Below are 122,601 nucleotides of genomic sequence, written 5' to 3'. Positions count from 1 at the left end.
GAAGCAGCGATTCGGTGGGACACCCTTACAGATTCCTCCAGTAGACCAGCTCTTCCCAAAGAACACAAACAGTCCCACTGGGACAAACCGATCATGGAAAAAATCGCCAACACAATGCTCTCCAACGCCTCAGGAAAGGACAAAGCTCGTCTCCTGGCAGTGAAGGCACCACACTCAGGAGATTTCCTGTTTGCTCTTCCCAATTCCTCCTTGGGCACTCGACTAGACCCACAGGCCATTCGGATTGGTGTTGCTCTTCGCCTAGCCGCCCCCATCCTCACCGAACATAGGTGTATTTGCGGCAGGGCGACAGCTGATCAATTCGGACTTCATGGTCTCGTGTGTCACACAGCAGAAGGGAAGTATGCCAGGCATGAGGAGGTCAATGACATCATAAAGAGAAGCCTCGCCACAGCCCGTTGCCCAGCTCAACGGGAACCCCAAGTGCAGAGGTCTGACGGAAGTCTAAAGCGTCCTGATGGAGCCACTATGCTACCTTGGAAGGATGGAAAGCAGATTGCCTGGGACTACACATGTGCCGCCACATTGGCAGACACCTACTTGCCATACTCCGTAGTGGAAGGGGGTGGAGCTGCCAGCCACAGGGAGACCCAGAAGATCCGAAAATATGAAGACCTTCCCTCTTGCTATAACTTCATCCCAATAGGGTCGGAGACCCTTGGAGCATGGGGCAAGTGTGCTCTAAAGTTCCTCAAAGAGCTAGGTGAAAAGCTCATCATAGAAACCAAGGACCACAGGGCGACCAGCTTCCTCTTTCAGAGACTCAGTGTTGCGATCCAGAGAGGAAATGCCTGCAGCATTTTGGGCACGCGGCCCACCGCCGGGGAGCTGGACGAAGTATTCGAGATGTAGCTCTGAGTTACCTATGTTGTTTTACTTTTTTGTATCATATTTTTGTGAATGTTTTGTCAATGTATTTTGTCTTTAATATATATATATATATATATATATATATATATATATATATATATATATATATATATATATATATATATATATATATATATATTCAAACAGCTCCGGGGAGAACCTTGAGTTTTCTCTGAGGTACGTTTATTGTCTTCTCTGAGGATGAGGGTCCCCATTCCAGCTATAGAGGTGGTACTTCCCTATAAAAAATATAAATATATATATATATAAATATATATATATATATATATAAATATATATATATATATATATATATATATATATATATATATATATATATATATATATATATATATATATATATATATATATATATATATATATATATATACCGTCAGTAGCTGTACTGTTTTCCACAGACTTAGTAACTTTCGCAATAAGTCTATCCTTACCTCATTCAAACACACATAGTCTATGAACTCGATTAAGTCGAAAAAAACGACTATAAATGAATAAACAGAAAGATGGACAGGGGGTTCGAACCGTGGCCCTGGGTGGTGGAGCAGCCACCATGACACACACGACGACCCCAGAAGCATGTCTCTCATATGCTTTGAACTTTAAGAAATTTAAAAAAATTAGTCTTCATTTTAAAAAGTATATAAATAATTTTTGATAATGGAAGAACACGTCCGTAAACACAGAAACCAAAAGTCAATTAGACAATCAGTGTGGAAAAAGACACTTAATGTAGAGTTCAAGACATTTATTACAGGACACGTTTCGCCAAGTTTTACTTCATCATTCCTAATATGTTTATTAGGACTGAAGAACCACACTTGGCGAAACGTTTCCTCTAAGAAATGTCCTGAACTGTACGTATCTTTTTCTACATCTCGTCGGTATCACCAGACTGTTTTTCAGACAACGTTTTTGTGATACAAGATTTTAGAAATCACAGAGGCCTATACGAGATAAAGGAACAATATCAATGGAAGTTGAGACTCACTGAGAGACAGGAGCTGGAGCCGAGGGTATACCAGCCACACATGTCAAACACCTGCAGAGGTTTCAGGATTGTGATCACTTTGTGCAACTGTTGACAAATACATACAATACATTTAGTAAAACTCCTAAATATTTCACTTCCAGATAAGTGTATGTTAATAACCTACAAAGATAATCTTTTTGAAATATAAACATTTTATTTTAATCAACATTTCCAGTCACTGTTCTGCATATCTCTAAAATTATTTTAATTCTGTTAGAGTTATTAGTAAAGCATATAACAACTTTATTTTAATGCTTCATCCCATGTTTCGTTTGACTTTTACGAGAGTCCCTCTGAGGCTGCATGGATTACCACGTCTTCTTGTCACTTTTACAAGAGTCCCTCTGAGGCTGCATGGATTACCACGTCTTCTTGTCACTTTTACAAGAGTCCCTCTGAGGCTGCATGGATTACCACGTCTTCTTGTCACTTTTACAAGAGTCCCTCTGAGGCTGCATGGATTACCACGTCTTCTTGTCACTTTTACAAGAGTCCCTCTGAGGCTGCATGGATTACCACGTCTTCTTGTCACTTTTACAAGAGTCCCTCTGAGGCTGCATGGATTACCACGTCTTCTTGTCACTTTTACAAGAGTCCCTCTGAGGCTGCATGGATTACCACGTCTTCTTGTCACTTTTACAAGAGTCCCTCTGAGGCTGCATGGATTACCACGTCTTCTTGTCACTTTTACAAGAGTCCCTCTTAGGCTGCATGGATTACCACGTCTTCTTGTCACTTTTACAAGAGTCCCTCTTAGGCTGCATGGATTACCACGTCTTCTTGTCACTTTTACAAGAGTCCCTCTGAGGCTGCATGGATTACCACGTCTTCTTGTCACTTTTACAAGAGTCCCTCTGAGGCTGCATGGATTACCACGTCTTCTTGTCACTTTTACAAGAGTCCCTCTTAGGCTGCATGGATTACCACGTCTTCTTGTCACTTTTACAAGAGTCCCTCTTAGGCTGCATGGATTACCACGTCTTCTTGTCACTTTTACAAGAGTCCCTCTGAGGCTGCATGGATTACCACGTCTTCTTGTCACTTTTACAAGAGTCCCTCTTAGGCTGCATGGATTACCACGTCTTCTTGTCACTTTTACAAGAGTCCCTCTTAGGCTGCATGGATTACCACGTCTTCTTGTCACTTTTACAAGAGTCCCTCTGAGGCTGCATGGATTACCACGTCTTCTTGTCACTTTTACAAGAGTCCCTCTGAGGCTGCATTGATTACCACGTCTTCTTGTCACTTTTACAAGAGTCCCTCTGAGGCTGCATGGATTACCACGTCTTCTTGTCACTTTTACAAGAGTCCCTCTTAGGCTGCATGGATTACCACGTCTTCTTGTCACTTTTACAAGAGTCCCTCTTAGGCTGCATGGATTACCACGTCTTCTTGTCACTTTTACAAGAGTCCCTCTGAGGCTGCATGGATTACCACGTCTTCTTGTCACTTTTACAAGAGTCCCTCTTAGGCTGCATGGATTACCACGTCTTCTTGTCACTTTTACAAGAGTCCCTCTTAGGCTGCATGGATTACCACGTCTTCTTGTCACTTTTACAAGAGTCCCTCTGAGGCTGCATGGATTACCACGTCTTCTTGTCACTTTTACAAGAGTCCCTCTGAGGCTGCATTGATTACCACGTCTTCTTGTCACTTTTACAAGAGTCCCTCTGAGGCTGCATGGATTACCACGTCTTCTTGTCACTCCAATATTTCATTAGCGATTATCCTGTTTATCAAAAAACATTCCAACTTTATTTCAATCGCCTTGAACAATGACCTGAAACTCGCATTTTGTCTTCCCTTGTCTCTGACGCTTCTACATCTGATGCAAGAATTATAATTTCTTAATCGATGCTGTTTGCTGCATCAACTATGACCCCTTTTCCTCTAGCCTTTCTGCTCTCTCTCTCTCTCTCTCTCTCTCTCTCTCTCTCTCTCTCTCTCTCTCTCTCTCTCTCTCTTTACACAGTGTTTGACAAGGTTAAGGATCCCTAACTTTATTGGCAAGCTAAGAGCTGTTACCTACATCAGCTCATTTGAAAGTATTTTTATTGTTATGAGACATACAAGTAGGGAACAGGATGAAGTTGGAGCCATCTGTGGGCCAGCATTTTCATTTGATCAACTGACTTTATCTCGTTGACATCATTATGCTGTACGACTGTGTTCCATACTCGAGTCATCCTGGGTATATATGATCTCAGATGGAGTGATGTTCTGAAGAAGGGTACAGCCAGAGTGAAGTTGCTGCTTTCTGCCCGTCTTGTGGCATAAAAGTTTGTCTCACGTTGTCCTCGAAGCGGATCCAAGTGTGGTACTTTGACAATATTGGCCTTGTACATAACAGTAAGGCCACCCAAATCCCTCCTGTGTTGAAGACTCTGCTGAAATGACAGATCTATCCAGGATGGGTCCAGGCGAGAGATGAGACGTCTTCCTCTGTTCTCTACTCTGTCAAGCAGTCTCTCTCTCTCTCTCTCTCTCTCTCTCTCTCTCTCTCTCTCTCTCTCTCTCTCTCTCTCTCTCTCTCTCTCTCTCTCTCTCTCTCTCTCTCTCTCTCTCTCTCTCTCTCTCTCTCTCTCTCTCTCTCTCTCTCTCTCTCTCTCTCTCTCTCTCTCTCTCTCTCTCTCTCTTTCTCTCTCTCCCTCTCATCTCTTTTACCTTTGCTTTGTAATGCTGAGCGAATGTTATGCATCCTAATGTTTCTTTCAATAAAATTTTAATTCATAAATATCCCGTCTCACACTCACCTTCCCTGAATATATTAAACAGATGCAGTATTTATTTGATTTTCTTATATATTATTACGTCTCTATCATTAAAACTACATTTTCCCCAAAATTAGGAAGTCTACTTGTTAAATTTCTTCACTATTCATAATTGCGCTGTTATTCAGCTTCACCAACAACTAATCAAACCAGCCTAAAACTAACTTGCAACTCAATGACTAATATAAATTACTTGCAGCATTGCACATCAGTCAACAACACAGTTTCAAATTAACAATTCAATGGACAACTATTCTAAAATTTAACAATTCCACGTATATACTACATGAAGCATCATATACCTACTTGTAACTTCAGATCTCTGTCTTTGATCAAGCAACTCATATCTTTCAACATTCCAACAGCTTTGTTTACCTGAAAATTTATGATAAATTCACGTAAATTAACATAACATTAGTAACAAAAGTAATAAAAATATTAAAAAAAAATATTTCCAAAGAGTCAAGAGTCATGCACAGAGAGGAAAAGGCCTGGAGAATACCGGCGAATATTTAATAATAATACTAATGCACAGAGAGATCGACACCATGGCCAGCCCTTCTAGGGCAGGGTAGGTGCCTGAGTCCCAGCTTGTAACTCACAAGCCTCTCATTCCCATTAGCCCCCTTGGGGCGGGGATGGCAGACCAGAGAGGCCTAGCTTTTGGCTAGGCCTGGGGACAGTTGGTCCCAAAGATGAGAAGGTACTTGGGCCTCCTCCCATGGGAGACTTACGTCTCACATACTCCCTAAAGAGGGAGCCAAGGCCGGGCCGCCACTTGATAAAGGCCCGGGCCGGGAGAATACCGGCGAATCTTTAATAATAATAAAAAATAAATGCACAGAGAGATCGACACCATGCCCCGCTCTTCTAGGGTAGGGTAGGTGCCTGAGCCCGAGCTTGCAGTTCACCAGACTGCCATTCCCATTAGCCCCCTTGAGGTGTGGATGGCAGACCAGAGAGGCCTAGCTTCTCCCTACGAGCCCCGTGAGGGCGGGAAATGTGGCTAGGCCTGGGGACAGTTGGTCCCGACGATGAGGAGGTACTTGCACCTCCTCCCATGGCAGACATTAGTCTGAGATACTCCCCAGAAAGGGAGCCAAGGCCGGGCCACCACTTGGAAAAGGCCCGGGCCGGGAGAGTACCGGCCCGGGCCGGGAGAGTACCGGCCCGGGCCGGGAGAGTACCGGCTCAGGCCGGGAGAGTACCGGCCCGGGCCGGGAGAGTACCGGCCCGGGCCGGGAGAGTACCGGCCTGGGCCGGGAGAGTACCGGCCCGGGCCGGGAGAGTACCGGCCTGGGCCGGGAGAGTACCGGCCCGGGCCGGGAGAGTACCGGCAAATCAAAAAGAAGAAGAATAAGATGCACAGAGATAATTCTCAAGAAAACAATATACTTGCACCTCAGTAAATTTTAAACACATCGAGGAACTGATAAATTAGATACTTTGTTTACCAAATTTGTAAGAGATTCATATTATGATGATAACTCACGAAATCGTAGTGACACGATTGCAAACAAATCATGCAACGGGTTGGGCTTGAACCCGCGGATAACGCGTCGGTCTGGACTTTTACGGCTGTGACCGCGGGTTTCATCCCCTCCCGTGGTATGGTTTATGATAAGGCAAACTATACTTCTTTTTCTCGCCCTCCATCACCTTGTTGTACAGATGAACTATCACATCGTCATGTTAACTCACACCTCTCAACAGATATACTCGCCATCACACGGATTCTGGGTAAACCTGTTCAGAAATGTCTTTCCTGCTAGCCTTCCCGTTGTGCTCATTCAGTTTCACGAATGAGCACCTGGTGTTTCAATATTATTTGCAAGACCATTAGGACTCCAAGTCACAGTACCATTTTTCCTTAAAAACTGTCTCTTAGGAAGGCATTTTGGTATTCAAGATAATAATAACCTTTTTCCTGATTTTGTACAAATTGAAGGTACACGTCGATGGCTGTGTCGTCCAGCTACCAATAAGTCGTACAGCCAGCTGGGACACTCGATGGCTGTGTCCTCCACTCGATGGCTCGATGGCTGTGTCCTCCAGCTACCAATAAGTCGTACAGCCAGCTGGGCCACTCGATGGCTGTGTCGTCCAGCTACCAATAAGTCGTACAGCCAGCTGGGCCACTCACATGGTTTCAAATTTTCTATTTCAGAAACAAAGTGAATTATTATAACGAAATGCTGTTTCTCATCCCGGTCTATTTTACACTAATATGCCTTCCATATTTTGCACTTTTTACAGAATTATATTTTATTCTTCGTTATTGTTGGTAAAACTCTGCATATCGTAATTAACTTATACCTGGAGTATACCTGGAGGAGGTTTCAGGGGTCAATGTCCCCCAAGGCGTTTACCCCCGAACTCTTAGAGGCCTGGTCATGGACCAGAGGGGCCGGGACCAGGGGGTCCGTGACCAGGGGGTCCGTGACCAGGGGGTCCGTGACAAAGGGGTCCATAACCAGGTCTCTTAGTGTTCCTTGCATTTTTTACACAATTATCCATTACTGAATAACTATATTTTGTTCGTACCTTATAGATTATTTCTTGCATTTCTTAGGTAAGATTTGTCAGGAATCATGACAAATGTTTTCTGACGTGGGTCTTAGTCATATGATAACCCGCCACTGGAGCTTTTAGTCATCTGACTGAGGCCTTCCGCTGGCTTACTTGTCTACCCCCCCCTTTAAAAAATTAAAATGTACACTTGTATTGCATTTCATAACTAGTTATTCATATTTTCTTCTATACTACTGCACACCTTGTAATTCACTTACATTATGTTCTTCACTACAGACTAACACACCGGATTTTGGAATTAAATTATTACTGTATTGAATAACTCTACATTTTATTGTTAGCTTATACATTGTTCTTTATTGTTCATTATTGTTTGCATTACTCTGAATCTTATAATTATCTTTTACACTGTTCCTTGCATTTTTATGTCTTATTATTCATTACCGAATACATCTACATTTTATTCTTAGCTTATGTATTGTTTCACTATTTCTTTTTAGAATTCTTCTTTACAGTTGTTATATTACTTTTAAAACTCTCCATTTTGTATTTCCCTTCCATACTGTTCTTGGCACTTTTTACCCAGTTATACATGTCTTTATTAATACCCGCTAATTTGGTCATATTTTGTTAATTCATATTTTTACAAAGTTCTACAACACCTTGTAACTAAGTTTAATATTGTAACTATTTTATATTCTCTTTGTAGAACAGATTAAATTCTTTCCATTTTAACAAGTAAATCACCTCTTTTTTCTTAGTATTTCACTACATTTTTAACTAGATTTTGCGACTCTACATTTTCTACCTACTACGTCAAGTATTTATTGTCTTTATAATGTACGCAGTTTTTAACTACAAGTTCCATTACATTTTTCAGAACATATATTTTTTACTCTTCAAAATCTAGTAACTTTTCATACAGCAATTATTTTACTTATATTGTATCATAAGACTTCCTAGATTTTATTAAAGATACCGCCATTATTTACAATAAGTGTTAAACAGGAATGGTAACAGATGTCGCCCCCACTTCCTCTCAGATCCCTACAGTAATCAGTTGACAGTTAACCAAGACTGCAAATAATACACAAACAACTAAGCTCAAGCAATCTTTAATACTTACAAGAACGTCATCAATGGAGGTAAAAAGGGAAATGTATCAGAGTATAGTGATGCCACCACATTTTATGGGTATGAAGCACTCATAAACGTAGCAGCGAGCAGGAGGTTGGTGGCAGCGAGAATGTTGTGTCGGGGGGCAATGTGTGGTGTGAATATTGTTACGAGTATGGCCATACCCAATATATTTTATACTAGGATGTGCTCCTTTTTATTATTATTATTATTATTATTATTATTATTATATATATATATATATATATATATATATATATATATATATATATATATATATATATATATATATATATATATATATATATATATATATATATATATATATATATATATATATATATATATATATATGTGTGTGTGTGTGTATGTGTGTGTGTGTACTCACCTAGTTGTACTCACCTAGTTGAGGTTGCGGGGGTCGAGTCCGAGCTCCTGGCCCCGCCTCTTCACTGATCGCTACTAGGTCACTCTCCCTGAGCCGTGAGCTTTATCATACCTCTGCGTGTGTGTGTGTGTGTTAATGGTAATATTCTTATATTATATTGTTAGGCGTTCATAATAGTGCCTGCTGCAGTGTTCCTTCTTTCTTATGTTCTTATGTTCTTACTAGTTGGAGCGCCAGTTACTACTTCAGGTACTGGCCTACCTTCCGCCAAGTCACGTGATCCAACCTGACGTCAGCTTACCGCTCACTGGTACAGTCAGTAGGTTCACCGCACTTGCTCTGAGTAGGTTCTCCACACTCACTCTGACTAGCACTCTCACTTCCAGTCTGGGCTTGCATAGCCAAGGGAGCATACCTCACTCAGTTACTCACTGACCTCTCATAAGAACATAAGAAAGAAGGAACACTGCAACAGGCCTACTGACCCATGCGGAGCATGTCCATGTCTCCCCTTCCCGGATTAGCCCAATGACCCACCCAGTCTGGTCACCTCCACTCAAGAAGGGAGCACGGCACCAGACCCAGCAGCACAAGCTAGTCAGGTCCAACTCACACCCACTCATGTACTTATCTAACCTATTTTTAAAACTACAAAACGTTTTAGCCTCAATAACTGTACTCGGGAGTTTGTTCCACTCATCCACAACTCTATTACCAAACCAGTGCTTTCCTATATCCTTCCTGAATCCGAATTTTTCCAACTTGAAACCATTGCTGCGAGTCCTGTCTTGGCTGGAAATTTTCAGCACGCTATTTACATCCCCTTTATTTATTCCTGTTTTCCATTTATACACCTCGATCATATCCTCCATGAACTTTTTTATTTTTCGTTCGATTTCTTTCATTTTTTTTTTTGTACGTAAAGAAGCACCTTTCAATAGTAATGTGACCAAGTTTCAATAAGATAGCTCAAAAAACAACTGAGAAAAAAATTATTTACTAATAATCATACATATTGAACAGAAACTTCGACATGGGACTTGGAGAAGCTGTTTTGGCATTATCTACGCATAAAACAATGCTAAACTGTATTTCTAACGGTTAGATGTTCTGTAATTTATCCTTTCTTCATTCTTAAAAAAAATAAATTTTGTATGGTTTTGACTTTCACCCAAATATTTGACTTTTGCCCTCACATAAATCAAAAACAAATTATGATATCTCAAAAAACAAACCGTTAGCTTGTAAAACAATCTTTCCTTTATGTTCTCTGTAAATTTCATTACATTCCTGCTATTATTAACGAAGTTACTTGCTCATATATGTGAATAATAGGCTTCTAGACTTGTTACAGCTGTGTTTCCGATATCTTCTGGTAAGATGTTGAATAGTCTGGAACCCCGGATGTTGATACAGTGTTCCCTTATTGTTCCCACCGCACCCCTGCTCCTCACTGGTTTTATTTTACACTTCCTCCCATACCTCTCACTCCAGTAAGCTGTTATGACAGTGGGAAGATTTGGGACAAGGCTCTCGAGTACCTTCCAGGTATATATTATCATGTGTCTCTCTCTCCTCCGCTCCAATGAGTACATGTTCAAGACTTGAAGGCGTTCCCAGTAATTTAGGTGCTTTACTGGCTCAATGTGAGCCGTAAACGATCTCTGTATTTGTTCCAGCTCTGATATTTCTCCTGCTTTGAGCGGGGCCGCAGCACTGAGCAATATTCTAAGTGAGGAAGCATTAACGATTTGAAGAGTGTCACCATCGGCATTGTTTCCCTTGTTTTGAAGGTTCTAAATACCCACCCAGTCATCTTCCTGGCTGTCGTGATCTTTGTCTTTTATGGTCTTTAAAAGAAAGGTCAGCTGACATAATTATTCCCAGGTCATTTACGTGTTCCTTTCGTTCTATTTGGTGACTCTCTTGAGTTTGTATATAGTGTTTCTTTGGAGTTCTTCATTCTTTCCATACCTAAGCAGATGGAACTTATCACCATTGAACGTCATGTTGTTTTCCACTGCTCACTGGAAAACACTGCTTATGTCTTCCTGTAATTTTTCCGTGTCCTCTACCGTACTGACTTTCATGCTTATTTTAGTGTCATCTGCAAATGATGATGCAAAAGTGTGCCGGGTGTTTTTATCTATGTTTGCTATGAGGATGAGAAACAGCAGAGGTGCCAGGACAGTACCTTGGTACACTGAGCTTGTGACTTCGATGATGCTGGTGTGAGGGAAAAGTGGGTGTAAATGGGGTAAGGGTTGTTCAGGCAACCAGGAACCATTAGCGAGTTACGTCGCGCACCCCCACCCCCCTCTAGCGGACTGGGGCGAAATTCTAGTTCCTGGTGTCTGATTTGTTTCAATTTCTACTCCTGGTAGTATTGACCTTACCTGGTGTGGGTTGAAGTTTTGAGAGTCACGTCACCTCCACTCTTCTCCTGATCAGGTAAGGTGGTCTACCAGGAATATTACTGTTCGTTGCTTTCTTTTGTTTGCTGGTTACCAGTAATGATTTTAGCATTTTCCACTCCTTTTCATTCTTAAATGTTATATTATCATAACCATTGGTAACTAGTTTATTTGTTCTTATTACGAGCTCTGTTCTTGGCGTCGTCATCCAGGATAGACGCCAGATAAAGGACTTATTAGCATTATTCGACTACTACCGGCCCTTATCTATTCTACTTGTGGTGCTCCAACCATGTGGTAGAGAAGATTCCAAAACATCGGACTGTTACCATCCGCCCAGGATAACCTACATCTTTAACATCAGAGATCTGTCCAGGGCCTTACCTACTCCTGCCCAACTACAGCACCAGAACCAGATGCCATTTTTATTATATTTAAATTTTAAGTAAAATCTTCAAAAGTGATTATTCTTATTTATCCTAGAGTGGTTTCTTTATTTATATATTTTTCCATTAGATTTTTGTTCAGATGGAAGGCGTTCCACTAACAGCTGGATCTTGCCTATTCACGACTACTTTTTGTGTTGTGTTAGGAACCCGAAAATCCATCTGCCTACCTTTCTCGTAATGCCCATGACCCTCATTTTGTGCGCTATCACTCCATGATCACATTTGTCAAACTCCTTTGCAAAATCTGTGTAAATTACATATGCGTTTTGGTAGTCTTCCAATGCCTCCTTAATTCTGCCATAATGATTCACCAGCTGCGACAGGCATAATCGTCCTGCTCTAAAATCATGCTGATTCGGGTTATGCTGGTTGTGCTGCTCCATGAAATTTGTAATCTGCCATCTCACCACTCTTGCGAATACTTTTTATGATGTGAGAAGTTAGGGCTACTGGTCTGTAATTTTTAGCTAGTGCTCTACTATCTCCCTTATGCAAAGGAGCTATGTCTGCACCTTAAGCTTTTTCTCCGAAGAATGCTGAGTGCTCGTGGTAGTGGCATTTTGCACTTCCCTATAAATAGGGCATTCTATGAATCTGGTCCAGGTACTGAGTGGGCATGTTGTCCATTTCATTTTCAAAATCCATAGGATTTGTACTAATGTCAGTTAGTTGGTCTGCGCGGCCTTCTCCTGGAGTGAAAAATATTTCTGCATTTTCTACTTTTCTGTCATTTACTGGGATGCTGAACACCGACTCGTACTATTATTTTAGGATTTCACTCATTTCCTGGTCATCGTCAATATACGAATCTCCTCCCAGTAGTGGTCCAATTCTACGCTTGGATTTTGCGTAGGAATAGAAATACATATTTTCGGTTTCTTGCAATATCATCTATGACCCTTTGTTCCGTTTGTACTTCTGTTTGGTATGACATTCTAAGTTTTTGCTCTAATTTAGTGATCTTTCGGCTAAGATTACCTGTTCTCTGTTGCAACATATGTGTTTTTAAGCAATTCAATAACCCGTTTTCTTCTGCACCATCTCCTACGCTCTCTTTATATCTGATCTTCTTCTGGGTTTCCTCAATGGTACGTGCTTCATACATACCTTTCATTTGACTCCAAGGATGTCTCTGATAGCTCTTGGTTTATTTTTTTCCCAGTCAATTCTATTATTGTTAAAACTAAACTTACTGAACATCCCGTCTCTAACATCAGTCCCCTAACATCAGTCCCCTTCCTTGATGTTGGTGAGGGGCTCTTGATTTAGGGAATTGGATCTGTGCTCCAGTTCCCCGAATTAAGCCTGAATGCCTTCCACATCCCCCCCCCAGGCGCTGTATAATCCTCCGGGTTTAGCGCTTCCCCCTTGATTATAATAATAATAATCTAACATCAGTGACGTAGTTCCCTAACCCTGAGTTAATACTCGTTTGAACTTGTATGATGGTTTGATCAGAGTATATTTTTTTTCGTAATTGTTACGTCATTGATTAGTTCCTCGTTGTTTGTGAATATCAAATCCAGGATATTTTCATTTCTAGTGGGATCAGTTATCTGTTGGTTTAATCAGTACTTTTCACAAAGCGTCATCAGTTCCCTGGTATGTGCCTGTTGAGCCAGGCTGCTTCCCGGAAGTATTTCTGGCATAACACTACGTTGCGCCATTTTACGTGAGGGATATTAAAATCTCCAAGGAGTAAAATATTTGGTGTGCTATTTTCTAGCCTATCCAGATAGCTATCTATCTTCCTTAACTGATCTGTGAATTCCTTAGCAGTTGCTGATGGTGGTTTGTATACTAGGATAATTGCCAAATTCCTGTTTTCAACTTTAACTCATTCGCAGAGTTCAGCACTTCTGTGCAACAGAAAATATATTTTACATTGATTCCTACTCCTCCCTGTGACATATTAATTTTATCACATCTACACATGTTATAGTTTTCTATCTTTATCTCCGTCTAAAACAACCCTTGTATGTGTTTCTGTAAATGCTCCAAACATGACATTGTCTTCTGATAGGAGCCCGAAGACATAACTAACCTTGTCGTTTTTATTTGATTTCAGGCCCTGAATATTTGCAAATATGAAGTAGGAATTACCATTTGGGATGTTTTGTCTTGCTTTGAGTTTCGTTAGTGCCACTTGTGATGTAATACCTGGTAAGACCCTTGGTGTACATAACCCTGGTATCTCCAGTACTGACTTTGCATTTGGTTGTTTATTCGGCCCTGATGGGCTGATGTCTGGTTTGGTATGTCCCATTTTGCTGCTCACCTGTCCTTTCTGTGCCATTCCCCCTTTTTACTTTTTCTTTGGTTCGATCCGCACTCTGTTTTAAAGAGTGCGGTTCATTTTCCCTTTCACAGCTTTCTCTGTAGCGCCACGTTCCTATTATGTGGTAGTCTGCGTAGCAAAGGTCAAAACATTCTCTGGACTGTGTTAAAGCTTCACACATCACTGGGTGGAAGTATCTGCCGCACTCTTTGTCAAAGCGACACTTTTCCTTTCTCAACATGTTGGCACATATTCTAGTGTGTTTATTCCAGCAATCTCTTCCATATAGGCACACATAACTTTTGCACTGTATCTGCAAATGTTTTGAGTGCCTATATTTAGTGGTCTTGTGTCTTCTCCAAGTTCTGCAATCTGATCTGAGTTTTCTTCTCTTTCATCTATGTGTATTTCTTCCCTTTTTTCGTTTTCGTTTGTCCCTGCTCTAGCTTTCTCTTCCTCCCTTTCCCTTTCCTCTGTTATGTATCCCTGTTTTGATCTTTTCCGACTTGCTCTGAATGATGTTTTCCACTCTTATTTCGACCCCTGGCAGTCTTCAAGCTGGCACTGGACAAGCACCTAAAGTCGGTTCCTGACCAGCCGGGCTGTGGCTCGTACGTTGGTTTGCGTGCAGCCAGCAGCAACAGCCTGGTTGATCAGGCTCTGATCCACCAGGAGGCCTGGTCACAGACCGGGCCGCGGGGGCGTTGACCCCCGGAACTCTCTCCAGGTAAACTCCAGGTAACTCCTTGGTTTTCACCTTTATCTGCGTCTTCTTCCTTTCCTTGTTCCTTACCCCATGTTTTCCACTCTTTGTATATATCTAACAAGCTCCTTAGAAACTTTCTGACGCTTTCTAGGTTTTCAATTTTCAGTACCTCTCTTATGCCCGACCAGCTTTCCTTTTCACTGGGGCAAATCCTTAGTCGACTCTCTTGTTTTGGGTCATTACTCATGGTTGCATGAAGCTTTGTACATGTTATATGGGATGTTTTACCACATATTTCATAATCAATGCCCCTAATATTTCTCCCAATTTTTTTTTCACATATACAACAGACCTTATATCTGGCCATGTTCACTCCTGGGTTGGTGTATGTGGTAGGTGGTGGGTTGTTATTGAGGGGCTGGGAGGTGGGAGGGCTGGGATGCTGGGGGGCTGGTAGTTGGGGACGGGGATGTGGGGATCCGTGGGATGAGGGAAGGGGTGCGGGTGGTGGGCTGGGTGGTGGGGTGGTGTCCTGGGATATGGGGGGAGGGTACCAGCAATGAGGATAGGGGTGCGGGCTGCTTGGCCAGTTTGTTCCTATATAATTACACCAGATATTGTACACTATCACTTGGGATTAATTAAAATTTCTCTTGTCTACAATTTCAGTTCACTATATCACTATTCATTCGTATCCTTTTCCCTCGTTATACCACTTATACGATAGTTTAATATCTATCTGTGTGGAAATTTATTTGGTCCCTAAAGTTCCACAAGACAGATCCAGCATGGCCGTACGGGACGGCTGAGCTGGATGGCCCTTATACCCCACCCAAACATGAGAGCATTCTCTCTGGTCGGCGATGGATTCTTGGTAGGCATGTATTTAATTTACAGATTTATTCTTCAGGGAAGGAGTAGGTAGTTTTACTGATAGTATATTAATATTAGGTTACTAAGGCAACTGTAGATAATAATAATGTAGACCCAAGACCTTAACATAGGTAGTAATAGGCCGATAATGTAGGCAAACACTAGGATAAGTTAGCTAGGGAGAACTGGCAGCCCTAGCTTGAATGACGAGGCGCAGGTCTAAAAGACAATAGTGTCCTTCTTTAAGACAGACACCATCTGGACAATACGTGCCGTGATCAGCAGACGGCGCCCCCACGTGTCTTCACATCTGAGACCTGGGGAAATCTGGTAGAGGCACCTCGATGTACCGTAGATGACCTCCTCCGTCAGGCCCATACAGTAAGACAAGACCACTATTTCTCGTAGAATTCTGGCCAGTGTCTGGAGAGTTTGTGAGTTGAGTTTTGACTGTGGGCCCGGTTGCAACAGGTTGAGCATGCCCAGTAAGTATCAGTGTCTCAGAGCAGTCTGAAAGCTAGTGTCTGAGTCTGCATAGTTATAATAGGGGATACATACCCTCTTGGATATAGGAATTTCTGAGGTGCAGGCAGGACACTAATTACGACTGAATATTGCAGGAATTAAGGCTCCCGGTTGCACGTGGTTTCTGAGAGGAAGTCCAAAGGGGCTAAGGCTAAGCTTAGGGAAGTGAAGATCAGGATATGCTGCAACACCAAGTAAGTTAGTCCTTTATACGTGCATGCAGGCGAGTTTTCTTGCAATTCCAATCATTTGTGAAAATCTGTCCTATAAGCCACTTGTGAGGCTGAGGTACCCACCTCAGAGCTAAGTGTCAACAGTTTGCTAGGGTAGGCGACTCACTTGGAGGCAGTTCACACAAATTTTCACAATCTGATTTTATATTTCCACTTATCTGTCTACCTCTGGCAATAATTATTCGCTGGTGGTGCTCGACCCATGTAATCATATATTGTACACTATGTATTGGGTATTTGTCCGATTGATGTAATCCACAATTCAAGATCACTATATCACTGAACATCAATATTTCGTCACTCGCTGTATTACGGAAGACGACATGCGTAACAATCCTTCAGTATACAACACGACCCACTGTGTGGAAACACCTTTAGGCCTAATTCACAACTTGCACTCCTTCTACACTTTTACTAATAATTATACCTTATATTTTCCTGCGGTTTTAACAATGGTCCTTTTCCGTTTCTTAACTTTTCTGATCTTGGAATTTATGCTATTCCCCTCACTGATCTACGCTCACTGCTAGTCACAAACCTTTTCCTGTATGGCACCCTTCAGTAACAGCCATTTTCTAGGGCCTGGCCCTCTCCACTTGACACTATAATCTATATATTTTTTTCTCGTCAGTGATCACTGATATTTCCTTTATGTGGGTTTAAAAAAAGAGTATATTCACTTAAAGTTTTCACACGCTTATTTTCTGCACTCCGGCCCCTCTGGGACCTCAGAGAAACGCAAATTTGACGGAGCTCAAACACGCGTGACTTCAGGGGGTTTTGACATGCTCAGCGCGAACGAAAATTTTTTTCCGAAAAAAATTCACAAACTGAGTTAATCTTATAGAAAAATAGCTTAACTCTCTGGCAACACAATGGTACCAGAATCATTGTTCTGCGACATTCCTACAAGGAATTATGGTCATTTAAATACACCTAGGGTGACGTCACCACCCGCGGCAGGTGTGCTCACCTGTCGTCAATTTATTTTTTTTTTTTCCGTTTTTTTTTCGTGTATTTACTGTATTATTCTTTCTAAGATAATAATTGACGATTTGGTATCATAATACAGTGGGTGGGACTTATACGTAGAGTTCCAACCAACCAGGAACCTCCCGACACCATTTTGCTGAGTATTGCTGACGTCATGGAAAATTCCAGTCTCGGGGGTGGCCGGGGAATATGGCTCAATATAACGCTATTATAGCTTCTACGGCTTATTTATCTATCACAATTGATCTAATATGACATAATAAACAATATAAATAACAAAGAAGTATGGTAAATACTCCAGAATGAATAATATATGGAATATTCCCAGAGCGCTCCATCGGGAATAATAGATTCCCATTCTCAGAGAGGGGCTTACATTCTCTTTCTCTCACCTCCAGGGTCCTTATATTAGAGAAAACGAACATGGTTAACTATGATATACACTCGTAATGCAGTATAAGACTGAGAAAAATGTTATTTTCTCGAAAAAAAAAAAAAAAAAAGGTGGTCCGGCTGTTTCGCGGATTATCTCGGAAGTAAGTTATTCACATATATGAGCACGTAACTTCGTTAATAATAGCAGGAATGTAATGAAATTCACAGAGAACATAAAGGAAAGATTGTTTTACAATCCCATGGATCGCTTTTTGAGATATCATAATTTGTTTTTGATTTTTGTGAGGGCAAAAGTCAGATATTTGGCTGAAAGTCAAAAAACATACAAAATTTATTTTTTTTAAGAATGAAGAAAGGATAAATTACAGAACGGCAATCCATTAGAAATACAGTTTAGCATTGTTTTATGCGTAGATAATGCCAAAACAACTTCTCCAAGTCCCACTTCGACGGCACCTTGCAATATGTATGATTATTAGTAAATAATTTTTTTCTCAGTTGTTTTTTGAGCTATCTTATTGAAACTTGGTCACATTACTATTGAAAGGTGCTTCTTTACGTACAAAAAAAATGAAAGAAATCGAACGAAAATTAAAAAAACAAACAAAATTACCGTTCAATGACCCCTTCACCCGCCTGCCATTCCACACCACAATCTCTAATTTGCCTTTCTGAACAGTCTTTGAAAAGATATATAAACGAATCTATGCGTTTATCATTACATATAATATTCTTGATCTCTGCCAATTAGGCTTCAGGCTAGGAAAAAATAAAGATGCAGTCCTGAAGACGTTAGACTATTTATTCAGCTCTAGAAAATAATGAAAATCCAATGGGCCTCTTTATTGATCAAAGAAAAGCTTTTGAGGCCACAGACGACAATATATTTCTGCTGAAACTAGGACATTATGAAATAAGAGTTCATGCTCTTACTTACCTGACAGACGGTAACAAGTGACTAACATTTCCTCATTTAACCAAACTATAAGCATAGGGCCACCACAGTTTAGGATCCTTGACCCAATATATCATATCTCCTCTATCCAAATGACCTAAAAATTACCTCCCGAGAACTTAAACCAGTCCTATTTTCAGATGTCTCAACATTCCTGATATCTAATCGTGATCCAGTTCACCTCAATAATACAGTCAACAATGAGCTCGTAATGATATTTTGCTTGATGGCCACCAACAAACTTACTTTCAGTTTGATAAGATCTTCTTCATAATACTAGGGAATATAGCTGAAAATACTCAATTTAGAGTGCAAATAAATAATTATCTCATAGTAAGGCAAGACGAGGGGAAAATTCTTATGCATACACCGGGACTGTAACCTAAAATTCAAGACTCACATCCAACACATATCAACACTTTGTCCCCGTAAGTCAAAACCACTACAAACATTATAACAAACTGACTTTAAAAAAATCCAAAAAACTTTTCATGATCATAAACCAAATTCTTAAATTGAACATCAGGGATAAACTTTAGCATTCAATTTAACCAACTTAATGGTATAAACGTCTGTTATAAAAGCTCTGTATACTTATAATATTCGCCAGGACAACGTCCTGACATGGGTCTGAATCTTTCGACGACCTTCTGCATAGGTTAGGTTAGGATTCTTCAGGGAACAGGACAAGTGTTCCCTGACGTCATCAATACGAGGCTTTCCACTGGCTTTCCGCTCCATCCTTCCAAAAATTAAATGAACATAACCAGGAACTTTCTGTAAAGTATGCTATTAATTATATTTTTTAGAAATATAAATTATTACTATTGTTATTAATGATATTATTACTAACAATTTTATTGTTATTGATGATATTATTATTATTTTATTATTATTATATTATTTATTATTAGTAGTAGTAGTAATAGTAGTTACATCATATTATTATTATTATTATTAGGCTGAAGATGAACTACACCTTTGCAAATGATGTAAGTGACATTGCTCAGCAAATTATAAAATCATTGAATAACTCATTTCATTGACAAAATTCTGTCCGACACGATTAATCTGCCTGAAAAGAAAATAACTGTAGATGAAGAGGGCGATTGTTACTGCGTGCAGCATGAATCCCTGGAGCACAACATAGGAAGAAACAGTAGCCAGGACTAGCCACACCACAAGCAACACGCCAAATGCAAAGTCATGAAGATCGGGGAAGGGCAAAGAAGACCGCAGCGGGAGTATAGGCTAGGTGGCCAAAGACTGCAAACCTCGCTCAAGGAGAAAGATCTTGGGGTGAGTATAACATCAACCAGATAACTGCTGCAGCATATGGGCGCCTGGAAAACCTGAGAACAGCGTTCCGATACCTTGGTAAGGAATCATTCAAGACAATGTACACCGTATACGTCAGGCCCATACTGGAGTATGCAGCACCTGTTTGGAGCCCACACTTGTTCAAGCACGTCAAGAAATTAGACAAAGTTCAAAGGTTTGCGACAAGGATAGTTCCAAAGCTAAGGGGAATGTCCTATGAAGAAAGGTTAAGGGAAAGCGGCCTAACGACACTGGAGGACAAGAGGGTTAGGGGAGACATGATAACGACATACAAAATACTGCGTGGAATAGACAAAGTGGACAGAGACAGGATGTTTCAGAGAGGAGACAGAGAAACAAGGGGTCACAATTGGAAGCTGAAGACCCAGATAAGTCAAAGGGATGTTAGGATGAATTTCTTCAGTCACAGAGTCGTCAGGAAGTGGAATAACCGAGCAAGTGAGGTAGTGGAGGCAGGAACTATACATATCTTTAGGATGAGGTATGATAAAGCTCATGGAGCAGGGAGAGAGCGGACCTAGTAGCACTCGGTAAAGAGGCGGGGCCAGGAGCTGAGTGTCGACCCATGCAACCACAATTAGGTGAGTACACACACACATACAAAGAAAAAATAAATTCTACTCATACTTCATAATCCAACTGTTGGATACTCTGCTTTTATGATTGTTCTTATTAAAATCTCACTATCAAGTAACTATAGCACCTAGGACTGATGCAGCAAAGAACGACGCCGTTTGTCCTAGTTACTGCCTTTGTGTCCTAGGCAAAACTAATTACGAAAGTATTTGGTAATTAGGTATCCTAGAAGGTGACTTCTTAGAGGTTATCTGATTTTTTATTTTGTAATTTATCTTCCAACTTTTCAATTATATTTCAAGTAGCCAGCAATAAGCAAATACACCGAATTATGACCAACGAGCGGGTCACACATGAGGTCATAAACTGCGAGATCAAGTTTTGGGAGGTGAGGTAGTAGGGGGAGAGGGGTGGGGAGGTAGTAGGGGGGAGAGGGTTGGTGAGGAAGTAGGGGGAAGAGGGGTGGTGAGGCAGTAGGGGGAAGAAGGGTGGTGAGGCAGTAGGGGGAAGAGGGGTGGTGAGGCAGTAGGGGGAAGAGGGGTGGTGAGGTAGTAGGGGGAAGAAGGGTGGTGAGGCAGTAGGGGGAAGAAGGGTGGTGAGGCAGTAGGGGGAAGATGGGTGGTGAGGTAGTAGGGGGAAGAGGGGTGGTGAGGTAGTAGGGGGAAGACGGGTGGTGAGGCAGTAGGGGGGAGAGGGGTGGTGAGGTAGTAGGGGGGAGAGGGGTGGTGAGGTAGTAGGGGGAAGAGGGGGGTGAGGCAGTAGGGGGAAGAAGGGTGGTGAGACAGTAGGGGGAAGAGGGGTGGTGAGGTAGTAGGGGGAAGAGGGCTGGTGAGGTAGTAGGGGGAGAGGGGTGGTGAGGTAGTAGGGGGAGAGGGGTGGTGAGGTAGTAGGAGGGAGAGGGGTGGTGAGGTAGTAGGGGGAAGAGGGCTGGTGAGGTAGTAGGGGGGAGAGGGGTGGTGAGGTAGTAGGGGAAAGAGGGGTGGTGAGGTAGTAGTGGGGAGAGGGGTGGTGAGGTAGTAGGGGGGAGAGGGGTGGTGAGGTAGTAGGGGGAAGAGGGCTGGTGAGGTAGTAGGGGGGAGAGGGGTGGTGAGGTAGTAGGGGAAAGAGGGGTGGTGAGGTAGTAGAGGGGAGAGGGGTGGTGAGGTAGTAGGGGAAGAGGGCTGGTGAGGTAGTAGGGGGAAGAGGGGTGGTGAGGTAGTAGGGGTAAGAGGGGTGGTGAGGTAGTAGCTGGGAGAGGGGTGGTGAGGCAGTAGGGGGGAGAGGGGTGGTGAGGTAGTAGGGGGAAGAGGGGTGGTGAGGTAGTAGGGGGGGAGGGGTGGGGGTAAGGTAATAACTTTATTGTTTATTTTAAGAATCAAGGACAATAAGGGTAATAGGCCCAGCCTACATGTACATTCCACTGTAATGTTCAATGATTTTAGTGAGGTAAATCACAGTTGCTTCGTAATTTCGTGTGATCTCTGTTGTTCTCGTGGAGTAACAGGTGTGCTCTTCCCAGTACATGACGTGAGGATAATGTTGCTGTGGGCTATGCATATCTTGATGGTTTTATCTCTCCTGCAAACAGGTTTAGATCCTTGAATGCTTGACCTGCTCTCACAATAATCTCCTGTGTGACAAAGTCTTTAGCTTAGCCTGACCTCATGTGCTCGTGCCACCGAGCACGAGAGTCTTCATTCCCACTTCCACGTTGTCTGGCCACAAAACAGGCAGAAATAAGTCGGCGACTAAAGCGAATATGCAGGTGACGTCTCAGGATGAGCATGCACTGTCTTCCCTCTAGCGTGTAGTGTGGTAGCAGAGGCAAAAATTTAGGTCGAACCCAGAAAAAGTTTCCATGGAAGTAATTTTCTTTTCATTTCGTGCATAAATATGTCCTGTATCACATATTTAAAATCAACATCAGCTAATTTTGGGATAATTTTTGTATGCCTATTTTGCTTCATTTTTATTATTTGAATTAGGGGGGATCCCAAATGATAATGCCTGTTTAATCACGTTGTTAACTATTATGGTTTCTTTGTGTCAGTGAAATGGCATGCTAAACATGGCGTGTATGAGAGGGATGTGAATACCCATCAGATGGTTGTGTTAGTTCTAGTGAATATGTCTCACCTGATGAAAACTGTTATTTTCTTCGAAAATTTCGAGATCCAGTAATAATTGGCAGAAAGGGCTTAGATACGCTCCTTGAATCAAAGTGCTGGAGACAGTGAACAGAAGAGTTACCTTTCAGACAAGTCTCAGGTGGGTGCGAACTATTTACCAGAAGAAATTCACTGATAATCGAAATAGCTGTAAGCCAGTGATGGATCATGTAAAAAGATACTGATGTTTTTCATTAATAAGACATTTATTTAGAAAGAAAATTGCATATTTTCTTGTGCTGCGACAGATCTTGACCCCAGGCACCCCACACACAATTTCTAAAATGCCTGTACGAACAATTATTATTAGAATTACGATTGTGGAGCAATGCTAAAATCGGGTTGACGCGTGGACAGATCAAGATCAGACTCTACATGAAGGTTGTATTGTCTTGGTGGCATCATTCATGCGTACCTTACCAACCTCGTGCCCATTGTTCGAACACTGCTTGAGGAAAAATAAAAGAATATTTTGAGGCACTATGTAGATGGCATAAGAATGATTGTGAAGGAGATTTTTACACTATAGACCATCTTCAAATGCGATTAACTGAAATAACGGATGATGAAGCTTATAGACTAAAGCTAAAGCTAGAAGAGCACTATTAGGATCACTTCTATTTTGCTGAAATCAGTGGAGAGAAGAATGGGGTCTATTTACGAATATGGCAGAATTCATTATTTGACTTTGAATGTCAGTGATATTAGATTGGATAATGGATTAACAACTGAACTAGTATTATGAATATAAATGAACTACTTAACTTTCGATCAAAGTAAATAGCCAACAACCCTTGAAACTGTCTCGTTGATATATAAGTTTCCCGACTCAGTGTTTGCTCATCAGATTTATTCAAGGCTTCATCATCTATTATTGTCACATTAGCAATTCTATTATCTTGGCAGACAACACATTATCACCAGAGTTGCTGGATGATAAGGTACTCACCAGAGTTGCTGGGTGACCAGGTACTCACCAGAGTTGCTGGATGACCAGGTACTCACCAAAGCTGCTGGATGACCAGGTACTCACCAAAGTTGCTGGATGACCAGGTATTCACCAGAGATGCTGGATGACCAGGTATTCACCAGAGATGCTGGATGACCAGGTACTCACCAGAGTTTGGATGACCAGGTACTCACCAAAGTTGCTGGATGATCAGGTACTCACCAAAGTTGCTGGATGACCAGGTATTCACCAGAGATGCTGGATGCCCAGGTACTCACCAGAGTTTGGATGACCAGGTGCTCACCAGAGTTGCTGGGTCACCAGGTACTCAACCAGAGTTTGGATGACCAGGTACTCACTAGAGTTGCTGGGTGACCAGGTACTCACCAGAGTTTTGATGACCAGGCACTCACCAGAGTTTGGATGACCAGGTACTCACCAAAGTTGCTGGATGACCAGGTACTCACCAAAGTTGCTGGATGACCAGGTATTCACCAGAGATGCTGGATGACCAGGTACTCACCAGAGTTTGGATGACCAGGTGCTCACCAGAGTTGCTGGATGACCAGGTACTCACCAGAGTTGCTGGGTGGCCAGGTACTCACCAGAGTTGCTGGGTGACCAGGTACTCACCAGAGTTGCTGGGTGACCAGGTTTGTCGATTGGTGTGGGTCGCAACCTGGGACAAAACTAGTAAGGTGAAGAGAGTAGTGAGAGAGTGCAAAAGGAGAGCAGATGATAGAGTGGGAGAGGCATTGTCAGGAAATTTTCCTGAAAATAAGGAAAAATTTTGGAGAGAGATAAATAAGTTAAGAAAGCCTAGGGAAAGAATGGATTTGTCAGTTAAAAACAGAGTTAATAGATGGGGAGCTGGAGGTATTGGGTAGATGGCGGGAATATTTGCACTGGTAATGATAGCTGCTAGTAATGATAGGTGCTGGTAATAATGGTACCTGGTAACGATAGGTGCTTGTGATGATGGTAGCTGGTAATGATGGTAGCTGGTTCTGATGGTATCTGGTAATGATTGTACCTGGTAATGATTGTATCTGGTAATGATGGTAGCTGTTAATGACAGGTGCTGGTAATGATAGGTGCTGGTAATGATAGCTGCTAGTAATGATAGGTGCTGGAAATGGTATCTGGTAATAATAGTAGCTGGTAATAATGGGAGCTGGTAATGATGGTAGCTGGTAATGATGGTAGCTGGTAATGATTGGAGCTGGAAATGATGGGAGCTGGTAATGATGGTAGCTGGTAATGATGATAGCTGGTAACGACAGGTGCTGATAATGTAGATGATGGTAATGATAGGTGCTTGTAATGAGGGTAGCTGGCAATGATGGTAGCTAATAATGATAGATGCTGTTAATGATGGTAGCTGTTAATGATAGGTGCTGGTAGTGATGATAGCTGGTAATGAGGGGTAGCTGGTAATGATGGTATCTGGTAATGATGGGTGGGTTCGATTCCTCGGCTAGCCGCAGTTTGTTATTGATTAAATATCATTTGTTCGTGGTTACAACAATATATATATATATATATATATATATATATATATATATATATATATATATATATATATATATATATATATATATATATATATATATATATATATATATATATATATATATATATATATATATATATATATATATATATATATATATATATATATATATATATATACATATATTTTCAACAAGTCGGCCGTCTCCCACCGAGGCAGGGTGACCCAAAAAAGAAAGAAAATCCCCAAAAAGAAAATACTTTCATCATCATTCAACACTTTCACCACACTCACACATTATCACTGTTTTTGCAGAGGTGCTCAGAATACAACAGTCTAGAAGCATACACATATAAAGATACACAACATATCCCTCCAAACTGCCAATATCCCAAACCCCTCCTTTAAAGTGCAGGCATTGTACTTCCCATTTCCAGGACTCAAGTCCGACTATATGAAAATAACCGGTTTCCCTGAATCCCTTCACTAAATATTACCCTGCTCACACTCCAACAGATCGTCAGGTGCCAAGTACCATTCGTCTCCATTCACTCCTATTTAACACGCTCACGCACGCTTGCTGGAAGTCCAAGCCCCTTGCCCCCAAAACCTACTTTATCCCTTCTCTCCAACCCTTTCGAGGACGACCCCTACCCCGCCTTCCTTCCCCTATAGATTTATATGCTTTCCATGTCATTCTACTTTGATCCATTCTCTCTAAATGACCAAACCACCTCAACAACCCCTCTTCTGCCCTCTGACTAATACTTTTATTAACTCCACACCTTTTCCTAATTTCCACACTCCGAATTTTCTGCATAATATTTACACCACATATTGCCCTTAAACAGGACATCTCCACTGCCTCCAACCGTCTCCTCGCTGCTGCATTTACCACCCAAGCTTCACACCCATATAAGAGTGTTGGTACTACTATACTTTCATACATTCCCTTCTTTGCCTCCATAGATAACGTTTTTTGACTCCACATATACCTCAACGTGCCGAATAGGCAGAACTTGCAATCTTGGCTTAAATAGCAACGCTCATCTTGCCATATAGGACAAGTGAAAATTTGCGTATGCAATAATTTCGCAAAAATCATTCTGAACCTAATGAAAAAAATATATTTCACTGTGTTTGTTTAGTATTAAATTATTGTAAACAAATCTAAAATATATTTAGTTGGGTTAGGCTAAAATAAATTGCGCTTGTTATAATAAGGTTAGGTAAGTTTTCTAAGATTCTTTTGGTGCAAAATAATTTTTTTTTACATTAACATTAATCAAAAAATATACCTTTAAACATATAAGAGAAAATTTTAGAAAGGATTTAATTTTAAAGGAGTTCTTGCTAATTGACCAGTTTTACATATTCAGCATGACATATATATATATATATATATATATATATATATATATATATATATATATATATATATATATATATATATATATATATATATATATTATATATATTTTCCCTGAGGTACGTTTATTGTCTTCTCTGAGGATGAGGGTCCCCATTCCAGCCATATAGGTGGTACTTCCCTATATATATATACATACATATATACAGTGGACCCCCGGTTAACGATATTTTTTCATTCCAGAAGTATGTTCAGGTGCCAGTACTGACCGAATTTGTTCCCATAAGGAATATTGAGAAGTAGATTAGTCCATTTCAGACCAAATACACTTACATAATTGGTCGCATTCGGAGGTGATCGTTATGCGGGGGTCCACTGTATATATATATATATATATATATATATATATATATATATATATATATATATATATATATATATATATGTATATATGTATATATGTATATATATATATATCTATATATATATATATGTATATATATATATATATATATATATATATATATATATATATATATATATATATTGTTAACACACTGGCCGATTCCCACTAAGGCAGGGTGGCCCGAAAAAGAAAAACTTTCACCATCATTCACTCCATCACTGTCTTACCAGAAGGGTGCTTTACACTACAGTTTTTAAACTGCAACATTAACACCCCTCCTTCAGAGTGCAGGCACTGTACTTCCCATCTCCAGACTCGAGTCCGGCCTGCCGGTTTCCCTGAATCCCTTCATAAATGTTTCTATGCTCACACTCCAACAGCACGTCAAGTATTAAAAACCATTTTTCTCCATTCACTCCTATCAAACACGCTCACACATGCGCGCTTGAAATCCAAGCCCATGGCACACAAAACCTCCTTTATCCCCTCCTTCCAACCTTTCCTAGGCCGACCCCTACCCCACCTTCATTCCACTACAGACTGATACACTCTTGAAGTCATTCTGTTTCGCTCCATTCTCTCTACACGTCCGAACCACCTAAACAACCCTTCCTCAGCCCACTGGACAACAGTTTTGGCAATCCCGCACCTCCTCCTAACTTCCAAACTACGAATTCTCTGCATTATATTCACACCACACATTGCTCTCAGACATGACATCTCCACTGCCTCCAGCCTTCTCCTTGCTGCAACATTCATCACCCATGCTACACACCCATACAGGAGCATTGGTAAAACTATACTCTCATACATTCCCCTCTTTGCTTCCAAGGACAAAGTTCTTTGTCTCCACAGACTCCTAAGTGCACCGCTCACCCTTTTCCCCTCATCAATTCTATGATTCACCTCATCTTTCATAGACCCATCCGCTGACACGTCCACTCCCAAATATCTGAATACATTCACCTCCTCCATACTCTCTCCTTCCAATCTGATATCCAATCTTTCATCACCTAATCTTTTTGTTATCCGCATAACCTTACTCTTTCAATTTTCTTCTTTTACATACCCTACCAAATTCATCCACCAACCTCTGCAACTTCTCTTCAGAATCTCCCAAGAGCACAGTGTCATCAGCAAAGAGCAACTGTGACAACTCCCACTTCATATGTGATTCTTTATCTTTTAACTCCACACCTCTTGCCAAGACCCTCGCATTTACTTCTCTTACAACCCCATCTATAAATATATTGAACAACCACGGTGACATCACACATCCTTGTCTAAGGCCTACTTTTACTGGGAAATAATCTCCCTCTTTTCTACATACTCTAACTTGAGCCTCACTATCCTGTAAAAACCCTTCACTGCTTTCAGTAACCTCCCTACTATACCATACATCAGCAACATCTGTCACATTGTCCCCCTATCCACCCTGTCATACGCCTTTTCCAAATCCATAAATGCCACAAAAACCTCTTTAGCCTTATCTAAATACTGTTTACTTATATGTTTCACTGTAAACACCTGGTCCACACACCCCCTACCTTTCCTAAAGCCTCCTTGTTCATTTGCTATCCTATTCTCCGTCTTACTCTTAATTCTTTCAATTATAACTCTACCATACACTTTACCAGGTATACTTAACAGACTTATCCCCCTATAATTTTTGCACTCTCTTTTGTCCCCTTTGCCTTTATACAAAGGAACTATGCATGCTCTGCCAATCTCTAGGTACCTTACCCTCTTCCATACATTTATTAAATAATAGCACCAACCACTCCAAAACTATATCCCCACCTGCTTTTAACATTTCTATCTTTATCCCATCAATCCCAGCTGCCTTTCCCCCTTTCATTTTTCCCTACTGCCTCACGAACTTCCCCCACACTCACAACTGGCTCTTCCTCACTCCTACAAGATGTTATTCCTCCTTGCCCTATACACGAAATCACAGCTTCCCTATCTTCATCAACATTTAACAATTCCTCAAAATATTCCCTCCATCTTCCCAATACCTCTAACTCTCCATTTAATAACTCTCCTCTCCTATTTTTAACTGACAAATCCATTTGTTCTCTAGGCTTCCTTAACTTGTTAATCTCACTCCAAATTTTTTTCTTATTTTCAACAAAATTTGTTGAAAACATCTCACCCACTCTCTCATTTGCTCTCTTTTCACATTGCTTCACTACTCTCTTAACCTCTCTCCTTTTCTCTATATACTCTTCTCTCCTTGCATCACTTCTACTTTGTAAAAACTTCTCATATGCTAACTTTTTTCTCCCTTACTACTCTCTTTACATTATCATTCCACCAATCGCTCCTCTTCCCTCCTGCACCCACTTTCCTGTAACCACAAACTTCTGCTGAACACTCTAACACTACATTTTTAAACCTACCCCATACCTCTTCGACCCCCTTGCCTATGCTCTCATTAACCCATCTATCCTCCAATAGTTGTTTATATCTTACCCTAACTGCCTCCTATTTTAGTTTATAAACCTTTACCTCTCTCTTACCTGATGCTTCTATTCTCCTTGTATCCCATCTACCTTTTACTCTCAGTGTAGCTACAACTAAAAAGTGATCTGATATATCTGTGGCCCCTCTATTAACATGTACATACTGAAGTCTGCTCAACTGTCTTTTATCTACCAATACATAATCCAACAAACTACTGTCATTTCGCTCTACATCATATCTTGTATACTTATTTATCCTCTTTTTCTTAAAATATGTATTACATATAACTAAACCCCTTTCTATACAAAGTTCAATCAAAGGGCTCCCATTATCATTTACACCTGGCACCCCAAACTTACTTACCACACCCTCTCTATAAGTTTCTCCTACTTTAGCATTCAGGTCCCCTACCACAATTACTCTCTCACTTGGTTCAAAGGTTCCTATACATTCACTTAACATCTCTCAAAATCTCTCTCTCTCCTCTACATTCCTCTCTTCTCCAGGTGTATACACGCTTATTATGACCCACTTTTCGCATCCAACCTTTACTTTAATCCACATAATCCTTGAATTTACACATTCTTATTCTCTTTTTTCCTTCCATAACTGATCCTTCAATATTATTGCTACCCCTTCCTTAGCTCTAACTGTCTCAGATACTCCAGATTTAATCCCATTTATTTCTCCCCACCAAAACTCCCCTAGCCCCTACAGCTTTGTTTCGCTTAGGGCCAGGACATCCAACTTCTTTTCATTCATAACATCAGCAATCATCTGTTTCTTGTCATCCGCACTACATCCACGCACATTCAAGCATCCCAGCTTTATAAAGTTTTTCTTCTTCTCTTTTTTAGTAAATGTTTACGGGAGAAGGGGTTACTAGCCCATTGCTCCCGGCATTTTAGTCGCCTCATACGATACGCATGGCTTACGGAGGAAAGATTCTTTTCCACTTCCCCATGGACAATAGAAGAAATAAAGAAGAACAAGAGCTATTTAGAAAAGGGAGAAAAAACCTAGATGTATGTATATATACATATATATATATATATATATATATATATATATATATATATATATATATATATATATATATATATATATATATATATATACATATATATATATATATATATATATATATATATATATATATATATATATATATATATATATGTGTGTGTGTGTGTGTGTGTGTGTGTGTCGTGCCGAATATGTAAAACTGGTCAATTAGCAAGAACTCATTTAAAATTAAGTCCTTTCTAAAATTTTCTCTTATACGTTTAAAGATGTATTTTTTTCATGAATGTTAATGTAAAAAAATTTAATTTTGCTCCTAAAGAATCTTAGAAAACTTACCTAACCTTATTATAACAAGAACAATTTATTTTAGCCTTATCCAACTAAATATATTTTAGATTTGTTTACAATAATTTAATACTAAACAAACACAGTAAAATATATTTTTTTCGTTAGGTTCAGAATGATTTTTGCGAGATTATTGCATATACAAATTTTCGCTTGTCCTATATGGCAAGATGAGCGCTGCTATTTAAGCCAAGATCGCAAGTTCTGCCTATTCGGCACGACATATATATATATATATATATATATATATATATATATATATATATATATATATATATATATATATATATATATATATATATATATATATATATATATTATAGAGGAATAAGTTTACTGAGTATACCAGGAAAAGTGTACGGTAGGGTTATAATTGAAAGAATTAGAGGTAAGACAGAACATAGCATTGCGAATGAGCAAGAAGGTTTCAGAGTGGGTAGGGGATGTGTAGATCAAGCGTTTACATTGAAGCATATATGGGAACGGCATTTAGATAAAGGTAGAGAAGTTTTTATTGCATTTATGGATTTAGAGAAGGCATATGAAAGAGTGGATAGGGAAGCAATGTGGCAGATGTTGCAAGTATATGGAATAGGTGGTAAGTTACTAAATGCTGTAAAGAGTTTTTATGAGGATAGTGAGGCTCAGGTTAGGGTCTGTAGAAGAGAGGGAAACTACTTCCTACTTAGACAGGAATGTGTAATGTCACCATGGTTGTTTAATATATTTATAGATGGGGTTGTAAAACAAGTAAATGCTAGGGTGTTCGGGAGAGGGGTGGAATTAAATTATGGGGAATTAAATACAAAATGGGAATTGACACAGTTGCATTTTGCTGATGATACTGTGCTTATGGGAGATTCTAAAGGAAAATTGCAAAGGTTAGTGGACGAGTTTGGGAGTGTGTGTAAAGGTAGAAAGTTGAAAGTGAACATAGAAAAGAGTAAGGTGATGAGGGTATCAAATGATTTAGATAAAGAAAAACTGGATATTAAATTGGGGAGGAGGAGTATGGAAGAAGTGAATGTTTTCAGATACTTGGGAGTTGACGTGTCGGCCGATGGATTTATGAAGGATGAGGTTAATCATAGAATTGATGAGGGAAAAAAGGTGAGTGGTGCGTTGAGGTATATGTGGAGACAAAAAACGTTATCTATGGAGGCAAAGAAGGGAATGTAGGAAAGTATAGTAGTCCAACACTCTTATATGGGTGTGAAGCTTGGGTGGTAAATGCAGCAGCGAGGAGGCGGTTGGAGGCAGTAGAGATGTCCTGTCTAAGGGCAATGTGTGGTGTAAATATTATGCAGAAAATTCGGAGTGTGGAAATTAGGAGAAGGTGTGGAGTTAAGAAAAGTATTAGTCAGAGGGCTGAAGAGGGGATGTTGAGGTGGTTTGGTCATTTAGAGAGAATGGATCAAAGTAGAATGACATGGAGAGCGTATAAATCTGTAGGGGAAGGAAGGCGGGGTAGGGGTCGTCCTCGAAAAGGCTGGAAGGAAGAGGTAAGGGAGGTTTTGTGGGCGAGGGGCTTGGACTTCCAGCAGGCGTGCATGAGCGTATTCGATAGGAGTGAATGGAGACGAATGGTATTCGGGACCTGACGATCTGTTGGAGTGTGAGCAGGGTAATATTTAGTGAAGGGATTCAGGGAAACCGGTTATTTTTGTATAGCCGGACTTGAGCCCTGGAAATTGGAAGTACAATGCCTGCACTCTAAAGGAGGCGTTTGGAATATTAGCAGTTTGGAGGGATATGTTGTATATCTTTATACGTATATGCTTCCAAACTGTTGTGTTCTGAGCACCTCTGTAAAAACAGTGATTATGTGTGAGTGAGGTGAAAGTTTTGAATGACGAAAATATTTTATTTTTGTGGATTTTCTTTCTTTTTGGGTCACCCTGCCTCGGTGGGAGACGGCCGACTCGTTAAAAAAAATATTATATTATATTAATATATATATATATATATATATATATATATATATATATATATATATATATATATATATATATATATATATATATATATATATATGTAATTCGCAAGAGCAGGCGAAATATACACAAACACTGATCTCTGGCTGAAGGAGACTCGAACCTACGAACCTTGGAACAAGGTACGCAGTGCTTTACCAATCTACCCACACTGGACCAATACCTTGGAGTCCAGCTTGCGCTAGACTTTGATCCAAGGCAGCCAGCTTTCAGGGAGAAGGCTTACAGCTTTTCATCTCATCCCCTGCATGCATCAGCCTTACTAGAGATATTAACAATGCAAGGAATTCGCAAGAGCAGGCGATTGGTAAAGTAGTGTAGATTGGTAAAGCACTGCGTATCATGGTACTTGTGCTAGTGAGTTGTACACCATAGTACTTGTGCTAGTGAGTTGTACACCATGGTACTTGTGCTAGTGAGTTGTACACCATGGTACTTGTGCTAGTGAGTTGTATACCATGGTACTTGTGCTAGTGAGTTGTACACCATGGTACTTGTGCTAGTGAGTTGTATACCATGGTACTTGTGCTAGTGAGTGGTACACTTTTTAATACTTATGATAGTGAGTTGTACACCATGGTACTTGTGTGAGTCTGAGGTGTTGTGAGTGATGCAACTTTTATATGATCCATCTCTGTTTTACCAAATCCATTAACTAATGAACAGAAGTGAAATTTAATTGTCTAACTTTCAGTTGTTTGTCTACAACAAACACAGCTTTGTAAGCAGACACAAGCAGGTCTCAGGTGTTTGTCTACAACAAGCACAAGTTTTTAAGCAGAGACAAGTAGGTCTCAGGTGTTTGTCTACAACAAGCACAGGTTTTAAGCAGAGACAAGCAGGTCTCAGGTGTTTGTCTACAACAAGTACAGGTTTTTAAGCAGAGACAAGCAGGTCTCAGGTGTTTGTCTACAACAAACACAGCTTTGTAAGCAGAGACAAGCAGGTCTCAGGTGTTTGTCTACAACAAGCACAGGTTTTTAAGCAGAGACAAGCAGGTCTCGGGTGTTTGTCTACAACAAGCACAGCAGTGTAAGCAGACACAAGCATATCTCACATACATGACGTTTTAAGTGTTTTGATTTCGCTTTTCATTTTAAAATATATTCAGCTATTATTACACTTGGTATTTGTATTAATTTTGTTTCAAAATTATTTTTAATATTACTTTTATTACCTTAACAATGTAAACTGAATTTCCTTTTCTTTTTATATCATTTATATTTCGCTTAAGTTTTAAATAGGTTAATTAACATTTCGTAATTATCAGTATTCTATTGTACAATTTTGTTGTGTATCATATTTAGTGTTAAAGTTGACAGTAGTTATTGTGCTGACAACTTCCTCCTGGAGCTGACAGTGGTTATTGTGCTGACAACTTCCTCCTGGAGCTGACAGTAGTTATTGTACTGACAACTTCCTCCTGGAGCTGACAGTGGTTATTGTGCTGACAACTTCCTCCTGGAGCTGACAGTAGTTATTGCACTGACAACTTCCTCCTGGAGCTGACAGTAGTTATTGTACTGACAACTTCCTCTTGGAGCTGACAGTAGTTATTGTACTGACAACTTCCTCCTGGAGCTGACAGTAGTTATTGCACTGACAACTTCCTCCTGGAGCTGACAGTGGTTATTGTGCTGACAACTTCCTCCTGGAGCTGACAGTAGTTATTGCACTGACAACTTCCTCCTGGAGCTGACAGTAGTTATTGTACTGACAACTTCCTCTTGGAGCTGACAGTAGTTATTGTACTGACAACTTCCTCCTGGAGCTGACAGTAGTTATTGCACTGACAACTTCCTCCTGGAGCTGACAGTAGTTATTGTACTGACAACTTCCTCCTGGAGCTGACAGTAGTTATTGTACTGACAACTTCCTCCTGGAGCTGACAGAAGTTATTGTACTGACAACTTCCTCCTGGAGCTGACAGTGGTTATTGTACTGACAACTTCCTCCTGGAGCTGACAGTGGTTATTGTGCTGACAACTTCCTCCTGGAGCTGACAGTAGTTATTGCACTGACAACTTCCTCCTGGAGCTGACAGTAGTTATTGCACTGACAACTTCCTCCTGGAGCTGACAGTAGTTATTGCACTGACAACTTCCTCCTGGAGCTGACAGTAGTTATTGCACTGACAACTTCCTCCTGGAGCTGACAGTAGTTATTGCACTGACAACTTCCTCCTGGAGCTGACAGTAGTTATTGCACTGACAACTTCCTCCTGGAGCTGACAGTAGTTATTGCACTGACAACTTCCTCCTGGAGCTGACAGTAGTTATTGCACTGACAACTTCCTCCTGGAGCTGACAGTAGTTATTGCACTGACAACTTCCTCCTGGAGCTGACAGTAGTTATTGCACTGACAACTTCCTCCTGGAGCTGACAGTAGTTATTGCACTGACAACTTCCTCCTGGAGCTGACAGTAGTTATTGCACTGACAACTTCCTCCTGGAGCTGACAGTTATTGCACTGACAACTTCCTCCTGGAGCTGACAGTAGTTATTGCACTGACAACTTCCTCCTGGAGCTGACAGTAGTTATTGCACTGACAACTTCCTCCTGGAGCTGACAGTAGTTATTGCACTGACAACTTCCTCCTGGAGCTAACAGTAGTTATTGCACTGACAACTTCCTCCTGGAGCTGACAGTAGTTATTGACTGACAACTTCCTCCTGGAGCTCACAGTAGTTATTGCACTGACAACTTCCTCCTGGAGCTGACAGTAGTTATTGCACTGTTATTAGCACTGACAACTTCCTCCTGGAGCTGACAGTAGTTATTGCACTGACAACTTCCTCCTGGAGCTGACAGTAGTTATTGCACTGACAACTTCCTCCTGGAGCTGACAGTAGTTATTGCACTGACAACTTCCTCCTGGAGCTGACAGTAGTTATTGCACTGACAACTTCCTCCTGGAGCTGACAGTAGTTATTGCACTGACAACTTCCTCCTGGAGCTGACAGTAGTTATTGCACTGACAACTTCCTCCTGGAGCTGACAGTAGTTATTGCACTGACAACTTCCTCCTGGAGCTGACAGTAGTTATTGCACTGACAACTTCCTCCTGGAGCTGACAGTAGTTATTGCACTGACAACTTCCTCCTGGAGCTGACAGTAGTTATTGCACTGACAACTTCCTCCTGGAGCTGACAGTAGTTATTGCACTGACAACTTCCTCCTGGAGCTGACAGTAGTTATTGCACTGACAACTTGACAACTTCCTCCTGGAGCTGACAGTAGTTATTGCACTGACAACTTCCTCCTGGAGCTGACAGTAGTTATTGCACTGACAACTTCCTCCTGGAGCTGACAGTAGTTATTGCACTGACAACTTCCTCCTGGAGCTGACAGTAGTTATTGCACTGACAACTTCCTCCTGGAGCTGACAGTAGTTATTGCACTGACAACTTCCTCCTGGAGCTGACAGTAGTTATTGCACTGACAACTTCCTCCTGGAGCTGACAGTAGTTATTGCACTGACAACTTCCTCCTGGAGCTGACAGTAGTTATTGCACTGACAACTTCCTCCTGGAGCTGACAGTAGTTATTGCACTGACAACTTCCTCCTGGAGCTGACAGTAGTTATTGCACTGACAACTTCCTCCTGGAGCTGACAGTAGTTATTGCACTGACAACTTCCTCCTGGAGCTGACAGTAGTTATTGCACTGACAACTTCCTCCTGGAGCTGACAGTAGTTATTGCACTGACAACTTCCTCCTGGAGCTGACAGTAGTTATTGCACTGACAACTTCCTCCTGGAGCTGACAGTAGTTATTGCACTGACAACTTCCTCCTGGAGCTGACAGTAGTTATTGCACTGACAACTTCCTCCTGGAGCTGACAGTAGTTATTGCACTGACAACTTCCTCCTGGAGCTGACAGTAGTTATTGCACTGACAACTTCCTCCTGGAGCTGACAGTAGTTATTGCACTGACAACTTCCTCCTGGAGCTGACAGTAGTTATTGCACTGACAACTTCCTCCTGGAGCTGACAGTAGTTATTGCACTGACAACTTCCTCCTGGAGCTGACAGTAGTTATTGCACTGACAACTTCCTCCTGGAGCTGACAGTAGTTATTGCACTGACAACTTCCTCCTGGAGCTGACAGTAGTTATTGCACTGACAACTTCCTCCTGGAGCTGACAGTAGTTATTGCACTGACAACTTCCTCCTGGAGCTGACAGTAGTTATTGCACTGACAACTTCCTCCTGGAGCTGACAGTAGTTATTGCACTGACAACTTCCTCCTGGAGCTGACAGTAGTTATTGCACTGACAACTTCCTCCTGGAGCTGACAGTAGTTATTGCACTGACAACTTCCTCCTGGAGCTGACAGTAGTTATTGCACTGACAACTTCCTCCTGGAGCTGACAGTAGTTATTGCACTGACAACTTCCTCCTGGAGCTGACAGTAGTTATTGCACTGACAACTTCCTCCTGGAGCTGACAGTAGTTATTGCACTGACAACTTCCTCCTGGAGCTGACAGTAGTTATTGCACTGACAACTTCCTCCTGGAGCTGACAGTAGTTATTGCACTGACAACTTCCTCCTGGAGCTGACAGTAGTTATTGCACTGACAACTTCCTCCTGGAGCTGACAGTAGTTATTGCACTGACAACTTCCTCCTGGAGCTGACAGTAGTTATTGCACTGACAACTTCCTCCTGGAGCTGACAGTAGTTATTGCACTGACAACTTCCTCCTGGAGCTGACAGTAGTTATTGCACTGACAACTTCCTCCTGGAGCTGACAGTAGTTATTGCACTGACAACTTCCTCCTGGAGCTGACAGTAGTTATTGCACTGACAACTTCCTCCTGGAGCTGACAGTAGTTATTGCACTGACAACTTCCTCCTGGAGCTGACAGTAGTTATTGCACTGACAACTTCCTCCTGGAGCTGACAGTAGTTATTGCACTGACAACTTCCTCCTGGAGCTGACAGTAGTTATTGCACTGACAACTTCCTCCTGGAGCTGACAGTAGTTATTGCACTGACAACTTCCTCCTGGAGCTGACAGTAGTTATTGCACTGACAACTTCCTCCTGGAGCTGACAGTAGTTATTGCACTGACAACTTCCTCCTGGAGCTGACAGTAGTTATTGCACTGACAACTTCCTCCTGGAGCTGACAGTAGTTATTGCACTGACAACTTCCTCCTGGAGCTGACAGTAGTTATTGCACTGACAACTTCCTCCTGGAGCTGACAGTAGTTATTGCACTGACAACTTCCTCCTGGAGCTGACAGTAGTTATTGCACTGACAACTTCCTCCTGGAGCTGACAGTAGTTATTGCACTGACAACTTCCTCCTGGAGCTGACAGTAGTTATTGCACTGACAACTTCCTCCTGGAGCTGACAGTAGTTATTGCACTGACAACTTCCTCCTGGAGCTGACAGTAGTTATTGCACTGACAACTTCCTCCTGGAGCTGACAGTAGTTATTGCACTGACAACTTCCTCCTGGAGCTGACAGTAGTTATTGCACTGACAACTTCCTCCTGGAGCTGACAGTAGTTATTGCACTGACAACTTCCTCCTGGAGCTGACAGTAGTTATTGCACTGACAACTTCCTCCTGGAGCTGACAGTAGTTATTGCACTGACAACTTCCTCCTGGAGCTGACAGTAGTTATTGCACTGACAACTTCCTCCTGGAGCTGACAGTAGTTATTGCACTGACAACTTCCTCCTGGAGCTGACAGTAGTTATTGCACTGACAACTTCCTCCTGGAGCTGACAGTAGTTATTGCACTGACAACTTCCTCCTGGAGCTGACAGTAGTTATTGCACTGACAACTTCCTCCTGGAGCTGACAGTAGTTATTGCACTGACAACTTCCTCCTGGAGCTGACAGTAGTTATTGCACTGACAACTTCCTCCTGGAGCTGACAGTAGTTATTGCACTGACAACTTCCTCCTGGAGCTGACAGTAGTTATTGCACTGACAACTTCCTCCTGGAGCTGACAGTAGTTATTGCACTGACAACTTCCTCCTGGAGCTGACAGTAGTTATTGCACTGACAACTTCCTCCTGGAGCTGACAGTAGTTATTGCACTGACAACTTCCTCCTGGAGCTGACAGTAGTTATTGCACTGACAACTTCCTCCTGGAGCTGACAGTAGTTATTGCACTGACAACTTCCTCCTGGAGCTGACAGTAGTTATTGCACTGACAACTTCCTCCTGGAGCTGACAGTAGTTATTGCACTGACAACTTCCTCCTGGAGCTGACAGTAGTTATTGCACTGACAACTTCCTCCTGGAGCTGACAGTAGTTATTGCACTGACAACTTCCTCCTGGAGCTGACAGTAGTTATTGCACTGACAACTTCCTCCTGGAGCTGACAGTAGTTATTGCACTGACAACTTCCTCCTGGAGCTGACAGTAGTTATTGCACTGACAACTTCCTCCTGGAGCTGACAGTAGTTATTGCACTGACAACTTCCTCCTGGAGCTGACAGTAGTTATTGCACTGACAACTTCCTCCTGGAGCTGACAGTAGTTATTGCACTGACAACTTCCTCCTGGAGCTGACAGTAGTTATTGCACTGACAACTTCCTCCTCGAGCTGACAGTAGTTATTGCACTGACAACTTCCTCCTGGAGCTGACAGTAGTTATTGTACTGACAACTTCCTCCTGGAGCTGACAGTAGTTATTGTACTGACAACTTCCTCCTGGAGCTGACAGTAGTTATTGCACTGACAACTTCCTCCTGGAGCTGACTCAACTCCTCAACTACTCTAAATGCATAGAAGTATTTTCTGTTTTATTATTTTTATTGGTTCTCCTTCACCTTAAACCTTTAGGGTCAGTATGATTTTCTCTATTGCATTATAAATCAATACAAAACGTTACAAATTTTCCACCTAAACTTTTTTATACATTAGATGATATTCATTAATGGAAGAATATCTGAGGAAAAATGATGCAGGACACAGCCACCATTTAACTTATTATTATTATTTATTATTAAAGATTCGCCGGTACTCTCCCGGCCCGGGACTTTTCCAAGTGGTGGCCCGGCCTTGGCTCCCTCTTTAGGGAGTATCTGAGACCTAAGTCTCCCATGGGAGGAGGCAGAAGTACCTTCTCATCTTTGGGACCAACTGTCCCCAGGCCTAGCCACAAGCTAGGCCTCTCTGGTCTGCCATCCCCGCCCCAAGTGGGCTAATGGGAATGAGAGGCTTGTGAGCTACAAGCTCGGACTCAGGCACCTACCCTGCCTTAGAAGGGCTGGGCATGGTGTCGATGCAGCATTTAACATACAAGAACGGTAAAGACACACGGAAAATCGGCAGAGCAAAACACTGTAACAGTTTAGTATATGTGTGACCTTTACCACAATACGTCGGTATAAACAGACAATTTACAAGTAAGAAGACTATAGTTACTTACAATAAGTACATTAATACAAAAGACAAAAGACAAGTACAGTAATACGTAAGAACCGTGACGTAAAACAGTATAGTGATGCATAAAGAAATATAGAAACACAATAGAGTGTAGAAACACACAAAACAGTATTGTAACACACAAAACATTAAATTGAGACACAGAGCAGTTTACTGACACATAAAGCAGTATAGTAACACATAAAACAGTAAAGTAACACATACGACAGTACAGTAACACATAAAACAATAAATAGATACATTAAACAATTTAGTGGCATATAAAACAGAAGAGTAATACATAAAAATTAGAATAACACATTAAACAGCATAGTAACGCATAAAGCAGCATTAATAACACGTAAAAAGTATGCAAAACATAAAACATACAGCAATACAGAAGAACAATACAATAACACAGTAAATGTATATCACAATAACAATTCTGCAACATACAAGACCAGTACTGTAAAATAACGCAGAATACCAGTACAGTAACACAGAAAACCAGTAGAGTAACACAAAACACCAGTACAGTACAGTAAGATGGAAGACTATAACAGTACAGTAACATATAAGACCAGTAGTAGTACAGAAGACCGGTACAATACACTAATACAAAATACCAGTACTGTACAGTAACACGGAAGACCAGTACTGTACAATAACAAAGAATAAAAGCACAGTACAGTAACAAAGAAGACCAGTAAACTACAGTAACACATAAGACCAGTACAGTACAGTAACACATAAGACCAGTACAGTAACACAGATGACCAGTACAGTAACACAGATGACCAGTACAGTACAGTAACACATAAGACCAGTACAGTACAGTAACAAAGATGACCAGTACAGTAACACAGATGACCAGTACAGTACAGTAACACATAAGACCAGTACAGTACAGTAACACAGATGACCAGTACAGTAACAGAGATGACCAGTACAGTAACACAGATGACCAGTACAGTAACACAGAAGACCAGTACAGTACAATAACAGAAGACCAGAACAGCACAGTAACACAAAAGACCAGTACAGAAACGCAGAAGCAGAGAAGAACAGTAAAGTACATCACAGTAAAAGAGACTAGTACAGTAGCACCGAAGAACAGTACAGTACAATAACGCAGAAGATCAGACCAGTACAGTTCAGTAACACAAAAGAACAGTGCAGTAAAGTAACACAAAAGAAAAGTACAGTATAGTAACACAGAGGAACTGTACAGTGACACAGAAGAACAGTTCAGTACAGTAACACAGAAGAACAGAACAGTAACATAGAAGACCAATACAGTAACACCGATTTCCAGTAGAGTACAGTACAGTAACACTGTATAGTAGAGTACAGTACAGTAACAAAAAAGACCAGTACAGCCCAGTACAGTAACACAGAAGACCAGTACAGTTCAGTACAGTAACACAGAAGAACAATGCAGTAGAGTAAGACAGAAGACCAGTACAGCAACACAGAAGAGTAGCACAGAAACAAAGAACAGTACAGTACAGAAACACAAATGAACAGCACAGTACAGTAATGCAGATGAACAGTACAGTGACATAGACGAACAGTACAGTTCAGTAACACAGAAAAACAGTACAGTAGAGTAACACAGAAGAACAGTACTGTACAGGAACACAGAAGAACAGAACAGTAACGTAGAAGAACGGCACAGTCACAAGGATGACCAGTAGATTACAGTACAGCAACACAGAAGACCAGTACAGCTCAGTACAGCAACACATAAGAACAATATAGCAGAGTAAGACAGAAGACCAGTACAGTGATACAGAACAATACAGTTACACAGAAGGCCAGTAAAGTAACACAGGAAAACAGTACAGTAACACGTAAGAAGAGTACAGTAACACGTAAGAAGAGTACAGTAACACGTAAGAAGAGTACAGTAACACGTAAGAAGAGTACAGTAACACGTAAGAAGAGTACAGTAACACGTAAGAAGAGTACAGTAACACGGAAGAAGAGTACAGTAACACGTAAGAAGAGTACAGTAACACGGAAGAAGAGTACAGTAACACGGAAGAAGAGTACAGTAACACGGAAGAAGAGTACAGTAACACGTAAGAAGAGTACAGTAACACGGAAGAAGAGTACAGTAACACGGAAGAAGAGTACAGTAACACGTAAGAAGAGTACAGTAACACGGAAGAAGAGTACAGTAACACGGAAGAAGAGTACAGTAACACGTAAGAAGAGTACAGTAACACGGAAGAAGAGTACAGTAACACGGAAGAAGAGTACAGTAACACGTAAGAAGAGTACAGTAACACGGAAGAAGAGTACAGTAACACGGAAGAAGAGTACAGTAACACGGAAGAAGAGTACAGTAACACGTAAGAAGAGTACAGTAACACGGAAGAAGAGTACAGTAACACGGAAGAAGAGTACAGTAACACGGAAGAAGAGTACAGTAACACGGAAGAAGAGTACAGTAACACGGAAGAAGAGTACAGTAACACGGAAGAAGAGTACAGTAACACGGAAGAAGAGTACAGTAACACGGAAGAAGAGTACAGTAACACGGAAGAAGAGTACAGTAACACGGAAGAAGAGTACAGTAACACGGAAGAAGAGTACAGTAACACGGAAGAAGAGTACAGTAACACGGAAGAAGAGTACAGTAACACGGAAGAATAGTACAGTAACACGGAAGAAGAGTACAGCAATATGGAAGAAGAGTACAGTAACACAGAAGAAGAATACAGTAACACGGAAGAAGAGTACAGTAACACGGAAGAAGAGTACAGTAACACGGAAGAAGAGTACAGTAACACGGAAGAAGAGTACAGTAACAAGGAAGAAGAGTACAGTAACATGGAAGAAGAGTACAGTAACACGGAAGAAGAGTACAGTAACACGGAAGAAGAGTACAGTAACACGGAAGAAGAGTACAGTAACACGGAAGAAGAGTACAGTAACACGGAAGAAGAGTACAGCAATATGGAAGAAGATAACAGTAACACAGAAGAAGAGTACAGTAACACGGAAGAAGAGTACAGCAATATGGAAGAAGATAACAGTAACACAGAAGAAGAGTACAGTAACACGGAAGAAGAGTACAGCAATATGGAAGAAGATAACAGTAACACAGACGAAGAGTACAGTAATACAGAAGAAGAGAACAGTAACACAGAAGAAGAATACAGTAACACAGAAGAAGAGTACAGTAACACGGAAGAAGAGTACAGCAATATGGAAGAAGATAACAGTAACACAGAAGAAGAATACAGTAACACAGAAGAAGAGAACAGTAACACAGAAGAAGAATACAGTAACACAGAAGAAGAGTACAGTAACACGGAAGAAGAGTACAGCAATATGGAAGAAGAGAACAGTAACACAGAAGAAGAATATAGTAACACAGAAGAAGAATATAGTAACACAGAAGAAGAATATAGTAACACAGATATTATTCATCAAAATTGCTGTGTAATTATTACTCTTTACTTATATTTCTAATTTCTAGCTTTTTGATTCTCTGATAAGTTCCATTGTTCTATGTTTCTTATTGTTACAAAGTTTTTCCTTATCTGTTTTTCTTCATCGCCTATTAAGTAATACATTGTAAAACTTTTCTCCTTTTTTCCGTTGAGATTAAACTGCATCATTCAGTTTTTGGATAGGTTACTCAATTAGGAATTCCTATATTTTTTGTTTAGGTTTCAATAAAAGCGAACCTTTAAGTTGTTGACAGATTTTTTTCTTCATACAAAATACATTTTTATTCTGCCTATAACACAAGAATATCTTATCCACGGTCGTAACTTTAAGTTTCCTTGAATTATTGGTATGTGTAGTAACTTATGACCAAAGTTATGGAACCTATTCTGGCTTCCTGGAATGGCGATGATAGCATTAAAACTCTCTAATGCAAAGATTAAGCGGTAAAGAAAAGTTTCGTCCACTGTGGAAGTGAAGTGAGAGTGAAATTCATCCATATATGTGAACACTTGCCAATCTGATGTAAAAATATTTGTATCAGAATTTTCCTCTTGCAGCCAGGACATTAACCACTAAACTTAGTTTGTGCAGGGAAAGTTTGTCGAACTAAATTTGGTAAATACAAGAATCGATTCATTGGCAAACATGTGATAACTGGAGACTGACTCTGCTTTCTACTTTCAATACAAGTTGCTTTACCAACACTTGCTTTACCTTGTTTTTTGGGGCACCACAAGTCCTATTTTGTATAATTTATGAAATAAACTGTGAAACCGATTTTCCGTGTAATAAATAATGCCTATTATCATCGGATTAAAATCTTTAACACTGACTTATTTCATGAAATTGATTATCTCCAAGAAATTTAATAACTGAATGTGTAAAGTTGTAAATATACACAGTTAATGAATTATTAGAAACGTTAGATAACTTAGAAGTGTGTCATTCTTAGAAGTGTGTCATTCTTAGAAGTGTGTCATTCTTAGAAGTGTGTCATTCTTAGAAGTGTGTCATTCTTAGAAGTGTGTCATTCTTAGAAGTGTGTCATTCTTAGAAGTGTGTCATTCTTAGAAGTGTGTCATTCTTAGAAGTGTGTCATTCTTGGGCGGGTGTCATTCTTAGAAGTGTGTCATTCTTAGAAGTGTGTCATTCTTAGAAGTGTGTCATTCTTAGAAGTGTGTCATTCTTAGAAGTGTGTCATTCATAGAAGTGTGTCATTCTTAGAAGTGTGTCATTCTTAGAAGTGTGTCATTCTTAGAAGTGTGTCATTCTTAGAAGTGTGTCATTCTTAGAAGTGTGTCATTCTTAGAAGTGTGTCATTCTTATAAGTGTGTCATTCTTAGAAGTGTGTCATTCTTAGAAGTGTGTCATTCATAGAAGTGTGTCATTCTTAGAAGTGTGTCATTCTTAGAAGTGCGTCATTCCTAGAAGTGTGTCATTCTTAGAAGTGTGTCATTCTTAGAAGTGTGTCATTCTTAGAAGTGTGTCATTCTTAGAAGTGCGTCATTCTTAGAAGTGTGTCATTCATAGAAGTGTGTCATTCATAGAAGTGTGTCATTCTTAGAAATGTGTCATTCTTAGAAGTGTTTCATTCTTAGAACTGTGTCATTCTTAGAACTGTGTCATTCTTAGAAGTGTGTCATTCATAGAAGTGTGTCATTCTTAGAAATGTGTCATTCTTAGAAGTGTTTCATTCTTAGAACTGTGTCATTCTTATAACTGTGTCATTCTTAGAAGTGTGTCATTCTTAGAAGTGTTTCATTCTTAGAAGTGTGTCATTCTTAGAAGTGTGTCATTCATAGAAGTGTGTCATTCTTAGAAATGTGTCATTCTTAGAAGTGTTTCATTCTTAGAACTGTGTCATTCTTATAACTGTGTCATTCTTAGAAGTGTGTCATTCTTAGAAGTGTTTCATTCTTAGAACTGTGTCATTCTTATAACTGTGTCATTCTTAGAAGTGTGTCATTCTTAGAAGTGTTTCATTCTTAGAAGTGTGTCATTCTTAGAAGTGTGTCATTCTTAGAAGTGTGTCATTCTTAGAAGTATTTCTTTTTTTCAAATGTTTCTTTCTTATACGTATGTCTTTTTTATAAGTGTCTTTCCTAGGGGTCTGTCTTTCTTATAAGTGTCTTTCTTATATATGTCTCCCATAGAAGTGTGTCTTTCTTAGAAGTACATTTAGTATTTCAGTAAGTTCTATAGTCTGTAATTTATTAAGGTTATAAATATATTCCTGAAATGTCATACTTACACTTATGGAGCATTGAGAAATATAATTACACTTATGGAGCACTTAGAAATGTCATACTTACACTTATGGAGCACTGAGAATTATCATAAACTTATGAAGCATTGAGAAATATAATTACACTTATGAAACACTGAGAAATATCATACTTACACTTATGAAGCACTGAGAAATGTACTTACACTTATGAAGCATTGAGAAATATACTTACACTTATGAAGCACTGAGAAATATAACTACACTTATGGAGCACTGAGAAATATAACTACACTTATGAACCACTGAGAAATATAACTACACTTATGGAGCACTGAGAAATATAACTACACTTATGAACCACTGAGAAATATAACTACACTTATGGAGCACTGAGAAATATAACTACACTTATGAACCACTGAGAAATATAACTACACTTATGGAGCACTGAGAAATAGGGTTTGCAAACTAAATGATTAATGTGAACAACCAATGAATGTGCAAGGTGAATAAAAGTGAACAAATGCTTAAAATATAAGGTGAGAAACAAATGAGGGAGTTAAAAGAAAAAAAAATTAGAAAATTAAGCGAACCATAGGTGAAGCTGTAATGAACGAGACACGAATGGATGATTGTAAGTAGGGAGATGGTTATATAAAAAAGAGACAATTTCGATAAAGAACCTTTTTAATAATTCAGCGTTTCGCCCACTCCTGAAATGACTAAGTTTCTGGCATATATTATACCAGGTGTGTGTGAAACATCTGGATGGGTGAGGTGGAGCTAGGTCAGGTCAGGTGCTGACTACCAGAATCTTACCTTCCCATATATTTTGTACACCACTGTTAATATGCAGGTCTTGTGTTTGATAAATCCCACGTAGAGTTTTTGTTAATAAAATGTTTTCTCCATTGATAGATGTTTTTTTTCTGCCATATATGCTGACGATGTCCTACATAAATTATTAGAGATGACAGGAGGGTAAATAAAAGTGTTAGTTGGTTGAAAATAGTGTGAGAGAGTGGAGAACAAGACGAGGGTTAAGATACCAGGTAATGAACTTATGCGACACAGAGAAATGGAAGTTCTGGGAGCTATTCCAGGATGCTGGGAATGAGTTCTATAACTTTGGTCATAAGATATGTAAACACGTCAACATATAAGATACATGTACTAGAAGGGTGTCACTGTTATTCAATCTTATGGTGGTATTTACCTCGCTCTCTCAGCTATCTACTATACACTTTCCTTTTGTCTATAAATTTATTTCAGTTAATTTCCAAGGATTTTCACTTCACACTATATATTCACTTATAATTATATTCATAATTGGCGAAAGTGAAAACTTGAGTTACCTTTGCTATAGTTAAGAAAAACAAACGTACTTAGGTCGCTGTGTGATGCGAGGAAGGCATCCAAATTACTTAATCCCAGTCCCTTGTGCCTCAATGATCGCGACTGGAATAGTGCAGAATGCGGCATAAGTTGATAATGCAATTAAATATTAGTGTTGAAGATTTGAAGGCAATCAGAAGAGGCAGTCACAGGTCATCATATGGAAACTAATATCCAAATTTCTTCAATATAATTTTAACATTATAACATATACGTCCAAATCTAATTCGATCTTTACAAAGAGCCCACCGAGACAGTATCGCAAAATACACAAGCACATGAAGCTTGAAGACGGTCACAATTTGTATTATGGCGTCATGAACAAGGATGACTGGAAGATAATCAGATGTGCTATTCAGAAATTATCCCATGAAAAGCAGTATTTTATTTTTTTCAATAAAGGGAACTGGGACCTAAACAACGTAAATTTAATGAAATTTTTTTTCTACTTTAAGATTGACCAACTTCAAAAAAGAGAAAATAAAAAAACTTATGTATGTATGGAGGACATAACAAATGTTATAGTCACATCAAAAACATAAAGCTGATTTACCCCAAGATAATCTGATTCAAATACTGATTTATTTCTGGTCAGCATAAAGATTCTTCAGTTGTTTCATAGAAAGTAACGTGATTAATAAAACTGGAATATGATATACACAACCTGGCATCAATAGATTGTTTTCCTTGAGGAAAAAAACATTAGCACTAAAAGTTTCAAGCCAACCAGATCATGCATTTTCCAGTTATTGTACAGAATCCATCAAAATTTGTGTCTACATGGTCCTAAGCCAAGACATGTTCCAGCCATGTTTCACACGATGCATCAGCCACTGAAGACTGATGCTGTTCACAACTGTTATACTGTAATCAGAAGAAATCTCTAAACCAGAAGGGGTCATATATCGCCTGTAAAATGAGAACATTAGATCCAGTTAATTGGATGCAATATGTTAAAAAAATATTGGATATTGTGGTTAAAAGTTGCAAAAGATGGGGGATCAGAGGAGTCTTTCTCCTGTAATAACACGGAAACAAAAATATAGGACTGCAAAGGTCACCAATGAGTGTCAATAGTTTCATAAATCTTGGCCAATGTAATTTATATAAGTTTTGAAATTTCTAAGCTGATCCAGTACAACAGTCATGAATAATTAACGAAAATTTGTGATAAAGCAAATGTTGTTCATAATTTTTCCCAAAAATTTGAAAGTGTCCGTTGGTTAGATTTAAAAACGCCGTAAATCAATGGATTTATATTTTGTCAAGTTTGCTTTTCACATATCCTGTGTTTATACTATGAAATCCTATAATTAAAAAAAAAATGACTCAATTTGATAAAAATTGTAAAAAAAAATTTAAATTGTCATTCAGGCAGCTTAAAATAAATACAAAAATCTTATTAAGATTGATCAATAATTGTGTTTGTAAGTTGATCAGATGAGACATTCACTAGTTATTATATGGGAAACAATTAACTTAATAAAACTGGCAAATTGAAACTTACATAAGATCAAAGTTAAAGACAAACTTTGTTTTAATAAAGTTCATCAATAGTAAAAGTTAACCATCAAAAACTTTCATTAAAATTTGAAATTTTCACCAATTCAGCCTAAATAAATGTGTTATTATTTTTATTACAGAAAGTATCGTTACTAATATTTTGAAGACAATCAGAAAGAACATTCATTAGTTACTGAAGAAAAAGTGAATACCACTATTTATTTAATAAAACTGATAAATCGGGATTAATGTCAACCAAAATTAAACCTTTGGTAAAGATTTAAAGCCGATCTGATGAGTCATTCCCTAGTTATTGTCCGGATTCCAAAGATTCAAATTTTTATATCATTTGTTTGCTGGCAAACGGAACAAATAAGCATTTTTCTGGACCTAATATGCATTAGCCAAAAAATAAGAACATGACATGAGAAAGAAGGAACACTGCATCAGGCCTACTGGCCCATGCGAGGCAGGTCTAGTTCACTTACCGGGTTAAGGTAGTCAGGTCAGGTCCCATTCCCTAAAGAAGGAGCACGACAACTGACCTAGAGGCACAAGCTGGTCAGGTCCATCTTGATAGTGAGTGCGGTAGGCTGCTATGGAACGAAATTCATAAGGCATCTAGGTATGAAAACGTTGCTTTTTAAAACCAACTAGAGGAAACAAAGTACTTGACTTGGTTCTTGCCAACCAAGAATCACTAGTTAAATCTTGAGGTTAATGATGAGCTTGGGGAAAGCAATCACAAATCACTTGGTTTCAATATGTCATGGAAATACCCAGATAACTGCAATCAAGTCTTTGTCCCAAATTTCTACTTGGCTAACTTCATGGGACCGAGAAATTACCTGGGTGGGCTAAATTGGGATGGCCTTATTATGGGTCTGGTAGGTGATGATGGTTGCCAATATGAGGTGTTTTATATTGTTCTAAGTAGGGAAATTAGATCTAACAAAAACGATCCTAAATGGATAAACAATAGAGTAAAACATCTTCAAGAGTGAGGCACATATAGGTGTATCAAAAGAGGGGAAGAGCAGTTAAGAAATCAATATATTCAATTAAAGAGAGAAAAAAAAGGAATAAGAAAAACAAAAAGGGATTATAAGGTTAAAGTCAAGAGGGATTCGAAGACTAACCCAAAAGGTTTCTTCCAGGTATACAGAAGTAACTCAGGTCAGATCACTGACAGTGATAAGGATATGTGTGAACTTTTCAATACCTACTTCCTCTCAATTTTTACTCAGGAAGATACTAGCGAATTTCCAGAAACAATAAATTATGTCGAACAGGACGAAAATGAACTATGCACGTGGTCCTCAGACAAATAGAGAAATTAAATGATATTGTAGTGTCTGACAAGTTGTGCTATAAAGGTATATAATACCGACAAGATGAAAGTTAAGACACATGTACAACATCTGGGTATCTTTATTATAGACGTTTCACCATCCAGTGGCTTTATCAATACAGATTCTAGAACTTAACATGAAGACAGTAGAACTATATACAAAAGCTGAGGTAATCAGTCCCTCAGCCTTGGAGTTGGTGTGAGCAGAACCTTTGGGTATGACCTACTTCCACTAGGGAATCCCGCCTACAAGTGACTATGCCCTCGTCTGCTACCCGTCCCTATTTACTGACGCCTATTTAAGCGCCAGCCTCCTTACCTGTACTCCAGAATCTCTACAACTACGGTGCTGCTCACACCTACTGTTTTCACGTTATGTCCTAGAATCTGTATTGATAAAGTCACTGGATGGCGAGACGTCTACAATGGATACCCAGATGTTGCACATGTGTCTTAACTTTCATCAGAAAAATTAAAACCCAACAAATCCCCAGGCCCTGATGAGCTGTTTGCTGGGGTTTTAAATGAATGTAAAGGAGAACTAAGTATACCTGTGGCTAATCTTTTCAATATATCACTACAAACTGGTATAGTGCTTGACAAGTGGAAAATGACTAATGTAATACCTGTTTACAAGACAGGTGACAGATCCTTAGCTTCGAACTATAAACCAATAAGCCTTGCCTCCATAGTAGGAAAATTTATGGAATCAATAACTGAAGAGGCAATTCGTAGCCATCTTGAAAGGTATAAATTGATTAATGAATCTCAACCCGGTTGAGAGGAAACTTTATGATTTCCAGACATTGCCTGAACAGCAAGGTTGTGGCACTTGCGTGTGGCTGTGTCCTGCTTGCACCAACACTTGCTTCATTATACCAGCCACAAGGAGACCTGGTCTAGGCCCTGGCCGCAGTGAACAATAACCACCTAACCAACAACAGCTATAGAAGAGATGCATTTTTTCCCTTAAGGTATACAAAATAATTTAAATTTTAGATTCATAGACAATGTTAGGTGAGTTGTTCAAAAATACATAATACTTGCAGTGGTGTATGTATAATACATATTAAATGGTAGGTAATGTACGCATGTATAATACATATTAACTGGTAGGTGATGTACATATGTATAATACTTATTAACTAGTAGGAAAATTGATATAAATAAGAGATCATTTTAACAAAAAAATATCGAATTTAATGTAGCTTTCAAACCTTTGTGGAATGATTGAGTTCTACGCTTGACTGACTCTTCAAATGTTCACCTGATACGAACTGTGTATTCACATAATAGATACAAATAAGCTATTCCAAGCTCACACAAGTTTATTTTAAGCTTAGGGGAAATTACGTGTCAGGAGGCCTGGTCACAGACCGGGCCGCAGGGGCGTTGACCCCCGGAACTCTCTCCAGGTAAACTCCAGGTAATGATTAAGCATGTAAAAATATCAGTTTACATGAATCAATTCAGTCTTAATACACAGATTACTTTAGTCTGGTCGAGTGGGATTAAAGGCTTAACGAATATTAATATACGAGCACAAATATACACACAAAATCCACAAAAACGCTTGAATATGGAGAAAGTAAATTATATTTATATTTGATAGTTTTTCATAAAATACTTACAGTATACATATTACTACATCAATGTAATTTTCAGTGATAACATTTAAGGATAAAGTAACCTATGTTTGGTTTCAAGACGAAGTACGAAAGCAATCAGCCATGTCAGTTGTATATATGATTTCAAGAAAATACAAGATGCATCATCTGTCGCTATGAGGACAAGATATATTTCCCGTTTCTGATAACTTTAGCTTACAAACTTTGAGAGACCTTAAAAGTTGTGTATAAATCAACTAAACAGACCGAGGAATTGTACTTTAACCAGCTCAATAGGCCCAGGAGCTCGAACATAACCCAATCATACATTGATACAGTTTGATATTCGCACATGGACTTGTAAACATAAAGAAGAAAAAGGCCCAATACCTTGACTGGAACAATACTCAAATAACCTTCACAAATAACTATTTGTACTTCTCCATGGTACAGGTTGAACTGAAACTTCGTCACAACTTCTCTTTCCTGTGTACAGGTTATTTGTGTACATGTAAAGATATCTTCCGAAGGCTCTGAATCTAACTTAACATCATCAAGAAGGTGTTGAGTTACATCTTAACACAGAATGTTGAGTTACATCTTAACACAGGGTGTTGAGTTACATCTTAACACAGAATGTTGAGTTACATCTTAACACAGGGTGTTGAGTTACATCTTAACACAGGGTGTTGAGTTACATCTTAACACAGGGTGTTGAGTTACATCTTAACACAGGGTGTTGAGTTACATCTTAACACAGGGTGTTGAGTTACATCTTAACAAGGGTGTTGAACTGCATCTTAATAGAGGGTGTTAAGTTGTAATTCTATATTTCCTTAAGAAGCCCAGCAGCTAAAATTCAACCCTGTCTAACACTGTTTAATATTTGAAATCGGAAGACATTCGGAATATATCTTAGTGTTTCACAAAAATGATCTCATTTACACTCTTGAGGCCTAAACGATGCAACACAACCCTCTTTAACACTTCTAAAAGTTTAGATCAATCGGCCAAGAGATCGCAAAGACATATTTGAAGAGGCTTATGACGCTGGAGAGCAAACTTCTCAGATGATGCCAATGACATCAGGAGAGGGACCTGGAGCAGGAGCTCAACGCCTTTAAAAACCCCAGCCGCCGAGCTCAATCCTGCCATACACAATTTAAATTTGAGTTAAGCTGGAATATTCATCATGAAGAAACTTAAAATTTATTTCACAGAATACACAATCAACACAAAAAGCACACGCAACTCAGCCACATTTTTTCTAGTAAATATTTTTTGAAACATCCGGAATATGCTGCTGTTTTACTCTTATTCCTCTGAAGATGTGTAAGTACACGAAAGCTCTCAGGTTTTATTTCCTCATTCCACTGTGGTATTTTTATTCATATTTGCAGTCACACATTTTATTGTGATTTCATCCTTATATATATAAAAATAGCCGACCACATACGGATTTAAAGCGCCAAGTAGTGCACCTCTGGGGAAATATAGCGATAAACATCTCTCAGGGGAGTGTTAGTGTAACCACCTTGAAGTGCAAACTAAGAAAAAGAACTTGACTCACGAAATCGCAATGACACGATTGCAAACAAATCATACCACAGGCGGGATAGAACCCGCGATCAGAGAGTCTCAAAACTCCAGACCGTCTGGAGTTTTGAGACTCTCTGATCACCGGTTCTATTCCCACCAGTGGTATAATTTGTTAAGGAAAAGAAGAATTAGACACATGTGAAGCATCTGGGAATCTTTACTTGTAGACTTTTCTACATCCAGGGCTTTTATCAATGCATCACATGGGCATAATCTGAAAACTGGAAATATATACAGAAGACAGAGGAAAGCGAGGTAATCAGTCCCTCAGCCTAGGAGCAGGTGATTAGCACCGTAGTCTATGAAATTGTCGGCTTTGTATACCACTGATATTCACACTAAGAGGCTGACCTTTACGAAGTTCTGGACTTTTTTTTTCATTCTTCCATACGATGTTTTAGAAAGTCTCTGCTCTAACAAGCGAAAGTTAATGAGCGAAAGTTTGAATTAACCTTAATTTTCTGTAACTTTTGTACGTATTTAATAAGAAAAATTCTTACCGATGAAGAAAAAAATACGAAAATTTATATTGTAAGGTATGTAAGAGAATATAGATTATGTACCATATGTGAGGATATGCTTTTTGAGGATGTTCTATTAAATTTTTAACTTTTACAATAACCGGATTACGCAAAAGAAGAAACTCATTCACCATCACTCATTCAATAGCCGTTTAATCTGAAGTACTGAAGCATCACAATTTAAATGATCTCACGAACCACACTGCATCTTTTCGAGTGAATACAGTGAGCTTCCATTTTCAGAAGTCTAATTTGGTGTTTCTAAATCCCTTCATAAACGTTGCTTACACTCCACCAGCATATCAGGTCCCCAAAAATCACTTGTGTCCTCTAGCTTGTCCTCCCACTTTTCTAGATTTATTTTATTTTTCCTTATGCATTAAAGTAACATGGTTTTTAATTCACATTGTATTATCAATAAGCCTAATATTGCCGAACATATCTTATTTCATCTGAATTTTCTTTTATCAGACCAGCTGTCTCCCACCAAGAAAGGACGACCCCTCCCCCAACCTAAAAAAAATCATTCAGTGACTTTAGTAAGTAATATTCACCGTAAAGAAAATATAGTAACTAGCGAGGTATTCACACTGAGTCGCACTAAGTTACAACAATGTATTTACTCTCTGGCAAAACCAGCGTTGCTTGTTTCTTGTTCCTTGCTTCTTCCTGAAGGTTATTTTCCTCTTCCTTGTTCTGAAAATGAATCTATAACCTCTTAGGTGGTGCACTTCCTTCCTGTCACCTAAAGGACAGGGGCTAGCGAAATCATTTTTTATTTTTCGTCCAATTTCAATCAAATTTTTTTAGTGATTTAATCAGCATGTGAAGCCTACACACTCTGTTTGTAGTGAATTTTTGCCTTAAAAGATAGAAAGAAAAAAATAGTTTTATGCCTTGTTCTACAGGGCATAAAACTCTCTCTTATCTACAAAATTGGTAAGATGTACAATACTCTTGTTGATATCAGGTGAAAGATAAGGTCTAGGTAATCTTAGTACAAACGCATAATAAAAATGCTGAAGTTTATTCATTTTTTAACGATTTTTTTATTTTTTGGGAAGAAAAAATCAATAAAAACAAAGCAGTAAAAAATATCGCAAATCCCCTTTACATGCTAGTAGAACCATCATTACTCAATAACATGTGCAAAAATCATGACACTCCTGTAAATACTTTTCGCCAACAATAAAAATGTTAATAACTTAATTCTGACTTACACATATAATTTGCTTCCTGTAAAAGTCTACGGTCATCGCGCGCCACATTTCACTGTGTAGCGAACCTCCAACACATGTTGACAGCCCACACGTGACTTAGCTTTTATCACTCTCTGAATTTGAATGGAGTCCTCAGAAAAGTTGCACTGCAGTGTATTTAGAATGAAACAATCATAAAAATCGTAATATTTGGAGAGAAAAAAAAACACATGAATTGTCATCATGTCTGATGATAGCAAGAACAAAAAAATTGCATTTTTGGGAAAACATACTTAGAAATATGATAGAAATAAGCTAATTACATCCGCTTGTTGCCAAAATTATTCACTATTTTTCGATAAGTAAACATTTTTTTTCCATAATTTTTCAATTTTTCTTTTATCATTCAAAAACCATTTGCCACTCGTCCTTCACTTGCAGAACTGCTGCTCAAATTTCAGAGAATCCATCATTAATCCATCAGGTGTTGTAGTGAATTTATTCATCAAAATGTTTTGTGTAATATTTTAGTCTGTAAGTAATGGAACTCAGAAAGGTGTTGAATTCTCCATGTTACTCCCTTTAGGAAAATAAAGGAATAAAAAAAATAATATAACTAATTAATATTCAAAAAAGTATTTAAAAATTTAGAAAAAAATAAAAAAGTTTATTTTAATAAATAGAAAAATACCAAGTCTAGTTATCATAACTGAAACAAAATTGAAAAAGAATAAATGTTAATGACCAAATCTAACAAAGGATAAATTGATGACATTTTGAAAGCTCCGTCTTTAATATGTGGAATACCGATGAAGTCAAAGAGTTTTCAGACAATTTTCTTTTTACATCGATGTGATGTTGACGCTAGTAAACTCGACTAAGCCAGCCGTATTAGGTTAGGTATGATTCGTCAGGAAACACTTGTCGTGTTTCCTGACGTGGGTCTTAGTACCCTTGTTATTAGCCTATGATCGTAATGGAACCAAGGCCAAGAGGTGTTCAGATGTTCAGACTATCTTGCTAGTACTCCAGGTGTTCAGACTATCTTCCTAGTACTCCAGGTGTTCAGACTATCTTGCTAGTACTCCAGGAAGGTAAAGCTGCGTTTACTCCAACAATCTTTATAAAAGTGCAGCACGTACTGCAAACACATGAAGTGAAGGCGCAGACAACAGTGGAAAAACCCACTAGTGGAAGTAGGTCGTGCTTAACCTAACCTATAGGCACAACCTACTTCCATTAGACGGGTTTTTCACTGTTGTCTCCGCCTAATACTTGTTCCACCTCATCTGTCTGCAGTTTATAAGCTTCGATTCCGCGAATATGTTATACTTTTAACAAGACTGGTGGACTGAACGCACGGACTCCAGGTTGAGAGACTGATTACATCAAACTTCACATCTTCAGCTGTTGTCTGTATTGCACTGAAGAAGCCATTGGCTTGAGAAACGTTTCCAGAATAAAAATTCCCTAATTTTGCAGAAGTGTCTAAGGATATCTATCAAAGCTGGATCTTCTATAGTTACGATTCTTAAGCGAAAACTGACCAGTGAAGGATAAGAAATATTCCTCCGAGTGTGCCAAGGAAGTTAGATATGAAAATTTTATTTGAATTTTTAACCCCGGAGGGTTAGCCACCATTGGAATCCTTCAATCTTATATACCAGGTTGCGATCCACACCAGTCGACTAACATCCAAGTACCTTCTTGCTTGCTGGGTGAACGGGGACAGCATTTTTAGGAAACACGCCCAATGTTTCCACCCGGACGGGGACTAAACCACGGACACTGTGTGCGTGAAGCGAGAGAGTTGCCTACCAGTCTCAACAAGCCTCGACTGCAAGGGCGCCCACTGCACTCTAACTGCTGTGTCTAAGAGTCTTCTATCGAGATCTCTTCTTTGCACAATTCGACTCGATTCGATAATAACTTAACATGTACAATGTACATAGCTCCCTATAATTTACTGTGGCTCGCACCTCGAGTGTAACCTACCGCAACCTAAGCTAAATTAAAATATTAAATAAATAAGACCTGTATAAGGGGCTCGTTTAAAAATTTACGCATTTCAATCCTACATTATTTTAATTATTATTATTATTATTATTATTATTATTATTATTATTATTATTATTATTATTATTATTATTATTATTATTTATCCCTAAGGGCTATCTCCGAGTAGTAGATTTTTTCATATTTTTTATTACTAAAAAATTTTGGTTTTCATTTTTCTTATTTTACGATGACAAGGGAAAAGACTATGTACGGTTAGCAAGCTCAGATGCCCTATGACCAAAATAGTTGATGCTATTCCCATTATCTTGTAATAGCTCTGAAAACTTCCATAAACCTCTTATGGCGTAGCTTCAAACCTTCAAAAATTTGTTGCTTTCTAATTTGACGACGACTGAGAGTGAAACGTAATTGTGTAGAATCAGATCTGCAAATGTTATATGTAAAATAGTGTGAAATATTAAATCCCATTTAATATATTTGAATTTGCATGTTGTGAATGGTTTCAGCATTTAATGGCTGATATATCTTACTGCTAGGATAATACCCATTAAGTTTAGTTATAAACAAAATCACTGGAATTGGAGCAACATAATAAAAATCATGGAGAATGCTAAACCCGTAAGATTATACAGCGCATGTGGGGGGGGGGTGAAAGGTATTTAGACTAAATTCAGGGAACTTTGAGCACAGATCTAATTCCCTAGATCAAGAGCCCCTCACCAACGTCAAGGAACCTCCTTTGAGTGGAATCGGAGCAACAGCTGGAAAATGACTTCTGATATGCTTCAAATTTTTATCCCTGGTGTGTTTTCCAGAAAGCAAAGGTCCGCTGTTATTGGAATTCATAAGTCCCAATCTACCTAGTTTATTAAACAAATTCTGATATCGATTTCCGTCTAATAACTAAAGAATGCCTAGTATTACCGGCTTCAAAATATTAACTCTGATGCATTACATAAGAAGAAATACATCCCATAAGCTTAAGACAGTTTGGGAGCAAATTTGAAATTTTACTGAATTTGTTTACAAACCTGGAATCATTGGATTAAGAATATTTACCAGAGAATGACTTTTATGATAGGCTTTAAACTTTCATTGTTGATGGGATTTATAAAAATACAAAATCTTTGCGTTCTCTTTCCGTAATGTTAATTTAAACTTTACAAATTTATTTAGTCTGCCAGTTTTAGTAACTGTGAATAAATCACGATGTTTTCTTTCACTGGTTTATCTTAGAATAATTCTATATAATATACTTTTGTGTACATATAACGTCTGTGTTCCCTAAAGATCATTATAAAAAATATTAGTGTCTAATTACTTACATCAGTACTTAATTTCTTAAATCTCAACTGCTAGTTATTCATGTCTAGATAAGTGTTTGGTGTAATTTTGGCCCGAGTCTCAGTTTGCTTTTTTATGGAAAAAAAATGGGGAAATTTAAACACTACTTTTCATGCGATAATTTCTAATTCCTCATTAAGTTGCCCTTAATCCTCGAAGCTGTTTACTTGATAATGCAAATTCTCAGAGCTTTCAAATTAAATCTGCTTCTGTATTTCAGGATATTTGTCTGAGATACCAAGAGACTACATCCTCGGCTTGACTTCAAAGCTAATGTTTCTTGGGGAAGGTTTGAGTTAGTTTTGGGTTGTAAATTTTAATTTGCTATTTTATTGAAGAAATTGGGATCTTAGCGTTCACGAAAGATTTCCTTTCATGTTCTTCAAATCTTCAACGCTAATTTTTAGCTGGGTTACAAACATAGTGCACTGTGCGCTGCTCCTTTCACGTGCACTGACGTGGAGGGTTATGCAATATGGAGATATCTTTCTCGAATCGCGTAACGACGGAAATACAGCTTGTTAATATAACATTCTCAGGGAAGCATTAACCACACAGACGTCATGTAGACCTTGTCGAATGGAATCGAATCGAGAACGACGAGAGCTGTCGTAAGATGGGAAGGAAGAAGGATAAGGAAGGATGGAAATAACTGGAAAAGGATGGGAAGGAGGGGAAGAGGAGGAATCAAGGCAAGTGGAATGGGAAATTATCAAACCTGACCCGAGGAAAATGAGAGTAACTAATTCCTTGTCTTACGAACCTTCACGAGAATCAAGGTGCCTCAACTGAAGGTGTTAAAATACGGACTCATCAGCAGTAGACAAATGAAAAACGTTTGAAACACGAACGTTTTATTATGAGAACTAGCTGCTTGCATAATTGATGTTATTACAACAGGTGCCTCTCTAATAGCCTCTTATAATGACCTAATTTGTTAAACACGAAAGAGCTTGCTCTAAATGTTTTAGAGAGAGGGTAATCAGTTAATCCTAACTTCAAATATGCTCATTGCTTGTACAGTGGCAATTTGTGCCCCGAGACCTGGTGATACTGAAGGTTCAGGAAGAGACGCCTTGACCTGAAGTAGTTTATGCAGCCTTGACCTGAGTTGGAGTATGTGACCTGTGATACTCTATGTAATCTGAGGTATATGTGACCTGTGGTACTCTATGTAATCTGAGGTATATGTGACTTAACCTGAGCCTGTAAATGCCACATTGATTTGTTTTTTGACTACAGCATTATTTTATTTTTTAGTTAACGTAGGCCTTAAACCGTGTTTTGCAATATCATAATTTTTTAAAAAGTAAATAAATAAATAAATTACATACTCATATATATATATATATATATATATATATATATATATATATATATATATATATATATATATATATATATATATATATATATATATATATATATATATATGTGTGTGTGTGTGTGTGTGTGTGTGTGTGTGTGTGTGTGTGTGTGTGTGTGTGTGTGTGTGTGTGTGTGTGAGTGTGTGTGTACTCACCTAGTTGAGGTTGCAGGGGTCGAGTCCAAGCTCCTGGCCCCGCCTCTTCACTGGTCGCTACTAGGTCACTCTCCCTGAACCATGAGCTTTATCGTACCTCTGCTTAAAGCTATGTATGGATCCTGACTCCATTACATCGCTTCCCAAACTATTCCACTTCCTGACTACTCTGTGGCTGAAGAAATACTTCCTAACATCCCTTTGATTCATCTGTGTCTTCAACTTCCAACTGTGTCCCCTTGTTACTGTGTCCAGTCTCTGGAACATCCTGTCTTTGTCCACCTTGTCAATTCCTCTCAGTATTTTGTAAGTCGTTATCATGTCCCCCCTATCTCTCCTGTCCTCCAGTGTCGTCAGGTTGATGTGTGTGTGTGTGTGTGTGTGTGTGTGTGTCATTCCGAATAGTTAAAATTTGTGTATGCCTTAGTTGATTAGTGTGGAGGGGATAGTAGAGGAGTGTGGAAGGGATAATATAGGTGTGTGGAGAGGATAGTAGAGGAGTGTGGAGGGGATAGTAGAGGAGTGTGGAGTGGGTAGTAGACGAGTGTGGAGGGGGTAATATAGGAGTGTGGAGGGGATAATATAAGAGTGTTGAGGATATAGTGTAGGAGTGTGGAGGGGATAGTAGAGGAGCATGGAGGGGATAGTAGAGGAGTGTGGAGAGGATAGTAGATGAATGTGGTTGGGATAATATAGAAGTGTGAAGGGGATAGTAAAGGAGTGTGGAGGGGATGGTGGAGGAGTGTGGAGGGGATAGTGGACGAGTGTGGAGGAGATAGTAGAGGAGTGTTGAGAGGGTAGTAGAGGAGTGTGGAGAGGATAGTAGAGGAGTGTGGAGAGGATGATAGAGGAGTGTGGAATGGATGATATAAGAGTGTGTAGGGATTAATATTGGAGTGTGGAGGGGATAGTAGAAGAGTGTGGAGGGGATACTTGAGGAGTGTTGAGGGGATAGTAGAGGAGTGAGGAGAGGATTGTGGAGGAATGTGGAGGGGGTAGTGGATGAGTGTTGAGGGGATAGTAGAGGAGTGCGAAGGGGATAGTAGAGGAGTGTGGAAGGGATAATATAGGAGTGTGGAGAGGATAGTAGAGGAGTGTGGAGGGGATAGTAGAGGGGTGTGGAGGGGATAGTAGACGAGTGTGGAGGGGATAATATAGGAGTGTGGAGGGGATAATGTAGGAGTGTTGAGGATATAGTGTAGGAGTGTGGAGGGGATAGTAGAGGAGTGTGGAGGGGATAGTAGAGGAGCATGGAGGGGATAGTAGAGGAGTGTGGAGGGGATAGTAGACGAGTGTGGAGGGGATAATAAAGAAGTGTGAAGGGGATAGTAAAGGAGTGTGGAGGGGATGGTGGAGGAGTGTGGAGGGGATAGTGGACGAGTGTGGAGGGGATAGTAGTGTGGAGGGGATAGTGGAGGAGAGTGGAGGGGATAGTGGAGGTGTGTGGAGGGGAAAGTGGAGGAGTGTGGATGGGATAGTAGAGGATTGTGGAGGGAATAGTGGAGGAGTGTGGAGGGGATAGCAGAGGAGTGTGGAGGGGATAGTGGAGGAGTATGAAGAGGATATTGGAGGAGTGTGCAGGGGATACTGGAGGAGTGTTGAGGGAGACTGGAGGAGTGTAGATAGGATGGTGGAGGAGTGTGGAGAGGATAGTGGAGGAGTGTGAAGGGGATAGTGGAGAAGTGTGGATGGGATAGTGGAGGAGTGTGAAGGTGATAGTGAAGGAGTGTGAAGTGGATATTGGAGGAGTGTGTAAGGGATAGTGGACTAGTGTGGACGGGATAGTAGAGGAGTGTGGAGGGGATAGTAGAAGAGTGTGGAGGGGATACTGGAGGAGTGTGGAGGGGATAGTGGAGGAGTGTGGAGGGGATACTGGAGGAGTGTGGAGGGGATACTGGAGTAGTGAGGAGGGGATAGTGGAGGAATATGAAGAGGATATTGGAATAAAGTCATACAAGCTGATATGAAGGAGAGAGCTAAGAAAAGACGCTTGGAGAAGCAAGAAAAATGTAATAAGAAGTTACGAGGATCTTGAATTGAAGGTTTAAGTTGTTAGGAGTAGTTGTTAATATAAGGAATTTATGTTATTATTATTAGAAGTTTCTTATGTTGTTATGAGGAGTTTCATGTGTTGCTATGAGGAGTTTCATGTGTTGCTATGAGAAGATTCTTAATTTTTAATGAGGAGATTGTTATTCCTTCATCTCCTCATTAAAAATTAAGAATCTTCTCATAGTAACACATGAAACTCCTCATAACAACATAAGAAACTTCTAATAATAATAACATAAATTCCTTATATTAACAACTACTCCTAACAACTTAAACCTTCAATTCAAGATCCTCGTAACTTCTTATTACATTTTTCTTGCTTCTCCAAGCGTCTTTTCTTAGCTCTCTCCTTCATATCAGCTTGTATGACTTTATTCTCTTGATCAACAAACATTGCTGTTAACATTCTATTGTGTTCAAGGATTTCTTTCCTTTCTTGGAGAATTTCCTGCCGCAGGATTTTCTCATTTTCCATTTTCTTCTTCCATTTTCTAATTTCCTCTAGAAGCAATCGTCGTTGTTCATCCATTGTGATCTAGTTGTGACTAATACTCTTCACAATGAATTCAGGTGAAAGAATCAAACAGGTGGAGGTGGGGTTCGTACCCACGTTCTTTGTTGCAGAGTCAGATGCTTTACCAACTCGGCTATGGGGGTACGTTTGGAAAAGTATATAAATTGATATTTATTCTACAATATTTCGTCAGAGTCATCAACTGAAACTCAACTGATGACTGAACAATGATTGTCATGAAGCGATGACTGAAGTGTAGTGACAATTATGAAGTACTGACTTGTGCAGTGTAGTGGTGTAGTGAAGTGCTTTGTAGTGATGTGTAGTGAAGTAGATAACCTAACCTAGCCTAACCTAATCCTAACCTAATCCTAACCTAACCTAACCACACTCCTCCACCACCACTCAACACTCCTCCATCACTCCTCCACACTCCTCCTTCACCCCTCCACAATTTTCCACAACCCCTCCACACTCCACCACTCCTCCACACTCTTCCATCACCCCTCCACACTCCACAAACCCTCCACACACCTCCACCACCTCTCCACAGTCCTCCACACTCCTCCACCACCCTTCCACACTCCTCCTTCATCGCTCCACACTTCTCCACCACCGCTTCACATTTCTCCACCACCCCTCCAAACTCCACCATTACCCCTCCACAGTCCTTCACCACCCTTCCACACTCCACCACACTCCTCCACCACCCTTGAACACTCCTCCTCCATTGCTCAACACTCCTCCAAGACCCATTCACACTTCTCGACCTCCCTTCCACACTCCTCCACCGCCCCTCTACACTTCTCCACACTCCTCCACCACCACTCCACACTCCTCTTCCATCCTTCCACACTCCTTCACCTCCCCTCCACACTCCTTCACCACCCCTCCACACTTATCCACCACCTCTCCACACTCTTCCACAACAACTCCTGACTTCTACACAACAGTTCACACTCCTCCACCTTCCCTCCTCTCTCTTCCACCACTCCTCCACACTCCTCTACCACCACTCCAAACTCCTCCACCACTCCTCCACATTCCTATTCCCCTCCACAAATGTCCACCACCCATCCACACTCCACCGCTCCTCCACACTCCTCCACCACCCCTCCACACTCCTCAACAACCCTTCCACACTCCACCACTCCTCCACACTCCTCCAACACCCATCCACACTTCTCCACAGCCCCTCCTCACTCCTCCACCACCCCTCCACACTCCTCCACCACCCTTCCACACTCTTCCTCCATCGTTCCACACTCACTCCTCCACCACCGCTTCATACTTCTCCACCACCCCTGCACACTCCCCCATCACCCCTCCACAGTCCTCCACCACCGCTCCACACTCCTCTACACTCCTCCACCACCCCTTTACACTCCTCCACACTCCTTCACGGCCCTTGAACACTCCACCATCACTCCACACTCCTCCACCACCCCTTCATACTGCTTGACCACCACTCCACACTCCTCCACCTCCCCTCCACACTCTTCCACCACCCCTCAAAGCTTCTCCGCACTCCTCCACCATTCCTCCCCACTTCTCCTCCATTCTTCAACACACTCCTCCAGCACCCCTCCACATTTATACACCTTTCCACACTCCTCCACCACAACTATACTCTCCTCCACCATTCACTCTCCTCAACTACCAATCCACACTCTTCCAAAACCCCTCCACACTCCTCCACCACCCATCCACACTCCTTCACCTCCTGTCCACACTCCTCCACCACCAAAGCACACTCATCCACAACCCCTGCACACTCCTCCAATACCCATTCACACTCCTGCACTACCACTCCACACTCCACCACTCCTCCATACTTCTCCACCCCTTCAACACTCCTTCACTACCGCTCCACACTCCTCCGCCACCCCTCCACACTCGTCCACCACCCCTCCACATTCCTCCACCACCCCTCCACACTCCTCACCACACCTCCACACTCCTTCACCACCCCTCCACACTATTTCACCACACCTTAACACTCCTCCACTACAGCTCCACACTTCTCCACAGCCCCTCCACACTCGTCCACCTCCCCTCCACACTCCTCCACCAACCCTCCACACTCCTCCACCATCCCTCCACACTACTCCACCATCTCTCCATGCGCCTCCAGCACACCTCTTCTCTCCTCCACTATTCCCTCAACACTCCTCCATTACAAGTTCACTCTCATCCACAACCCCTCCAGACTCCTCCACCACCTGTCCACACTCCTCCACCACCACCCCTCCACATTCCTCCACAATCCCCTCCACACTCAACCATTACAAGTCCACACTCATCCACCACCCCTCCACACTCCTGCACTATTCCCTACACACTCCTCCACTATTCCCTCCACACTCCTACATTACAAGACCACTCTCCTCCACCACCCCTCCACACTTCTCCACCACCCCTCCACACTTCTCTACCAACCCTCCACACTCCTCCACTATTCCCTCCACACTCCTCCATTACAAGACCACTCTCCTCCACCACCCCTCCACACTTCTCCATATAACGGGCTTGTTTGGTATTCTGGTAGCGGGGTGTGAATGATATACTTCTTCGGAGGCTTCTTACTTTATTGATAACTAGTGTTGGGTTACACAGGCTTGTGTGTTTGTGCCCATGGCCCGGGCAGGGCCATTCCCACGAGAGAGAGCTGGGAGTACTTGTGTGTTGATGCCAGGCCGCTGTGTGAGTGAGCGTGAGGCAAGTCTGGGCATACTGAAGTGGCAAGGCCTATAGATGGCAGCACCTTAGTGGCGCGAAATATGAACTAAGCTGGCAGACAGCATGGGCTGTCTGTGCAGACAGTACAGGCTGTCTACATACGCTCGGCCACCTATCGCGCGTCGTCCCGACGCGACAACTGGTGGTAAAAGAAACTCGGTCTCTCTCTCGTAGGAACAGGGCACAGAACACAAAATAAAAACATATATATACATATGGACATGGAAAAAAAAACTTCCTACAGGGAGGGAAGAAAAAAACATGGGGTGTGCTAAACATCGTGGTCAAAGGCAATGAGCGTCGATGGGCATCACTGCACGACTTCCTGCGTCTGGACAGATACTGCAACACGGGAGACATCGCTGCGGCTGAGCTGTGACGTAACAGGGTACGGTCTCCTCTGGAACGGTGAAGCAGACATCGTAGGAGTCGCTGCAGGTTTTCACTCAACCTGGGGCACGACATGCTGGTGCCCTCGAGTGAGGCGTCGACAAAACTCGGCAACTGGGCAGGACTCCTGGCAAGCGACTCAGGAGGACACTTCTCGACTGGTACTGTCGCTGGGCTGTCACTGCCGGCGAGCGTGGAGCGAGTTGTGGAGCGAGTCGTGGCAGAGACGACTGGGCGAAACATCTGGGAGTCGTAACATCATACATCAGACTGCAGTGAGAGAGCTAGCAGTCAAAGTGACATCATCTTTGTGCAGGCTGCTCACTGAAGCTTGTGACACGAGGCTGACACAGCGCCTGCCGACAGGCCTGGCTGCGGCTTGACGAGTATCATCTCTCGACAGTTGGAGTTATAGCAGAGGTTAGCCTAAGCGTCCCCAGACTTGTTTCTCTATATATTACTGCACTCTGACGGTCTGGAGGTGAAGTGAAACAAATCTTGATGGGAATCGTAGCAGGTACGATTCTGCAGAACAACACGAGCGACGAGCATAAAAGCTTTCTGTACAAGGGGGCTCATACGCTCAGGGCTGAGAAATCAGCTGTCAAACACTGGTCACGCGGGTGACTTAGCACAGTGGTGCAACTCAAGGGTCTGACCACAGACCTCACTGGACACACGGAAAACTTACAAACACACCGCTGTACATACGGTACAACATGGCTTAACTAGCAAATGATGCTTTTCTGCGCATAAAACTGACTAAGACATACTAAAATGTGAGAACACTGACTGAGAGGAATTAATTAACACACGACATATATCTTCTCTCAATCTTCTCGACAATACTGAAATAATTACTAGAATACTCGATGTGACATCATGTGATGTCAGGCGTGATGTCGCAAGGTGACGTCAGCAGCAGTGACGTCAACAGACATCTCGAGGTGACGTCAGGCAGACATCGTGAGGTGACGTCAGCAGACATCGTGACGTCATGAAGTCGGGCAGCATCGTGGGTGGCGTCGATGTGATGCGGGCAGCAGACCACAGCATGAGGCCTGGGACATCTGGTAACTCACGTGGCTTTGTAGGTCTACGTGACATCGCCCACACCCACGTGACGTCGTGATCCACGTAGCTTCGAGTGGCCTCGGGCACTCGGATACACAGCACTGGCAATGAATTCATACGAAAAACAGCAGAAAACACAGCAGAGGGAGTGGGCAGTGGTGAGTGGTGTATGGTAGGCTGGTGGCGAGGAGCGTGCGTGAGTGTATGGCAGGGCGGACATCTGGCGGTTCCTCCTCCCACCCACAAACACAGGGAAACACACTGGACGCAGAAATCACCACAAAACTCACCTCTGGCTTGCTGAAACAGCTGTGCTGAGCTGAACAACAACAGCAACATACAAGTGACGCTGAACACGTGACTTGAGAAACAGCGTAGGGTCACTAGCGTGGAGTCACTGGGACGCCACGTACAATTCTCGAAGAAATTCGACAAATTTCGGCTGGATCCTGCTAGTACCTGTGTCTGGATGCTCAAAAGTGCAGACACGACATCATGATAACTCGTTGAGAGACGGATGCTTCTTGTGTAGGGTGATGAAGTGAAGATGACTTCATACCTCTTCCTCCCTCTCTCCAGGCAAACACAACTGCTGCGAGCACCGCTGTCACCATTTATAACGGGCTATTTGGTAGCTGTAGCGGGTTGTGAATGATACGTCTTCGGAGGCTTCTTTGTTTATTGTTAAGTCGTAGTGGGTACACAGGCTTGTGTTGTGCCCATGGCCCGGGCAGGGCCATGCCCACGAGAGAGAGCTGGGAGTACTTGTGTGTTGATGCCAGGCCGCTGTGTGAGTGAGCGTGAGGCAAGTCTGGGCATACTGAAGTGGCAAGGCCTATAGATGGCAGCACCTTAGTGGCGCGAAATATGAACTAAGCTGGCAGACAGCATGGGCTGTCTGTGCAGACAGTACAGGCTGTCTACATCCACCCCCCCCTCCACACTTCTCTACCAACCCTCCACACTCCTCCACCACCCTCCATCACCCCTCCGCACGCCTCCACCACCCATCCACACTCCTCCACCACCTGTCCACACTCCTCCACCACCCCTCCACACTCCTCCATCACCCTTCCACACTCTTCCAAGACCCCCACACGCCTCCACCACCCCTCGACACTCCTCCAATACCCCTCCACACTCCTCCATAACCCTTCCACACTCCTCCTCCATCGCTCCACACTCCTCCACAACTCCTTCACACTTCACCACCTCTCCTTCACACTTCTGCACCACCCCTCCACACTTCTCCACCACCCATCCACACTCCTTCACACTCCTCCACCAGCCCTCCACACTCCTCCACCTCCAATGCACCCTCCTCCACCACACCTCTACACTCCTCCTCCACCACTCCACACTACTCCACCACTATCTTCTCAAGACTCCTCCACTATCGCCACCTCCCTCCTCGAATATCCATTCATCACTCCTCAATCCCTCCACAATCCTCCATTACCCCTTTACACTCCTCCACCTCTCCTTGATCACTCCTCCACCACCCTCCACACTAATCCTCAACCTGCCCACACTCCTCCACCACCCCTCCGCACTCGTTCACTACTCCTCCACACTCCTACAGCACCACTCCACCCTCATACAACAGTCCTCCACACTACTCCTCCACCCCTCCAAAATATTCCACAACCCCTCCACACTCCACCACTCCTCCACACTCCTCCACCACACCTCCTCCACTCCTCCACAACCTATCCACTCTCCACCAATCCTCCACACTCCTCTACCACCCATCCACACTTCTCAACAACCCCTCCACACTCCGCCACCACCCCTCCACACTCCTCCACGCTCCTCCACCACACTTCCACACTCCTCCTCCATCGCTCCACACTCCTCCACCACTGCTTCACACTTTTCCTCCACAACTCCACACTCCTCCACCACCCTTCCACAGTCCTCAACCACCCATCCACACTCCTACACACTCCTGCACACTCCTTCACCACCCTTGAACACTCCTCCTCGATCGCATCACACTCCTCCACCACCCCTTCACACTTCTCGACCACCCATCCGCATCCCGCCACCTCCACTCCACACTCCTCCACCACCCCTTCATGCTTCTCCACAATCCTCCACCCCCCCCACATCCCTCTTCCATTCTTCCACACTCCTTCACCTCCCTTCCACACTCCTCCACATCCCGTTCACATTTATCAACCACCACTCCACACTCCTCCACTACAAGTCCATACTCCTTCACCACCCCTCCACACTCACCACCACTCCTTCACACTCATCCACCACTCTCCACACTCCTCCCCCACTTCTCCACACTCCTCCTCCACACCTACACAATTTTTCACCACCCTTCCACACTCCACCACTCCTCGACACTCGTCCACCACTCCTCCCCACTCCTCCACCACCCTTCCACACTCTTCCTCCATCGCTCCACACTCCTTCACCACCGCTCCACACTTTTGCACCACCCCTGCACTCTCCTCCATCACCCCTCCACAGTCCTCCACCAGCACACCACACTCTTCTACACTCCTTCACCTACCCTCCACACTCCTCCACCACACCTCCACACTTATCCACCTCCTTTCCACACTCCACCACAACTCCACACTCCTCCAAAACCGCTTCACACTTCTCCAACACACCTGCGCACTCCTCCATTACCCCTCCACAGTCGTCCACCACCGCTCCACACTCCTCCACACTCCTCCACCACCGCTCCTCACTCCTCCACACTCCTCCACCACCCTTGAACAATCCTCCTCCATCACTCCACAATCCTCCACCACCCCTTCTTATTCCTCGACAACACCTCGACACTCCTCCGCCTCGCCTCCATACTCTTCCACCACCCCTCAATGTTTCTCCACACTCCTCCACCACCCCTCCACACTTATCAACCTCCTTTCACACTCCTCTACCACAACTCCACTCTCCTCCACCATTCACACTCCTCAGCCACACCTCCACACTCCTATACCACCCCTCCACACTCTTCCAACACTCCTCCACACGCCTCCACCACCTCTCCACACTCCTCCACCACATCTCCACACTCCTTCACCTCCTGTCCACACTCCTCCACCACCCCTGCACTCTCATCCTCCACCCCTGCACACTCCTCAACCACCTTTCCACACCCCTTCACTACACCTCCACACCCCACCAACCCTCCACACTCGTCCACCACCCCACCACACTCCTCCACCAACCCTCCACACTCCTCCACACTCCTCCACCATCCCTTGACACTCCACCACCTGTCCACACGCCTCCACAGCCACTCTACTCTCCTCCACTATCTCCTCCACACTCCTCCATTACAAGTTCACTCTCACTCACAACCCATCAACCCTCCACCACCTGTCCACACTCCTCCTCCACCACCCCTCCACACTCCTCCACTATCTCCTCTACACTCTACCATTACAAGTCAACACTCCTCCATCACACCTCCACACTCCTCGACTCTTCCCTCAACACTCCTCTATTACAAGACCACTCTCCTCCACCACCCCTCCACACTTCTCCACCACCCCTCCACACTTCTCTACCAACCCTATACACTCCTCCACCATTCTCCTCACTCCTCCACCACTCCTCCACACTCCTCCACCACCCATCCACACTCCTCCACCACCTGTCCACACTCATCCATCACCCCTCCACACTCCACCACCCTTCCACATTCCTCCACCACCCATTCACACTCCTACACCTCCCCTCCACACTCCTCCAGTACCCCTCCATACTCCTCCACACTCCTCCACCACTCCTTCACACTTCTCCACCACTCATTCACACTTCTCCACCACCCCTCCACACTTCTCCATCACCCCTCCACACTCCTCCACCTCCCCCTACACACTCCTCCAATACCCCTCCACACTCCTCCACACTCCTCCACCACCCTTCCCCACTCCTCCTCCATCCCTCCACACTTCTCCACCACTCCTTCACACTTCTCCAATACCCCACCACAAATCTCCACCACCCTTCCACTCTCCTCCACACTTTTCCACCACCCCTCCACACTCCTCCACTACAACTTCACACTCCTCCACCATTCGCTCCTCAACTACCCCTCCACACTCTTCCACCACTTCTCCACACTCCTCCACCACCCATCCGCACTCTTTCACCTCCTGTCCACATTCCTCCACCACCCCTGCCCTCATCCACTGCCCCTGCACACTCCTCCATAACCCATCCGCACTCCTTCACTACCCCTCCACACTCCACCACTCCTCCACACTTCTCCAACCCCCTCAACACTCCTTCACTACCCCCTCAACAGTCCTCCACTACCCCTCCACACTCGTCCAACACCCATCCACACTCCACCTCCCCTCCACACTCCACCACACCTCAACACTCCTTCACCACCCCTCCACACTCCTCCACCACACCTTAACACTCCTCCACTACCGCTCCACACTTCTCCATCACCCCTCCACACTCGTCCACCACCCCTCCAAAATCCTCCACCAACCCTCCACACACCTCCACCATCCCTCCACACTCCTTCACCACCTGTCCACACGCCTCCACAACCCCTATTCTCTCCTCCACTATCTCCTCCACACTCCTTCATTACAAGTTCACTCTCATCCCCTACCCTTCCACACTCCTCTCCCACCTGTCCACACTCTTATACCACCATCCTTCCACTCTCCTCCACTATCCCCTCCTCACTCCACCATTACAAGTCCACACACCTCAACCACCCCTACACACTTCTCCACTATTCCCTCCACACTCCTCCATTACAAGACCACTCTCCTCCACCAAATCTCCACCACCCCTCCACCACCCCTCCACACTTCTCTACCAACCCTCCACACTCCTCCATCACCCTCCACACTCCTCCACCACCTGTCCACACTCCTCCACCACCTCCCCAAACTCCTCCACCGCCCTTCCACACCTCTCCACGACCCCTCCATACTCCTCCACCTCCACTCCACACTCCTCCAATACCCCTCCACACTCCTCCACCACTCTTCCACACTCCTCCATCGCTCCACAGTCCTCCACCACTCCTTCACACTTGTCCACCAATCATTCACAATTCTCCACCACCCCTGCACACTTCTCCACCACCCTTCCACACTCCTCCACACTCCTTCACCACCACTCCACACTCCTCCACCACCCCTGCACACTCCTACACCTCCCCTGCACACTCCTCAACCGCCACTCTACACTCCTCCACCACCACAACACACTCCTCCAACACCTTTCCACGCTCCTCCTCCTTCCCGCAACACTCCTCCACCACCCTCCACACTCCTCCACCACCCTCCACACTCCTCCACCACTCCTCCACACTCATCCACCACCCCTCCACACTCCTCCACTACCCCTCCACACTCCTACACACTCCTCGACCACCCATCCACACTCCTCCACCTCCCCTCCACACACGTCCACCAACCCTCAATGCTTCTCTACACTCCTCCACCATCCCTACACACTCCTACTCCATCCTTCCACACTCCTTCACCTCCACACGAAACTCCTCCACCACTACTCCACACTTATCCACCAACCCTCCACACTCCTCCAACACACCTCCACACTCCTCTACTATCCTCTCCACTCTTCTCCACTATCTCCTCAAGACTCTTCCACTATCGCCTCCTCCCTCCTCCAATATCCTCTCATCACTCCTCCATCCCTCCACAATCCTCCATTACCCCTTTACACTTCGGCACCCCTCCTCAACACTCCTCCACCACCCTCCACACTAATCCTCAACCTGTCCACACTCCTCCACCACCACTCCACGCTCCTACAACACTCCTCCACACTACTCCTCCACCCCTCCACAATAATCCACAACCCCTCCACACTCCACCACTCCTCCACACTCCTCCACCACACCTCCACACTCCTCCAAATCTCCTTAACTATCCACCACTCCTCCACACTCCTCCACAACCCATCCACACTTTTCCACAACCCCTCCACACTCCTCCACCACCCCTCCACACTCCTCCACCGCCCCTCCACATTCCTCCATACTCCTCCACCACCCTTCCACACTCCTCCATCGCTCCAAACTCCTCCACCTCTGCTTCACACTTCTCCACAACTCCGCACCCCTCTACCACCCTTCCACAGTCCTCCACATCCCCTCCACACTCCTACACACTCACCACCCTTGAACGCTCCTCCTCCATCTCTCCACACTCCTCCACCACCCCTCCGCACTCGTTCACTACTCCTCCACACTCTTACAGCACCACTCCACACTCCTACAACACTCCTCCACACTACTCCTACAACACTCCTCCACACTACTCCTCTACTCCTCCACAACATTCCACAACCTCTCCACACTCCACCACTCCTCCACACTCCTCCACAACCAATCCACACTTCTCCACAACCCCTCCACACTCCTCCACCACCCCTCCACACTCCTCCACACTTCTCCACTACCCTTCCACACTCCTCCTCCTTCGCTCCACACTCCTCCACCACTGCTTCACACTTATCCTCCACAACTCCACATCCCTCCACGTCCCCTAATCACTCCTCCACCACCCCTCAATGCTTCTCCACAATCCTCCACCTCACCCAACATCCCTCCTCCATCCTTCCCCACTCCATCACCTCCTTTCCACACTCCTCCATATCCCCTCCACACTTATCCACCACCTCTCCACACTCCTCCACCACAAGTCTACACTCCTCCTCCCCTATTCAGACTCCTCCACCACCCGTCAACACTCTTCCAACACTCCTCCACTGCCACTCCACACTCCTCCCCCACTCCTCCACACTCCTCCTCCACCCCTCCACAATTTTCCACCACCCCTCCCCACTCCAACACTCCCCCACACTCGTCCACCACCCCTCCATACTCCTCCACAACCATTTCACACTCCTCCACCACACCTCTACACTCCTCCACCACCCTTCCACACTCTTCCTCCATCGCTCCATACTCCTCCACCACCGCTTCACACTTCTCCACGACCCCTGCACTCTCATCCATCACACCTCTACAGTCTTCCAAGACAGCTCCACACTCCTCCACCACCCCTCAACCCTCCTCCACAGTCCTTCACACTCCTCTACCACCCTTGAACACTCCTCTTCCATCACTCCACACTCCTCCACCACCCCTTCATACTCCTCGACCACCCCTCAATGCTTCTCTACACTCCTCCACCACCCCTCCACACTCCTCCTCCATTCTTCCACACTCCTTCACCTACCCTCCACACTCCTCCACCACCCCTCCACACTTATCCACCTCCTTTCCACACTCCTCCACCACAACTCCACACTACTTCTCCATCGCTTCACACTTCTCCACCACACCTGCACACTCCTCCATCATCACTCCACAGTCCTCCACCACCGCTCCACACTCCTCCACACTCCTCCACGACCCCTCCACACTCCTTTGCACTCCTCCACCACCCTTGAACACTCCTCTTCCATCACTCCACACTCCACCACTCCTCAAACTTCTCCACCCCCTCAACACTCCCTCACTACCCCTCCACACTCGTCCACCACCACTACACACTCGTCCACCACCCCTGCACACTCCTCCACCACTCCTCAAAACTCCTACACGACATCTCCACACTCCTTCACCACCCCTCCACACTCCTCAATCACCCCTCAACACTCCTCCACCAACCCTCCACACTTCTCCACGACCCCTCCACACTTCTCTACCACCCCTCCACACTCCTCCACCACCCCTTCACACTTCTCCACCACCCCTCCACACTTTTCCACCACCCCTCCACACTTCTCTAAGACCCCTCCACACTTCTCTACCACCCCTCCACACTCGTCCACCACAATTCCACACACCTCCGCTACCCTTCCACACTCCTCCACCTCCCCTCCACACTCCTCCACACTCCTCCACCACCACTACACACTCTTCCAACACCTTTCCACGCTCCTCCTCCTTCCCGCAACACTCCTCCACCACCCTCCACACTCCTCCACCACCCTCCACACTCCTCCACACTCCTCCACCACCCCTCCGCACTCGTTCACTACTCCTCCACACTCTTACAGCACCACTCCACACTCCTACAACACTCCTCCACACTACTCCTACAACACTCCTCCACACTACTCCTCTACTCCTCCACAACATTCCACAACCTCTTCACACTCCACCACTCCTCCACACTCCTCCACAACCAATCCACACTTCTCCACAACCCCTCCACACTCCTCCACCACCCTTCCACACTCCTCCACACTTCTCCACTACCCTTCCACACTCCTCCTCCTTCGCTCCACACTCCTCCACCACTGCTTCACACTTATCCTCCACAACTCCACATCCCTCCACGTCCCCTAATCACTCCTCCACCACCCCTCAATGCTTCTCCACAATCCTCCACCTCACCCAACATCCCTCCTCCATCCTTCCCCACTACTCCTTTGCACTCCTCAACCACCCTTCCACACTCCTCCTTCATCACTACACACTTCTCCACCACTCCTTCACACTTCTCCAATACCCCTCCATACTTCTCCACCACCCTTCCACACTCCTCCACACTCCTCCACCACCACTCCACACTCCTCCACCACAACTCCACACTCCTCCACCACAACTCCACACTACTCTACTATTCACACTCCTCAACTGCCCCTCCACACTCTTCCAACACTCCTCCACACTTCTCCATCAGCCCGCCACACTCCTGCACATCCTGTCCTCACTCCTCCACCACCCCTGCACACTCATCCACCACCCCTGCACACTCATCCACCACCCCTGCACACTCCTCCACCACCCGTCCAAAATCCTTCGCTACCCCTCCACACTCCACCACTCCTCCAAACTTCTCCCCCCCACAACGCTCTTTCACTACCCCTCCACACTCCTCCACTACCCCTCCACACTCGTCCACCACTCCTCCACACTCCTCCACCACCCCTGCACACTCCTCCTCCATTCTTCCACACTCCTTCACCTACCCTCCACACTCCTCCACCACCCCTCCTCACTTATCCACCTCCTTTCCACACTCCTCCACCACAACTGCACACTCCGCCACCATCGCTTCACACTTCTCCACCAAACCTGCACACTCCTCCATCACCCCTCCACAGTCCTCCACCACCGCTCCACACTCCTCCACACTCCTCCACCACCCCTCCATACTCCTCCACACTCCTCCGTCACCCTTGAACACTCTTCTTCCATCACTCCACTCTCCTCCACCGCCTCTTCTTATTCCTCGACCACCCCTCAACACTCGTCCACCTCCCCTCCACACTCTTCCACCACCCCTCAATGCTTATCCACACTCCTCTACCACCCCTCCACACTCCTCCTCCATTCTTCCCCACTCCTTCACCTACCCTCCACACTCCTCCGCAACCATTTCACACTTATCCACCTCCTTTCCACACTCTTCCACCGGAACTCCACACTCCTACACCACCCATCCACACTCTTCCAACACTTCTCCACAAACCTCCACCACATCTCCACACTCCTTCACCTCCTCTCCACACTCCTCCACCACCCCTGCACACTCCTCCACCACCCCTCCACACTCCTCCACCACCCTTCCACACTCCTTCACTACCCCTCCACACTCCACCACTCCTCCACATTTCTCCACCCCCTCAACACTCCTCACTACCCCTCCACACTCGTCCACCACCCCTCCACACTCCTCCACCACCCCTCTACTATCCTCCATTATCTTCTCCTCACTCCTCCATCACAAGTTCACTATCATCCACAACCCCTCCACACTCCTCCACCACCTGTCCACACTCCTCCACCACCCTTCCACACTCCTCCACTATTCCCTCTACATTCCTCCATTACAAGACCACTCTCCTCCAGCACTCCTAAACACTTCTCCACCACCCCTCCATTCTTCTCTACCAACCCTCCACACTCCTCCACCACCATCAACACTCCTCCTCCTCCCCTCCACACTCCTCCACCACCAATCCACACTTTTTTACCACCTGTCCACACTCATCCACATCCCCTCCACACTCCTCCAGCACCTTTCCAAACTCCTCCACCACCCCTCCACACTCCTCCACCTCCACTCCACACTCCTCCAATACCCCATCACACTCCGCCACACTCCACCACCCTTCCACACTCCTCCATCGCTCCACACTCCTCCAACACCCCTCCACACTTCTCCACCACCCTCCCACACTCCTCCACACTCCTCCACCACCCCTCCACACTCCTCCACCACCCCTGCTCACTCCTGCACCTCCCCTGCACACTCCTCCAACACCCCTACACACTCCTCCACCACAACTTCAGACTCCTCCACCACCTTTCCACACTCCTCCACCTTCCCGCCACACTCCTACACCACCCTCCACACTCCTCCACCATTACTATACACTCCTCCACCACCGCTCCACAATCCTCCACAACCCGTCCACACTCCACCACCCCTGCACACTCATCCACCACCCTTGCACTCTCCTCCTCCACCCGTCCACACTCCTTCACTACCCCTCCACACTCCTCTACCACCCCTCCACTCTCGTCCACAACCCCTCCACACTATTCCACACTCCTCCACTACTCATCAAAACTCCTGCACCGCATCTCCACACTCCTTCACCACTCCTCCACGCTCCTCCATCATCCGTCCACACTCCTCCACCAACCCTCCACACTCCTCCACCAACCCTCCACACTCCTCCACCACCTGTCCACACGCCTCCACCACCCTTCTACTCTCCTCCACTATCAACTCCTCACTCCTCCATTCCAAGTTCACTATCATCCACAACCCCTCCCCACTCCTCCGACACTTGTCCACACTCCTCCTCCACCACACCTCCACACTCGTCCACTATCCCCTCCACGCTCCACCATTACAAGTCCACTCTCCTCCAACACCCATAAACATTCCTCCACTATTCCTTCCACACTCCTCCATTACAAGTCTACTCTCCTCCACCACCCCTCCACACTTCTCCACAACCCTTCCACACTTCTCTACCACCCATCCACACTCCTCCACCATGCCTCCACACTTCTCCACCACCCCTCCACAGTTCTCTACCACCCCTCCCCACTACTCAACCACCCCTCCAAACTCCTCCACATCCCTTCCACACACCTCCACCCCCTTCCACACTCTTGCACCTCCCCTCCACATTCCTCCACACTTCTCAACCACCCTTCCAAACTCATCCATCGCTCCACACTTCTCCACCACTCCTTCACACTTCTTCAATACCCCTCCACACTTCTCCACCACCCTTCCTCACTCCTCCACACTACTAAACCACCCCTCCACTCTCCTCCACCACAACTACGCATTTTTCCACTATTCACACTCCTCAACTACCCCTCCACACTCTTCCACCACTCCTCCACACTCCTCCACCAGCCCGCCACACTCCTTCACACCATGTCCACACTCCTCCACCACCACTCCACACTCAACCACCACCCCTGCTCACTCCACCGCCAGTCCAAAATCCTTTTCTACCCCACCACACTCCACCACTCCTCCACACTTCTCCACCCCCTCAACACTCGTCCACCACTCCTTCACACTCCTCCAAAACCCCTCCACACTCCTTCACCACACCTCCACACACCCTCACCACCCTCCACACTCCTTCACCACACCTTAACATTCCTCCAATACCGCTCCACGCTTCTCAACCACCCCTCCACACTCGTCCACCACCCCTCCACACTCCTCCACCAACCCTCCACACTCCTCCACCATCCCCTTCACTCCTCCACCACCTGTCCACACGCCTCCACCACCCCTCTACTCTCTTCCACTATCTCCTCCACACTCCTCCATTACAAGTTCACTCTCATCCACAACCCCTCCACACTCCTCCACCACCTGTCAACACTCCTCCACCACCACCCCTCCACACTCCTCCGCCATCCCCTCCACCCTACACCATTACAAGTCCACACTCCTCAACCACCCCTCCACACTCCTCCATTACAAGACCACTCTCCTCCAACACCCCTCCACACTTCTCCACCACCCCTCCACACTTCTCTACCTACCCTCCACACTCCTCCACCACCCTCAACTCTCCTCAACCACCCCTCCACACTAATCCACCACCCATCCACACTCCACCACCTGTCCACACTCCTCCAAAACCCCTGCGTACTCCTCCACCACTATTCCACACTTCTCCAATACCCCTCCACACTCCACCACTCCTCCACACTTCTCCACCCCCTCAACACTCCTTCACTACTTCTCCACACTCCTCCTCCACGCCTCCACACTGGTCCACCACCCCTCCATACTCCTCCATCACCCCTCCACACTTCTCCACCAACCCTACACACTCCTCCACCATCCCTCCACACTGCTCCAACACCTGTCCACACACCTCCACCACCCCTCTACTCTCCTCCACTGTCCCCTCCACACTCCTCCATTACAAGTTAACTCTCATCCACAACCCCTCCACACTGCTCCACCACCTGTCCACACTACTCCACCACCATCTTTCTACACTCCTCCTCTATCCCCTCCACACTCCACCATTACAAGTCCACACTCCTCCACCACCCCTGAACTATATTCCACAATTCCCTCCACACTCCTCCACTACTAGTCTACTCTCCTCCACCATCCCTCCACACTTCTCCACCTCCCCTCCACACTTCTCTACCAAAGCTACATACTCCTTCACCACCCCTCCATACTTCTTCACCACCCTTCCACACTCCTCCACCACACCTCCACACTCCTTCACCACCTTTCCACACTCCTCCATCGCTCCACACTTCTCCAACACTCCTTCACACTTCTCCAGTACCCTTCCACACTTCTCCACCACGCCTCCACACTTCTCAACCACCCCTGCACACTTCTCTACCACACCTCCACACTCCTCCACCATCCATCCACACTTCTCAACCACCCTTCCACACTTCTCTACCACCCCTCCACACTCCTCCACCACCCCTCCACACTCCTCCACCACATTTGCACACTCTTCCTATATAGCTTCACACTTCCCCGCCACTTCTTCAAACTTCTCCAATACCCTTCCACACTTCTCCACCACCCTTCCAAACTTCTCCACACACCTCCACCACCCCTCCACACTCCTCCGCCACCCTTCCACACTCCTCCACCACCCCTCCACACTCCTCCACTCTACTCCATCACCTTTCCACACTCCTCCTCCATCGCTCCACACTCCTCCACCACCTTTCCCCACTCGTCAACTACCACGCCACACTCCTCCAACACCCTCCACACTCCTCCACCACCCCTCCACACTCTTCCACCACCCCTCCACACTCCTCCACCACCCCTCCACACTCCTACACACTCCTCCACCACCCTCCCACACTCCTCCATCGCTCCACACTCCTCCACATCCCCATCACACTTCATCACCACCCCTCCACACTCCTCCATAACCCCTCCATGCTTCTACATTCTCCACCACCCCTATACCCTCCTACTCTATCCTTACACACTCCTTCACCTCCACTCCACACTCCTCCACCACTCCTCTACACTTATCCACCAACCATCCACACTCCTCCAACACCCCTCCACACTCCTCAACTATCCCCTATTTTCTTCTTCTCTACTATCCCCTTCACATTCTTTCACTATCCCCTCCACACTCCTCTATTATCCCCTCATCACTCGTCTACTATCCTCTCCACTCTTCTCCACTATCTCCTCCAGACTCCTCCGCTATCCCTTCCTCTCTCCTCCAATATCCCATCATCACTCCTCCTCCATCCCTCCACAATCCTCCACCCCCCTTTGCACTCCTCCACCCCTCCTCAACACTCCTCCACCACCCTCCACACTAATCCTCAATCTGTCCACATTCCTCAACCACCCCTCCGCACTCGTCTACCACTCATCCACACTCCTCCACCACCCATCCACACTTCTCCACAACCCCTCCAAACTCATCCACCACCCTTCCACTCTCCTCCATAGCTCCACTTTCATCCACCACCCCTTCACACTAAAATAACACCCCTCCACACTCCTCCACCATCCCTGCACATTCTTCCACCACCCCTCCATGCTTCTCCACACTCCTCCACAACCGCTCCATACTCCTCCTCCAACCTTCCACACTCCTCCACCACCCCTCCACACTCCTATACCACCCCTTTACGCTGCACCACCGCTCCACTCTCCTCCACCACCCCTCCACACTCTTTAACCACCCCTCCACACTCCTCCACCACCCCTCCACACTCTTTCACGACCCGTCCACTCTCCTCCACCACCCCTTCACACTCCTCCACCACCCCTCCACACTCTTCCACCACTCCTCAACAATCACCACACCTCCACACTCCTCCACCACCCCTCCACACACCTACACCACCCCTCCACACTCATCCACCACCTGTCCACACTCCTCCACAACCCCCCTCACTCCTCCACTATCCCCTCCACACTCCTCCATTACAAGTCCACTCTCCTCCACCACTCCTACACACTCCTCCACCAACCCTCCACACTTCTCCACCATCACTCCACACTCCAACACCACCTGTCCACACGCCTCCACCACCCCTCTACTCTGCTCCACTATCCCCTCCACACTCCTCCATTACAAGTTAACTCTCATCCACAACCCCTCCACACTGCTCCAGCACCTGTCCACACTACTCCACCACCACCCCTCTACACTCCTCCACTATCCCCTCCACACTCCACCATTACAAGTCCACACTCCTCCACCACCCCTGAACTATATTCCACAATTCTCTCCACACTCCTCCACTACAAGTCTACTCTCCTCCACCATCCCTCCACACTTCTCCACCTCCCCTCCACACTTCTCTACCAAACATCCATACTCCTTCACCACCCCTCCATACTTCTCCACCACCCTTCCACACTTCTCTACCACCCCTCCACAATCCTCCACCACACCTCCACACTCCTTCACCACCTTTCCACACTCCTCCTCCATCGCTCCACACTTCTCCAACACTCCTTCACACTTCTCCAGTACCCCTCCACACTTCTCAACCACGCCTCCACACTTCTCAACCACCCCTCCACACTTCTCTACCACACCTCCACACTCCTCCACCATCCATCCACACTTCTCAACCACCCTTCCACACTTCTCTACCACCCCTCCACACTCCTCCACCACCCCTCCACACTCCTCCACCACATTTGCACACTCCTCCTATATCGCTTCACACTTCCCCACCACTCCTTCACACTTCTCCAATACCCCTCCACACTTCTCCACCACTCTTCCAAACTTCTCCACACACCTCCACCACCCCTCCACACTCCTCCACCACCCTTCCACACTCCTCCACCACCCCTCCACACTCCTCCACTCTCCTCAATCACCTTTCCACACTCCTCCTCCATCGATCCACACTTCTCCACCACTCCTTCACACTTCTCCAATATCCCTCCACACTCCTCCAACTCCCTTCCACACTCCTCCACCATCCCTTTCACGCCACCACCTGTCCACACGCCTCCACCACCCCTCTATTTTCTTCCACTATCTCCTCCACACTCCTCCATTACAAGTTCACTCTCATCCACAACCCTTCCACACTCCTCCACCACCTGTCAACACTCCTCCACCACCACCCCTCCACACTCCTCCACTATCCCCTCCACACTCCACCATTACAAGTCCACACTCCTCAACCACCCCTCCACACTCCTCCATTACAAGACCACTCTCCTCCAACACCCCTCCACACTTCTCCACCACCTCTCCACACTTCTCTACCAACCCTCCACACTCCTATACCACCATCAACTCTCCTCAACCACCCCTCCACACTCCTCCAGCACCCTTCCACACTCCTCCATCGCTCCAAACTCCTCCACCTCTGCTTCACACTTCTCCTCCACAACTCCACACCCCTCTACCACCCTTCCACAGTCCTCCACATCCCCTCCACACTCCTACACACTCACCACCCTTGAACACTCCTCCTCCATCTCCCCACACTCCTCCACCACCCCTCCGCACTCGTTCACTACTCCTCCACACTCTTACAGCACAACTCCAAACTCATACAACACTCCTCCACACTACTCCTCTACTCCTCCACTACATTCCACAACCTCTCCACACTCCACCACTCCTCCACACTCCTCCACAACCAATCCACACCCCTCCACCACCCCTCCACACTCCTACACCACCCCTCCACACTCATCCACCACCTGTCCACACTCCTCCACAACCCCCCTCACTCCTCCACTATCCCCTCCACACTCCTCCATTACAAGTCCACTCTCCTCCACCACTCCTCCACACTCCTTCACCAACCCTCCACACTCCTCCACCATCCCTCCACACTCCTCCACCACCTGTCCACACGCCTCCACCACCCCTCTACTCTCCTCCACTATCCCCTCCACACTCCTCCATTACAAGTTAATTCTCATCCACAACCCCTCCACACTGCTCCACCACCTGTCCACACTACTCCACCACCACCCCTCTACACTCCTCCACTATCCCCTCCACACTCCACCATTACAAGTCCACACTCCTCCACCACCCCTGAACTATATTCCACAATTCCCTCCACACTCCTCCACTACAAGTCTACTCTCCTCCACCATCCCTCCACACTTCTCCACCTCCCCTCCACACTTCTCTACCAAACATCCATACTCCTTCACCACCCCTCCATACTTCTCCACCACCCTTCCACACTTCTCTACCACCCCTCCACAATCCTCCACCACACCTCCACACTCCTTCACCACCTTTCCACACTCCTCCTCCATCGCTCCACACTTCTCCAACACTCCTTCACACTTCTCCAGTACCCCTCCACACTTCTCCACCACGCCTCCACACTTCTCAACCACCCCTCCACACTTCTCTACCACACCTCCACACTCCTCCACCATCCATCCACACTTCTCAACCACCCTTCCACACTTCTCTACCACCCCTCCACACTCCTCCACCACCCCTCCACACTCCTCCACCACATTTGCACACTCCTCCTATATCGCTTCACACTTCCCCACCACTCCTTCACACTTCTTCAATCCACACTTCTCCACCACCCTTCCACACTTCTCCACCACTCTTCCAAACTTCTCCACACACCTCCACCACCCCTCCACACTCCTCCACCACCCTTCCACACTCCTCCACCACCCCTCCACCCCCACACTTCACACTCCTGCACACTCCTCCACTCTCCTCAATCACCTTTCCACACTCCTCCTCCATCGATCCACACTTCTCCACCACTCCTTCACACTTCTCCAATATCCCTCCACACTCCTCCAACTCCCTTCCACACTCCTCCACCATCCCTTTCACTCCTCCACCACCTGTCCACACGCCTCCACCACCCCTCTACTTTCTTCCACTATCTCCTCCACACTCCTCCATTACAAGTTCACTCTCATCCACAACCCCTCCACACTCCTCCACCACCTGTCAACACTCCTCCACCACCCCCCTCCACACTCCTCCACTATCCCCTCCACACTCCACCATTACAAGTCCACGCTCCTCAACCACCCCTCCACACTCCTCCATTACAAGACCACTCTCCTCCAACACCCCTCCACACTTCACCACCACCTTTTCTACACTTCTCTACCAACCCTCCACACTCCTGTACCACCATCAACTCTCCTCAACCACCCCTTCCACACTCCTTCAGCACCCTTCCACACTCCTCCTCCATCGCTCCAAACTCCTCCACCTCTGCTTCACACTTCTCCTCCACAACTACACACCCCTCTACCACCCTTCCACAGTCCTCCACATCCCCTGCACACTCCTACACACTCACCACCCTTGAACACTCCTCCTCCATCTCCCCACACTCCTCCACCACCCCTCCGCACTCGTTCACTACTCCTCCACACTCTTACAGCACCACTCCACACTCATACAACACTCCTCCACACTACTCCTCTACTCCTCCACTACATTCCACAACCTCTCCACACTCCACCACTCCTCCACACTCCTCCACATTCCTCCACAACCAATCCACACCCCTCCACCACCCCTCCACACTCCTACACCACCCCTCCACACTCATCCACCACCTGTCCACACTCCTCCACATCCCCCCACTCCTCCACTATCCCCTCCACACTCCTCCATTACAAGTCCACTCTCCTCCACCACTCCTCCACACTCCTCCACCAACCCTCCACACTCCTCCACCATCCCTCCACACTCCTCAACCACCTGTCCACACGCCTCCACCACCCCTCTACTCTCCTCCACTATCCCCTCCACACTCCTCCATTACAAGTTAATTCTCATCCACAACCCCTCCACACTGCTCCACCACCTGTCCACACTACTCCACCACCACCCCTCTACATTCCTCCACTATCCCCTCCACACTCCACCATTACAAGTCCACACTCCTCCACCACCCCTGAACTATATTCCACAATTCCCTCCACACTCCTCCACTACAAGTCTACTCTCCTCCATCATCCCTCCACACTTCTCCACCTCCCCTCCACACTTCTCTACGAAACCTCCATACTCCTTCACCACCCCTCCATAGTTCTCCACCACCCTTACACACTTCTCTACCACCCCTCCACAATCCTCCACCACACCTCCACACTTCTTCACCACCTTTCCACACTCCTCCTCCATCGCTTCACACTTCTCCAACACTCCTTCACACTTCTCCAGTACCCCTCCACACTTCTCCACCACGCCTCCACACTTCTCAACCACCCCTCCACACTTCTCTACCACACCTCCACACTCCTCCACCATCCATCCACACTTCTCAACCACCCTTCCACACTTCTCTACCACCCCTCCACACTCCTCCACCACCCCTCCACACTCCTCCACCACATTTGCACACTCCTCCTATATCGCTTCACACTTCCCCACCACTCCTTCACACTTCTCCAATACCCCTCCACACTTCTCCACCACCCTTCCAAGCTTCTCCACACACCTCCACCACCCCTCCACACTCCTCCACCACCCTTCCACACTCCTCCACCACCCCTCCACACTCCTCCACTCTCCTCCATCACCTTTCCACACTCCTCCTCCATCGCTCCACACTTCTCCACCACTCCTTCACACTTCTCCAATATCCCTCCACACTCCTCCACCACCCTTCCACACTCCTCCACCACCCCTCCACACTCCTCCACTCTCCTCCATCACCTTTCCACACTCCTCCTCCATCGCTCCACACTTCTCCACCACTCCTCTCTTCTCCAATACCCCTCCACACTTCTCCACCACCCTTCCACACTCCTCCACCACCCCTCTACACTCCTCCACAACTCCTCCACACTCCTTCACCACCTTTCCCCACTCGTCAACTACCACGCCACACTCCTCCAACACCCTCCACACTCCTCCACCACCCCTCCACACTCTTCCACCAACCATCCACACTCTTCCACCACCCCTCCACACTCCTTCACCACTCCTGCACACTCCTCCACCACCCCTCCACAATTTTCCAACACCCATGCACACTCCACCACTCCTTCACACTCCTCCACCACCCCTACACTCTAATCCACAACCCTTCCACACTCCACCACCCCTCCACACTCGTCCACCATCCCTCCACACTCCACCACAACCCCTCCACACTCCTCCTCCACCCCTCTACACTCCTCCACACTCCTCCACCACCCCTTCCCACTTCTCCACCACCGCTCCACACTCCTCCACCTGCCCTCCACACTCCTCCACCACCCCTCCACACTCCTCCACACTCGTCCACCACCCTTCCACACTCCTCCATCGTTCCACACTCCTCCACCACCCTTTCACACTTCTCCACCACCCCTCAACACTCCTCCCCAACCCTCCACACTCCTCCACCATCCCTCCATACTCCTCCACCACCACCACCTGTCAACACTCCTCAACCACCCCTCCACACTCCTCCATTACAAGTCCACTCTCCTCCACCACCACTCCACACTCCTCCACCACCTGTCGACACTCCTCCACCACCTGTCGACACTCCTCCACCAACCCTCCACACTCCTCCACTATCCCCTCCACACTCCTCCATTACAAGTCCACACTCCTCAACCACCCCTCCAGATTCCTCCACTATCCCCACCACTCTCCTCCATTATTGGTCTACTGTCCTCCACAATCCCTCCACACTTCTCCACCACCATTCCACACTAATTCACCACCCCTTCACATTTCTCCACCATCCCTCCAGCTCCTGAACCTGTATTCCCTGGAACGCAGGCGGGAGAGATAAATGATTACATACACCTGGAATATCCTAGAGGTACTAGTACCGAACTTGCACACAAAAATCACTCACAACGAAAGCAAAAGACTTGGCAGACGATGCAACATCCCTCCAATGAAAAGCAGGGGTGTCACTAGCACGTTAAGAGACCATACAATAAGTGTCAGAGGCCCGAGACTGTTCAACTGCTTCCCAGCCTACATAAGAGGGATTACCAACAGACCCCTGGCAGTCCTCAAGCTGGCACTGGACAAGCACCTAAATTCGGTGCCTGACCAGCAGGGCTGTGGCTCGTACGTTGGTTTGCGTGCAGCCAGCAGTAACAGCCTGGTTGATCAGGCTCTGATCCACCAGGAGGCCTGGTCACAGACCGGGCCGCGGGGACGTTAACCCCCGGAATTCTCTCCAGGTAAACTCCTCCACCACCCCTCCACACTCCTCCACCAACCATTCACACCTCCACCACCCCTGCACACTCCTCCACTATCCCCTCCACACTCCTCCACTATCCACTCCACACTCCTCCATTACAAGTCCACTTTCCTCCACCACCCCTTTACACTTCTCCACCACCCCTCCACAGTTCTCCACCGCCCCTCCACCACCCTCGACACTCCTCCGCCACCCCTCCACACACCTCCACCAACCTTCCACACTCCTCCACCACATCTCCACACTACACCTCTACCACTTCACACTCCTCTAAACTCATCCCCCACCCTTCCACTCTCCTCCTCCATCGCTCCACACTCCTCCACAACCCCTCCACACTGCTGGTTTATTTGTCAATCATCATCTGCATTGTTCTTAAACTTTAGGCGACACGTTTAGTGGTGATGATGGTTTTGCTGGTGATAGCGAGGTGGTGTGTCTAAGATCATATGTGAATGTATGAGTAACTGACGGCACAGTCGGGCCACTGTAGTAGCAGCAGCATCCTCTGGCCAGCAGCAGCAGCAGCATCCTCTGGCCAGCAGCAGCAGCAGCATCCTCTGGCCAGCAGCAGCAGCAGCATCCTCTGGCCAGCAGCAGCAGCAGCATCCTCTGGCCAGCAGCAGCAGCAGCATCCTCTGGCCAGCAGCAGCAGCAGCAGCAATATCTGGCTAGCAACAGACGGCAGCATCACCCTCTGGCTAGCAAGAGCTGAGTTCGGTGGTCTCATTGTCTTATGTAGGACATATGACCCTCGTCTGGGTCATGGGTCAGCAGTATGCGCATTTAATGTGTATTATATTTGCAGAGTTTTGCAGAGTGTTACGTTATGACAATACGAATCAGATTGCTGGTCCTCCTCCTTTCTGCCTTTGGTTCCTTAATTCCCAGATGGCATCAGTAGGCGGAAAGAGCAGCGGGATAAGTAAATGTCAGAGTATAGCCATCTGCATAGGCCTGGGATTCTGGCAGTAGGTGAAGGTGGTTAAATTAGACATTCTGTAAAACCTTATTTATTTGCATATGTAAATATGCATATATGAAGCTTCATATAATGTCAACTTCAATGACCTTCACCTAATTCCAGAATCTCATGCCTATGCAGGTGGTTGTACTCTGACATTGACTTATCCAGAAGAGGAAATGCCAGCTCCTCTCTGGTACATCAGTCACCAGCTTACAGCTATATAAGTCTGGGGAAAACGATAGAACGTGATATATGCTGCTCCTGAGAAAGCACAAATGATGCTCTCTAGGAAAGATGTTAAGCTGTAGCAGTAATAAGATGAATGAAAGAAAAGAGGGAAGGGAGGGAGAGACAGAGATGAAGAGATGGAAAGAGGGGGGAGAAAGGATGGATGAGGGGAAAGAGGAGGAGAGGGAGGGAGGAATAGACAGGCAAAGAGACTGAATCAGTGCCCAATAACTTGTAACTTTTATTGTACGTTGTCTCGCTTCCTCATCCAAAGCTTTTAGTGTCAGTTTGTCGCCTCTTAAAAACACAGAAGCAAAAGCTGATAGCGGTTATGAAGGAGTTACATTTGGAAAACAGAAAAAAACAAGAACACACGCATGTGTCTCCTGACGATAAAACAATAATAGTTCTCTGAAATAAGTGTGGCGACGCAGCCTGGAGCTTATACAGTGTCGTTGCTGATGCTCTATACAACCCAGTGGGATTTATTGGTCATATATAGACCACTAAATCTCACTTATGATGATTATCTCTTCAGTCAGTTACTGACTTTGCCAGCAGCAGTGTGACGCGGGTCCAGGAGGAAGAATATAAAGTTCCATTATATATTTAATAGTATAGCCATTGAACTTAACTCACGAAATCGTAATGACACGATTGTAAACCGACACTAACGCGTCGGTCTGGAGTTTTAAGACACCCATGATATGCTTTATTGCCACTGAATTTTTTAGAAATGCTTTATATGGAATCACTACAGAAAAAACAGGAGCATGATACAGATACATAAATATGGGTAACAATAACATTAGACTTCATATTAGTGAAATAAAGGATATTCTTGACAGCTTCGTGTACTGGCATTACTAACTTCATCCATGAGGATATAATGAAAATTTACGAAATAGCATATTATATAAAATATCCTAAAAGCTTTGATAAATATTTTATAATTGCCAGAAATACAATTTTCAATTCCTAAAAGAATACAGAACCAACATATTTAACCAAGAATATGTTGGTTTTGTTATAACATTATTCAACCAAGAATATGTTGGTTTTGTTATAACATTATTCAACCAAGAATATGTTGGTTTTGTTATAACATTATTCAACCAAGAATATGTTGGTTTTGTTATAACATTATTCAACCAAGAATATGTTGGTTTTGTTATAACATTATTCAACCAAGAATATGTTGGTTTTGTTATAACATTAAACCAAGAATATGTTGGTTTTGTTATAACATTATTCAACCAAGAATATGTTGGTTTTGTTATAACTTTGCTTAATCTATTTTCTCTACTTAACTTCCAAAATTCAACTTATATTTAAAAATCTTGATGCAAAAAAAAAAAAAATCATTATGAATTCTCCCGAAATTACTGATCACTGCATCTCTAATATTCCCTGTACGAAATGCACTAATTATTTTTGTACAAATTGAAAAAAAATAGCATTATAAATAGGCAAGAGTATAATTTTCCGTTTATGCATGCCAGATATTTTAACCAACCTATAATTTTTCAAAAAGCAGAACTCATTTAAAATTAAGTCCTTTATAAAAATTTCTTTTATACTTTTAAAGACATTTTTTTCCATTTATGTTATTGCAAAAATTAACAATTTTGGAGAAAAAGAACCTTAGAAAACTTACCTAATCTTATTATAACAAGCGCAATTTAATTTAGCCTAATCCAACTAAATATATTTTAGATAAGTTTACAGTAATTTAATAATAAATGAACACAATGAAATATTTTTTTTTTGGTTAGGTTCAAAATTATTTTTTGCGAAATTATTACATACACATATTTTCGCTTGCCTTATTCGGCAAGAAGAGCGTTGCTATTTAAGCCAAACTCGCAAACTTTACCTATTCGGCACGACATAAATGTACATACATACATACATACATACATACATACATACATACATACATACAATCTTGGACTGCAAGAAAGCGTTTGACACAGTTCCACACAAGAGATTAGTACAAAAACTGGAGGACCAAGCAGGGATAACAGGGAAGGCACTACAATGGATCAGGGAATACTTGTCAGGAAGACAGCAGCGAGTCATGGTACGTGGCGAGGTGTCAGAGTGGGCACCTGTGACCAGCGGGGTCCCACAGGGGTCAGTCCTAGGACCAGTGCTGTTTCTGGTATTTGTGAACGACATGACGGAAGGAATAGACTCCTAAGTGTCCCTGTTTGCAGATGACGTGAAGTTGATGAGAAGAATTCATTCGATCGCAGACCAGGCAGAACTACAAAGGGATATGGACAGGCTGCAGACCTGGTCCAGCAACTGGCTCCTGGAGTTCAAGCCAACCAAGTGCAAAGTCATGAAGATTGGGGAAGGGCAATGAAGACCGCAGACTGAGTACAATCTAGGGGGCCAGAGACTACAAACCTCCCTCAAGGAAAAAGATCTTGGGGTGAGTATAACACCAGGCACATCTCCTGAAGCGCACATCAACCAAATAACTACTGCAGCATATGGGCGCCTAGCAAACCTCAGAACAGCATTCCGACATCTTAATAAGGAATCGTTCAAGACCCTGTACACCGTCTACGTTAAACCAATATTGGAGTATGCGGCACCAGTTTGGAATCCACACCTAGCCAAGCACGTAAAGAAACTAGAGAAAGTGCAAAGGTTTGCAACAAGACTAGTCCCAGAGCTAAGAGGTATGTCCTACGAGGAGAGGTTAAGGGAAATCAACCTGACGACACTGGAGGACAGGAGAGATAGGGGGGACATGATAACGACATACAAAATACTGAGAGGAATTGACAAGGTGGACAAAGACAGGATGTTCCAGTGATGGGACACAGCAACAAGGGAACACAGTTGGAAGTTGAAGACACAGATGAATCACAGGGATGTTAGGAAGTATTTCTTCAGCCACAGAGTAGTCAGGAAGTGGAATAGTTTGGGAAGCAATGTAGTGGAGGCAGGATCCATACATAGCTTTAAGCAGAGGTATGATAAAGCTCACGGTTCAGGGAGAGTGACCTAGTAGAGACCAGTGAAGACGCGGGGCCAGGAGCCTATACTCGATCCCTGCAACCTCAACTAGGTGAGTACATACATACGTACATTGCAATAATTGCTAGAAATGTATCCCTCAAACCTCATGTATTGTATATGCCATCTTTGTACCAGCACTGCATCCTTTTAAGTCTTGTGCACCATATTATGTAATAAAATATACCTATTGTTAAAAAAAAATATTAAAAATGGGGTATTAGAGGAAATGGAATATTCATATGGCATCAGGAACAATTCCAAATCACGCACACATTCTTTATACTGCTGTCTTTCTACCTTTCCCATTTTTTTTTTTTCAGCAACTTCGCCTTTAGCGACCTAAAACAAGGCAAGGTGACCATCCAGTAGCCTGTGTGGTTTATTAAACTCCGGGCGATCATTACCTTAGGCCTCGTCCCCCTCTATCCCTCAAGGGTAGGCTATGTTAGGGGCTGACCTTCATAAATCAGCTGAGGCAGGATTAAGGGTCACAAAGGAAAGTTTTTTTTTCCCAGCATATTGGGCATCATGCCCAATATAAGAATCAGACTCCGGGTCACTGATGACCAGAAGTCCAAGAGGGACATTTTAGATTGCATTTGTACTAATGCCACTGTTGCACCTATGGATATATTCCAAACCCACTCTGGTGCGGTACTACTCCTCTACTCGGAAGAGGAGCTACTCCAACGATGTGGGTATCACCCCCACAACTTCCAAGCCCAACGTTCTGTGTTTGTTGCACGCATCAACAGCTTCATGCGTGAATACGCCCCCGTCTCTCCCCCCCCCATCTTTCTCTCCCCCTGTCTCTCTCCCTATCTCCCCATGCGATGTATTCAGAGTGAATGTATATTGTGGATGTTTTATATGTCACTGCTCTTCAAATGCTTGCACGAAAGGTGCAGAATTTAAAAGAGACATGCTCTTGATCACACACGCAAGAACTCACACAAGCAAAATGCTGATTAATGCATATGAATAAACTTATTTACAAATTTAAACACAAGCAAGTTCAGAGTTAGTGTAATTAGTATATGGCTGCCTAATTGTAAGTAAACTAGACAGACATATGTTGATGTTCGTACTGATGACATGAAGCCACGATATGATAACGAGACAATTTTATGTATTAACGTTAAGTGAAGGACATAAAGTTTTATGATTAAAATGAGAAAGCTGGAGGTAAATCAGACAGAACAGGAACGTAGTAAACGAGTTATGTAAATGAACTGGGAATATGAATATTTTTTATGTCAATGGAAAGCAACACTTTCTTAAAAATGTGTACAGTAGTGACTTGAAATTGTGTTTCAGAACATTAATGTTTGCTGGCATTTTCAACATTCTGTTTTTAGATTGTAATGAATATTACGTTGCTTAAAAGAATTATTTTTAATTATCTGTTATATCAGCAGAAACACTTCATACGAGGAGGTGATAATGATTTATTACATCACATATGTAAATGGAGTTACAGAATAAATTCCACTGACGCTGACTTGTTAATGGGGTTAGAAAAGTGTTGTTGAAAAATATAGAGCAGAACCTGTTATGATTAACATTATTCCAGTTTTAATACGAGATAATCCAAGTTTTGTTGAAGACTTGTCTTCTAATATTTGTCGTACCGATGAGAAATATTACTGTCCATAACAGTGTATGTTTGATATCTCAGTAATTACCACGTAAGGTTCACTGTTTAACGGTAATGGTGAGCTTCCTGCTGCAGTGTTGCTTTTGACTTCGCTTTCCAGCTTTAAAATCTGATTCATTTGCACATTTAAGGGCGTTCCTTCTGCTGATGTCACCTGCCAACCGAAGTACATCAAGCAGACTGGGGAGAAGAAACAGTCTTTCTGGGGCAGTTATAAATTACACACTGCATCATTTTCTACCTAGCATGACATTGATGTCAGCTACGCCTGTGTAAGTTGTACTTGTACTTGTAGATGTACTTGTACTTCTAGATGTACTTGTACTTGTAGAAATAAAGATTTTTATGATTATTATTTTTATTGTAACACTCAAATCCAAAGAGCATATATCCTACATAAGAGACAATGAGACCACTGAGTTCAGTTATTAGGCAGTAGTTACTGCTGCAGTTGTCCGATACTGCATCTGCTAGGAAAATGATAGGATGGATAATGAGAACCTTCGAAGCTAGGGACGCCAAACCCATGATGATTCTCTTCTAATCGCTTGTTCTCTCTAGACTGGAATACTGCTGTACACTAACTGCCCCCTTAAGGCAGGCGAAATTGCTGTCCTGGAGAGTGTACTAAGAACTTTCACGGTACACGTAAGTACGATAAGTCACCTAAATTACTGGTAACGGTTGGAGTCCTTGATCTGTATTTTTTATTATTTTTTTTTTATTCGCCGGTATTCTCCCGGCCCGGGTCTTTTCCAAGTAGTGGTGACCCGGCCTTGGCTCCCTATCTGGGGAGTGTCTCGAGACTTAAGTCTCCCATGGGAGGAGGTACAAGTACCTCCTCATCTTTGGGACAAAGTGTCCCCAGGCCTAGCCACATTCCCCGCCCTCACGGAGCTCGTAGGGAGAAGCTAGGCCTCTGGTCTGCCATCTACCCCGCCTCAAAGGGGCTCGTGGGGATGGCAGTCTTATGAGCTACAGATGGTAGCAAGCTCAGGCTTAAAAATAAAAAAATCATTCTTTCCAACTTTCCCCGGTTTATGTATCCAGGAATCCATCCGTTCGCTCCCGGATGTCTCCCCTTCCCCACTTACCTAAGGTCAGCCTCAACTACAACCTTCCCCAAGCTCATGTATCCAGGAATCCATCCGTTCGCTCCCGGATGTTTCCCCTTCCCCACTTACCTAAGGTCGGCGGTGCCTTCCCCGGATCAGTGTCTCCAAGAATCCACTTGTGTCACTGAGTGGACTCCCTTCCCCACTTCCCCAGAGTCAGCGGTTGCCACCCTCAGTGACCTCGCTGCATGGAAACTTGGTCTTGTCTAGCTGGTCTACGGTAGAGACTGTCCAGGTGGGTGGAATTACTGGAGGGGACACACAGAAAACTGCGTCCAGTAATTAATAGATATAATTATTTTAATCGTACTATTATATACAGTGGTTCAGTGACTAAAACACAGCTTCACTTGTATTAGTGTAACAGAAGATGGTTAAGAAAAATTTAAACAGAAAAGGTGTACCAACTTCGTGTTCACAAGGTTATATTATTATCTATCTCGCCTGGAACGCAGGCGAGATAGATAATAATATACACTTGGAAAATCCTAGTGGTATTAGTACCAAACTTGCACACGAAAATCGCTCCCTATGAAAGCAAAAGACTTGGCAGGAGATGCAACATTCCTCCAATGAAAAGCAGGGGCGCAACGAATACTCTGAGAGACAACACAATAAGTGTCCGGGGCCCAAGACTGTTCAACTGCCTCCCAGCATACATAGGGGGTATTACCAATAGACCCCTGGCTGTCTTCAAAAAGGCACTGGACAGGCACCTACAGTCAGTACCTGATCAGCTGGGCTGTGGTTCGTACGTCAGTTTGCATGCGGCCAGTAGTAACGGCCTGGTTGATCCACCACGAGGCCTGGTCTCAGACCGGGCCGCGGGGGCGTTGACCCACGAAACCCTCTCCAGGTATACTCCAGGTAGACTTCATATTTTGCAGCCACCGCAATACATCAGGTTCCCACTACTGTTGTTGTTGTTATATCCAGTCAGAAGCACCTAACCCACTGGGATAATACCTGCGGAAAGGGAGATACTTTTGTGTAAGTCGAGGAAAAGGAGTGCGGCTATAATTCTTTAGAAAAAAATCCTTCACCTACACCATGACAGCTCGTTGGAGGGGTGAGAATCCAGTATAGAACAAACATATCAGAATCTTTCAACTAATTTAATTTCTGTGCAAGTTTTGTCATTACCAAATTTTCTCAACTATTCATTCTCAAAACTAACGTGAACTACACCAGTTTAGGAACAATTCTGTTACAGAAGTTGAATGAGCCTCGAAATCAATAGCATCGATAAGCACCGTCTCATAAGATCTTGGAAAAATTAGGACAATCTGGCTGTTCCAGCGAGCCGCCGCGCTGTATTACAAAGGATTCTCCTTTAATCTTATTTGTATGACAATAATAGACTATAGAGTCTAGTGTAAATGGAATTAATTTTATTTGAGGAAGTTTGCATACATTGGCCATCACAGCCTTGAGTACAGAATGTTTGTTACTAACCACTATTGTCATGGTCAGTAAATAATACGTCTGCAAACTTCGCCCACACTAATGTGACCCATACTACAATACTTCAGTCACTCTTTCATTGCTTTCACCTTTCTGGATTTCCCTGTATATGTCTCCATTTCCCGCGCTGGCGATCGAGCTTAAATATTTTGCATGTTATTCAATATATATAAACCATCATGCCCGGAACTAATCAACTACAATTAGAGAGCTTTCAAACTGAGAGAAAAGAAAGGAAGGATGAAATGCCACTCATTTTATGCTCTCTCAAAATCCTCCTCCATGTTCATCTTATGCCCTCCCAAACCCTCTTTCTCATCTTAATCTCTTCCAGATCCTTTCTTTACCAAGTACATGCTCTTCCAGACCACTCCCAGTACTAAATCCATGAAAAAACAAAAAAAGGCACAATACCGTGACTGGAACGATACACAAATAACCCGCACATAGAAGAGAGGAGCTTACAACGACGTTTCGGTCCGACTTGGACCATTTACAAAGTCACACTAACGAGAAGTGGAGCAGGACGGGTATATATAGGCAGGAAGAGGTAGTGGTGGTAGTAGTAGTAGTAGTAGTAGTAGTAGTAGTAGTAGTAGTAGTAGTAGTAGTAGTAGTAGTAGTGGTAGTGGTAGTGGTAGTAGTGGGGAATTAAGGAGTGTGACTTTGTAAATAGTCCAAGTCGGACCGAAACGTCGTCGTAAGCTCCTCTCCACTAAATCCATGCTTTCACAGACCTGATCCACGGCAGTGACCAAGCTCTTCCAGACCCCTCCCACATCCTCCTAGGCTCTCCTAGATCGCATAATCTCCTAGGCCCATAATCTCCTAGGCCCATAATCTCCCAAGCTGCTCTGACCCATATACAAGAGTTACCCGCCTCTCTTCCCTCAAACAGCCATCATCTTACTCTCAGACCTTCGAGCACTCATCCCACACCCATCCAACTTTCTCCAAGACTTCTTCACACTCATCCCTTGTTCTTTGAGAACCCATCAACACCTCAACATGCTCTCCTAGTGCATGCTCTCCTAGTGCATGCTCTCCTAGTGCATGCTCTCCTAGTGCATGCTCTCCTAGTGCATGCTCTTCTAGTGCATGCTCTCCTAGTGCATGCTCTCCTAGTGCATGCTCTCCTAGTGCATGCTCTCCTAGTGCATGCTCTCCTAGTGCATGCTCTCCTAGTGCATGCTCTCCTAGTGCATGCTCTCCTAGTGCATGCTCTCCTAGTGCATGCTCTCCTAGCCCATGCTCTCCTAGTCCATGCTCTCCTAGCCCATGCTCTCCTAGTCCATGCTCTCCTAGTCCATGCTCTCCTAGCCCATGCTCTCCTAGTCCATGCTCTTCTAGTCCATGCTCTCCTAGTCCATGCTCTCCTAGCCCATGCTCTCCTAGTCCATGCTCTCCTAGCCCATGCTCTCCTAGTCCATGCTCTCCTAGACTCCTCCCACATCAAACGGTATTCTGAGCTCCTCGCATCCATTCCATAAATTCTTCTTGTTCCCTGGAAGTTTTCCTCTCAGGCATTCGAGTCCAATGCTCTCTCGGACATCCTCATTCACCTACTTCAAGCTTGTAAACTTTATACACATCCTACACTTATGGTCCCTCCCACACCCTATTATTAAGCTCACCCTGCAGGTTCCAGTACCTATTCTTACCCTCCCAGCTGACTGACTCACTTTTACCATCATTCATATATAGATCCTCTATTCATCCCCTCTGATAAATGGCATATAGACCCCCTCTCACCCACCCGGATAAATGGTTCCAAGACAAGCAACAGCTGGTAATCCAGTGACATGAAATCTTCACTCGCTGGCTAAAAATTTTAACACTCACCATACCACACACACAATATAGGCGAACATGAGGGTGGTTCTTCTGTGGACTGAGCAAACAACACAAATGGAGACCTGAAACTGTGGTAAGCTTTTCTACCAGCACAAAATTTGCTGGAATATCGTATCCCTGGAAAGTGGGAAATTGGTATTAGCACTACGATATATGAAAATTATTAGGACCATAACTATTTTATTACCTGGTTGGTTGGTATATGAGGAATATATGGAGCTAAGATATAAAAAAAGAATATAACTAGTAAGAGGATATAAGGAATGAGGAAATTTAGAAAAAGGATATCTGTATTTAGAGGGAGTGTGTTTGTATGTAAGTGTTCACTAGGGATGATGTCTGAAGACTATGACACGTGACTATATGCAGGAAGCACATCATTCATTTATCAATGGTAGCTAAGCAAAATATTATAATCCAAAATTACATAAGTGCTTTGAAATGATAGTGTAAGTCATGACCGTGGCAGGTGAGGTGTGGTCACCAGCCCTTGGTGAGGTGTGGTCACCAGCCCTTGGTGAGGTGTGGTCACCAGCCCTTGGTGAGGTGTGGTCACCAGCCCTGGGTGAGGTGTGGTCACCAGCCCTGGGTGAGGTGTGGTCACCAGCCCTGGGTGAGGTGTGGTCACCAGCCCTTGGTGAGGTGTGGTCACCAGCCCTGGGTGAGGTGTGGTCACCAGCCCTTGGTGAGGTGTGGTCACCAGCCCTTGGTGAGGTGTGGTCACCAGCCCTGGGTGAGGTGTGGTCACCAGCCCTGGGTGAGGTGTGGTCACCAGCCGTGGGTGAGGTGTAGTCACCAGCCCTTGGTGAGGTGTGGTCACCAGCCCTTGGTGAGGTGTGGTCACCAGCCCTTGGTGAGGTGTGGTCACCAGCCCTGGGTGAGGTGTGGTCACCAGCCCTGGGTGAGGTGTGGTCACCAGCCGTGGGTGAGGTGTAGTCACCAGCCCTTGGTGAGGTGTGGTCACCAGCCCATGGTGAGGTGTGGTCACCAGCCCTTGGTGAGGTGTGGTCACCAGCCCTTGGTGAGGTGTGGTCACCAGTCCTGCGTGAAGTGTGGTCACCAGCCCTGGGTGAGGTGTGGTCACCAGCCTGGGTGAGGTGTGGTCACCATCCCTGGGTGAGGTGTAGTCACCAGCCCTGGCTGAGGTGTAGTCACCAGCCCTGGGTGAGGTGTGGTCACCAGTCCTTGGTGAGGTGTGGTCACCAGCCCTTGGTGAGGTGTGGTCACCAGCCCTTGGTGAGATGTGGTCACCAGCCCTTGGTGAGGTGTGGTCACCAGCCCTGGGTAAGGTGTGGTCACCAGCCCTGGGTGAGGTGTGGTCACCATCCCTGGGTGAGGTGTAGTCACCAGCCCTGGGTGAGGTGTAGTCACCAGCCCTGGGTGAGGTGTAGTCACCAGCCCTGGGTGAGGTGTAGTCACCAGCCCTGGGTGAGGTGTAGTCACCAGCCCTGGGTGAGGTGTAGTCACCAGCCCTGGGTGAGGTGTAGTCACCAGCCCAGGGTGAGGTGTAGTCACCAGCCCTGGGTGAGGTGTAGTTACCAGCCCTGGGTGAGGTGTAGTCACCAGCACTGGGTGAGGTGTAGTCACCAGCCCTGGGTGAGGTGTAGTCACCAGCACTGGGTGAGGTGTAGTCACCAGCCCTGGGTGAGGTGTAGTCACCAGCCCTGGGTGAGGTGTAGTCACCAGCCCTGGGTGAGGTGTAGTCACCAGCCCTGGGTGAGGTGTAGTCACCAGCCCTGGGTGAGGTGTAGTCACCAGCCCAGGGTGAGGTGTAGTCACCAGCCCTGGGTGAGGTGTAGTCACCAGCACTGGGTGAGGTGTAGTCACCAGCCCTGGGTGAGGTGTAGTCACCAGCACCAGCACCTGGGTGGGTGAGGTGTAGTCACCAGCCCTGGGTGAGGTGTAGTTACACCAGCCCTGGGTTAGGTGTAGTCACCAGCCCTGGGTGAGGTGTAGTCACCAGCCCTGGGTGAGGTGTAGGTGAGGTGTAGTCACCAGCCCTGGGTGAGGTGTAGTTACACCAGCACTGGGTGAGGTGTAGTCACCAGTGGGTGAGGTGTAGTCCACCAGCACTGGGTGAGGTGTAGTCACCAGCCCTGGGTGAGGTGTAGTCACCAGCCCTGGGTGAGGTGTAGTCACCAGGGTGAGGTGTAGTCACCAGCCCTGGGTGAGGTGTAGTCACCATCACTGGGTGAGGTGTAGTCACCAGCACTGGGTGAGGTGTAGTCACCAGCACTGGGTGAGGTGTAGTTACCAACACTGGGTGAGGTGTAGTCACCAGCACTGGGTGAGGTGTAGTTACCAACACTGGGTGAGGTGTAGTTACCAGCACTGGGTGAGGTGTAGTTACCAACACTGGGTGAGGTGTAGTTACCAGCACTGGGTGAGGTGTAGTTACCAACACTGGGTGAGGTGTAGTTACCAACACTGGGTGAGGTGTAGTTACCAACACTGGGTGAGGTGTAGTTACCAACACTGGGTGAGGTGTAGTTACCAACACTGGGTGAGGTGTAGTTACCAACACTGGGTGAGGTGTAGTTACCAACACTGGGTGAGGTGTAGTTACCAGCACTGGGTGAGGTGTAGTTACCAACACTGGGTGAGGTGTAGTTACCAACACTGGGTGAGGTGTAGTTACCAACACTGGGTGAGGTGTAGTTACCAACACTGGGTGAGGTGTAGTTACCAACACTGGGTGAGGTGTAGTTACCAACACTGGGTGAGGTGTAGTTACCAACACTGGGTGAGGTGTAGTTACCAACACTGGGTGAGGTGTAGTTACCAACACTGGGTGAGGTGTAGTTACCAACACTGGGTGAGGTGTAGTTACCAACACTGGGTGAGGTGTAGTTACCAACACTGGGTGAGGTGTAGTTACCAACACTGGGTGAGGTGTAGTTACCAACACTGGGTGAGGTGTAGTTACCAACACTGGGTGAGGTGTAGTCACCAGCACTGGGTGAGGTGTAGTTACCAACACTGGGTGAGGTGTAGTTACCAACACTGGGTGAGGTGTAGTCACCAGCACTGGGTGAGGTGTAGTTACCAACACTGGGTGAGGTGTAGTTACCAGCCCTGGGTGAGGCGAATGCATCTATCTTATGGATTTTTTCATGACCCCATATATGTTGCTATTGTTCTTTTATAGCAGCAGTAATGACCTGAAATTGTAAGTGCTGATTAATGACTGACTCATGCACGACAAATAGCTAAGGATCGAGAATAGTAAAAATAAGTTTTATTTTAATTATGTTTTTGAAGCAGGAGCTGTCTATGTACTTCCTTCCCTGTGACAGCAGGTACTGGAAATATAAACACATATGCAGTATAATGTGATCCTTTATTGGCAACGTTTCGCCACACAGTGGCTTCATCAGTCCATACAAAGGAGAAACTTGAAGAACAGGAGGAGAATAAGGTGATCAGTCCCTCAACCTTGAGTCGATGTGGTCAGTCCGTCAAGATTGATGGACTGACCACATCGACTCAAGGTTGAGGGACTGATCACCTCATTCTCCTCCTGTTCTTCAAGTTTCTCCTTTGTATGGACTGATGAAGCCACTGTGTGGCGAAACGTTTCCTCAATAAAGATACCCAAGAGTTGCACATGTGTCTAATTTAACAGATCTACCTGGGGTGGAAGGCACGCGAGTTTTTATAGTCAGGTGGAGAATGCTGTGGTCAGGTGGAGAATGCTGCAGCTGATGGTCTACCGAGTAAGGTTATAGAGTCTAAAATCTTGGGTAGCTTGGAAGGGAGATTGGATAATTTTGTGAGCAGACCTTCTGCAGTGTTTCTTCATTCCTATGTTCTTATGTGGGATAGCGATGAAGTTTCTTGGCAAGTGGTTCAGCTATGTTATAGAAGCCATTGTTCTGGTTGAAGTTGTTGGTTATAGAGATAAGCGATGATTCCAGGATTCTTCGGTATTGAGTGTTGTCTTCTCTGGCGATAAGTCTTGAGTTTCTGTAGTTTATTAAATGGTTGTGTGAATTACGGTGTTGTACACAGGCATTCCTTGTATCGTCAGACCTGCTTGCGTATTGGTGCTCTGAAATACGTGTTTGGAGGTCTCTTGATGTTTCACTCACGTATAATTTGCTGCAGTCATTACAAGGGATGATGTATACCCCTGCAGAGGATGGAAGCTTGTCCTGTCTATTACTGGTAATGTCCTTGATGGTCGTGGTTGTGGAGGTAGATACCTGGATTGAGATATTGGAAAAGATGTTATAAACGTGTTTGGCAATGGAGTTGGTGGGGGTGACTATGTATCTCTTCTCGGTAGTGTCTTCTCTTGGTGTGTTGAAGATGTTTAATGCCCGTCGTCTGCAGTCTCTGATGAAGTGACGAGGATAGTGGAGTTTAGAAAATACTTGTTCAATTATAGTGCATTCTTCCTCAAGGAACTCATTGCTGCAGATTCTGAGTGCGCGCAGGAACACCACGTTTAGTTTTGGTGTCGTGGTAAGAGTAGAAGTGGAGAAGATCGTTTTTGTTAGGTAAGACACATATGCTACAGTTAGGTATCTTTATTTCGAAACGTTTCACAGTAGGCCTACACAGTAGAAGCAGAAGAGACTTCTTAATCAGTCGAGTACAGTCTGGAGAAAGCTGATAGTCTGAAGCAGAATGAAATAAATGACTTATAAACACAAATGAGTATAATGTGATCGATGTAATCAGTCTACATACACCAGAATGTTGAGGTCAGGTTGCTGCATCTGAATCTACCGGGTTTTAGAGTCTTGGGTAGCTTGTATTGGACAAGTTGTAGACCTTCTCAGTCTATGTTCTTATGTGGGAGAAAGAAGCATTGTATGTTATAGAATCCATAGTTGGTTATAGAGATAAGCGATGATTCCAATTCATTGAGTCTTCTGCTTCTAGTCAACTTTTCTGTATCTTCCTGACTGAAATGAAGCGCTACTGTGTAGGCGTCCTGTCTACTACTGGTGAATGGTCGTTTCGAAATAAAGATACCTAACTGTAGCATATGTGTCTTACCTAACAACCTGTCGGTATTTTGTACCATTTTAATGTTCAAGATAGTTTTTGTTAGTGGGTTTTCGATAGACATTAAAAACGAAGTTCATGGTCAGCTTTAAACATCTTCAACACACCCAGAGAAGACACTGCCGAGAAGAGATACATAGTCCTCCCCACCAACTCCATTGCCAAACACGTTTCCAACATCTTTTCCAAAACCTCATTCCAAGTATCTGCCTCCACAACCACGACCATCGAGGACATTACCAGTAATAGACAGGACAAGCTTCCATCCTCTGCAGGGGTATACATAATCCCTTGTAATGACTGCAGCAAATTATACGTGGGTGAAACATCAAGAGACCTCCAAACACGTTCAAGACTTATCGCCAGAGAAGACAACACTCAATACCGAAGAATCCTGGAATCATCGCTTATCTCTATGACCAACAACTTCAACCAGAGCAAGGGCTTCTATAACATAGCTGAACCACTTGCCAAGAAACTTCTTCATCGCTATCCCACATAAGAACATAGGAATGGAGAACACTGCAGAAGGTCTGCTCACAAACTTATCCAATCTCCCTTCCAAGCTACCCAAGATTTTAGACTCTATAACCCTACTCGGTAGATCATCAGATGCAGCATTCTCCACCTGACCACAGCATTCTGAACCTGACTATAAATACTCGCGTACCTTCCACCCCAGGTAGATCTGTTAAATTAGACACATGTGCAACTCTTGGGTATCTTTATTGAGGAAACGTTTCGCCACACAGTGGCTTCATCAGTCCATACAAAGGAGAAACTTGAAGAACAGGAGGAGAATGAGGTGATCAGTCCCTCAACCTTGAGTCGATGTGGTCAGTCCATCAATCTTGACGGACTGACCACATCGACTCAAGGTTGAGGGACTGATCACCTTATTCTCCTCCTGTTCTTCAAGTTTCTCCTTTGTATGGACTGATGAAGCCACTGTGTGGCGAAACGTTGCCAATAAAGGATCACATTATACTGCATATGTGTTTATATTTCCATTGTGTTGGTATTTTATACCATTTATTTCCATCGACAGCAGGTACTGTCACTGTACCTACCTACCTCTTTTTTTTTTTTTTTTTTTTTTTTGCAGGTGCTGTCACTACGTGTTTTCCTGTTTATTGCAAGTACTGTCACTACTTACTTCCCTTTTAAAGCGGATACTGTGAACATCTACTTCACTGTTACCGTAAGTACTGTCCCTGCTTACTTCTGTATTACGCCAGATGCTGTCACCTTACCTATTTTAGCAGGTACTGTCATTTTTCTTACTTCCCCGTTTTAGCAGGTACTGTCTACCTACTTCCGTGTTTTAGCATAATCTGTTACTTCGTCAAGCATTAAACACTTGATACATTCCGTCAGTTTATTGCACTAAACATTAATGAAATAACCTTCACGTAAACTGAGATTTATGACGACGTTTCGGACCGCATAGGACGACTAACTAATAATATAGAGAAGCGCCAAGGAAAGGAAGCAAGAATATACACGAGAAGATGTCTTGGACGGAAGAGGCAGAACAGGAGGAGAAAACAATAATACAGTAGTTGTAGTATTAAAACAGTGATGGATGTGACATTAAGAAAGTAGTAGTGGCAGTGAAAAAACAGGAGCAGACAGTGAAGTGTTTGAAAAGGAATAGAAGTGGCAATAATAGAAGTAAGAGTGGAGAACAGAGGAGTAGTGCAGGAGAGATAGTGGCCAACGAGGGGTAGGACAACATCCCTGCAGGACATTCCGTGTGGGGAGAATAGTAAATCATCTGTGCCTTCCCGGAGTACCTGGAGGTTATTCTGAGAAGCAACGCGGTCCTCCACCTGGCCTACCAGTGGATTAGGGCCTGATCTACCAGATTGTTATTGTTAGCCGCATGCTATCCAATATACGTACCACAGCCCGGCTGATTGGGTACTGACTTTAGGTATCTGCCCATTTCCCTCTTGAAGACAGCCGAGGGTCTATTGGTAACTCTCCTTATGCATAATGGGAAGCTGTAAAACAGTCTTGGGGCTCCGGTCACTTACTGTGTTTTCTTTGAGTTAACTAAAGGCTTTTCACTGGGCGTATGTTGCGCCGTATGTCGAGTCTTTTGCTTTCGTAAGGAGTAATTTCTGTATGCAGATTTGGGACAAGTACCTCTAGGATTTTCCAGGGGGACCAAGACTGTTCAACTGCCTCCCAACATACATAAGGGGGATTACCAATAGACCCCTGACTGTCTTCAAGCAGGCACTGGACAAGCACCTAAAGTCAATACCTGACCAGCCGGACTGTGGTTCGTACGTCGGTTTGCGTGCGGCCAACAGTAACAGCGTGGTTGATCAGGTCCTGAGCCACCATGAGGCCTGGTCACAGACCGGGCCGCGGGGGCGTTGACCCCCGAAACCCTCTCCAGATATACTCCAGGTATCTTTCTCGGAGTATAGGTGAAGTGACTTCAAACGTTCCCAGTAATTATTGTTCTTGACTGAACTAGGATGTGAAGGGAGGGTTTCTGCACACTATTTAGATCTGCAAATTCTCTTGCATTGAATGTTTTTTTTAGTGTACAGCAGTACCTGCCTAGATAGAATAAATCACTTAAAGAGAATAATCGTTGGCATGGCATCCCTTGTTTTGAAAGTTTTCCTTATCCATTCTATTATTTTCGTCGCAGATGTAATAATGACACTGTTGTGATCTTTGAGGGTAAGATTCTCTGACATTATCACTCCAAAATCCTTCACATTAGTTTTTCACTCTTGTGTGATTAGGGTTTATTGTACTCCGTTCTATTACTTCCTTAAGTTTTCCATAATGGAGTAACTGAAATGTTTCCTCATTGAGCACTGTATGGAAAACTTGATATGTCTGCTGGGAGATTCTCATGTAGATTCTAGTACCATCTGGAACGAGAGAGACAGTGCGATGCTTTTACATCCCGGTCTATGTCAGATATGAGGATGAGGAACAGGATGGCGACGAGTGCTCTACCTTTTCACTGTGGCAGCCTCCCGCTTAAATCTGTTTACCATTACTCTTTGTGTTCTAGTGGTTAGAAAATTAAAGATCCATTTGCCCACGTTTCCATTTCTTCCGTTAGCACTCTTTCTGTGCGCCATTACATTATGGTCGCAATAGTCGAAGGCCTTTTGCAAAGTCTGTGCGTACTACATTTTCCTTTTGTTTGTTCTCCAGTGCATCCCAGACTGTCTACTGTGAGGAACATAAGCGCCTTTTCTAAACTGATGCTGCCCTGGGTTATGCAATGTTTGGAATCCAAGTGGTTGGCGATCATGCTCCTTAGAACCCTCTCAAAGATTTTTATAATGTGAGACGTTAGCACTATCTGTCTGTAATGCTTTGCTATTGCATTACTTCTACCTTTATGGAGTGGGACAATATCCGGTGGGACAATATCCAGGCTCCCTCGCCATAGCATACTTCAGGAACGTCAAACGGGTTTCTTGCAGTTCTTGATGAATTTGATAGGATGGATAATGAGAACGTTCCAAACGAGAGATGCCAAGCCAATGATGATCCTTTTCAAATCACTTGTTCTCTCTAGGCTGGAGTACTGCTGTACATCATCTCCATTCAAAGCAGGTGAAATTGCAGATCTAGAGAGTGTACAGAGATCCTTTACTGCACGTATAAGTTCTGTCAAGCACCTTAACTACTGGGAACGCTTGGAAGCACTTGACTTGTACTCGTTGGAACGCAGGAGGGAGAGATATATCATAATCTACACTTGGAAAATCCTGGAAGGAATGGTCCCAAATCTGCACACAGAAATCACTCCCTACGAAAGTAGAAGATTGGGCAGGCGATGCAAAATGCCCCCAATAAAAAGTAGGGGCGCCATTGGTGCACTAAGGGAACACACCATAAGTGTCCGGGGCCCAAGACTGTTGAACAGTCTCCCATCAAGCATTAGGGGAATTACCAATAAACCCCTGGCTGCCTTCAAGAGAGAGCTGGACAGGTACCTAAAGTCAGTGCCGGATCAGCCGGGCTGTGGCTCGTACGTTGGACTGCGTGCGGCCAGCAGTAACAGCCTAGTTGATCAGGCCCTGATCCATCGGGAGGCCTGGTCATGGACCGGGCCGCGGGGGCGTTGATCCCCGAAATAACCTCCAGGTAACCTCCAGTCAAGTGAAGTTACGGTTATGTCAGAAATATGGCAGATATTGACAAGGTTTTCAGACTCCATGAAAAATTCATACTGAGTCATACTCAAACTTCTGTATCTCACTTATTTCTTTGTTATCGTCCATGTAAGTTCCATCTTGTTTAAGCAAGATCGTCCATGTAAGTTCCATCTTGTTTAAGCAAGATCGTCCATGTAAGTTCCATCTTGTTTAAGCAAGATCGTCCATGTAAGTTCCATCTTGTTTAAGCAAGATCGTCCATGTAAGTTCCATCTTGTTTAAGCAAGATCGTCCATGTAAGTTCCATCTTGTTTAAGCAAGATCGTCCATGTAAGTTCCATCTTGTTTAAGCAAGATCGTCCATGTAAGTTCCATCTAGTTTAAGCAAGATCGTCCATGTAAGTTCCATCTTGTTTAAGCAAGATCGTCCATGTAAGTTCCATCTTGTTTAAGCAAGATCGTCCATGTAAGTTCCATCTTGTTTAAGCAAGATCGTCCATGTAAGTTCCATCTTGTTTAAGCAAGATCGTCCATGTAAGTTCCATCTTGTTTAAGCAAGATCGTCCATGTAAGTTCCATCTTGTTTAAGCAAGATCGTCCATGTAAGTTCCATCTTGTTTAAGCAAGATCGTCCATGTAAGTTCCATCTTGTTTAAGCAAGATCGTCCATGTTTAAGCAAGATCAATACTGGATGTGAGTTTTGCCTTGTTTTTGGAATAACTAAAGAATTAATTTTGATTTATTTCAATTTTATTATTTGCTTTTAGTTCCATCTGTTTCTCCTGGATCATATATGAATCATTTAAATCAAGTTCAATATTTTCTAGTTCCCTAGTCGATGTTTCCTTTGCATTTCAGATATTCTTCTCCTCTTAAGAAGCTCAGTGATTCGCCGCCTTCACCGGTAGAGGGAGCGTCTGTTACGCATGTATTGTACAGAATAATTTATAAAAATAAACGCTCCATAAATATATTATTTTGCGGGATTTGTACTGAAACTGGACGCGTATTATTCCTGGTCAGTCAGACTGGTCAGGAGAGCAGAGCGAGGTGTGTGTGTGTGTGTGTGTGTGTGTGTGTGTGTGTGTGTGTGTGTGTGTGTGTGTGTGTGTGTGTGTGTGTGTGTGTGTGTGTGTGTGTGTGTGTGTGTGTGTGTGTGTGTGTGTGTGTGTGTGTGTGTGTGTGTCAGTTTATGAAGCGCAGCACCTGCAGCAAGTTGTCCTAATACGTCACGGTTTGTTTCGTATGGATTTTTTTTTTGTAAGTTTATACGATAGATTAGTTTATTGGCTTAAGTGCTCTCGTGTTTACCTGTAAGGCCCTAGTGTGCTGAGGCCTGTTTAAGTTTTCGGAGTGTACATGTACAGCCAGCAAGTTGAGCAGCCTGCAGAAGGGGGTGTAGTAGTAGTGTGCTAGTGAGCTAAGGTGAGTACTGGGGAAAGGTGAACTGGAGTGTGGTGATATTGGTTGTAGTAAAGTAGATTGTATATATTACTTTACTTTTAATATACATTTATAGTTTTGTATAGGCGAGTTTTTGCGTCCTTCCTAATAAATTGACTAATTGACCTTCCATATTTAATGTGAAAGTACAAGATGGTCCTTGAGTGGTTTTTCTCTATTTTAAATAATATAATGTCCCTAGACATAGCAGGTTGTTTACGCTATAGGAACCACGACTTTTATTTTCATTACGCAGCCATAAAAGCGTAACAGAGTTTCACTCTTTCCGGGTTCGGAAAATATATCTTGAACATATTTCAGCTGCAGGAGCTGAAGTATGCTCGGATCCATGTTAATCACGATATCTTCACAGCATGTTTCATTAAGCATATGCTCCACTAGATGCTCCACAAGATGGAAATGGAGGTGGAGGAGTGGTGAAGAGGCTGGTTGTGGAGGAGTGGTGAAGAGGAAGGTTGTGGAGAAGTGGTGAAGAGGAAGGTTGTGGAGAAGTGGTGAAGAGGAAGGTTGTGGAGAAGTGGTGAAGAGGAAGGTTGTGGAGGAGTGGTGAAGAGGAAGGTTGTGGAGAAGTGGTGAAGAGGAAGGTTGTGGAGAAGTGGTGAAGAGGAAGGTTGTGGAGGAGTGGTGAAGAGGAAGGTTGTGGAGAAGTGGTGAAGAGGAAGGTTGTGGAGAAGTGGTGAAGAGGAAGGTTGTGTGAGAAGTGGTGAAGAGGAAGGTTGTGGAGAAGTGGTGAAGAGGAAGGTTGTGGAGAAGTGGTGAAGAGGAAGGTTGTGGAGGAGTGGTGAAGAGGAAGGTTGTGGAGAAGTGGTGAAGAGGAAGGTTGTGGAGAAGTGGTGAAGAGGAAGATTGTGGAGGAGTGGTGAAGAGGAAGGTTGTGGAGAAGGTTGTGGAGGAGTGGTGAAGAGGAAGGTTGTGGAGAAGTGGTGAAGAGGAAGGTTGTGGAGAAGTGGTGAAGAGGAAGGTTGTGGAGAAGTGGTGAAGAGGAAGATTGTGGAGGAGTGGTGAAGAGGAAGGTTGTGGAGAAGTGGTGAAGAGGAAGATTGTGGAGGAGTGGTGAAGAGGAAGGTTGTGGAGAAGTGGTGTTGTGGAGAAGTGGTGAAGAGGAAGGTTGTGGAGAAGTGGTGAAGAGGAAGGTTGTGGAGAAGTGGTGAAGAGGAAGGTTGTGGAGAAGTGGTGAAGAGGAAGGTTGTGGAGGAGTGGTGAAGAGGAAGGTTGTGGAGAAGTGGTGAAGAGGAAGGTTGTGGAGAAGTGGTGAAGAGGGTGGAGGAGCATTGGAAGTCATAGCTGGTGGAGATGTACACAAATAACCTGTTCATTGAAAAATGAATATTATGACGAGGTTTGGGTCAGACTTTGACCGTTAACTAGTTAATGGTCTTCTATGTGCGGGTTATTTCTATATTGTTCCATTCAAGGTACATTGCCTTTTTATTCTTCTTGGTGAAGATGTTGTGACATAGCCTATCCCAATACATTTCTTATGGTGAATAACAGCCTCTCTCTCTTGCCCATTTCAAGTACATTTCCCGATCCTCACAGGATGTGCCAGTCAAATTTATGGTTACTGTTCTGTGGTTTAGTCGTCTGGTTGACTGCTAGTATGGTGGTAGAGAATGTGTCGTAGTATGGGTGGATCCTGCCACCAGCTGTTTGTGGTGGTACGAGGCTACGAGGCCTATGGTGGTAGTTGCCATAGGCGGGTTACAAAATCCTGAAAGAAACATCTACAACCCCTCCCCCTCTCCATCCTTCGTGAATTATCAGATTGTTTTGGTACTATTTATGTTGCTTTTTGGTAATTTTTAACTCTGATTTACTGCATTAAGAACAGTTTCCTTGAACAGTGGAAAGACATACTACCAATGACTGACTTAGGATGTATATGACACTTATGCACGCAAAGATGGTGCTACATTGTAGTGTAAATACTTTATTTATGTTAATTCACTATCCCTGTCATCCATTATTAAGGTTGTAAAGAAATCACTAGATCTTTCTCACTATATATCGATACCCTCATCACTCGCTACATGTAAATAACTCAGTCCTTTGAGTTAACACTGGAGACATTTGTCAACGCGGGTTTGTTTACGAGATTCACTTGGTTGAGGGTTTCCTGAAGCTGGCCTACCACACTTCACTATTTTTTCCTTGTATTTTATCACAACTCTGTACACTATTTACCACTACGGTTATACACTTTCCTTTCACTGCACTATACTGAAATAGTTATATTTATGCAGTGCACACAAAGGCGGTTGTTATGTAGGCCTTTGAGGGTAATCATTCTCCCTGACTCCCCATTTAATTATATTAGATGTTCTCTCCCAGTGATGGGAAGTTTGTTTTAAACAGTCTACTCCCTTCACTACGGTTACACTATTAGTACAGATTCTCATTAACTACTCAATAGTAAAGCAAGTTTAATATTAGAAACACTTCCCTCGAATGGCAAAATTTAGTTTCCCAGCGACACTGGGTCTTACCTTGGTCTTTTTCATAAATTTTCTACTTAAAGTATACACTGGATCACATATATATTGTTCACAGCCGACAGTACAACCATTCAAGTCATCACTGTCTCTTTCTCGCAGTTTTTTTTTCCAAAGGACCACCGCTATCGATTAAGATACCAGACAAACACACACACACACACACACACACACACACACACACACACACACACACACACACACACACACACACACACACACACACACACACACACACACACAGGGATGTTAGGAAGTATTTCTTCAGCCACAGAGTAGTCAGGATGTGGAATAGTTTGGGAAGCGATGTAGTGGAGGCAGGATCCATACATAGCTTTAAGCAGAGGTGTGATAAAGCTCACGGTTCAGGGAGAGTGACCTAGTAGCGACCAGTGAAGAGGCGGGGCCAGGAGCTTGGACTCGACCCCTGCAACCTCAACTAAGTGAGTACAACTAGGTGAGTACACACACACACACACACACACACACACACACACACACACACACACACACACATGAACGAGGATCAGGTAAGAATACAAGGGGATCTGGACAGGGTGCAAGCCTTGTCCGACAAATGGCTGCTGGAGTTTAACCCCGCCCAGTGCCAAGTCATGTAACTTGATGAAGGGCAAAGAAGACCGCAGGCGCTAGGGGATCAAAGGCAGCAAACCTCACTCAGGAAAATGATCTTAGGGTGGGCATCATGCCGAGCACACCTCCTTAAGTGCACATTAACCAAATAACCGCTGCAGCCTATGTACGCCTGGCAAAACAAAGAATAGCGTTTCTATATCAAAGTAAAGTCGTTTACGACACTGTGAAGCGTATACTTTAGGCCCATATTGGAATATGCAGCACCAGTATAGAACCCACACCTGGTCAAACACGTCAAGAAATTAGAGAAAGTGTAAAACTTTGCAACAAGACTATTCCCGAAGCAAGAGATATGTCCTGTGAGGAGAGGCTAAGGAAACTCAACCTGACAATAGGACTGGAGGTCAGGATTGATAGGGGGGACATGATAACGACGTATACAATACTGGGAGAAATTGACAAGATGGATAGGGCTTTAATGTTTCAGAGGATACATCTGGAAGTTAGAAACTCAGATGAGACACATGGATGTTAGGAAGTGTTTCCTTTATCTTAGAGTCGTCAGAAAATGGAACAAACTGGAGAGTGAAGTAGTCGAGGCGGAACCCATACACAGCTTCAAGACAAAGTACGATAAGGTCCATGGAGAAGGGAGAGAGTGGACTGTATAGCGAATAGCAAAGAGGCAGGGCCAGGAGCTATGAATCGACCCCTGCACCCACAATTACACACACACACAGGCACGCGCGCGCGTGTCCCTCCCTCCATGAGAGTGGAACGCAGTTATAATCCTGAATATTCAACTATGATAACATGAATGTAGATAAGTACGTTTATGGAGCAACATGTAATATTATCAGACTGACTGACGATGTAGTCAAGGTTAAGCTTGGTTACAAATACTTTTCGTAGTCAGACACACGAATGATGTTCAGGCCAAATGAAAAATATGTAGCCAGCCCTATGGTTACCATCGTGAACACTATGTGATTATTTGTTCACTTATTGAGGAATATTGAGATAGACATTATAGTAAGAAATGTGATATTATAAAAGATATCTTAATGAAAATAAGATACCAGGCATATTATGTAATTTTCCTAAACTTTCTTCCAACAGATAAGTGAACTGCAGATATTAATCCAGATGTGTTCATATGAACACTTATGGGGCCTAGTTCCGAGGCCTTTTGTGCAGTCATGCTGTTAAGTTACCCTCCACGGGATTGATTTGGGTTAGGTTAGGTAAGGATCGTCAGGAAACAGGACAAGTGTTTGCTGATGCTGGTCTTAGGCAGATGATGACCCGCAATTGGAGCTTTTGGTCATCTGACCGAGGCCTTCCGTTGGCTTACCGGTCCACCCCTTTAAAAATTCTGGTCAGTTATAACCATTTTTTTTATAATATGGCTATGGGGGTGCACAATAAACTAGCCACTTCTATGGCAAAATCTCGTCTAGGCAAACGAAAAGAAACAGCAATGCAAATGTAGGAAAGGTGATCGGGTAGGGAGAGGAGATAAAGATCATAACATAAGAGTTCTGAAGTTTGTGGCATGTGACAGTGTAATGAGAAAGGAAGGTATTACATAGACAAAGCCAGGAATGTTGTGAATAAGGGATGCTTCCGCAGAACGGCGTCTGTGAAGATTAGAAGACTACCTTTGATTTACCTTTGAAGAGTTTCGAGAGTTTCTCTACTCTGTGAGCCCGGCCATGGGCCAGGCTCGTCTGGTGCTTGCCTGGTCAACCAGGCTGTTGCTGCTGGAGGCCCGCTGCCCCACATATCCATCACAGCCTGGTTGATCTAGCACCTGGTGAAGATACTTGTCCAGTTTCCTCTTGAAGACTTCTACACTTGTTCCAGCCGTGTTTGATATCTTCTGGTACAGTTTTGGTAAAGGGCCTGTAGGATGGAAACGTCATTATAAGTTAGTCTTGTATGAGCAAGCCACTTGTTTAATGTTATTTATTATATGGCTTCTGACACAATTTTTCTTCTTCTAAAACTTGTACTACTTTAATATGTAACTTGAACTCAATGAAAGAGAAACTTATTCAGCCTCTAAACATTTCGGGAGGTGTATCAGACTGAGCACCACCTGCCAAGACCGTCTTTCTGAGAGTTCCTTGACTATGTAATAGACTACAGAAAGTTTGTAGTTACGTGACCTGAGTAGTGACCCACTTGCTGACGGGCAAAAAATGTTTCCTTTCCAGGAGATGGGCTCTTGATCCAGGGAACTGCACTGTATCTCCAATTTTTTTTATCAAGATATAATTGCTTCTCATTTCCCAGGTGTTGTATTACTATGGTTTTGTGCTACAGATTTTATCGTATATATGCCAGTGTAATGTTATAATCAAGTTCAACCATAACGTCTACAAATATGAGACAAAAATAACTCTTGATTAACGAGGTTGACCAGGTTGACTGAGCAGGTCAGTGAATACCTGAGCAATGTAGATAAATGGTTGAGAGAATCAACAAGTTGATAAATTAGACACATGTGCAACACTTGAATGTCTGTTGTGGCTTCATCAGAGCAATACATAGAATACTGAAGATCAGATGATTAAGGTAATCAGTCCCTCAGTCTGGAGTCGATGTAATCAGTCAATCAGTCTTGATAAGATTACAGCATATGCCCGAAGATGGGGCTTATATACAGTAGACAGGTGAGGTGAAGGAGTCGTAGGCGGTGCCACCTTGGATAAATCAACAGGTGGAAGTAGGTCATGCTTATACGTTAGGCAAGCGTAGAATTCCCTGTATCTGGTGGAGGAGAATCTGGAGCAAAGACAAGAAGACTGGCGGTTATATAGGCGTCAGTGGATAGGGACGGGCAGCAGACGAGGGCAAAGTCACTGGTAGGCGGGATTCCCCAGTGGAAGTAGGTCCTTCCCAAAGAGATGGGTTAGTTGCAGCAGCCGTGAAGAAGGTCTTGTAGATGTCCTCTGAACCAAGATTCCATGATGTTGCAGTGTCTGACAAGTTGTGCAAGAAAGGTATAAAATACCGACAATATGAAAGTTAAGACACATGTGCAACATCTGGATATCTTTATTGTACAATAAAGATATCCAGATGTTGCACATGTGTCTTAACTTTCATATTGTCGGTATTTTATACCTTTCTTGCACAATTCCCTGTATCGTGTTCGCATCGCTATTGGGCCGTGCGGACGTGCTGCGCAGTAGCTCCTGATTGAGTTGGCATTTGCGCAGTGTTGACGTGTACTTGGCTCTGTGAAGACCTGTTTGCGCGCTCTCTAGAATTGAAGCAGGATGCCCTCCATCGAGCAACTTTACCAACAGCTTAAGGAAGAATTGAGGTTGGCGAATTTGGAAATTCGGCGATTGACCGAGGAGAACAAGAAGATTCGTAGTAGTCCTCCTGTTTTGAGTCCTCAGGTCAAGAAGGGAAACTGGTCAGTGGCTGGACAGCAGGGAAAGAAGTTGACGATCAAGAAGACGAATGGAAAGGTAGAAACGATGAAGAAGAAAGAGACTGCCGTGGAAACTGTTGTGGAAACATCCAATACATTCTCAGTGCTACCCGACGAATGTGAGTTGACTACTGGGAACGACACGACGAAAGACATTAAGGAAGGTAAGAATATTGTTGTTGTTGGGGATAGCCAAGTTAGGTATATGGATAGGGCGTTCTGCTTGAAGGACAGGAGTAGGAGACAGAGAGTTTGCTTTCCTGGGGCTGGGATGGAGGATATTGTTAGCCGTCTGGATGACATCATGAGAGGTAATGGGAGCAATCCTATTATCTGTCTCAGTGCTGGAGGCAACGATGTTGGCAGACGTAGGAGTGAGGACCTGATTAGCAGGTATAGGTCAGCAATAGAAATAATTAGAAGTAAGGGTGGGAACCCTCTCATATGTGGTATTTTGCCAAGGAGGGGAGTTGGAAGTGAATGGTTGTCCAGGGCAATTGGTGTCAATTGCTGGCTGGACAAATACTGTAAGGAAAATGCGGTAACATTCATTGACAACTGGGACCTCTTCTATGGCAGAAATGACATGTATGCTAGGGATGGGGTTCACTTATCTAGGTGTGGGGTGGGAGCACTGGCAACTGCAGTGGAGGGAGCAGTTAGGACTTTAAACTAGGAATAGTTAGTGGTATGGGTTTTGGCAGGAAAACAGTGAAGTCCCAGTGTAGTAATATTACGAGTTCTAGGGGAACTAGTAATAATAAGAACGAGATAGATATTGAAAAGCCAGGGACCTTGGGTGATAAAGACGGTAATAGGTTTAGTAGAAAAATAGAAATGAGCAGGAAGGGTAAAGAGAAAGGAGAGTCTTTCAATGTTTATTATGCTAATTGCCGTAGTGCTAGGAATAAGATGGACGAGTTGAGATTAGTTGCTAGTGTAGGTAACATTGATGTATTTGCCTTAACTGAGACGTGGTTTAATTCAAAAAGTCGGGACATGCCTGCGGAATGTCATATTCAGGGTTTTAAATTGTTCCAAGAAGATAGAAGTATTGGGAGGGGGGGTGGGGTGGCATTGTACGTCCGAGATCGCTTGAACTGTTGCATAAAAACGGGTATTAAGTCTGAAGTAACACATACAGAGTCTGTTTGGATAGAATTTTCAGAGGGGCATGAAAAACTGATTTTAGGAGTGATATACCGTCCCCCTAACTTAGATAGGGACCAAGGGAAACTACTATGGGAGGAAATTGTTAAGGCCACAAGGCACGATAATGTAGTAATTCTAGGAGACTTTAACTTTAGTCATGTTGATTGGAATTTCTTGACTGGGAATTTAGAATCGTACGACTTCTTAGAAGTATTTCAGGATTGTTTTTTGAAGCAGTTTGTGACAGAACCTACAAGGGGAAATAACCTGCTTGACTTAGTTATGGCAAACAATGAATCCCTTGTTAATAATTTAGAAATTTCAGAGGAACTGGGTGCTAGCGACCACAAATCAATTACATTTAGCATTGAATGGAAGTACGATAGTAGCGATAACTCAGTAACAGTCCCAGATTTTCGCTTAGCAGATTACGATGGGCTTAAAGAACACTTATCATCTGTTGACTGGGGTAACGAAGAGAGCTATCAATATGACAGTTTTCTGAACACTATACATGCTGCTCAAAGAGCGTTTATCCCATATAAAGAAATTAGATCAAATAGAAATGACCCAAAATGGATGAATAATAGGCTCAAATATCTACTAGGGCATAAGAAAGGAATTTATAGGCGTATCAAAAGAGGTGAGGGTCATCTTATGAATCAGTATATTGACATTAAGAGGGACATTAAAAAGGGGATAAGAAAAGCTAAAAGGGACTATGAAATTAAAGTTGCTAGGGATTCTAAAACTAACCCAAAAAGTTTTTTCCAGGTCTATAGAACAAAAGTTAGAGATAAGATAGGTCCCCTTAAAAATAACTATGGGCACCTTACTGACAATGAGAATGAAATGTGCTTGATTTTAAATAATTATTTTCTCTCAGTTTTTACACAGGAAGACACTAACAATATTCCAGTAATTAATTTTTACAGTGGGCTAGAAGAAGATAAATTATGTAACATCACAGTCACTAGTGAGATGGTTGTGAGGCAGATAGACAGACTGAAGCAAAATAAGTCGCCGGGTCCTGATGAGGTTTTTTCAAGGGTTCTTAAGGAATGCAAAATGGAACTCTGTGAACCATTAACTAATATTTTTAATTTATCTCTTCAAACAGGTGTAGTGTCTGATATGTGGAAGATGGCTAATGTAACTCCTATTTTTAAAACAGGGGACAAGTCGTTACCGTCAAATTACCGCCCAATAAGCCTGACCTCAATTGTAGGCAAATTACTAGAGTCAATTATAGCTGAGATTATAAGAAGCCATCTCGATAAGCATAGCTTGATTAATGATACTCAGCATGGATTCACAAGAGGCCGGTCTTGTCTAACTAATTTATTAACTTTCTTCAGTAAAGCTTTTGAGGCTGTTGACCACAATAAAGAATTTGATATTATTTACTTAGATTTTAGTAAGGCTTTTGATAGAGTTCCGCACCATAGACTGTTAAAGAAAGTGGCAGCCCATGGCATTGGGGGAAAAGTGCTCTCGTGGATCGAGTCATGGCTCACTGACAGGAAGCAGAGAGTGTCCATAAATGGGGTTAAATCCGAGTGGGGATCTGTAACAAGTGGCGTTCCACAGGGATCAGTCTTGGGCCCGTTGTTGTTTATAATATATATCAATGATCTTGATGAGGGAATTACTAGTGATATGAGCAAATTCGCCGATGACACAAAGATAGGTAGGATAATTGATTCAAACGTAGATGTTAGGGAACTTCAGGAGGACTTAAACAAACTCTATTCTTGGTCAGAAAAGTGGCAGATGCAGTTCAATGTAGATAAGTGCAAGGTTCTGAAGCTTGGGAGTGCCCATAACCCTAGTACTTATAAATTAAATGATGTAGAACTTAGCCATACAGATTGCGAAAAGGACTTGGGGGTTATGGTGAGCAGCAACCTTAAACCAAGACAGCAATGCCTAAGCGTACGTAATAAGGCAAATAGATTACTGGGATTTATATCAAGAAGTGTAAGCAACAGAAGTCCAGAGGTCATACTGCAGCTTTATACATCATTAGTAAGGCCTCACCTTGATTATGCAGCTCAGTTCTGGTCTCCGTATTACAAAATGGACATAAATTCGTTAGAAAACATTCAGCGTAGGATGACTAAATTAATACATAGCATCAGAAATCTTCCTTATGAAGAAAGATTGAAGACTCTTAAGTTACATTCACTTGTTAGACGAAGAATGAGGGGAGACCTGATCGAAGTGTATAAGTGGAAGATAGGTATTAATAAAGGGGATATTAATAAGGTCTTGAGGATGTCTCTCCAAGAGAGAACCCGCAGTAATGGATTTAAATTAGATAAGTTTAGATTTAGAAAGGACATAGGAAAGTATTGGTTTGGAAATAGGGTAGTTGATGAGTGGAACAGTCTACCTAGTTGGGTTATTGAGGCTAGGACTTTGGGTAGTTTCAAATCTAGGTTGGATAAGTACATGAGTGGGAAGGGTTGGATTTGAGTGGGACTTTCACATCAGAGCTTATTTCTTGGGTAGCATTGAAAATTGGGTTGGGTAAATGTTTTGTTAGTGGGATGAATTGTAAAGGACCTGCCTAGTATGGGCCAGCAGGCCTCCTGCAGTGTTCCTCCTTTCTTATGTTATGTTCTTATGTTTATCTAGATCCCAAGATGTTGCTGTGTCTGACAGGAATGTTGATGAATGGTTCAAGGAACTGACAAGCTGATAAATTAAACACATGTGCAACATTTGATGAATTGATTACATCGACTCCAAACTGAGGGACTGATTACCTCAGTCTCCTTCCGATCTTCAGTATTCTTTGTACTGAACTGATGAAGTCACTGTACGGCGAAAAGTTCCACAATGAAAATACCCAAGAGTTGCACATGTATTTAATTTTTCAATACTTAAAGATTATTCAGTGTAGTGAGATGCAATTCCAGTGCAGCGTTCCAACGTAAACAGTAAAAATGTTGCGCAGTTTGTGTGAGGAGTGTTGAGTGGTGTGGATAAAGGGAAAGTTAGCGAGGTGTGAGCGATGACGGAGGCATATATTGTGTTTTGGTGCTGGCTAAGACTACCCTATATACATACCTCGAAAATCTTTCATATACTCACTTTCAGCACCATTCATCTAGTTAACCTAGAAGTGACTGGGTGCTAATGTACGGAAAAAACTACATTTAAGTGTGGTGGCAGACTGAAGAGCTGAATGTAACGAGTGCCTAGCCAGTGCCACCTCTCCCACGCCACAAGAGGTGAGTGGAGCGTGAACTCCATAACCTGTGTTAAACAATATATAGTCCATTCCACCAAGTAACCAGTGCCAATACCTTCATCTGTCACATTGTGCAAGGGGAAACAAACAGTATTGGGTTTATTGTAGGAGTGTGAACGATATCAATAGTGTGTAAATCCGTGTACAGTGACTAACGCTCCAGTATCAGTAGTGTGTAAATCAGCGTACAGTGACTTACCCCTCCCTTTCCCTCAACTCTTGCTCACCATGCCACCACACTAGAACAATACGTCTTCCACCCGTCATGCCCCTTTGCTACATGCACTATGATGACTCTCCAAACCGTTGCTCAACTCAGCATGGCATACGTTATTCATACACCCTATCAGCTAGATGTATGTTATCCATGAGGAAGCCAGCAGCCAAGGAAATGGCGCTGCTGGCAATGTTAGGAGAGGCAAGTGTCGATCGTGTTTACAGGTTTATTGCTTTAACACAAATGGTTTCCTCTGCATACATGGTAGATGCCCTAGTTCAAGATGTCCTGCCGTGGAAAGTGACGACTTTCAGTCACTTAAAGTATATCACACCTACAGATCTCACCTCATTAGCTGATATCTAAGAAGCTTGAAAAAAAGCAACAGCTACCACATATTCTTAAAGCAGCCACTCCACACGCAGCTGGGAAATTCCGATTTCCTGAAATAAGTAAATAAGTAAACGAAGGCTCGACTATCATAAATGCTTCACCAACCATAGAGGCATGGCACTACTTTGTACTTTTTTATTTTTTTTTACCATAGTCTGTCTTGCTGTGAAGGGAAAAGGTGGCATGTCGCTAGCCTTGACAGTCTTTAAACCATTAAGTAATTTTTCCAAGAGCTGACAACTCGGTCGCTTTCCCCATCAACACGAAACTGGAGGAGACACACCCCGTAGTCGTTTCACTAACTGTGAGGAAATCATCGTTCCTATGCGTAAAAAAGGAAACTCCGGATAATTACCGGTGAGGACAGTTGCCCCAAGGAATGCTAATGCTGCTTAAACACAGGAAAGTGGCCGGACAGGTAAAACAGGGTCACTAGCAGTTCTAAAACCACTGTCCCCGCCGTGGTACCAGTGCTTTTGCAAGAATCAGATCCCTAATTTTTAAATGAGGAGTCAGGGAAAGGATGGAGATGGGGTTCTTCCCTGTTTAAGAAAATAAAAAGTAAAAAACATAAAGCCATAAAATAACGAAAAGCATTAATTAGCATAAACGAAAAACATGCAGTAATTTAATCAGATAACACTACAGTTATACTCAGTTTGCGGAGTATACCAGGAAAAGTATACGGTAGAGTTATAATTGAAAGAATTAGAGGTGAGACAGAATGTAGGATTGCGGATGAGCAGGGAGGCTTCAGAGTGGGTAGGGGATGTGTAGATCAGGTGTTTACATTGAAGCATATATGTGAACAGTATTTAGATAAAGGTAGGGAAGTTTTTATTGCATTTATGGATTTGGAAAAGGCATATGATAGAGTGGATAGAGGAGCAATGTGGCAGATGTTGCAAGTATATGGAATAGGTGGTAGGTTACTAAATGCTGGGAAGAGCTTTTATGAGGATAGTGAGGCTCAGGTTAGGGTATGTAGAAGAGAGGGAGAATACTTCCCGGTAAAAGTAGGTCTTAGACAGGGATGTGTAATGTCACCATGGTTGTTTAATATATTTATAGATGGGGTTGTAAAGGAAGTAAATGCTAGGGTGTTCGGGAGAGGGGTGGGATTAAATTATGGGGAATCAAATTCAAAATGGGAATTGACACAGTTACTTTTTGCTGATGATACTGTGCTTATGGGAGATTCTAAATAAAAATTGCAAAGGTTAGTGGATGAGTTTGAGAATGTGTGTAAGGGTGGAAAGTTGAAAGTGAACATAGAAAAGAGTAAGGTGATGAGGGTATCAAATGATTTAGATAAAGAAAAATTGGATATCAAATTGGGGAGGAGGAGTATGGAAGAAGTGAATGTTTTCAGATACTTGGGAGTTGACGTGTCGGCGGATGGATTTATCAAGGATGAGGTTAATCATAGAATTGATGAGGGAAAAAAGGTGAGTGGTGCGTTGAGGTATATGTGGAGTCAAAAAACGTTATCTATGGAGGCAAAGAAGGGAATGTATGAAGGTATAGTAGTACCAACACTCTTATATCGATGTGAAGCTTGGGTGGTAAATGCAGCAGCGAGGAGACGGTTGGAGACAGTGGAGATGTCCTATCTAAGGGCAATGTGTGGTGTAAATATTATGCAGAAAATTCGGAGTGTGGATATTAGGAGAAGGTGTGGAGTTAATAAAAACATTAGTCAGAGGGCAGAAGAGGGGTTGTTGAGGTGGTTTGGTCATTTAGAGAGAATGGATCAAAGTAGAATGACATGGAAAGCATATAAATCTATAGGGGAAGGAAGGAGGGGTAGGGGTCGTCCTCGAAAGGGTTGGAAAGAGGGGGTAAAGGAGGTTTTGTGGGCGAGGGGCTTGCACTTCCAGCAAGCGTGCATGAGCGTGTTAGATAGGAGTGAATAGAGACGAATGATACTTGGGACCTGACGATCTGTTGGAGTGTGAGCAGGGTAATATTTAGTGAAGGGATTCAGGGAAACCGGTTATTTTCATATAGTCGGACTTGAGTCCTGGAAATGGGAAGTACAATGCCTGCACTTTAGAGGAGGGGTTTGGGATATTGGCAGTTTGGAGGGATATGTTGTGTATCTTTATACGTATATGCTTCTAAGCTGTTGTATTCCGAGCACCTCTGCAAAAGCAGTGATAATGTGTGAGTGTGGTGAAAGTGTTGAATGATGATGAAAGTATTTTCTTTTTGGGGATTTTCTTTCTTTTTTTGGGTCACCCTGCCTCGGTGGGAGACGGCCTTGTTGAAAAAAAAAAACTAGAATAACAGGAATCCCAGGACAGTTATATGTACATACTACAAAAACTAGCGAGAATATCAAGCCATATGGATTAATGTACGATCCAGGTAAAATTAAGTGAGGGAAGGGGATGATAAATGTGGTTTCAGGAAGCCGGCAGGTGAGGATGGTGGTTAGGTAACTGTATGAACACAGGTACAGGTTCGGAATGACAGGTCCTGGCCTGGGTCTTCTTTATGCAGTGACCCAGCATGCATGAAGAGGGAATGGCTATGTAGCTAGTAGCTTACAAGTTGAGTGGAAGTGGTGACCAGCACCCTGTGTAGCACTGTCCTAGAAGACAGCCTCATCCAAGCCACTCATTTTATTTTCCTAGCTGTTATACAGGCTGTCATGTTTTCTAAGAAGGATATTTTGTTGCTATATTCTTGTCTTTTAATATAGATGTAATGTTCTCCCTCAGTGGATTCTTGCTTGGGCAGACATAAAAATATTTTCCTGATTTTATATCAATAGTGGCTGATGGTTTAAAGTTCCTGCATGA

General features: G+C 44.0%; 1 long non-coding RNA gene across 3 annotated transcripts; it reads right to left on the bottom strand.

Annotated features, from left to right (window-relative positions):
- Positions 1-54,760: 54,760 nt before the first annotated feature.
- LOC138851530 (uncharacterized) lies at positions 54,761-113,988 on the bottom strand. Of its 3 annotated transcripts, XR_011391267.1 has the most exons (4): positions 97,599-98,045; positions 95,022-95,258; positions 94,362-94,540; positions 54,761-55,158 (listed from the first exon to the last, which is right to left on the bottom strand). It is a non-coding gene; the product is annotated as an uncharacterized lncRNA (long non-coding RNA). The 3 variants fall into 3 exon arrangements; XR_011391266.1 differs by lacking the exons at positions 54,761-55,158; positions 97,599-98,045 and adding an exon at positions 112,998-113,988 and having other exon boundaries at positions 93,526-94,540; XR_011391265.1 differs by lacking the exon at positions 54,761-55,158 and having other exon boundaries at positions 93,526-94,540; positions 97,599-98,043.
- Positions 113,989-122,601: the final 8,613 nt, after the last annotated feature.

Source organism: Cherax quadricarinatus, unplaced genomic scaffold (genome assembly GCF_038502225.1).
Source record: "Cherax quadricarinatus isolate ZL_2023a unplaced genomic scaffold, ASM3850222v1 Contig895, whole genome shotgun sequence".
NCBI lineage: Eukaryota > Metazoa > Arthropoda > Malacostraca > Decapoda > Parastacidae > Cherax > Cherax quadricarinatus.
The sequence above is the reverse complement of the archived record's forward strand: the minus strand, read 5'-3'. Positions and strand labels throughout refer to the sequence as shown.